Genomic DNA, 144179 nt, shown 5'->3' on the forward strand with positions numbered 1-144179 from the left:
AAAAAACAATGTAAGTTCTAACTATGTAAGCTCTAATGGAACTTTAGATAAGTAATATACTTCATCATCTTTACTTTCCTAGCATCCACTAAGAGGGATGAATAAAGATGCGCCAACACTCTTATAGCCAAGTCTCACTCACTATAAATATTTCTTCCTCCACGGGTTTCAGTATTTCACACTTTCTACCACTACTGGCTTAGGTTCACATCCCCTTTCCCTCCTGGTTGTGTATTTTGTAGCTCAAAGAGCTTTTTACACATGTCAAAGTAAAGTTCCATCTTGTGGGACCCTCCTATTTGAGTATCTTTTTGATGAAAGCAGCCACATTTTTCAAATTCTGACAGGTTGCTGTAGATTGTCTGCAATGGCTGCAAATTTTGCATGTCATAGCTAACACCTTGTTAAGACAATCTGTGCTTCAGAGAAATTCAAAGAACTACAATGCAGACTGATTCAGACACTGTGCGGGGGTGGTAATAAATAGCTGACACATTCTCTGAAGATATTCTTCCACATTATTGGGTGTATATTTTTCAGCAAATTGAATGTTCTCAGTGCATATTCTCTTTCACTGTGAAAAGAAACTTTTCCTTTAGAAACAGAAAATTAAATGGATAGAGTTCCTGCTGAATCACATCTTGTCCAACACTGTGCTTCTTTGAGGTGGTAATTAGATAAAACCTTATCATCTTCTGTCCCAAATGTTTACATTTTTCTTTGTTAGGACAGCCATGGATGTGTCTTCTTATGTTCATGTGGTAATGACTCTATTGAAAAGTGTGTCAGGAATAGCAAGAACAGAAACAGAAAAATGGTCAGATTAAAGCTTTGACCTGGGACAGTGGTCAGCTGGGCTTTCTATTCCTGGCTTTGCAACAGGCTTTTCATGTGATCTTGAACAAGTCACTTAATCACATGTTGTTTTAGTAATAGAGATGTAGCCATGTTAGTCTGGTCTTGCTGAAACAAAAGAAAAGACTATGCAGCATTTTAAAGACTAACAACATTATTAGGTGATGAGCTTTCGTGGGCCAGACCCACTTCCTCAGATCAAATTGTGGAAGAAAATTGGCATGACCATATATACCAAAGTGATACAGTCCAAAAAAAGTGAACACATATAAAATAGACAAATCAGATTTTAGAACAGAGAGGGGGTGGGGGGGAGGTTAATGTCTATGAGTTAATGATATTAGAGATGATAATTGGGGACGCTATCTTTATAATGGGTGAGATAATTAGCATCTTTGTTAAGGCCCATTCGTAAAGTGTCAAATTTAAGCATGAATGACAGTTCAGAGGTTTCTCTTGTCTTTAAAGTGCTGCATAGTCATGTATGTTGTTTTAGGTTCTCCTGTCTTTAACATAAAATTAGCTCCCTGTTTATCGCACTATTTGTCTTGTTTATAGAGATTATAAATTCTTTGGGAGTAAGAATTGGCTCATGCTACTTCCATGCACAGTGCCTAAGACAATGGGGTTCCCACTACATTTAAGCTACATCTAAACTGCGTATTGTTGCGCAAGAAGATATGCAAATGAGTCATGGTGATGAATATCACTGCACCTCATTTGCATACCTAATGAGCTGCCATTTTTATGGTATGGGCTTTTGCGCAAGAAGGAGCTGTCTACACAACAACAACAACAACAAAACCCTTCTTGTGTAGGAGCTGTTCTCCCTGAAAATAAGCCTGTTGGAAATAAATCTGGACACTCTGGATGTGGTGAAAACAGGCAAGAGATTTATTACACACAGCACTGGTTGAGTGTCACCAGGGGTTAAGCTGGCTGACACTAACTAAGCAAAACATTACAATACATTATATAGGGGGGCTGATGGACAAAGGGGAAGCAATTCAAGAGGTTCTAGCAGCAAGATGAAATGAGCACGTAAGTCAACAAACTACGAAGGTTACACAGCATCTCCGCCCATAGCCAATTAAACACCTTATCTCTTAATACAGGTAGTTATTCCTAACAAGCTAAATAAGCCAACATAAACAAAACAGACAATTCAATGGCAACTTTTGTCTATATAAGTTATGATGCGTCTATGAGAGGATGATGCCACCTCGAGCTGGCGTGATCCTTGGATCCTGGGCCCAATATCTAGGATTAAAGGAAAACAATAAGAACATATCACACTCACTAACATTAACAAGGTTGCTTTGGTACCAGATGCCCTTATCTGGTGAGGCCCCTCGTAATGTGGTTGCAGGATGACCAGGGTCTTGTAACTGCCTGTGCTGTGTGGTTCAGTTCACAGGACTGTCTCAAATTTTAGGATTGAATAGGTGTTCTTAGCTAAATACCATGGATTGCCTCAGTTTACCCTACAAGCGGCAGAACGGCTCCTTCACAAGAGGGTTTTTTTGAGCAAGACGGAGAAGTGTACTCAGCTCCTTCTTGCGCAAAAGCCCCTTCCGCAAAAATGGTGTCTCATTAAGTATGCAAATGAGGTGTGGTGATATTCATTGCCGTGCCTCATTTGCATATCTTGTTGCACAACAATGCGCAGTGTAGGCATAGCCTTACAGTTTCTAGTCTCAACTATACTACCTCTGTGATCTACTTCTATACTCTGACTACTATTAACAAACATCTAAGCAGAGAGACAACACTGATCTCAGTATGGGACTTGGAGGAAGGTGCTTTCTGACAGTGTTTCTATTTGATTCCTTTGTTTTTAATATAATAGTGAATGGGTTGGAGTCATAACATCCTTACACTTTGTTCAAAGTGGACTTTGAAGAGGGATTTGAAAGAAAAGCAGTTAGGTGCTTAGTATTCCATGACAGACAGGGAACAATAATCATTGGCTGTGTCTAGACTGGCAAGTTTTTCCACAAAAGCAGCTGCTTTTGTGGAAAAACTAGCCAGCTGTCTACACAGGCCGCTTGAATTTCCACAAGAACACTGACGATCTCATGTAAGAAATCAGTGCTTCTTGCGGAAATACTATGCTGCTCCCATTTGGGCAAAAGTCCTTTTGCACAAAAGCTTTTGCGCAAAAGGGCCAGTGTAGACAGCTCCGATTTGTTTTGTGCAAAAAAGCCCCGATTGCAAAAATGGCGATTGGGGCTTTTTTGCGCAAAAGCATGTCTAGATTGGCACAGACATTTTTCCGCAAAAAGTGCTTTTGCGGAAAAGCGTCTGTGCCAATCTAGACGCTCCTTTCCGCAAATGCTTTTAACGGAGGTAAACCAGTTTTATCTGTATGAAATGGATCCAGATGGAATAAGCAAAAAATGAAAAACACTCTGTGTGTTAAATGTTTACTATTCAAGCTCTGAACTTCTCTACAGGTGCAATGCTTATCCCAGAAACAGTTGCATTACCATCATATGACCTTCCATTAAGTAGGCTGAAAAAATATTGTATCAATTACTGTTTACTCTACAGGTTGTATGCATGTCACATAGTCCATCCAGTGGCAGGTCTGGCTTGATAAATTAAAGCCATCATTGGCAACCTACTCAAAAAAGCTTTCCTGAGCAAATCCCAAATCCTATCATTCTCTAGGATCAGGTGAAATGAGGCAACACTTCAGCCACACTTATGTCCATTTCCTAAATGGAAACACAAAATTGTCTGCTAAAACATCTATAGAATTTGAGCCTACAAATCTCTTTTCTAATTTACTCTGTTCAGGCAGCAAATACCTGAGATAAAATTTGCTTTTTGAATGGTTTCTAAAATACAACACTATTTTTTCCTATTTTTTGCAATGTCCTGAGCCTGCAAGTTTGTACTGAAGGGTCCTTGCAAGGTTGCATGTTGCATATGAATCTGGTTTCATTAAAAGGAAAACCAGCTTCTTACTGATCATTTAAAAATAGACAAGATACTGGACCTCACTAAAGCTGCTTCTATAACTGCAGTGCAGAAATGCCCCCAAATATCCAGAAAGACAACTTAATTTCCTAATTAGACACTTCTTATATTAGTTTAATTTGCTACCCAAATATTTCCCCATGTGTATGCTCAATGTGCTAAATATTCCTTTTAAAACAAGATTTAGGGAATATCTTCACAGCAGAATTTTTTTGGAATAACTGACATTATTCCAAAATAGCAAAATGTGCATCTACTCTACAAGCCTTTATTCCAAAATAATGTTGAGCTGGAGAGCTTCTTACTCTGACTCATGGTAACCCTCATTTCATGAGTGTGGGTATGTCAACACTACAATGTTAGTTCGAACTAACGGACGTTAGTTCGAACTAACATTCATAGCCGCTACACTAGCGCTCCGCTAGTTCAAATTTGAATCGAACTAGCGGAGCGCTTAGTTCGAACTAGGAAAACCTCATTTTATGAGGATTAAGCCTAGTTCGAACTTACTAGTTCGAATTAAGGGGTGTGTAGCCCCTTAATTTGAACTAGTGGGAGGCTAGCCCTCCCCAGGTTTCCCTGGTGGCCACTCTGGCCAACACCAGGGAAACTCTATGCCCCCGTCCCGGACCCGGACCCCTTAAAGGGGCACGGGCTGGCTACGGTGCCCGTGCGAGGTGCAAGCCTGCCAGCGCCCAGCCAGCAGACCCTGCACCTGGCACGGCACAGAGCCACCCACCCGATGTCCCCCAGCCCTCCCCCTCATCCCGGGACCAGGCTGGCGGCTCCCGGGAGCTTGCTCAGGACCACAAGAGGCGGGCACCTTCCTGGGCTAGTGCGGACATCGTGGACCTCGTCCACAATCTCCGCACTAGGCACAGGAAAGTGGCCGTCTAGGGCAGGAGAGTTGCCAGCCTGGCCACCCAGGAGCAGGTGTGCATGAAAATCAAGGGGGTCCACTGAGACCCCCCGACCCTGAGCCCTGAGCTTACAATGGCCATCCTGGGTCAGACCAAAGGTCCATCTAGCCCAGTAGCCTGTCTGCCGACAGCGGCCAACCCTAGGGACTCTGGAGGGGATGGACCGAAGACAGTGACCAAGCCATTTGTCTCGTGCCATCCCTCTCCAGCCTTCCACAAACTTTGGGCAGGGACAACACTCCTACCCCCTGGCTAAGACTACTCCATGGACCCAACCTCCATGACTTGATCAAACTTCCCTTTAAACTCTGTTCTAGTTGTAGCCTTCACAGCCTCCTGCAGCAAGGAGTTCCACAGGTTAACTCTTTGCTTTGTCAAGAACAACAACTTTCTCTTACTAGTTTCAAGCCTGCTACCCATTCCTTTCCTTTGGTGTCCTCTAGTCCTTCTTTATGGGAACTCAGGAAGAACTTTTCTGAATGCACCCTCTCCACCCAAGCCCTGCTTTTAGAGACCTCTATCCTGTCCCCGCTCCATCTCCTCTTTTCTAAGCTGAACAGTCCCAGTCTCTGTAGCCTCTCTTCATCTGGGACCTGTTCCCAACCCCTGATCATGTTGGTTGCCCTCCCCTCTCCCAGCCTTTCTCTTCCCCTCTCCCACCTCCTTTTCCCAGTCTCCCCCAATTTTGTTCAATAAAGACAGAGTCAATGTTGGAAGAAACGTTATCTTTATTTTGTACATCAATAAGAAGGGGCGCTAGGGAAGGGTAAGTGGAAGGAGGTGAGGGAGGAATGGGGTTCGAGCCCCCGATGGGGAGGACTGGGCTGGCTCTGCGGGCTTCTGGGGGTGGAAGCTCTCCTGCAGCCCCCCAATTGCCCCCTCTCCCAGATGGCAGCCTGCGGCAAGTGCAGCCGGGCTGATGGCCGAGTGGTGTGATGTGCCCAGTGTGGGTACTCCGGGCAATCCAAGCCAGGACTGCTTTGCAAGTGGGGCACCCCTTAGAACTGTCTGTCCGGGGTGGGGGTCGGGACCCTTTAAGCGCAGCCCTCGGCTAGCCTGAGACAGCATCTCCACGCTCTAAGTCCTCCTCTGATGTCCTGCCGGCACTGCTTCCGGCCATCCTTAAGCCCTGTTCAGGGTCCACTCAATGTGGACATGCTAGTTCGAATTAGCAAAACGCTAATTCGAACTAGTTTTTAGTTCTAGATGCGTTAGTTCGAATTATCTTAGTTCGAATTAACTAATTCGAACTAAGTTAGTTCGAATTAACGTTGTAGTGTAGACATACCCTAAGGGAAGTCAAAACTTACGTTATGCAATTGATGTAGCTGAAGTTGAGTTGCTTATTCTGACTTTAGACCTACTGTGTAGATGTACTCTAAGCAGATCCAACAAAGTACATAATTTATAATATGGAAAAATCGTATCAAGCCACAGTTTCAAATTAAAAGTAACCAAAATATTTATAAAATAACAGTTCAGTTCTTGAAACTGGTCTATATTGGGTGACTACACCCACTCAAATAATCAAGAATTATAGAATTGAAGGACTGGAAGGGACCCTGAGACAAGAGCGCTAAAACAATTTGTATAGTAAAGGTGCTGTGAGCCACTGAATCAAAGTGTAAGCCCTCTATATAATGGAAATCATTTCAATCCAGGAGGTGCAGGGGCACCTCCCAATACTCCTAATTAGGAACATAAGAACATAAGAATGGCCATACTGTGTCAGACCAAAGGCCCAACTAACCCAGTATCCTGTCTTTCAACAGTGGCCAATGCCAGATGCCCCAGAGAGAGTGAAAAGAACAGGTAAACAAGTGATCCTTCCTCTGTCATTCATTTCCAGCCTCTGACAAACAGAAGCTAGGAACACCATTCCTACCCATCCTGGCTAATAAGTAATGATGCACCAAACTTCTGTGAATTTATCTAGTTCCAGCCCCAATGCCTCGAGAGGTCATCTACTCTGGTCCTCTGAACTCAAGACAGGATTGAGTAACATCTATACCGAATATGAAAAGTGTGTGTCTTAAGATCTCCAATGATGGAGATTCTACAGCCTCCTTCGTCAATTGATTATAGTATTTAACCATCACGACAGTCAAGAAGTTTTTTTTCCCAAATGTCCAACTGCACTTGCTGAAAATTAAGTTCATTGTTTCTTCATTGCTTTAAGGAGACCAATTTCTATCCCTCCTCCTTTTAGGTTTTTAAAAACCATTATCACGTCTCCTATTCTCCACACAAAAGAAATAAGTTTTTTTTTTCAATTTTCCCTTATAGGTCATACTTTCTAGGCTTTGAATAATTTTTGCTGCTCATCTCTGGACTTTCTCCAATTTGTCTACATCCTCAAAGATTGAACCAAGAATGGGACACAATACTTCAATTGAGACCTAATCAGCATGGAATAGAAATGAAGAATTACTTCCTTTGTCTTGCTTACAAAAATCCTGCTAATACATCTGAGAATAATATTTATTTTTACTGAAAAAGCATTATATTGTAATTCTATTTAGCTTGGGTCCACTGTGACCCCAACCTCTTTTCCACAGCACTCCCTGTGAAACTAATTGATTGTCCCTTTTTAAATGGAGTACTTTGTCTTTGTTCATATTGAATTTCATGCTGTTTACTTCAGACCATTTCTCTAGTTTGTCCAGATTACTTTGAAGTTTAATCTTATCCTTCAAAGCATTTGTAAGCCCCACCAGCTTCATATAATTTGAACTTTATGGCTACATCTACACTGCAGTCCTCTTTCGAAAGAGGCTTTTTTGAAAGATACTTTCGAAAAAGCCTCTTTCAAAAAAAGAGTATCTAGACTACAACCAGTACTTTTGAAAAATCAAGCCGCTTTTTCGAAAGAGAGCACCCAGGCAGTCTGGATGCTCTCTTTTGAAAAAGCACAGTTTGCATTACATAGCGCCTTTTTTCGAAAGAGCACTTTCGAAAAAAGGTGTTCTTCTCATAAAACTAGGTTTTCCACTGTCAAAAAAACTGCCACATTCTTTCAATTTACTTCTGAAAGAACATGACAGCAGTCTAGCTGGAGGGGAAGTTTTTTTGAAAAAAGGCTACTTTTTTCGAAAATACCCTGTAGTCTAGACACACCCTATTAGTGTATTTTCTATGCCATTATCTAAATCATTGATGAAGATATTGAAAAGACTCACATCTAGAACTGTTACTTCTAGGTGAACCTCTGATAACACCTCACCAGGAACAATTTCTAACCAGTTATGCACTACCATAGTAGCTCAATCTAGATTGTATTTCCCTGGTTTGTTTATTAATGGGTCATGTCAGAAAATATCAAAATCCTTATTAAAGTCAAGGTATACCACATCTACTACTTCTTTCCTGTCAACGAGGATTGTATCCTGTCAAAGAGAGCTACTAAGTTTGTTTGCAATGTTTTGTTCTTCTAGGTGTTTGCAAATTGATTGCTTAATTATTTGCTCCATTATCTTTCCAGATACTGAAGTTATTTGTTTTACTATATAAACATATAACACAGTAAACTCTAGCTATGTGCTGCAGTGATGTTAATAGTGCTGTAAGATACACCTCCCTAAGTGGTAAAGTACAGTAGTATAACTTACACCTACTGGACATTCAAGTGGTTGTACTTATTAGAGGTATCTTTCATGATGAGGGATCAAAAAAGGGAGTGAAACAGAATAATCATCTGATATGAGGGTATGATACAAACTGGGGACAAAGTTTGTTGCTGTATAAAAAATTGCACATAAAAATGTTAAACGAATACTAAAGATACACATTTAATTATTCAGATGCCAGAATTAAGGTTGCCTCTACAATTTTAGATAGGCCCCCTTATATGTGAATATTACATTATGATCTTTAATTATATAATCACAAAATATTTTTTCCCACAGAATCTCTGCCTCATTTTGTTCCTAGTATGGATGGTGCTCACAGTATCAGAAGCTCTGCAATAGCTTGTTTCATCCTCTTTGTTCATTTGTGTAGTCCCAGGCCTTACTTACTTCTACTGCATAATATCCAAACCTTGTTCTGAAGATGGGCATTCCAACAGCACATTAAGCAATGTGACTATACATTTATCATATTGTATTTCTTGTCTCATCCTGTCTGAAGCAGGAGAAACATATGTAATGGAGTGCCTTGTTTTGATAGAGTGTCAAGTTTGTTTTTGTTTTAAATATACCTATTACTAAGTACTTTTGTTAGAGAAGACAAAATCAAGAAAATACGTTTTGCATTTGGAGTTTAATGTGGTGATGTTTGTTATTGTCTTAGTTTGTAGAAATGTTCATTCTACTGTCTTGTACCAGTCCACAAGACAGTTTTCTCTTCTCCACAGATGAGGTTTACCCTTACTGCAGAAGGTTCCTTTGCACCAGAGGAGTGTAGAGGTTGACTTCATTCTTCGAACCAAATATTTAGGTGCTTTTATATATGGGTCCTTTCTTATAGGCTTTTCTATGGCACTAACCATTATCGAAGGAACTGCTTGACAAATATTAATTAATTAATTTTCACCATTACGTATGAGGTAAGGGAGTATTATTGTCCTATTTTACAGTCAGAGGACTAAAGCAGAGATTGATTAAAGTAAAAAATATCCACTAATTTTTGCTGTTCTATTTGGGAAGCCTAGGACTTTATTTTTTCAGAGTACTTAGCAAGTACTTTATACACTCAAATCACCGATCTCATTGATTTCAACTGCAACTCTGAATTGTCAATCCCAAGTGTCTGAAGCTAGACATCTGGAAAACGAGGAACACACAATTATTGGCTACCGGTAAAGAGTGTAGTTTAAGTTATGAGTCTAGCATCACAAAGGAATTCTGGGGCAAGGACAGGGGTAGAATCAAACTTCCCAGGTGTTGTATTCAATTGTCTTAATTATGAAACAATCCTTTTTTGTCCTACAATTCTCTGCCTTGTTCATTGCACACCTTCTAATTTCTTCTAATTTCTCTCACAAATGAGACTGAGGTCCTAGAGATAACAGGCTTAAGTACTATACAACCCCGGTTCGTTTGCTGGGCACTGAACTTCCTTAGCACTGAATAAGTCAGGAATCTTATGGAAAAACATGGAAATAAAGAAAGCATCATAGTGCTTATGCACAAAGGCACAAATGAAGTTTATGTAGACAATTAAACATCAAAATAACCGATAGCAGTAAGGCTGTGTCTAGACTACATGCCTCTGTCATCAGAGGCATGTAGATTAGATACATAGGCAAAGGCAAATGAAGCCGCGATTTAAATGATCACGGCTTCATTTAAATTTACATGGCTGCTGCGCTGAGCCGCCAAACAGCTGATCAGCTGTTTGTCCGCTCAGCGCGCTAGTCTGGACGCTCCCCTGCCGACATCAAAGCCCTTTGTCGGCAGCCCTGTTATTCCTCGTGGGATGAGGTTTACCGGGGCTGCTGACAAAGGGCTTTGATGTCGGCAGGGGAGCGTCCAGACTAGCGCACTGAGCGGACAAACAGCTGATCAGCTGTTTGTTGGCTCAGCACGGCAGCCATGTAAATTTAAATGAAGCTGCGATCATTTAAATCGCGGCTTCATTTGCCTTTGCCAAAACAACAAATCTACATGGCTCCGTCGACGGAGCCATGTAGTTTAGACGTACCCTAATTGGTTTTCCTCCTCTGTATGGATCAGCACCAGAGAAGAATGAGACTCACACTTTCCCCGTGTATTTAATATTTGCTACCAGGAGACAAAGTTAGGACTCATCTCTTGGGTTCAATTCCAGGTTTGGAAAGGGAGTGTATTTTAATGGTCACAAAACCTTCTGTCCTTGTTCCTTCAAGCCGAACATTTTCTGATTGTGTTTGTTTCACTTTAGTCTCTTCCTTCACCCCGTTCAGATTTTGTCACCTCTGCATTTCATTCAGTCTGCTTCTTCTCTGTTTCCAATGCACAGGCACCAGCCACACAAGCAGTGGGAATACAGAAAAGAGAGATTATCTGGTCTCTGTTTGGAGGCACACCAGCTGGGAGAAGAAATTGCAGAGTAAGTCTTGATAGCCCATGAATTCCTGGGATAGAGTATGCCCAGAACTCATGGAAACTTCAAAGAATGTAGCTGCTAAACACTAACATGTCTCTTCTGGGTGTGTGTGTGAAAAATTATTTTTTCAGAGTCTTACCCAGATTTGGGGTATTTTTCATGGGTAAAGCAAAAGCCACGTACCTAACACCTTGCCAAATATCAAATCCTTTCCCTCAAGCATGGATGTTCTAGGGATTCAAAATGTTGACTTAAATATACATATTTTATTCCTTACCACATTCTCAGGCCTGGTTTAGGCTAGAAAGTTTAACTATGTGGGCCAGAGATATGAAAAACCCATAGCCCTAAGGAGAGCTATTAAACCCACCTGACCCCTGATGTAAACAGCAATAGCTTGACAAAATTCCTCAGGGCCATGTCTACACTATAGATAAGATCGAAGCAGCCACAGTCAATCCCCTGGGCATTCCTGTTGATGCGGGTAGTCCTGCTTCTATGAAGAGTAAGGGAAGTCAAAGGGAGGGTGTGCTCCCTTCAACTTTACGCAGTGTGGATGGTGCCAAAATTTGAGTTAAGATACTTAGACTTAAGCTACACAATTAAAGTAACGGAAGTAATTCTTAAGATACAATTAAGAAGTTGTGTATCTTAATTCAACATTGTCCCATAGTGTATTCCAGGTGATGATGACCAAACTATTGCCCTTAAGGAGGTGGATTACCAATGGCTACAGAAGAATCCTTTCATCAATGCAAGTAGTGGTGCCATACCAGTTTAAATGTAGATATATCCTCAGAAAAGGTTGGACTCTTATAAATGACACTTTCCAAAAAATAAAATAAAATAAAATAAAATAAAAATCATTATAGGGCATACACCTGCTATAGAAAATTGAAGGTTGAGTGGTGAAATTATAGCAAACAACTTAAAACAACTCAGAAATCTTTGAAGTGGCCAAAGGCCACAGGAACGGGCTGGGTCTCAGGCAGAAGGGGTGGGGCCAGGACACTTCTGTGCTTCTCCACCCATAGACCCTAATTGGTCTCGGGATGAGGGAGTGCACAAAATCTTTGCTTCTCCCCCCCAGAAAGAACCACCAGCTGTTCTGAACAGCTGCAAGTTCCCTCTAGGCACCCTGCCCGTGGCAGTGGGAGGAGACTTTGTGTGCTGCCCCCCACTCTCAGGTCAATCCAAGCCTGTGGAGGAGGAGCACACAAAGTCTCTCACTCCCTGCCCTCACCCTGCAATGGAGCACTGCACTTAGAGTCAACTGCCAGCTGAGCAGCAGCTAGCGGCTGACTTAAGTGCTGAGCCCCTTGCAGGGCTGGAGGAGACTGCGCACTCCACCCACCTCCAGGCCCTGATTAGCCTGGGAGTGGGGAGATTGTACGAAGTATCCTCCTACCCTGCCTCCATTCTGCAAGGAGAATGTGATGCTTAGAATTACCACAGTCCTTGAAGGGTGGGAGGAGACTTCGTTCACTCCTTCCCCGCCCCCAGGCCAATCAGGGTTTGGGGGTGGAGGGAGCATGCAAAGACTCCTCTCCCTTTGCCAGGAGCATTCAGCACTTCTAAACACTGCACACTTCTTGCAGCACACTCCTTGCAAGGTAGAGGCAAGGTGGGAGGAGACTTCACGCGCTTCTCTCCCATAGTTCCTGATTGTCCTGGGGGCAGGACCTCTGCCGGCCAGATTAACCTACTTGGTAGGCTCCATCCAGTCTGTGGAAGCCCTTTTGCCCACCCCTGGTCCATACAGTAAAAGCTGTGTTATCCAGCCCTTTATCAACTGGAAAGCTCTATAAACCAGCATTTCTGATCTTCATTGCAAGTCCATTTTATAGTCTGTCTGATGCACAGCTGGCAGTCTCCCTTCCTGGCTCCATGTGACTCCCTGGAAGCAGTGACCTATTCTTGCTGCTCCATCGCTGACCCTGCCTCACCATGAGCTCTGATTCTGAATCTCCCATTGGCCAGGAATCACAGCCAATGGCAGCTGTGGGAGCTGTGCCTATGGGTTGAGGCATTGCACAGAGCCTCCTAGCCATGCCTCTGCCTAAGAGCAGCATGGACATGTTGTCACTTGTGAGGAGCCTCCTGAAGTGAGTGTTGCCCAGACCTGTCACCCTAAAATCCCCAAACTCATCTTGTGCCTCCTGTGTCCCAGCCCCCTAATCCATGTCCCTTCTTGCACCTTCCCTAAATCTGCACTCTCTCCCACACTCCCATTCCCTAGACTCCAGCTTGGATTGCCCTCCTGCATACCAAATTCCTCAGCCCTAATCTCACCCCTGAGCCCACACCCCCATCCAGACCTCTCATACTGTCCTGCACTAATACCTCTGCCCCAACCCAGATCTCCGTCCTATACCCTGCACCCCTCATTTCTGGTCCTACTCCTAGCCTGCAACTCCAGCCCAAAGCCTGTGCCCATCACACATCTATCCACTTGATTCAGCCTGAGACCCCCTTCCACATTCCAAACTCAGAGGGTATGTCTACACTACAAAGTTAGTTCGAACTAATGGACGTTAGTTCGAACTAACTTTCATAGGCGCTACACTAGCACTCCGTTAGTTCGAACTTAATTCAAACTAACGGAGCGCTTAGTTCGAACTAGGTAAACCTCATTTTACGAGGATTAAGCCTAGTCCGAACTTACTAGTTCGAATTAAGGGCTGTGTAGACCCTTAATTCGAACTAGTGGGAGGCTAGCCCTTCCCAGGTTCCCCCTGGTGTCCTCTCTGGGCACAACCAGGAAAACTCTTCTCCTCTCCCCCAGCCCCGGGCCCTTAAAGGGGTAGACTCTGGCCAGACGGCACTGGAGTCAGACAGCCCTGCCAGCAGTTTCTACCCCTGAGCCAGTGGCCCCACCATGAGCCGGGTAGCCAGTGGCAGTGAGCCGTCCCCTGCCCAGTCCCCGAGCACCCAGGGGCCAGCCAGAGGCCGTAGACGGCGCGCGGCCTCCTGGTCTAGTGCGGAGGTCATGGACCTCATTGAGGTTTGGGGGCAGGCCCCCAATCTCCAAGATCTCCGCACTAGGAGGAGGAACGCGGCCGTCTACGGCCGCATAGCAGCCGCCATGTCCCGCAAGGGACACAGGCGCACCCAAGAGTAGGTGCGAATTAAGTTGAAGCAGCTGCGGCAGGGGTACGCCAGAGCCACAAGGGGCGGCGCCGCTGCAGGGGATGACACCTGCCCCTACTTCGCTGCCCTCCACCAACTCTTGGGGGGCAGGGCGGTCTGTGCCAGCCCGGGGGACAGCGAGCTGGGACCAGAGGGCCCTGACCTGGGCACACCGGAGGGGCCACCACCAGCTGTTCCACCAGGGTCGTCCAGGGAGACTGTACCGGGTAAGTAGTTTGAATTAAGTATTTCGGGGGGGAGAGGTGGGAGGGAGACCAGAGACCGCGCATGTGAGCCATGCCTTCCACGAATCACGCAGACACCTGTGCACGTGCGAGCACGTGCCATGCCACCCTTGGGCAGGTGGCTCCAGCTGCGTGACACCCAGGGGCCATTGCCCAATAGGCACATGCTTGTGCAAAGAAACGTGACATGCTCCCGACCCCAGGGCAGGACCCAGCAGGATGCTTTCCCTTCACATGTCCCCTCTACACGGAGGCAGGGGACATCTCCCCCTTGTCCCCCGCCGCCCCGGCCACACTATACATGGCACAGGGACATGGGTGCGGTCTTGGGGCAGCTCCCAGGCCCGGGGAGAGCCAGACATCCTGACCATGGCCTCTGTACAACCACAGCGGCTGTGACGGTGCAGGACATGATCACCCTCACGTTGCGGAGTGGGGGAGGGGGCTGGGCATCATCCTCTGTGTCCCCAGGGAGAACTGACCACTTCTCTTCTTTCTCTACAGCTGCACCAGCTGCTCGTGCAGGGCACACCACCCCGCCCGGGACATGCTCCCGCACCCGCGGCCTGCTCCGGACTGCCAGCACGGAGCAGGAGTACCGAGACCAGCACCTGGGGGCCCTGCGAGCCATGCACCGCACACTACAGGCCTGGATGCGGGAAGACCTGCAGGTCCGCCACGAGCTGCTGGCTGAGCTCCGAGGGCTGAGCACCAACCTGCAGCACCTGCTGCAGAGCATGGTGCCCCGTTCTGGTCCTGCGCCTGCTGCCCCCCGAACTGCTGTCCCTCCTCCCACTCCTGCTCCCCCTCCCACCTCTCCCTCCTCAACCCCCACAACCTCTTCCTCAATGTCCACACCCCCGACCTCAACCTCTGCACCCTCCACCCCATCCCCCCGGGGATGCCGAGGCCCCCTCCCTCGCCGTGCTGGGAGGCGGTTGGCCCGGCGAGACCCCCACCCCTGATCCCCACCTCCTCCTTTCCCTTGCTTCCCCCTTTCAGCTCCCTCCTCCCAGTTTTCCCCCTCCCCTCTCCCACCCTCTCTCTTCCCCTCTCCCACCTCCTTTTCCCAGTTTCCCCGAGTTTTGTTAAATAAACAGAGTTTCTAGTTTTGTCCACACGTTATCTTTATTTTGTACATCAAGAAGAGGGGCTAGGGAAGGGTAAGTGGAAGGAGGTGAGGGAGGAATGGGGCACGAGCCCCCGATGGGGAGGACTGGGCTGGCTCTGCCGTCTTCTGGGGGTGGAAGCTCTCCTGCAGCCCCCCCAATACCCCGTCTCCCCAGATGGCAGCCTGCGGCAAGTGCAGCCGGGCTGATGGCCGAATGGTGTGATGTGCCCAGTGTGGGTAGTCCGGGCACTCCAAGCCAGGACTGCTTTGCAAGCGGGGCACCCCTTAGAACTGTCTGTCTGGGGTGGGGGTCGGGTCCCTTTAAGTGCAGCCCTGGGTTAGCCTGAGGCAGCATCTCCACGCTCTAAGTCCTCCTCTGATGCCCTGCCGGCACTGCTTCCGGACATCCTTAAGCCCGCTTCAGGGTCCACTTAATGTGGACATGCTAGTTCGAATTAGCAAAACGCTAATTCGAACTAGTTTTTTAGTCTGGATCCGTTAGTTCGAATTAGCTTAGTTCGAATTAACTAATTCGAACTAAGTTAGTTCGAATTAACATTGTAGTGTAGACGTACCCAGAGTTAACCAAAATATTTGACTAACCAACACTACCCATTCCCCCAACATTCTGGATAACAAAGCTTTTACTATATTTACTTTCTCTTTGGCTTTTTATAGATGTATTTGCTCAAAAACCTCTAACAGTTTTCATAGGCAGTCTGCGCCTCACACAAGTGTCTTTCAAGTTAACAGCAGTTATTGTTTTAAAAGATAGATGCAAGATTATAACTGTATGAATTATGAGTATATGCCCTATCTCCTCTCCCCCCTCTCCTCCCCTCACCAGCCTGCAGTTAAAATGTCATGGCTATGAAATGACAGTAAATCTTATTCTTCCCGGAGATAGAATTTTCACCATTTCATTTCTGCAACAAAAAACTTCCTCAGCTAGTAACAGACTGCTGACAAGAAACCTGTGGGAATTCCAATTGCTGGGAGAAAATTCAGAGAATACTGTAGAAGTTTATAAAAGTAGATTTTAATGACACTACACAGCACTATACAGTGCCACTATAACCTCTGTTAAACAAAAACAAAAAATAAAACAAATAAAACGTAACTCTTAGCTCTATGTCCAAAAAGTAAAACCCTTTGGAGAAACCCTTCATTTTATTGTGAAGCTCAGCAAGGACACACACATTCTGCATGGAACTACACAATAGAGGGCTATGAAGAGAGCTGGGGTGGGGGACTGCATTCTAACACCATAGCAAGGAGATGGTTTATTAGCAATCACAGAATCTAGGGTCTCAGAAAGACTGATAAGGAATTGGACTCTGTTGGAGATGAGAAGGAATTCTAAGAATAGATTGCCATTGACTTCTCATTCAAAATTGTAAGTCTTAGTTTTGCTTCATGGTGGGAATCTGAGCATTTAAAAGCTAATGTGCTTGATCAAATGTACAAATGAAAGCTTTATTCTTTTACTGAGGGCAATTTGGAAGAATATAAATAATATTTTAATGGATCCTGGTGATGATGATGATGATGATGATTATAATTATGATGATGGGTATATTTGTACTAGAATGATTTGATTGGCATTGCAACCTTTCCCCATGCCACTGTGAATATCATATTAAATGTATTCAAAGAAATTAATACACTGATCATATGAATGTCAGAATATAAAAATAGTGGCTTAATACCACTTTTTTATTGGCTATGGTAATAGGCATTTCAGGAATATCTTTGCTAGTTAGAATGACAGAAAAATGTAACAATGACATACAGACTTTACCTACACTAGAAAGGGTTTTATACTATATCTGTATTTGTATAGCAATACAAGTAAACCCTTCTTATGAGGCCAAGCTTACACCAGCTAACAGGCTCTTTTGCCAGTGTAGCCTATACACATTTCCTGAATGAATCTATACTGACCAGAGGACTTTTGTGCCTGTTTAAATGCATCTGCATCAGGGTTTTTAGTTATGTGACTGTCAATGAGGGGAGAGATTTTTTCCCCACATTTCACAGCAATATAGCTATGTTGGAAAGACTGAAGTGCAGACCAGGCCAAGAATGAAGGGCATTTTCTTCTAGAAAATAATCCTAATGTATAATAAAGAACTCATTGGTTGTTTAATAAATGTTCCATGTCCTGTCATTCTCCACTCATTTTCACTAGATTTATTTTGAAGTAATTTCATTAAATGGAGGCCATTCCTAGTTAGGGGCCTGATTCAATATACTCCCACAGTGTCTTGGGGGGAAATATACTCCCACGGTGTTCTTTTAACACATGGATTATAGGTTTGAATTCTTTCTATTGACATTTAAAAAAAGAAAGTATAGTCCATTGGAATCATGGCTAGGACATGGGCAGTCTGACCTAATGATCAGAGCAGGAGTCAGTGGACAGGTCAAGTTAGCTACCTGGAGATCAGAATCTGGTATGTACCAGACCAGACATCATATCAGGTGTCAGGAGTCCTCTGTCAGAGGCCAACTTCTAGTTCTGGTTATTATTGGCAACTCAGAACATACTGGCTCCTAACTGTGTTGTGGACTAAGATTTGAGATTTGAGGTCTCTGACATCACCTTCTCGCCAAAGGGTGCCCATCGGGTGATAAGGAACTAGGCTTTTCCTGTGGAACATAAGTGCACGGATGTATATTATTTACTGCCAGCTATCAAATACATTCCTTAGAATCATGCTACTCCCAGTCAATAAAATAACTAATTAAGTCTGATACATTTACATTTAGGGCACGTCTACATAGCAGGGCAAAAGTCAAATTAAGCTATGCAACTTCAGCTATGTCAATTGCCTCGCTGAAGTCAAAGTAGCTTACTTCGGCATTTGGTGCTGTTTCATCAGCAGGAAGTTGAAGGAACAACACTCTCCTTCAACTCTTAGCTTACTCCTTATGAAATGAGGGTTACAGGAGATGGAGTAAGAATCCCTCCAGCCCGTCATTATTTCAAAATAATGAAATGCACTCTTGTTATTTTGGAATAATGTCAGTTACTCTGAAAAAATGTAGTTGTGTTGACATACCCTTAGGCTGTGTCTACACTGGGCCACTTATTCCGGAAATCAGCCGCTTTTCCAGAATAAGCTGCAAGCTGTCTACACTGGCCCTTGAATTTACGGAAAAGCAACGACGCTCTACTGTACAAAATCAGCCGCTATTCCGGAAAAGCTATGCTGCTCCCGCTCGGGCATAAGTCCTTATTCCGGAACACTGTTCCAGAAAAGGGCCAGTGTAGACAGCCCAGTAGTCTTTTCCGGAAAAAAGCCCCGATCGCGAAAATGACGATCGGGGCTCTTTTCCAGAAAAGCATGTCTACATTGGCCACAGATGCTTTTCCAGAAAAAGGGCTTTTCCGGAAAAGCAGCCTGCCAATGTAGACGTTCTTTTTCCGGAAATACTTATAACGAAAACTATTCTGTTTTAAGCATTTCCGGAAATTCATGCCAGTGTAGACACAGCCTTAGAGTCCAGGATCTCATGACCCATTTATTCCTCATGGCTCTGCATACCTATTGGTGGAGCAAGTGACTGGGTCCTGTAAAGGAAAGGGTTTCCATATATATATATACGGTTGGATTAACCTATCCAGGGTCTTAAAAAGGCCAAGGAACCAAAAGTCGCATGTGAAAATTGTTCTTCCTGTTCGGGAATGCTTGATGGAAAGCTGTACATTGTGTCCCACTGAGTATGTGTGTGAGGGATCTCTCAATGTTGATCCTACTTTGAGTCCTATTTATAATCTGCTCTTGCTTTTTCTAGGTGATCCTTGATTTTTTCCTGGACCTGGTGAATCCACTGTACTAAATCAGAAGGTTTGCAGATTCTAAGCTGGTAAAGGATATGGGCTATTTTTGCCTGGAATTGGGGATGGTGGTACCCATTGATGGTGATTTAAAAGGGGGATTGGACCTATAAAGTCATGGTCTGGATTGCTGTATGCAAGCTACTCATGAAGGAGGAATGAGACCCAATATCCAGGAAATGATTCATGCAGCATTGCTGTTACTGATTGATAACGTAATTGGTCTTTCTATTTGGCCATTGAACTGGGATGGTAAGTGAAGGAAAGACATGTGTGGGTCCCTGCAGGCACATAGCCTTGCACCAGAAATGAACCATAAACCGAGACCTGTTGATTGGAGGTGATAAGCTCTGGAAGGCTGTGGAGGTGGATTCAATAGTTAATCTGAAGTTTGTCTGTCTCTACAGTGGACAAGGAATGAAGTGTGACATCTTGGGAAAGTGATCAGTTACTATGAAAACATCTGTGGGAATCTAGTAATTCTACAATAATGTTTATAGAGCTGAGATGAGGTGTTCAAGAGTTAAAGGAGATCTCAAGTCTTGTTTTGGCACAAACATTGCAGAAGACAATGAATAACTGTATCATTGCATACTTATGGGCCCACAAAAAGGAGTGGTATACTAATCATCGAGACTTAAAGTGCCCTGTGTATCATACGAGGGGAAAGTCTTGGCATAACTACAGGACTGCAACTCCTGTTGGTCCTAGGAGAACACACTCATGGTCTCTTACATAAATGATCCCTTCTTGAGAGTTACATGGCTGGTTTTTGATAATAGGTTGTTTGTCGGGTCGAATCTTTGAGGCAGAAGCAGAGCATAGCAATGTGAATTTATCCTGATGATGAGCTTCATTTAGAAAGTTATGGGATTTGAGAATAAGAATTGTCTCCTGGCTGGGCCTTGTGAGTAGGTATTGTATCTTGGGAAAAAAAGGCATCTGTCTTGTTATTTTTAAATCCAGAGTTATATGTTATAACCAAATTAAATTATGAGGAACAATATGGGTTCCTCTTGAAGCTACCCCTGGTTTAAAGCTTTTGCTCTAAGTTATTCTGGCCTTTTAAGATCAGAGAATACCTTGACTAGATGTTGAACACCTTTCAGATTGTGCTGGTATTCTGCAAAACCTCTTTTTATCATCAGGAGTCCCTTATCAATATTTTGTAGTTTAGCTTTGTGGGATTGTGTTTCCTCAAGTAATAAACTCAAACGTGTAACATTTGTTCAGGATCAAATCATTGGTAGAGCACAACCCCATATGTCATGCTGGAGGCATCAACATCTAAAATAAAAGCTTGCATGACATCTGAATGAGCCAATATGGATGTGGTAGTGACAAGTTTCAGCTGATTGAATTCATGCTTGCCTCAGAGACCAATGGAATTGAGTATTTTTGCAGAAGAGGATGTTGAGAGACATCATTTGTTTTTAAAAATTCAAGATGAATATTCAGTACAAATTGGTGAATGCTAAGAAACATTCCAGGTCATGTACTTTGTGGGGAATTGCCAATCTTGAACATCTTGGACCTTGCATAGAATCATAGAATCATAGAATACTAGGACTGGAAGGGACCTTGAGAGGTCATTGAGTCTAGTCCTCTGCCCTCATGGCAGGACCCAGTACTGTCTAGACCATCCCTGATAGACATTTACCTAAACTAGGGTATGTCTACACTACCCCGCTAGTTCGAACTAGCGGGGTAATGTAGGCATACCGCACTTGCTAATGAAGCCCGGGATTTGAATTTCCCGGGCTTCATTAGCATAAGCGGGGAGCCGCCATTTTTAAATCCCCGCTGCTTCGAACCCCGTGCAGCGCGGCTACATGGGGCTCGAACTAGGTAGTTCGGACTAGGGTGCCTATTCCGAACTACCGGTACTCAGTAGTGTAGACATACCCCTACTCTTAAATATTTCCAGAGATGGAGATTCCACAACGTCCCTAGGCTCCCTTGCAGATGTGCATCTGGATCATTTTGGGTATAAAATAAAGCTCAAGATCCCCATGAAAGCCTAAAAAGGCATACTTCTCAAGCTAGGCATACAGGCCATGCTGGGATCATTCCAGGACCATTTGGACATAAGCAGTATGCTCTTCAGGGTAGCTGGAGACTACTACATGTTCAGTATGTCTTGGAATACATTATGTATAACATGTTGGAAGGGGCTGAGAGGCTGGTTAGCCTGATACATAGTATAAGATATTCATAGACTCCATACTATTTGTAATGATTCCTGATTGTTAACTGATTCAGTGTGTGATAGTCAATGTAGATGGAGACTGCCATCTTTCTCCTTGATGAAAAGGACACGGAGTACAAGACAAACAGGTCATTTGGGGTATGTCTAGACTACAGGGTTTTGTCGACAGAAGATTTGTCAACAGATACAGTCAACAAAGCTTCTGTTGACAAAGAGCGTCTAGACTGCAGCCAGTTCTGTCGACAAAGCAAGCCGCTTTGTCGACATAACAGTGTGGACACAAAGGACAGTGTAGATGCAATCATGCCTTCTATCGACAGAACTCTGTCAACAAAAGGTGTTATTCCTCATAGAATGAGGTTTACATACTGCTGAGTTTTGTCGACGTTATGTCGACATAACTCAAAGGCAGTGTGGATGCAGGTATAGTTTTGTCAACAAAAGTCCACTTTTGTCCATCCATCAACAGGATGACCCACAAAAGATTAGCCAGGTCAATTTTGCTATTGTAGGGGTTAATGGTGGAAGAACTCTACATTTGAAGTATAGGGGTGGTGAGGCCTGCATTCCCCCCTCCATCCCCCACCCACCACCACCTTCCTCCTTCCCTGCTACTGATGAGCCAGAAGCAAGCCTCTAGGAACATATGCCATTGTAGCAAGAATGAATTGTAGATAAGGACAGGAACATAACAATCCTAGGGTATGTCTATACTGCCACCCTAGTTCAAACTAGGGTGACTAATGTAGGCATTCAAACTTGCAAATGAAGCCCGGGATTTAAATATCCTGGTCTTCATTCGCATGTTCCCAGGCACCACTATTTTTAAATGCCCCGTAGTTCGAACTCTCTGCCCGCGGCTACATGCGCAATGAGGCGTAACAGTAGTTTGAATTAGGAGCTTTAATTCGAACTACCTAGTCTGTGCTGCGTGTAGCCGCGGGCAGGGAGTTCGAACTTCGGAGCATTTAAAAATGGCAGCACCTGGGAACATGCAAATAAAGCCCGGGATATTTAAATCCCGGGCTTCATTTGCAAGTTCAAATGCCTACATTAGCCACCCTAGTTCAAACTAGGGTGGCAGTGTAGACATACTCCTATTTACCCAAATGTACTGATCATGTAAACAAAGTCAAAGGACAAGTAGTACAGCTGAGCCACACTGTAACAAGTGATGAGTAACTCCTGGAAATTTCCAAACTGACAAACAAGGTAGAGACACTGTATTTAAATCTGCACCAGAGTACAGCAATTTGGACCTCACTGATGGGCTTTGGTATCGGCGCCTCAGAAGCCTAGATGATCTGCAAAATGCAGGACAATGTAGCACTTTAAAGACTAACAAGATGGTTTATTAGATGATGAGCTTTCGTGGGCCAGACCCACTTCCTCAGATCAAATAGTGGAAGAAAGTAGTCACAACCATATATACCAAAGGATACAATTAAAAAAATGAACAAATATGAAAAGGACAAATCACATTGCAGAACAGAAGGGAGATGCGGGGGGGGGGGGGGGGAAGGGGGAGGAAGGAAGGTAAGTGTCTGTGAATTGCTGATATTAAAGGTAGGGAGAGTGGGATGTTTGTGAGTTAATGGTATTACAGGTGATAATTGGGGAAACTGTCTTGGTAATGGGTGAGAAAGTTCAAAGTCTTGTTAAGTCCTTGTTGGCAAGTGTCGAATTTTAACATGAATGACAGTTCAGAGGATTCCCTTTCAAGTGCAGATGTAAAAGGTCTTTGTAGCAGAATGCAGGTGGCTAAGTCATTTAGAGAGTGTCCTTTCTGGTTAAAGTGGCAAGAAACTGTTTTCTCTTTGTGATCTTGTCTGATATCTGTTTTGTGGGCATTAATCCTTTGGCGAAGTGTCTGAGATGTTTGTCCAATGTACATAGCAGACGGACACTTTCGGCACATGATAGCGTAGATTATATTTCTGGATGCGCAGGAATATGTGTTCTTGATCTTATAACTCACTTGGGCTGTGTCCAGACTCCATGCCTCCGTCGACGGAGGCATGTAGATTAGCCACATCGGAAGAGGGAAATGAAGCCGCGATTAAAATAATCGCGGCTTCATTTAAATTTAAATGGCTGCCCCGATCTGCCGATCAGCTGTTTGTCGGCAGATCGGGAGAGTCTGGACGCGATGCCCCGACAAAGAAGCCTTTCTTCATCGACACAGGTAAACCTGGTTTCACGAGGCTTACCTGTGTCGATGAAGAAAGGCTTCTTTGTCGGGGCATCGCGTCCAGACTCCCCCGATCTGCCGACAAACAGCTGATCGGCAGATCGGGGCAGCCATTTAAATTTAAATGAAGCCGCGATTATTTTAATCGCGGCTTCATTTCCCTCTTCCGATGTGGCTAATCTACATGCCTCCGTCGAAGGAGGCATGGAGTCTGGACACAGCCTTGGTTAGGTCCAATAATGGTATCAGCAGAATGAATATGTGGACAAAGCTGGCAACGGGGTTTGTTGCAAGGGAAGGTACCAGGGTTGGTATTAGTGTGGTATGTCCTGTGGTGGTTGGTAAGAATCATCTTGAGGTTAGGTGGTTGTCTATAGGGGTACGTCTACACTACAGCGCTAGTTCGAACTAACTTAGTTCGAATTAGTTAATTCGAACTAAGCTAGTTCGAACTAACGCATCTAGAACTAAAAACTAGTTCGAACTAGCGTTTTGCTAGTTCGAACTAGTAAGTCCACATTGAGTGGACTCTGAACAGGGCTTAAGGCTGGCCGGAAGCAGTGCCGGCAGGGCATAAAAGGAGGACTTAGAGCATGGAGATGCTGTCTCAGGCTAGCCGAGGGCTGCGCTTAAAGGGTCCCGACCCCCACCCCGGACACACAGTTCTCAGGGGTGCCCCGCTTGCAAAGAAGTTCTGGCTTGGAGTGCCCTGAGTGCCCACACTGAGCACATCACACCACTCGGCCATCACCCCGGCTGCACTTGCCGCAGGCTGCCATCTGGGGAGAGGGAGTAATTGGGGGGCTGCAGGAGAGCTTCCACCCCCAGAAGCCCGCAGAGCCAGCCCAGTCCTCCCCATCGGGGGCTCGTACCCCATTCCTCCCTCACCTCCTTCCACTTGCCCTTCCCTAGCCCCCCTTCTTCTTGATGTACAAAATAAAGATAACGTTTCTTCCAACATTGACTCTGTCTTTATTGAAAAAAACTGGGGGAGACTGGGAAAAGGAGGTGGGAGAGGGGAAGAGAAAGGCTGGGAGAGGGGAGGGCAACTAACATGATCAGGGGTTGGGAACAGGTCCCAGATGAAGAGAGGCTACAGAGACTGGGACTGTTCAGCTTAGAAAAGAGGAGACGGAGGGGGGACAGGATAGAGGTCTCTAAAAGCAGGGGTTGGGTGGAGAGGGTGCATTCAGAAAAGTTCTTCCTGAGTTCCCATAAAGAAGGACTAGAGGACACCAAAGGAAAGGAATGGGTAGCAGGCTTGAAACTAGTAAGAGAAAGTTGTTGTTCTTGACAAAGCAAATAGTTAACCTGTGGAACTCCTTGCTGCAGGAGGCTGTGAAGGCTAGAATTAGAACAGAGTTTAAAGGGAAGTGAGATAAAGTGATGGAGGTTGGGTCCATGGAGTCCTATTAGCCAGAGGGTAGGAGTGGTGTCCCTGCCCAAAGTTTGTGGAAGGCTGGAGAGGGATGGCACGAGACAAATGGCTTGGTCATTGTCTTCGGTCCATCCCCTCCAGGGTCCCTAGGGTTGGCCGCTGTTGGCAGACAGGCTACTGGGCTAGATGGACCTTTGGTCTGACCCAGTACGGCCATTGTAAGCTCAGGGCTCAGTGTCGGGGGTCTCAGTGGACCCCCTTGATTTTCATGCACACCTGGTCCTGGGTGGCCAGGCTGGCAGCTCTCCTGCCCTAGACGGCCACTTTCCTGTGCCTAGTGCGGAGATCGTGGACGAGGTCCACGATGTCCGCACTAGCCCAGGAAGGTGCCCGCCTCTTGCGGTCCAGGGCAAACTCCCGGGAGCCGCCAGCCTGGTCCCGGCAAGAGGGGGTGGGCTGGGGGGCATCGGGTGGGTGGCTCTGTGCCGTGCCAGGTGCAGGGTCTGCTAGCTGGGTGCTGGCAGGCTTGCACCTGGCACGGGCACCGTAGCCAGCCCGTGCCCCTTTAAGGGGTCCGGGGCCGGGAGGGGGGCATAGAGTTTCCCTGGTGTTGGCCAGAGTGGCCACCAGGGAAACCTGGGGAGGGCTAGCCTCCCACTAGTTCGAACTAAAGGGCTACACAGCCCTTAGTTCGAACTAGCTAGTTCGAACTAGGCGTTAGTCCTCGTAAAATGAGGTTTACCTAGTTCGAACTAAGCGCTCCGCTAGTTCGATTCAAATTCGAACTAGCGGAGCGCTAGTGTAGCGCATAGGAAAGTTAGTTCGAACTAACGTCCGTTAGTTCGAACTAACTTTGTAGTGTAGACATACCCTAGGAGACTATGGGTCTGTCTCCCAGAGCCTCTTTGAGTATGGTATCCTGTTCCAATATAGGCTGTAGTTTATTGATAATGTGTTGGACAGGTTTAAGTTGGGGGTTGTAGGTGATGACAAGTGGTGTTCTATTGTTGGTTTTCTTGGGTCTGTCTTGAAGTAGATGGTTTCTAGGTATTCGTCTGGCTCTTTCAATTTGCTTTTTTATTTCTCTGGGTGGGTAGTTGAGATTTATAAATGCTTGGTAGAGATCCTGAAGCTTCTGGTCTCTGTCAGTGGGGTTAGAGCAGATGCGGTTGTATCGAAGGGCTTGGCTATAGACGATGGATCGTGTGGTGTGTTCTGGATGGGAGCTGGATGCATGTAGGTAACTGTATGAGTCGGTGGGTTTTCTGTAGAGAGTGGTGTCTAATTTTCCATTGTTGATTTGTACGGTGGTGTCCAGGAAGTGGATCTCTCGTGTAGAATGGTCCAGGCTGAGGTTGATGGTGGGGTGTAGGTTGTTGAAATCTCTGTGGAATATCTCCAGTGTTTCTTGGCCATGTGTCCAGATCATAAAGATGTCATCGATGTACCGTAGGTAGAGGAGGGGTGAAAGGGGACGGGAGTTGAGGAAACGTTGTTCTAGGTCAGCCATAAAGATGTTAGCATACTGTGGGGCCATGCGTGTACCCATGGCTGTGCCGCTGATCTGGAGGTATAAGTTGTTCTCAAACTGGAAATAATTGTGGGTGAGAACAAAGTTACATAGGTCTGCTATCAGGTTGGCAGTAGTGTCCTCTGGGATAGTGTTTCTAATTGCTTGTAATCCATCTTCATGTGGGATGTTGGTATATAGAGCGTCTACATCCATGGTGGCAAGGATGGTATTATTGGGGAGGTTATCGATGTTTTGTAGTTTCCTTAGGAAGTCAGTAGTGTCTCTGCTTCATCCTCAGCTGAAACGGGGTCCCCAGCTTGCAGAAGGGATGTAAAACGTCGCTTTTCCTATCATGTTGTTCTTTAGTTAAGGGGCACAGCTGATAGCTGTCAGAAAATAAATGGCTTGTGTTTGACAGATACCAGTGAAGCGTGTTTTTGTACTTTGAGAACCCAGTGTCGGACTTGAGACTTATTCTTGCCGGCAACAGCCATCACTAGACTCTCTCCTCTGGCCTAAGTGGGCCATGCAAACTGTCATAGCCAGGACTTCAGTGATTTGACATAGTGAGCAGGCATTGGGAATCAGGCCAGGTTAGATATCTGTAGATGAGACTCTGAGATATGCCAGGAGGCAGAACAAGGGTCAGGTTTCCTACTGAGAATTGGAATAGGTCATGTGTTAGGAGGCAGGTAATGTCATGTTCCCAGGAGATCAGTCAGGCAGTAGGTGTAGGTATTGCAAGGGAATCATTTATAAGCAGGGAAACGCACCTGCATGGACAACTTCAGTTCCAGTGCTCAGTTTAAATATAAGCAGGGAACAAATCAGAACACCCAAAGTTCTGCCTGTCATATCCTAGTTATATCTTTCAGAATTCACCCTCTTATTCTGAAAACTTTTGGCAAGTTGGAACTTGTTGGATTCTAGGAATCATGTGAACTCAGAATGTGAGACCCATAGACCTTAGCAACTGTTAAGTGTGGGACTATGGAGAACTTGGTTTGGTTCGTTGTTCTAACTGGGTGACTACAGGCATATTTGTCACTTTTTTTTCAGTTTTCTGACTCTCAAATGGGGATGATACTATACATCATCACTGTGAAGGAAAGAAAGATTTTGAGAGGCTCCAATATTATGGTGCCAAGTAAGTACCATAGTACAACTGCACAGATTTCAATGTGGGACACTCAGACAAATAGATTTGTATTACTAAAGGCTACAGGTCATTTTGCAGCTGTGAAATAACTGTGGATAAGCAGATACTATAAGCCTGTTTGAAGTCACATAAAAAAACCCCAAACAAACTGTGCTCATTGTGTCACTGTAGCAGCTTTGAGAAAAAGATAGGAAATCCCTCACTGAGCTGGAGAAAACCATGCAAAAATATCAACTATTGCAGCAGGTTACAACTCATTGAAAATCTACTTCTTATGTGCTTGAACAACCCTGGAAACCAGCAAGCTGAATACATAGGCAAGTACAAGACAGGCAAGGGAGATATTATCCTGACCTTTGCTCATTCTAATCTGATAGCCATTTTGGTTAACTTTTCCATTAATCTGAAATGGTCACCCGAGAAGTCAATTCATTCATCTATCATTATGTTAGGTCTTACAACACGTTTAGCAGATGCAAGTTTTGCTAAGAAATATAGACCTAAGTTGAAAATGAATGAGACTGTGAAACAGTAACACCAGCAAAAGAAGAAGGAAAAAGAGAAAGGAGAAAGAAACAGCTTTCAATCTATTTAGAGAGTTGGAAGTAAATGACTAATTTGATCAATTAATGAGTTGGCAGCATTACTAGATTCTACTTTTAAGGGGAGAACTGAAACCATAGTTCATCAGGATACAGAATTTGATCTGTTCTGGTCAGCTAAATACATCTTCCTCCAGGCATTCTTACAAAGGGAATCCTTGTGTGTACTTCATAAAAGGAGTTTTCTGATGCAAAGCATGAGAAAGTTGTACAGAAAACAAATTGCATCTGTTTAAATGCTGAAAAGGTTTATTACTATACTGATCTCTAATAAAAGATAGTCAAGGTAGAGGTGATGTTACCTGTTATTAAGCCAACAAATAAGTGTTAATCTCCTGCTTTAAATGTTTGACTCTTTTATCTCCCTTGTGGAACACTTCTATAATAAATCTATAAATGTTCTGTGGATCTCAGTGGGGTAGATATCATTTTTTTTAAAATTGCATAGATTATTTAGTGTCGCTTCTATGAACACCTACCTATGTTATGATACAAGTGCTAAGATCTTATTTTAAAATCCAGCTACTTTTTATACCTAAATATGAATTGAATTTTTCTGAAACTCTAGCCTTGGTTGTGCACCAATTGCTGAGCTATGTTAAAAAAATTAGTCCATGTTGTGGACTATTCTATTGAGCAGGAAAAAAAGACTCCAGGATCAGGCCAATACCCTATTAAGTTTTAAAGATACAGTATGCAATTGGGAGTTAGTTACAATGCAAGGACTTGCATACTGTGGGATTGGGTACCATTTCGATCTATTTGTAAACCAGGATCTTTATAGCATCTCAGCATTCTCTATTCACACATTTCAGTTTCATTATAACACACATAATTTGTCAATTTCACATGTAATTTCAACTGCAGGTACTTTTAGTTTTGGGTGACCCATCAACTTCATATTCAGCAGAGTAAACCAGTTTTCAGATTCATATTTTCATTATTTCCCTTAATTATATATTTTATTTAACTGTTATAAAATAATAAAAAATATTATCCTCTAAAGGAAATGTTTATGTTTTAATTCAGATAGACAAATATGTATGCTACTGACAGTAGACCTTTGAAATATAAAGTTTATGTAATTATCCTGGAATGACTAATAATTGATCCCAAATTAAAAGTACAAAATAAGCAAGCAAGCAAGCAAACACTAAAACAAAACAAAACACAAACACCAAAAACAAAACAAAACAAACCATCCTTTCTATCCTAACCTCTCCAAAGCCAACATTTTCATAGAGTACTACCTGGTTCACTTTACATCCTTTTGCCATTTTTTCTGAACACTCCCAAGGGATATATGAGTCTAAGGGTATGTCTACACTGCAATGCAATTTTGGGATAACAGAGGTATCCTGAAATAGCTACCCCACACCTTTTGAATGCTTCTGCTATTGCAAAATATAGTGGACGCGCTATTTCAGCATTCCTATAAACCTCGTTGCATGAGGGATAAGGGTTGTCTTGAAATAGTGTTTATTTTGAAATTTGTTGCTCTGTAGATGCGCCAAATTTTGAAATGGCCTATTTTGAAAAAATATTGAAATAAGATACGCAATTTGCATAGCACAAATTGCATATCTAAGGGTATGTCTAAACTAGCCCCCTAGTTCGAACTAGGGAGGCTAATGAGGGGGACCGGAATTGCAAATGAAGTGTGGGATTTAAATATCCCATGCTTCAGTAGCATGTTCCCAGGCGACCGCCATTTTGGAAATTGACTAGCCTGGAATAATTGCCCATGTCTACACGCGGCAGTGAAATGGGAGTTCGAAGTAAAGCCCTTAATTTGAATTAGCTGTTAAATGTCATACAAGGAGGGATAACAGCTAATTCGAACTTTGCTTCGAACTCCCGTTTCACTGCCGCATGTAGACGCGGGCAGTTATTCTGGGCTAGTCAATTTCCAAAATGGCGACCGCCCAGGAACATGCTAATGAAGCATGGGATATTTAAATCCCGCACTTCATTTGCAATTTTGGTTGCCCTCATTAGCCTCCCTAGTTCAAACTAGGGGGCTAGTGTAGACATACACTTATTTCCAGCTAAGGATGCAGTGTAGATGCACCGTAAGTGTAGATTTGGATTTTTATTCCTGGTAGTCCTTTACAAATCTTTGTAGTACTGATGCTCTTGAGAATACAGTATAATGATTGTAAATTACACACATGTTGTAGAGGTACCATCCTTGTATTTCCCACTGTGTGGATGTTTGACTGTTAGCATAATCTATCCTCCAGGCTGGCATTTCTCATATTGCTGAGTTTACAGTAATTGATCATGAGGAAAATAATCATCGCAGCGATCAAAAGCTATGTTGGATTTGTTCTTTTCTTTGATGACTGCTCTCATGCTTTCTGCCATATAACTGATGGATAAAAGATAAAATGATGAAGAAACTACACTATACATAGCTTATTGTATTAAAGATGTAGTATGGTTTGGCAATTAGGAATTTATTATAATTAATGTTTTGGACCATTTCACAATACTGCCTTGGGGAAAAATAATGGATTCAACAGCTTTCAAGAGAAGATTATATAACACAATTAGCATTTGATTAAATATAAACACAGAAATTCCTTAATCTACAGAAAGTTTGTGTGTCTCTCTTTGTGTCCATCCATCCATCTGTAAATTGGTTTGTTCAAGAAATCCTCCTAAGTGGTAAAAGCTAAGACCACCAAATTTGATATGTAGCTTCCTCTTATTATAACTTAAAGCAAAATCAGGGTTTGGTTGTACCAGGACAATGGAATGTCCATGGAATGTGATAGTTTTGCATCAAATTTTTAAAGGAGGGATGTGGAAGAAGGGATAGTTATACTCACGAATGACCATGGGGGGCAGCCTCTGGCTGGAAGGATGGCCCCACCACCCCAGCCTCCCTGGGGAGCAGCAGCTGGCCACTGCCACCCTGAACTGCCCTGGGCCACCAAGGCATGAGGCCACCACTGCCCTGGGCTAGCCTGGAGAGTAGTCACCAACTGGGCAGTACAGCTCCTAGCACACCAGGCCATTCCCAGCCCCAGGCAACTAGGAGGATTGCATAATCAGATCAAGACTTGGTTCTATGCATTATAATTTAGGAATGATTAAAATAAAATGTTGGATGACTAACTTGTGTGCATGTTTATATTTAATGAAACAGTGATTTTTCTTAATCTACTCCATGTAATAGCTGTTGAGTTCATTATTTTGCCCTAAGGAAGGTTTGTGAAATGGTCTGAAACATTGGTTGTAAACTATAGTGCAAGTTGCACAATAAATTGCTGTGTAAAAACTGTAATGAACGTTTAATGACATTGGTTTAGTTATGATTTCTCAGTGTAAGTACTTCAAAGAAAGACTGATTGTGGCTAATTCACAAGCTTTTTCTACACAGAATTGCTGTTTCCTATCCCTTTGTGAAGAGTTATTCTGCAGCCAGTTGGCCTTGGAACACCAAGGCCCACAATGATATAATTTAGGCTTGCTGCAATTCCTGAATACTTAATGCTTTAGGAATTCTTTCATTTGATTAATATTTAATTGTCAAGAAAAGAGTAGTAATGAATATGAATTTTCCTGAGAGAAGGCTTATCTTCTTTCCAAGACTGAATTATTTCCCACTGAAAATTGCTGGATTATCAAACATAAAAGACCTAATTGTCTCCTCTACCCATGCTGGTGTGATTGGAAGGAGAAGATATGGGAAATCTGCAGAGGTAATCAGAGGTACTATGGTAGGGGGCAGTGTTGCTCCACCACTTGGTTCCCCCTTTTTCCTGACTCCCTGGAAGACTCCCCATGAAGATTAGCTGTGTATTGGGATCCATGTCTGTGGAAGGTCAGACTGGAGGAAAGAAATATGGCTCTCCATTCGCTGTGGTATCATTTGAAACCTCAGAACTTCAGTGGGTCAGTTTAGTTCTGATCATATCTGTCAGCATTATATTTCCGATGAACATTAGTGAACAGGTTTTTGTCTGTTTCATTTTCAACTATTCTAATCCAATGGTTGGCAAACTGTGGACCACACACAGATCACAATGGCAACCCACTGGTGTCTTGCAGATATGGCCGCAGAAAGCTTCTCATGTCTCCAGTGTACCTCCTGCACTTTGGCAATGTTTCTGTCAATATGTTCAGAAAGTAAATTAAAATTGTAATTAGCTCTATAAAGCACTTTTCATATCTAGACCTCAAGATACTTTGTAAAGGGAGAAATTGTCATTGTTCCCATTTAACAAATGAGGAAACTGAGGCACTGAGCTGTGAAGTGATTTATTCAAGGTCAGCGGTGGAGTCAGGTACAGAACCCAGGTCTCTTAATTCCTTTTCTGGTGCCCATACTCTGTTTCATTAGCAAAGATCAAAACTCAATGCAGGTCAAGCAGAACAAGTGAAACTTTAATAAATCCTATGGTCATTTCTGTCTATGTGGATGAGTTGCTACCAGCTTACCTCCCTTACTACGTGTGTGTCCTATCAATAGTCTCTTCAAAGACATGGGCACTCTGACTCCAAATCTATTGATCATGATACACACTGGCCAGGCTGATGAGCGAGTGGAAAGGGAGGACATTTACACCAGGGATCTCAGTTCAGGGCTACCAACCCTACATTCTGAGGTGAAATTGGCAGAGGTATACATGATAAACCAAATTTTTCTCCAGGAGATTGCACACTGGAAAATATGCTCCAATGCTATTTCACTACTGTTAATTAAATTAACTATCATATAGCTAAGGCCAGCTCTGCATTTGGAAATGTATACTAGCTATGAAACCATTGGAGCATCCAGATAAGCTCTAAGCTATATGTTTCTCAGGCACTTGTGGTTACAATGTTCCTAGATGATTTTGAGTCATGGACAATATATCAGCAGAACATTAGGAAACAGGGTAAGTCTACACAGCAGGGCTAATGTCAAAATAAGTTGTGCAACTTCAGTTATGTCAATTGAGTAGCTTAAGTCGAAATAGCTTAATTCAACTTTTGGCACTGCCTACACAGCAGGAAGTTGAAGGAAGAGACCTCTTCCTTTGACTTCTCTTACTCCTCGTGAAATGAGGGTTACCAGAAGTCAGAGTAAGAAGTCCTTCAGCTCAACATTATTTTGAAATAAAGGCTTGTATTGTAAACACATTGGCTGTGTCTACACTGGCCACTTATTCCAGAAAATCAGCCTCTTTTCCGGAATAACTTGCCAGCTGTCTACACTGGCCCCTTGAATTTCCGGAAAAGCACTGACGATCTACTGTAAAATCATCAGTGCTTTTCCGGAAAAACTATGCTGCTCCCATTCGGGCAAAAGTCCTTTTCCGGAAAACTGTTCCAGAAAAGGGCCAGTGTAGACAGCACAGATTTCTTTTCCACAAAAAAGCCCTGATCGCAAAAATGACGATCGGGGCTTTTTTGCGAAAAAGCGTGTCTATATGGGCACGGACACTTTTCCAGAAAAAGTGCTTTTCCGGAAAAGCATCCTGCCAATGTAGACGCACTTTTTCCAGAAATACTGATAATGGAAAACTGTTACGTTTTAAGCATTTTCGGAAAATCATGCCAGTGTAGACGTAGCCATTATGTTATTTTGGAATAACATCAGTTATTCTGAAATAGCACTGCTGTGTAGACATACCCTCAGTCATTTCTATATGAGCTCTCTTTGGTTTGTTCAAAGGATCAAAGCACGGTACAAAATTCCCAATATTGAAATCTTTAATAATAGTTGGATGGCTGGCATTCATAGCGGGCTCATAAAAGTTCAGCTGCAATGGCCTGGGAATCTCATTTATATAACCCATTTAAGATTACCCTAATCCTTGTTTTATGGACTGCTAAAGCAGGAAATCCCAGCATAAGGGAAGAAAGAGTTTATGACAGAGCAAACTGGAAGCAGATTAGTCATGTATGTGTTAACCACTTCAAAGCAAGGTTCGTCAACAATATGAACTGTGCAAAAAAAGGAAACCAGTCAGGGACCATCTTGTTTGTTTCACATATAACCACGTTTGCAGTTCTCACATTGATTTGATCTCACATTCAAGTGTTCACCTGTACTGTTTACTCAATCCTCATGTGTTTACTTTGACATTAATGTGAGATTCCATTATGATAAAAGGTTGCTCTGATAACTGTGGGCTAGTATGAAGTATGGGCTACAGCTAAATCATAAGAAAAGGTCCATGTTAGCTAAGGTATGTATTTTATTTCCAATGATAGGCTGGATGACATTATAGAATGGCACCATTTTCAAAGTCTTCCATCCAAATGAAGGAAAGTGTGGGGCAATTTCCTTGCCTCTAATAAATTTTATCCCTTCTCTATTTACTATTAATTCAGCCCTACCAGAATTGATATCTCTGATGGCCAGAAAACTGTTTTGAAAAGAAAATACTTGGCTTTTGGAATGAATTAAAATTACATCAAATGGCAGGTATTTTAAAATTCTCCAGGGTAAAGTACACCTGATGTCCCTTTAAATGCTTTCTCCTCAGTTTTCAGTTCAAATAACATAAAGAACTTTTCTGTACTATCAATATAGCAAGTGCTTTTTTTTTCAGGACAAAGTAAACATTTCCAGCAAATGCACTTAATGTCTTTTTGTTTGCCAAGCTGTGTTGCCTCCCTCTTTAGTAATGGGTACGAGAAAGCATTTTTATGTTTCAATAAGACAACAAATGAACTGATTTCTCAGTCTCCCACCCATTCTATCTGCAAGTGCATACACTATGAGGACACAAGGACAATTAAAGGGGAATACTCATGGAACCCTTTGTTAAATAGTGGCAGCATACCCTGTTAGCCTGGAAAATAGATCTGAAAGGACATTTTTCTATAGTGAGACTTGTTTTGTAGCCCAATGTGAATATTTCACCTGACAAAACATCAGTGGTATTTTTTCCATAAAAATGCCAACAACCAAGTACTTTTCCTGACTGACTGAGGATAAAATACTACAACATTACTGTAGGGTGATGATATATAGAATAAGAAAAGATAGTGATTGCAAGACTATTATTCATTAAAATGGCTTGGAGATGCAATAGACACATGATAAAAACTTGAGAAACTTTATACTATTGTCAGTTGTGGATTCATAAATTTTGAGGCCACAAGTGATCACTGTGAGCATCTAGATGGACCTACATACCACATATGCAGGATGGATGTATAGATGATAGTTGCTGATTACATATTGTACTCTCATACATAAGATACAGTATTTTTCTAAATATATGTTTATGGTCTTATTACTAAGCCATATCTCAATATTTTGGCAGATATGGGACAACTGAGGGCCTCTCAGGACTGAGCGGGCAGGGGAGTATTCACCTTATGGAATGTGCTCTAGGAATCAGGACCAAAGGTATAGCAGCTAAGACAATTACATTAACTAGAACAGAAGGGGAAGCGGAGAGCTGAGGGGAAGTCGAATTAGAGTAATGTTATATGACAAGAATAAAACCCCTGGATCTCTAAAATCAATGTCTAAACTTCCAAGAATTTCAACTGAGTCAGGATTTTACCCTGAATCTTTGCCTTTGCCATGAAGGGACTCTATCTAAAAACTTACAGGGTTCCCTGATTTTCTGGAAACAGATCTGGAATCTGATTGAAATTGAATTGGAATTGAGATTCCAAAGTGTCTGATACAGTTCAATATCTTACAAATCTTCTTGTGCAAAGAAGTAAAAATCCAATTATGGTCTGATTTCAGAAAACTTGAATCACATCACAGTGTACGGTTTCAGTTACAAGTTAACAAAAACAAAAAATAGCAGAACTAGGTAAACAAGAATTAGTAATAGCATGATTCATTCCTAATGCAATAGATACAGTGACTAATGGATGATGAATGACTAATCTTCAGTTTTCCTTTTAATTCTTATAGGGTACATCTACACTGCGTGGCTATTTCAGGAAATGCTAAATCCAAAATAGTGATAGAAATGTAGCCGTGTTAGTCTGGTGTAGCTGAAACAAAATACAGGACTATGTAGCACTTTAAAGACTAACAAGATGGTTTATTAGATGATGAGTTTCGTGGGCCAGACCCACTTTTGATCTGAGGAAGTGGGTCTGGCCCACAAAAGCTCATCATCTAATAAACCATCTTGTTAGTCTTTAAAGTGCTACATAGTCCTGTATTTTTTTTCAAATCCAAAATTGTAATTTTGAAATAACTTTTAGTGTTCTAGTGCCACTAATTTGAACTTATTGGCTTCCAAGAAACTTCCCACAGCAGAAAAGTTTTTGGTGAGACTGCTCACTGAATACAGTAAGTGTCCTTTGACTGAGCTCTTTTCAGATTAGGAATTTAGATTTTATATTCTTGCAACCTCAGATTGACTTAGCTTTTTTGGGGAGATATTATGTAAGCATTAAGCACATTGCTGCCACTAAACAAATAACACAGACCGAATAAATGGTCTTAGGTTGAACAGAATCAGTTTTGGCCTCCACCAAAAAGCAAAAATGACAGAAAGAGCTACCATAGAAGATAGAAGTTTTGCTGTGAAAATTATATATATACGAGAAGATTTACCTAGTACAGGCAGTCCCCAAGTTACGCGGATCTGACTTATGTTATGAACGGGGCCCTTGCAGTTACGAACGGGGCCCTTGCTCTCCCTGGTCTCCAGCAGACCAGGGAGAGGAAGCAAAGCGGCGGAACACGCGGCCATCTGACAGCCCAGACGCGTCTGGGCTGTCAGCTGGCCGCATGTTCCGCCACTTTGCTCTGCTCTGCTCTGCTCCCCCCCCCCCCGGTCTGCAGACCAAGGGGAGGGGGAGCAGAGCAGAGCAAAGCCGCGGAGCCCGAGGGCAGCAGGATAGCCACGGCGCGTCTGGGCTGTCCCGCTGGCACCGTGCTCCGCGGCTTTGCTCCGGACACCTGTGGTACAGCAGCTGGGGCGCTGCTGGTTGGTCCCGTAGTGCCGCTCTGGGCGCCACTGGACCAACCCAGCAGCACCCCAGCTGCTCTGCCCCAGGTGTCCCCAAGTCAGCAACTGCTGAAAATGACCAGTGGCTGACTACAGGAAGACCCTGCCCCGGGCTTCCTGGAATCAGCCGCTGATCAGTTTCAGCAGCAGCTGACTTGGGGATGCCTGGGGTTCTTAAGTTGAATCTGTATGTAAGTCAGAACTGGCGTCCAGATTCAGCCACTGTTGAAACTGATCAGTTTCAGCAGCGGCTGAATCTGGACGCCAGTTCCAACTTACATACAGATTCAACTTAAGAACAAACCTACAGTCCCTATCTTGTACGTAACCCGGGGACTGCCTGTATTGTTAAATTAACTCAATTTTATTTTGAACATAAAATAAAAATGTACATGCTTCATTTAAATCATTGCTCTGGATGGAGTATGGGGTAAAGAGTTCAGTATGCAGGCTGTCCCTGGGAGAGAAGACAACCTCAGCTCGCTCTCTCTCTACAGCAGCTTAGATCCAGGCGAGAAGCATCTCTCCATGGCTGCTGCAGCTCCAGCAGGCACAGCTGGGAGAGGGATGCATGTCCCACAGCATGAGGAGGTCCAGGGCATGCTCGCAGCCAGCCCCTTTCACCTGCCTGGTGATTCTGTCCCTTTTCAGTATGGTTTTATGAGAAGCAATGTCATTCCAGGCACATTCCATTTTCCTGCCACAGCCAAACCCTTTCCTTGATTTATGATATGATAAGAGGAAGTCGTATACTGAATTTGGTGGTTCTAACTCTTAGGCTACATCTATATTGCACTGTTTTGTGCAATAATTATGCAAATGAGGCAAAGTGTGGACTATCGCCACAGTCATTTGTATAATTAACTAGAGGCTGCTTTTTGTGCAAGAGGCTTTTGTGCAAAAAGGAACTGTCTACACAACTCCTTTTTGCACAATAACCTGCTCTTGCGCAAGAGCCGTTCTTCCGCTTTTTTTCAGGAAGAATTGCTCTTATACAAGAGGGAGTTTTTGTGGGAAAAGGAGCTGTGTAGACCTAGTTAAGGAGCTGTGTAGGACTCTAGTTAATTATACAAATGAGGTGTGGTGATAGTCCACACTTTGCCTCATTTGCATTTTTCTTGCTCAAAACAGTGCAGTATAGATGTAGCCTTACTGTTTAGGAAGAGTTCTTAAACAAACAGACACACAGACAGACAAACATATAATATATAATAGTAAATGAAACAATGAAACAATTTGGCAAGAGTCCAAAGATGAATTTGCTATTCCTTAGTTACTACTATAGCTGTAAGAAATAAGAATTCATTTATGTGTAAATCAGAAACTGGTAAGATGAAAAATTATGACCAGCAGTTAGGGGGAGATGAATTGAAACACAAATTATTCCTAGCAGAAATGTCTGCAGAAAACAAAATTCCTATCTGTTTAATTTTTCTTGTGATGCAATTTAGTTAATTTTAGGCAGAAGCAAAAGTTTATAAATGCTATACGATCCATGAAGGAAAGAGAAATAATGTGGCATATAATTTAGCCCCCAACTTTTATTAGTCAACCTGGTATGTATTTAAAAAAATGATTTTTTTAAACAATTCACAGCTTTATTAGTTTCACTGATATTCCCTTGTTGAACAATTTTAAATAATGAACAAATTTATAAACAATTTAGATCTGTTGCTAGCCAATTTTCAAACAGAAGTGACTAAATGAATTATATATATGAAATTCAGAAAAAAAGAAAAAACCTCAAACAGCTTCCATGGTTTTGGAAACTTTTTCCAGTTTTAAGATAACAAGTTTAGTTTGGGTTTGTATGAAAGTTTATGTTCTTATTTCCCCAGAACTATTCCTCTATTGTCTGAACTACCTTTATGAAACAATAATTTTGCCTACTGTGTTTATTCCGTATACCTATGTTCTCAACTCACCATTACAACAGTGTATCTTACTAGGGAGTGAAAATTGTAAGTCTTAGTTCTAAATGTAGTTTGTATGAGGGAAAAAACCATTACTGAAAAATATTATTCCTTTTATATAGACATTATTACAAAGGAACACAATTGTATTACAGAAACATCTATTAATGTTTTTCTTGCTGGTAGCTTTCTATATGGTTTTGAAAATTTCTCACAACTGAATTGTGGATCAAAAGTGGTTTGATCAATATCCCAAATAAGGTATCTGCTTTTATTGTACTTTACTAAGAAAATTGAAGCATTAGTTAAAATTGATTACCCTGATAATGTAGCACAACACCTGAAATTTAAGGTATAAAGTATCACCATTTATCAAATGCATTTTTAACAGAAAAATAGCAAATAATCCTGCTTTTTTACCTATTTAAACTACATGAATGGGCTAAATACATCCCTACAACTGGGCAATCGAAGTCCATGTCTACACTAGGAAACTATTTCAAAATTACTAAATTCGACTTAAGAACTCCTGGTTTAACAAATTTGAATGTGAGCATGTCCTCACTACAGGGAAACATCAAAATTAGTCCAAATTAGTCTGAAATAGCACATACACATTAAAAGAGCCTGCCTCAGATTTAAAGCCCCAGAAGTACTCTGAGGAAAGCACCAGGAGGTCAGGGTATGTCTACACTGCCACCCTAGTTTGAACTAGGGTGGCTAATGTAGGCATTCGAAGTTGCAAATGAAGCCCGGGATTTAAATATCCCGGGCTTCATTTGCATCTTGCCGGGCGCCGCCATTTTTAAATCCCCCTTAGTGCAGACTCTGTGCCCACGGCTACACGCGGCACGGAGTAGGTAATTCGAATTAGGCTTTCTAATTTGAACTACCGGTATACCTCGTTCCATGAGGAGTAACGGTAGTTCGAATTAGAGAGCCTAATTCGAACTACCTACTCCGTGCCGCGTGTAGCCGCGGGCACAGAGTCTGCATTAAGGGGGATTTAAAAATGGCAGCGCCCAGAAAGATGCAAATGAAGCCCGGGATATTTAAATCCCGGGCTTCATTTGCAACTTCGAATGCCTACATTAGCCACCCTAGTTTGAACTAGGGTGGCAGTGTAGACATACCCTCAGATAATTCCTGTGGCTGGTTGGTCTGGCAAGCTGTGACACGTGTTTACAGGTGCTACTCTTTAAAGCTACAGCTCACAATCCGCTTAACCACTCCCTCTCCCTCACAGGACAGAAGAAGGATGCAGTGGGCATGCACTTCTTGAGCTCTGGTTGCCCACACAAATGTCACAGCATTGATACCAGGGAGCCAGAGCTGATGCAAAACCATGTCAGGCACATGCTGCACCTCGTGGAGAAGTACTTCCAAACTGTCTGCATATTGCTCCAGTGGGGCCTGGATGAGGATGAGAAAGACAAACCCCAGCCTGGCTTGCAGGCCCATCTCACTTAGGTCCTGGCAGTCATGCTGCTGTGCATATCCCTCAAGCCCCTGGCCACAGCTGAATGCCGCTTCTGGTGAAGAAAGATGAGGTTGGACTGGTGCGACTGCATTGTCATGCAGGGATGAGATGATCAGCAGTGGCTGCATAACTTCTGCATGCCCAAAGGCCATCTTCCTGCATCTCTGCAAGTGCCTTGCCCCTGCCCACAGGTGACAGGACACCTACACGAGACCCGTCATCCTCATGCAGAAGCACATGGCCTGTAGAAGCTCACCACCCCAGACAGCTGCCATTCAGTTGGGAACCAGTTTGGCCTGGGAAAATTCACATTTGGTGATGTGCTCATGCAGGTAGCCAAGGCCATGAATTAGGTGCTGTAGGGATGGCTGTCACACTGGGGAATGTGGACAGCACTGTGAACAGCTTTGCTGACATCTGGATGGGGAGGAGGGGCATAGACAGCACACACGTCTCCATCTTGACCCCCAACCACCATGCCTCAGAGTTCATGAAGAGGAAGGGGTACTTCTCCATGGTGCTGCAGGCCCTCACCGACATAAACATTACATGGTCAGGAAATGTGCACAATGCCCTCATTTTCTGGATCTTCTGCCTCTTCCGGAAGTTGCATGCTGGTACTTTTTTCCCCGACCGCACCATCAGAGTCAGGAAGGTGGACATGCCCATCATTATCCTGGATGACACAGCCTATCCTTTGCTCCCCTGTCTCATGAAGCCACACGGGCAGTCTGGCCCCAGCAAGGAGCAGTTCAGCATCAGGCTGAGTAGGTGCTGAATGGTGTTGGAATATGTATTTGGGTGTTAAAAGGGGAGGTTCAGGAGTCTCCTCACCCATCTGGACCTCAGCAATTGCAACATCCCCTCTAAGGGTAGCCCATGGTGTGCACCACAACCTGGGTGAGATCAAGGGGGAAACTTTTCTGCCAAAGTGAAGGGCTAAGGCTGAATGGCTGGCCAGGAAGTTTGGGTGCCATCAGGAGAGAACAGCAAGGGGCTGTGCTCATCAAAAAGGCCTTGAAGGACAGTTTCATGCAAAGCGAGTTCGGAGACACTTCCCCATGCCTCTGTAGAAGGGGCCCTTGCATTCCCTGTGTGTGGTGCTTTCATCCCCCACCCACCTCTCCTTTTTCCTGCCCCCCTTTTGTTGCTCTCTTTCCTATCTCCCCCCTCTCCTTGCAGAGTAAACAATAAATACATTGTTTTTGAAAAAAAAAAAAAAAACCAGGAATCTTTATCCGGACGACCCACAGTGGGGGAGATTTGGCTAAGAATCTGGAATAATTGAGGAGGGCTCAGAGTGGGCCTTGGATTGCCGCCCCAATTTTTGGGGCCCAGGTGCCACTCCGTGCTAGTTGCCCACTCCATGCACAATGCCATGAGCTCCATCACTGAGTTGTGGGTGGAAAACATGGCATTGTGCTGCCATGCTAGCGCTTCCTGTGTAGCCTTCCTCTTCTCCTGGGAAGTGGCCCACTCTTGGCACTCTGCCTCAAGTCCCAGGATGAGGGACTGTAGGCCGACCATCTGCTCCCTCATGAGCTCCTGCTGGGTGCTTTTCCATCAGCAGATGCTGCTCAGTCAAGTAGATAGAGTGGGAGAGGTGAGGAACCTGTAAAACTTGCAGCTGTCCCAGCTGTGAAAAAAAGTTAAAGGGGGAAGTAATCACAGGAGACATTGTGTATGAAGCCTAGCCCTAATCTCTGAGCTGTCATTGAAGGTCTCAGCTCAGACCATGGTGATGTGCTTTGAGCAAGGCCATATGTTGCCTAGAAAGCAGACACTTTCCGGTGTGGATGCACAGCTTATAAATTTGACTGGAGGGATAGGTTATTTTGAAAACAGGTCCTACTATAGACCAGGGCCTAGATTTCACATTCTATGAACTGTAAGGCTCAAGAGCATTTCTAGAAAAGTGTGTTTTGTCATTACCAATTTCCTACACTGTGTAATTTTTCGACATTTAAGAAACTGTGAAATCCACAAACAGTAAAACAATCTTGTTGTTATGTTTTCAAAGTAAAGAGAGATTCAAGGAGGGCTCCTAGGATTTTTCAGGTTGGGTTTGTTATTATAACCAACACTGTCATGAAGGAAGAAAACACTAAGTTTCATTCTGATTTGTTGTGACTCCTGTGTTTCTACTTGCTTTCAGTTTTGCAACAGTGGAGGCTATGATTCCAGCCTGGAGTCAAAATAACAAACCAACCACATATACCATTTATTAAAACAACACAATAAAAAAAACTACACAGAACTTAACTCATCTCATCCTGCCCCAGATATTACCAATTGTAGGTTGTAAGATACAACTTTTCAGGTGGTAGAATCTGCAGATCTTAGGTGTTTTACTTTGTTTTCACTATTGAAACTGGTAAAGAACTGTTGTCTGCCAGACCTCCATCTTGTTTACAGACTGCAATGAGATACATACGTTAGAACAGGGCTAACCAGAGAAGTTTATACAGGTAGAAAAGCAAAAGTAACCTATTTTACAAAAGTCACTGATACTGTAGAAAAGTATGAAGCATTTCTAGGTTTTTATTCTTTTCCTTAATTTGATCTCCAAAAGGCAAAAGGAAATGGAAACAATAAAACTCTCTATAGTTGCTTCCTATCCATTTCTATAGACATTCTTCTTTTTTGTCCATGCACATCTATTCTTTAGATTATCCTGATTCTAAGCCAAAAATACCTTTTCAAAGTTTTTGTGCGATTAATTTATTCATTATGGAAACTCTTCTCAGACTTCTGCAATTGCAGCTTCCTTCTTCATTCCATGTCTATACATAATCAATAAGGGTATGTCTATACTACCCCGCTAGTTCGAACTACCAGGGTAATGTAGGCATACTGCACTTGCAAATAAAGCCCGGGATTTGAATTTCCCGGGCTTGATTTGCATAAACTGGGTGCCGCCATTTTTAAATCTCTGCTCGTTCGGACCCCGTGCCGCGCGGCTACACGGGGCATGAACTAGGTAGTTCAGACTAGGTTTCCTAGTCCGAACTACCATTACTCCTCATTCCACGAGGAGTAACGGTAGTTCGGACTAGGAAGCCTAGTCCGAACTACCTAGTTCATGCCGCGTGTAGTCGCGCGGCACGGGGTTCGAACGAGCAGGGATTTAAAAATGGCGGCGCCCAGTTTATGCAAATGAAGCCCGGGAAATTCAAATCCCGGGCTTCATTTGCAAGTGCGGTATGCCAACATTACCCTCCTAGTTCGAACTAGGAGGGTAGTGTAGACATACCCTGACAATGGAAACCTCACTTTTAATTTTTTCCTTTACCAGAAGAATGATTAATCATTTTATCTTTCTTTATCTACACCAGGAGAAAAGTAGGGATCCATGGATGTAGTTTAATTATGGTGAACCTTTAGTGACTCATAAAACTGGGAGTTTCTGGCAACAAATTGTACAGTACAGGGTGTTTGGCTTCCCTCAGATATAGGAACCCTAATTCCTCTTTCTCAGTTCCCTCCAGAGATTTATCTTCAAATCCTTTTCCTGTCCAATTTATCTCATAATCATATCTCTTCCATACTTCATAATTGTACTAGATATCTGCCAGAAGGAAGCACCAGCAACATGCTTGGCTGTCTCTTTCCCACCTAGTTGAGTTCCTAGAAATCTAAAGGTCCTTTTATGTTTAAACCAAGGTAAACCATATTTGTTGCCAGTGTCCACTCCCAGGCTGCCAAGAATTTATAAGAGGAAAAAGTAGGTCTCATCGCATATTTCAGTTAGCTGATATTGGTTAAAAATCCTTTAATCATGATACATCACTCTAATGTTTTGGAGCTCACCCACACAACTAAGGAGTTCTCTCACCACCTGCCTAATAACTTTGGGTGCCTTAATGCTCAAAGCCTTGACACCAGTAGCCAGCCAACGAGCACAAATGTCTCACCTAGTCTTCTACCAGCCTAATTGCTCCTAACAGGGTGACCTCAACAGCCCATCCAGTCTTGAGTATTCCCTGATTTACCAGGGACTTTTCCCATTCACTACATCATCCTTAAAGCTCAGACAACAGTCCTCAGTTAGCAGCTTCACTTTGAGACACACACTCCAAAGAATTTCCACATCAGTGAGCTATATTCTGTAAAAATAAATGAAAATGTTTTAAATAGAAAAATGATAGACTCAGAGATGAAATAGTAAGGATGAGTGAACACATATATGTGACACAAAAATAAAGACACACTTCTATATTAGATTAATTCCTTTTGTAATACAAGTTATCTTTTACCTCTGAACAGTTTCCCAGCATACCTTCTGTCATAGGGGAGATACGGTGTTTCATAGAGAGTATCCTGCCTTCATGCTGGCTTTCAGATTCTTGATGTCGTTCACTTCTTACCCACTTTCTTTCTGGTTTTGTAAGTTTGGGGGTTTTGTTTTGTTTTGTTTTTTCTTTCTATGAGATCATGGTGATTCATGTTAGGGAAAATTCTTCCCACTCTTAGTTTTCCAACACTGGAGGTTTCTTTTTCAGTTTCAGATTGATTCAATATATCTCCATTAACTCTTGTGATCCATCATTGCATTTTTCTTATGTGGACAATAAGCCCAAGTCTACACTAGAATAGGCAGTTTGGTTTAAGGTACACAACTGTAGCTACACAAAATGCATAGCTGCAGTTGGCTTAACTTAAACCAAGCCAGGGCAGCATCCACACAGCGGTAGGTTGATGGGAGCACCTGCTCCCATCAGCTTTCCTTACTCCTCATGGAATGAGAAGTACCAGATACCAGTGAGGGCTGCCCTTAGCATACGATGTATGGGTCCACATTAGATCCACTAAATCCAATGCTAAAAGATCGACCTCTGGAGAGTCGATGTTCTCCCTAGTGTAAATATGCCCTGAATGAGTACTTAAATTAGCTCTGTGTAAACAACTGGTGAATTCCCTGCTGCTAGGTGTACTTGAGACTGTAGATCCAGTCACGAGCATAATATTCTGTATATATAAATAAAAAGATTAGTAATGATGGTCTGTACACATATCTCATAATGGGTATCACATTCAGAACATTATGAGCTTTCATACAATAACCACCCTGTTATATATGTATACAAAATAACTTTTATACAACCAGCTGGTTTAATTCCTTATTCTGTAATGCATAGACCTTATGATCGCCACAGGGGGATTCTGGACCCTTACTTGTCACACCGCCATTGACAATCTGACGCTTGAGTTCTGGCCGCTGGCCATGACATAAGGTTCAACTCTGTCTCTATCTTTTCTGGATAGCTCATTGGTTGCATTGTTTTCCAACCCTAGATATGCTTTAATTTCCCTAAAGTGATCACCCTAAACCAATAGATTAAGGGAAATATTTTCCCAATTTTAAAATCCATCTTTCTCCCAGCAGTCGCTTCAGATCAGCCAGCAAGGGGTTCTTTCACCTGCTCCACTCAAAACTGTGCAAGCAGATCTCTTACCACTCTGTCTTCTTGCTCCCAGTGGAGTGCTGGCACGCAGTTTCTTGGTTGTGCTAGGGTCTCACTGCTTCTAGCAATTTTTCCATACTCCTAGTGGAATCCTGGCACACTAAATCAGGGGAACTGACAGCCATGCTGAGACCCCGGACAAAGTAGGGGAGGTACAGCTCCATGCTCCTGGAAGGGGCATGGTCTTGGCCAAAAAGAGCAGGACTGGGCAGCAAGCACACTCCACTATTCCCTCTCCCACTATTCCCCAATCCCATAGTCAACAGCACCACTCAGAGCACAGTGCACCACCTCCCCTGGCACTTAAAGCTGCAGTGTGGCACTTCAGCTATAATGTAAAGTGCCCGGGATTCCAGCTGCTGCAGCTGCCACAGTACAGACAGTAACAGCAGGGAGCCTCAGGCTCTTTAGAATTGCCGGGCCCTGGGGCAACGGCCCCTTTGTACTCCCTGTCTGTTGGAGAGCATGCACACCATTTCCAACACCTTATCGCTCCTAGCAGATCCTGGGCCACTTCTCCACTTAGCTGTTCTTCAGTTTCCCTCATCTGGTAATGAGACCTTTCTCAAGTACAGAAACCTCTCCACTCTTCCAGTCAGCAAGAAAGATAATATTGCATCTTTGATCTGGCTGTTACTGCATCCTGCCCTTCCTGTCCATTCCCTCTACCCTCACTATTGCAAGGGAACAATGACTAAAGGCGCAATGACTTTTTTCTTTCAGCTAAATAATCAGTGTGTACATTTTCAGTGTCCATCTCTTAAGTTATCATTAACAGACAATTGTATCAGTGCTAGATGAAAGTAGGGTCTGAATCAGTGCTTCCATTACAGCCAGCTGGAACTGGAAAGAAACCCTGGATGAAGTTATGTAAATATAGTTCAATCAGTTTGCTTAGGCCTACTAGATATTCAACTGTTAGAATGGTGTTTTGTCCATTGTAACAAATTTAGCTGTTGTGGGGTCACAAACTGTGTTAACCATAAATGTAGAAATTGTAAGATAAAATCACAGTTATTAGGGATGCAGAAAAGTCAGACTGTTTAACTCGGTTCACAGGAGAGAGTATAAAGAATCTTGGATGGACAGAGGATCGACTTCCAGATCTGTATAGATTAAGCTGGGGGAGAGATGAGAAAGCAGTCTGCATGCCCTCCAGACATGAGCTGTAAGACTGGTTTGCCCTGTTTATCTCCACACTTTTAATGCCAAAATTAAAGAAAGGCTCCATAAGGAGTCTCTTTTGTATGTAGATTTACTACTGGAATCTCTTCTGGCTGGACTGTGCTTTGGGCCAAGAGCTAAAAATCACTAGGTTTGGCCCAGAGCCAAATCCACCACAAGCTAGTGAAAGATACAATGCGGAGCCAGCAGGGTGGTGATGAAGAGGTGTGAGGAGCAGCCAGCAGAGCAGTGGAAGTGACGGAGGACAAGTGACCAGCACAGTGGGGGACATGCCACTTTCCCGCCTACTCAGTATGGAATATTAATTCTTCAGGTTAGGTTTGCCCTGACCAAGGACAGCAACTGTGAGTGGAATGCAAAGAAGGGTTGGGCATGTGAAAGGGACATTTACATTGCTCGACATCAGAGCCTGAGAGGACAAAGACATTGCCCAACCTACTTGAGCTAGGATAATTATTCATGAACTCTGTCTGTGGTGTTTTCCCAGATTAATGCCAAGTTACTTCTCTTCCCTTTTATTAAAAGTTTCTTTTCTATGCTCAGACTCTTTGCTTCTGAGTGGGGAAGCATTGCCAGAGGTGCCCAGGGTGTTGTGTGAATTTCCCAGGTTACTGTATTGGGGCTCGAGCCAGTTCTGTGTTGGATGGATGGAGAGAAACCTCTAGATATTGAACCTGGCCCTGACTGCTGCTGGAGATATTTGGCAGAAGGTTTTGTTACATTTAAATTAAGTTACAGTAGTTACTTTGTATTTTCACCCATGCAACAGAAAAAAAATAATCTCACTTAGATCCGTTAATTAAGAGTACAGAATTTACTGGAAAGATCAATCATTATTCTGTGGAAAAAATGTAACCTGTGATAAGAACCTATAAAGCTTAAAATAAGACATTCTATATTCTAAGTTCCAGTTGCCACTCTCCAAAATATTTTAACCTTTTTTTTTCTTTCAAGGAACTAATCAAAGCTACTGATATCTTCTAAAATATTGTACTATGCTTAAAGACAGAACTCCCTACGGGTGTCTTCTACATTTAACATCACACTCAAATGACCATTTTTATCAGCACTTCTAAACTTTAATCCTAAAAATAATAGCATTATCTCAGCTGGTGGATTTCTCTTCTTTTTAATCATTCTGACCTCACAGAAATGAGAAAATATGTGATTGTCAAATTCATATGAACTGACAAGACAAAAGGAATTCTGCTTTTATGTCTATCATGCAGTGGTTAGTTAAATGATTGAAGATAATTGCTGAATCTTGTAAAAATATACATGTGAAAAATAAACATAGGTTTCCCAATTAAGGTATCCCTTAGATTCATAAATCAAAAATATAAATAGCAAGTTTTCTTTAGGCCTTGATTTTCAAAGCATTTAACACATTTTCAGCTTCAACCACATATTTAATAACACCCCTGGTTCAGCAAATTTATGCATGCTCTCTTAACATTTAGCATATGCCTAACTCCCATTGGCTTCAATTACATTTAAGTATTTGTTCAAATACTTTGGAAGATGGAGGCCGGTGAAAATTTTTATATGAGATGTCTAGGCAACTAGGGGAAGTAAACAAAAAAAAAAAACATATTAACTGTGCAAGCTATACCAGAATACGTTATATGTTTGACACATTCATTTTGTTTCAGTTAAGAAACTATTGTACATTTTTCTCCCATTAAATGAGAAAGAAGCATAAAGAAATAGCTCTTAACTCCATTAAGCTAGAATTAAAATATTAACATTTATTACATAAGAACATAAAAATGGCCACATAGGGTCAGTCAAAGGTCCATCTTCCCCAGTATCCTGTCTTCCAACAATGGCCAATGCCAGGTGCTCCAGAGGGAATGATGGAATCTTACAGAAAAGATCTCTTTAAAAATATGTATTAAAATCATATGGAGACTCACAGCTTGAATATCAGGTTTAGATTGAAGTGATGGTAAATTGCTGAGATACTCTAAATACTTTGCAAAATAGAGGCTTCTTTTACAAACACTGACAGACCACTCACCACAGAAGTGTGGCACCATCAGTCACTGCCATATTAATGCAATAATAAGAAGCCATCTTACTGATGTCTCTGGACTATATGATGTTCTCATTCACTGAATTATGGTGAAGATTAATACATCAGAGATCTCAGAAGATGGAGCTCCAAACCTCCTGAAACTTGGGACTGTAAGGGTTACACAAAAGCTATAAATAATATCAATTTAATGTGAGAAAAATTATGCCAGTTTGGAGAAATATTAACTAGAGTTGAGTTGTCTCATTACTTAGTGCTCTGCTACTTGTAATCTAATTAACAAAGGACAGACCAATTGTACACTTATTAAATCTGCTGATGATACAAAATTGAGAAAGCAATGAACCAGAGAGCAAGCAGCAAGTAAAATGAAAAAGGACTCTGGTTTGGACAGCTCCAGAGCTGAGAATATACTGTATTACTAATTAAGTGGAGTTCTGTTAGAAAATATCATGATCTCATTCACAAAGATTTTGTAATCTGCCAAAGCAGGGCTGGTGTGGGCACTAGGCCAGTGATCCCATCCTGAGCCTGAGAAGCTGCAGGATAATTACATGTCCCTCTCTGCAGTGAATACGATTTGCAGAAGAAGTGCGCCTTTCTGCCTTTCAACAAGTATGGCAGAGTGAGGGGAATTGTACTATCTTTATACCTGCAATGCTGATAAGCATGAAAATATTAACACCGGGTACAGACAATATGAATATAGAAGTAGTGAAAATGAATTAAATCTAATCATAGAAGGAATTGTTTCAAAATAAATTGTAGTGTTTTTGTAGTATTGGACTTTAAAGAAATTTTAAAACTCTCAGGATGGTAGGATAAAGTAAAATGATAGTGGGACACAAATCTGAAGGAGATAAGAAAATTATACAGTTCTTATAACAGACCACTCACAGACCATTGCATTCCATTCTGCTATACCATTCTCAGAAAGATACTGTGGTACTTGAAACTGTGAAAAGAAGTGCAATAGAGTTAATACCAGGATCTGAAAAGCATGAGCTATGCTACGAATAGCCTAAATCTATATATCCTAGAGGGAGAAAGACAGTTAAGAGGAGATTTAATAGAAGTTTATAGAATCCAAGTGCTAAGATGATATCTAGTGAAGCCACTATTTTTAGCTCCTCGGAGATGAGAAGAGAGGATATAATGAAAATAACATGGCTAAATTCACAGCAGATCAGGAAGGAGGCATTTATCTATACAGATATATGGATACATTGTATATACAACCAAGAAAAGTTGTGAATTTAAGGTAATGCACTATAGTTTCTCTCCTGTATATTTAATATAATGAAGATTACTAGACTAGCAGCATAACTTTCTAAAAAGCATGAGGAAAATTTGTGTAGTAGTTTGACCTTGACTGTTTCAGTTATTACCCAATTACCTACTTTTCAATAAAACATAAAGAAACAGTGTGCCCCTGATATGCAAAAGCAAAGTAGTATCTCAGCAAACCAGGGTTAATGTAAATTGGGCAGCTCCTATTAGGGGAAGTAGTCTCACAATGATAGGGGATTTAATATATGCTAGTAATGCATGTATATATCCTTCTTTATCCAGGATTATAACTTTTTTCCTCTTCTTTTTGTTATGAGTTAGTTGTAATGCTTTAATTATTGAGATACATTAGGCTCTTTGTTGTATATGCCCAGCTACCTTTACATTCATTTGGAGCTGCACCTTCAGTCACAATTTGGACATTCAAAAGAAATTATTGGTCTGTGGGATTTCTCAGTGTAGCTATGGTCTTATGTTAATTTTCCCTCATAGGAAATAGAGGGGATAATGATAGCAGGCAGGGTTTTGTCCACAGATAATACTTCTGGATCTCTTGAAATTTATGCAGGATGCAGAAGACAAGCAATGATTAGACCCTCACTGTGGAGGTCCTGTGTCTCTATAATATTTCCAGTATCTTCCTTCCCTCCCAGCCCCTTTGGCCTGACAGCAGTATGGCTGTGACAGAAGCCATGAACCCATGGTTCTCGTGGTTCTTACATTGGGCGCTGTTGGCTCCAATCTCCATTTTATTGGGGGTTTAAAAGGCAAACTCAGCCCAACCTTCTCTTTGTTCAGGCTCAACCCTCACCAAAGAGTGACTAGATAGCAAATGTGAAAAATCAGAACAGAGGGAGCAGGGTGGCAGGTCCCTATATAAGGAAAAATAAATAAATATTGAAAGCGTCCCTAAGAAAAGGAATATCTGGTCATGCTACCTCACCATTAACAGAGTTCATTCCCATGGAACATCCAGATGGATTTTCATGGGAGAATGGAACAGTGCCAGAGAGCTAGCAAATTTGCTCCATTGCCTTACCCAGCTAGAATTGATGAGGTATTCTTCTTCTTCACTCATGGATAATGAAAGGAAAAATCTAGTCCACTGTTTTTAATCTAGATCACCAGAGAGCTTTTATAGTGTTACCCACAATTGCAATCTTGCAAATGACATATTCATTGCAAGATTAATGAACCTTAGAACAAATCTGCATCATACAGTATTTTGCACAAAAGTAAATCATGTATGCCATGCTTATTTTATGAGTTTTATATACAGATACAGGGAAGCTATGGTTCATGGCATTTCTCCAGATTTTATGTAAGGTCGCTTTACTTCAGAACTGTGTACTCAAAATAAACTTGAAAAATTCAAATATTACACTAAGAATATGTTAGGAGTAGGGTGATTATTTTAAAGCACAGTTGTTTTCAGGAATCCAGAAGAAAATAATAGGCAGAAGTGATAAGCTAATTGATACACACAGTGATAACTTCGCAAAATTCATTTCTTCATTTGTATTTGAAAAGGAAACTGTAAAACATAAATATTAATCTGTTTTGATTCAAACTGTGATGAAGACATTACAGGATGAAATGTTCATTTCTTCATTATCTTACTTCCTGGATACAAGGATCCTATTGTAAAGTTTGTCTAGCTTCTGCCTTTTTCTCACAGGCCCAAATCCATTGTTTTAGTCTGTGGACATGGAAGCTTCCCAGGCAATGGGTTGTAGAAGTTCTGTAGAAGTTATGGGAACAGAGATGATCCCAGATGGCATGTTACACAATAGAGCACAGGGGGAGGAGAAGACTATATTTGGTTAAGGAAAGGATGGGGACAGAGCATCTTCTGCACAGATCTTACTATGTTTCTTATCAACATCATCTACCCTCTGTTATGCTACATAAGATATTAAAGGGGATCATTCAGCTCCCTTCACTGTGGAGAAAGATTTTTCTTTTACTTCTGTGGATGTTTCTTTAGGAAATCCTTGCTACTCCCACCACAGCAAGGAAGAAAACAATTGTGGTCCAGATCTCTAAGAAATCCTACTTAGACAGCTAAATTAAGCTCAGTGAAAAAAGCAGGAGTTGCTGAGCTCTGAGCACTTTTGAAATTCTAATTACTTAGGCCATGTCTACAATACAAACTTTGGTTGACACATATTACATTGGTATAAAGCCATCTCAGTTGTTATATTGGTCATGTGCATGTATGTTGGTTGTTTGCATTGGCATTTCAGATATTCTATAGGAACACATATGTTGATCCAACTATGCATCACCATCTGGTTCAATGCTGTTTGGGGAATTTTAATAATGCATTGTTTTACACACACAAGCCATGCAGTAAGGACTGGGAGAAATGAGTCAAGTTCCCATGATGTAACTTTTCCCATCCCATTAGATCATCCCATAATTTTCACATCTTTTTTTTAATGACACAAATGCATGTGGTACTTGTTGCTGTTCACCATCTCTGACAGAAACACAGAACCTGCACAGCTCTGCACTATTGTCATGAAATGATGCAAACCCAGAACAAATGAACTTCCAGTATGGAATATGGCCGGAACATGGGGAACATGGTTATTTCTTTGAAGAGAGACTGCTGAAAGTCAGAGTAAAAACTAATTCAAAGTTGTTGGTGGGATTCATGTAGTAGCTGCAGATGGCTAAGTGCTACTTTTGTGCCCATGGGAAGAGCACTGACTGGTGGAATTGGATTATAATACAGGTTTGGAATGATAACCAGTGGCAGCAGAATTTTTGAATCTGAAGGACGTATTCCTAGATCTGTATGCTAAGCTCAAACCAGCTCTCGAGGGCATGGACACCAGACTGAGGGCTGTGTTGACAGTGGAAATGTGAGTAGCAATCACATATTGGAAGTTTGCAATGCTGGATTGCTACCAGCAGTTCAGCAGTTGTAGAATGACAGTTGAAATTACTTTTGACAGATTGAAGGTATAGTAGTAATGTTTATTCATAAGATTAGACCTCAAAGAGAGGGAAAAATATCCCTGTTATATCTGCCAGTTTTGACCTGCATAATATCTGTGAGGCAAAGGGGAAAACATTGTCCCCTGGGTTGGTGAGTGGAGGTGGGGTGGTTGCTTGCTGATTTTGAACAAGGAACCTTAGTAGAGATCAGTGTTGATATATAAAGCTGAGGGATACCTTGAAAGAGCACTTTGTTATGGTAAGCCAAGGTAATGTGCTATACTGGACAGTACTCTCCCTGGCCCTGAATCTGGATGATTGTGTAGTGTTTGATGTAGAGTTATGAAACTATGCATTATGTGGCACTTATTGCATAGTTATAAATATTATACTATGTTCTTAACTAAACCAAGGACTTCTGTGGCTCTGTTATAAATAATGTGTGCATGAGCAGCCTATATTATCAAATAATAAGTTATTTTACACAATGAAAATATTGTGTACCAAAACAGTACAAATGTTAATGTGCAATTAAAAGCCAGTACAATCCAAACTTATAACTTAACAGAGAAAACTTTAAAAATAGAACAGCATAAAGGTTTTGTATCCATTTCAGTACATTTCTGCCAAGCATAAACCAACCGTGACTCTCACAAGGTCGGTGTATGCACAACTGTGGTCTTTGTTCTGCCCCCAGGTGTGGGGCAGGACTGCAGATTATGATGCTTCAAGGAATATTGAAAGGTATAAGGAGCAGCTGAAATGAAGTTCTCCACTGATGGTATGAAGAGGTGAGACCATGATTATAGGACCTGTAGGTCAACAAGAGTCCGCAGCATTAACATTTGGTACCTGAGAAGCCCCATTATGGCCCATGGCCTCTCTCATTTTCTTTCCTTGACCTTTTTTCTGTCTGCTTTTCCCTTCTCCTGGTTCCCTGGTACCCTCAAGCCTCTCTGTTCAAGATCCATTACAGCACTGGATTTCAGGATGTTGGTGAACTTGTCCTCCTTATTTCATTCCTTTCTCATCCTCATCAGGATGATAGTGTGGAACAGGTACCTCCCAAATCTGCAATGGCAGCAGATACAAATAGATCAGACAGATGTATCATGGATTTACAGCCACAGCAGAAACTGAAATATAAGTTTCAGAACTTCCTTCCCTTACTCCCATAAGAATTTTGAATAAGTCGTACTTATTGATACTTGAAACCTGGAGCACCTCTAACCAGGCATTTCCATGGTGAGTACAGTCTCCTGGAGTGGGTGGGTGGAGAAAGTCTGTTGTGCATACACCCCTTTTTTTATGAGTAAAACAATTAAAAGTAAATACATGTGTCCTGCTAGCATGGAGCTGGGCCAGGTGCCATATTCATGTTTAACATTTTAAGAGAGAATGCATACACATACTGCCTCAAGGTGCCTGTCTCTGTACTTGGCTGGTGGGACTCAGCAGACTGTTGACATCTCAAAAATATCCTGGCTTGGGGCATAGCTGGACTCCCTGCTGCATGTGTCACTCTTCCTCCTCTTTTTTATCCTCCTCTTCTCTCTTCACAATGGGGGCCTCTACCTTGGGCTTCTCAGAGGTATCCATCATAGTATGCAGGGTGGGCACTTGGTGAATATGGCATATAGCTTGTTGTAAAATCAGTTCAGCACCAGATCAATTGTTAGCTTCCCTGCCTATGTGGCATGCCTACTCCATTTCCCTCACTTGCACACAGCACTACTGCTGATTTCTATCATGTACCATCACTTCCAACCATTTTGCTTTATTTTGCTAAATGTCAAAATTCATTTGATTAGTCTGTAGCTTAGTCTGCATGACCCTATTTCCCCACAGACCTCCTCCTCTTTCTCCTGAGGAGATTCAATATCTCCTGTTTACTCCAGCCAGGAGCACATCTAGACTGCATAGCTGGTATCATTGGCCAGGCAGTTGACCAACATATCTGAGAACTGCTACATGTGCTTGCCATTCTGGGCAGTCAGGAAATGACATTTCAAAACTACACAGGAGTTTTAAAAGGTGTGCGGCCTCTGGTTTCTGTGGCTCCACTGATGGTGCAGTTCACAATTGTTTCCAGAGCTGCCACTAATAGGGATTGTAAGAGAACTACTAGAGAACTTGTAGGTTGATATAGGTCATCTACACACATACTGTATGGACCAAAGTACATTCACTGTATCTCAATGGTACTTGGAGAGGTGGCGTTATGCATTTTGATAATGCACCATTTATGTTGGCCAGAGGCAATTTTCAGTATAAAACATGCCCTGATAAGTTGATGTGGCAACCTAACATTGTAGTATAGAACAGGCTTTATTTAGATATTTCACTGAAAGCTGTTGTGTGCAGAGTTCTTTTGAAACTTGCCCATCCTTTTATGTGTGCATTATGTACTTATTCTTTATGTATATTTCTACCTAACAAAGAGAGACAAGCGTACTAAGGAAGAAAGATTAAAAAGATAAAATGTCAAATTTCCGTCTTCTGGTTTTATTCATCATATTGTGTAAGTTACCTCAGGCTTTTGGAATTTTCATGACCTCTGTAAAACACTGAGGTCACCAAACAAAGGATTGAGACTCAAGATCTTTTTTCTTCTCATAACTTCTAGAAATGATAAATTGATAATGTTGTAGGTAGAGTAGTGAAAGTCTTCTTATTTTGTTTTCCACTGACCTTTCTTGATCAAAGCCAGACCTATTCCTAAAGTGTTTCCTTTGTACAACCCATTAGTAACTAAATTGCTACTCTGTCAACATTTTAGATCATTTAAAAATGTCTGGAACATGAGCAAACACTTCAGCTGGGTTATGAACTCTGGTGAACAAGTTCCTCTCAGTTTTTGATCATTAATTTGAAAGCTGTTTGTCAGATGTGTGGTAAGCGGATGGAATGTACTCATCAGGACACCACTTAAATGCAAGCCAAGTAGAGTGGGGAATGAAAATCATGTCTCCAAGTCAGCGGGAAGATCAAACTTTTCAAATCATGTAAATTAAAGAGAAAGGAAAAAAAAGCTATTAGGTGGAATAAAATAATCAAATTACTTTGTATTAACCTTGTTTGGGGCATGAGTTCTGGAAATGTTTCTTGGATAAGCTCTAATTCTTGGCTGTATTGTTATCACTGTTATCAAGATTGGAATGGGAAAAAGGTTACAATAATAAATTCTTATAAACTAAAAGTCTAGCTGTTAGTACTATCTTCTCCCCTAAGCAGTTCAAAGGCTAAGAAAAGGAATGACAAGTTTAGAGTAGTTATTTTCTCTATCTTTACAATTATTTTTCCAAAATAGCATCTTTTCCAGAAAAGGAAAGTCACGCTCCTGACATGCCTCCATCATGCTCTCCATACAGGGTATGAAAGGAAGTGGGCCAAGTGCAGTTAGTGCCATACAGTTAACTGTGTTGTCTTTGTGCAACTATGCAACTCCTACACTCATTATTTAAACCAGCTTTTCATCTACTACATTGATCAATTACTCCTTTGTCCTATATTCTTCTGGATAAGTGCTGAACTAAACCTAATTCATTAATATTGACTCTTTCTCTCTCCAAACTTCTTTTACCAGCACTTATTAGTCTAGAGGATTAAGGTCCAGAAGCTAAACAATTTATGTTGGTCATCTCTTTCTTGGCAGCTTTTGTATTGAAATACAGTGTTTCCGATAAGGATTGGGGAAAGTAACATAAAACACCCGGATATATATTACTGCAGTTGTAAATAGGGAGGGAGATATAAGGGTTCTACTTCTCCTGAACCATTTTTATAAGAAGTATTTGAAAAGCAAATTTTACTATATGAAGACAATCTTTAAAGCATAAATTTTGGAAGAAGCTTGGACCTTACGTCCTTCACTGCAATATGTCTTTTCTTTAAAACCTTAGGCCTGGTCTACACTACAGCTGGAGATCAATTTAAGATATACAACCCCAGCTATGTTAATTAGCTAGAGTTGATTAATCTTAAATTGCATTTCTGCACCATCGGCACAGTGGGAAGCCAATGGGAGAAAATGCTCCCATCGACTCCCCTTACACCTCGCAACTGCAAGGAGTACAAATGCCACCTGAAGCTGCCATCGGCATTTAATTTACAGGTCTATACTATACATGCTAAATCAAATGTCTGAAGATTGACCTCTGAAGCATCAATCCACTTGTAAGTAAAATGTGGCCTTAGTGAGTCTGTGGCAAGTCTGTGAATAGGGTTCAGCTGTGCAGACTACTATTGCAGTATGCTATTCACTTAACCAATATCTGTTTTAAGATACATGTTTTTACATAGTAAATAAGAAAATCCTACAAGAAAAAAATCAATATTTCTGATTTGTGTTTTCAACTTATAATTTTACACAATTTGAAAGCCAAGCAAATAGCAGATGAATGTAATAAGTAGATAAATGTATCTTGTTCTCTTTCAAATTATGTATGTAAATCATTAAATACATTACATCTGTACTTAGTCATTCTTAACTAAAATGAAACTAGTATGAAATGCAACTGTCAGCAAAAGCAAGCTCAACATAGGTAATCCTTCCTCTCTTCCCCCCAATGGGCTGGAACTTTTAGAAAAGTTATATGGGTAATGAAATTAGAACTAATTTATCTAGTTAGATCCTTTTCCCCAAACACATTTGCAAATGAAGAACTGTGCTAAATGAGTTACTTAGACGAAGAAAAGAAAGGTCCCTTAAGAAATTCCCCTTGATGTATGTAATTAAGTGCCTTGTTAAAGTCAGCTCTAGTGATTCTTTTCTGTTAAAACAATATTTTCTGCTAATTTAGTCTAATTAAACAGATTTTCATGAGGTCATTTTATTTGCCAGCTCATCTTTCTTTCAAGTTTGTTAAACAAACAAACAAACAAACAAACAATGTTGAGTAGCACATATATTTTATCATGTTGCACAATCATTTAAGGGAATATTGGAAATGAGGAACTATTTTATACATCCAATACCAGGGTTGAAAAATTACTGAACTGACCTTGCCAAGTGCTGACTCATCTGGAGCAAAAATCATCTGATACATAGTCCATTGGGAAGGACATAGCATGTAACCACTATAGCAGGTGCTGGTTAAACATTCAGGAAACATTTTTCACATTTTTCACATTTTTTGGTGAAAAAATGACCCCGTCTTTTTTTTTCCCCATATAGTTCACTCCTCTGAAGTCCATAGGACTATTTGTATATTTACACATGCTTAAGATCAAATGTAATGCCATAAGTTAGAATAAGTGTTTCCATCAGCAAAGTTCACATATTTAAGACCTGTATAAATGAGAGAAGAACCAAACCCAAAGAATCTGAGTTCAGAAAAGATATGTTAACATAAATTTTAAAAAAATTGTGGTGAGAAAAAATACGACAATAATAGTTATAAAATCATGTGATTGTTTTGGCTGTGAATATGAGGATACTGAGGATTAGCTAACTATACTGTTACTAGAGGAGTAATTTAGGACCTACACATCTCATGGAAGAAGTGTGATTCCAGCAGATGAGTAGTGGGGTATTGATAAGGAAGTGCAGACGAAATTTGCATTGACACTGCTTGGTCTATATCCATTTCATGGGTAGCAGAGGACTTCTTCCTCCAGAGCTAGAACTTCATCACATCTTGAAGACTAAAGAAAAACAAAAAGCATTATATATTAACATTCTGAATACAATTAAATAATGTAAATTGACAGACAACAATAGTGGCCCAAATATACTATAATAAGGTAATAGACTAACCTCCAGGAGTCCCTAATTAAATTTTGCAACAAAAACTCAAGTGTGCCAACCTGACCCCAACTGCTATCTTTCTTACCTGGTTAGGGAAATTTAAATCCCTCTTGGTCCAAAAATTATTTTCTACACTAACCAATTTGCCCGTCATAAGACGGGATTTTCAGGTCTCTCCTCCACGTCGGTCTTCTCTCCTGAGCCTCCAGTCTCTCGCTCTGTCTCTCTCTTTCTCTCTCCTCCTCCTACTGCCTCCCTCTCTCTCTCAGCTCTTCTCTGCCTTCTGCCTCTCCCTCCGTCTCTCACTCTTCTCCCCCTCCTGCCTCTCACTCTCTCTCTGCACTCCTCTGTCTCCATTGGGGATGCAAGCTCATCCAGGCCCCCCCCCCCGGGCATGTACATCACCACCCCGCCCCCCTTCGCCTCCAGCTGTGGCACTCAGCTGACTTCTACGCCACTCAGCTGGGCCGCCACGCGGGAACAAGTGGCACAAACGGCCTCTCTCTCTCTTCTACTCCTACTGCATCACCCTCTCTCTCTCTCAGCTCTCATCCACCTCCTGCCTTTCTCTCCTCTCTCTCTTTCTCTTCTCCCCATCCTGCATCTCACTCTGTGTTTCTCTTCTCCTCCTCCTGCTGCGTCTCACTCTCTCTCTTGCTGTCCTCCGCCTCCTCCGTTCTCCTCTTGGTCTCCTCCGCGTCCTCTGTGTCTGCTCCACTTTCCTCCTTTTTAATCTGGCGCACACTCATCCAGGCCCTGCCCCCTGGCTGTTCCCTCTAGGAACAGTGATCAAATGGGAGCTGTAAGGAGGTTTAACGGTAATTCGAATTAGGAGCTTTAATTCAAAATACCTAGTCCATGCTTCGTGTAGCCGCGGGCAGGGAGTTCGAACTACGGGGCATTTAAAAATGGCGGCACCCGGGAACATGCAATTAAAGCCCGGGATATGTGAATCCTGGGCTTCATTTGCAAGTTTGAATGCCTACATTAGCCATCCTAGTTCGAACTAGGGTGGCAGTGTAGACATACCCCTGGGTAGCAAGATAGAATGGAGTACCCAAAGGAACTATCAGTAATTATGTTAAGGCTATTGTAGTACCTGATCAGTTCACACCTAGTACTGTGTTGGTGAAATTGAATTATAACATGAATAATCAATTTGGGGTATGTGCCCTGCTTCTCAACTGTTTCTCTTGAGATAGTTACTCACAGCCTTGAGCCACATCAGACAGCTGTACCACTGTGACTTTTACGTGAAGTTCTTTGCAAATGTATCATCTTGTCATATGCTTAATATAAAGCATTCTAAACAAAAGAATATTTTTCTCATAGTATTGCTTAAGGATTTTTCTTTTGATGATGTCTGTGAGTGAAACTCATTATGATTATATTTTGCTAGGTATAAGAGAGCTACAGGTTTTCCCCCTCAAGTTGCTAATTAACAATATGCCTTGGGCTCAGTGTTTCCTATTTGAAAAACATTTTGTAAATCTTTTGTTGTTGTTATTTCTTTTATAACTAAATCTTTTTTTAATTCTTACTAAAAGACATAAACCTAGTGTTGCTTTACACTCCCAGTATAGCTTTTTGAAAGGACACCAGAAGTTAAAGAGATCTGGGCTGTCAGGAAAGTACTTCTGGAGGCTAAAGAAGGGGAGGCAGCAGCTTGTGAGTAACTTCAAAGAAGAAAAAAGGCTGTTTTTATACCCTCCATACTTTACTGCACTGCTTGCTTCTTATTTAACAGTTCCTTATAGATGGCTATGCAGCTATGGGACCTGATCCAAAGACCTTAGAAGTCTATGGAATTCTTCCCCATACTTGACTGAACTCCTGATCCTGCAACTTAAAGCTGTAAAGAAAAAAAAAAAGAAAAATTGCGTATGAAATAAAATAAATGAAGAGAGTCATTTCTGCCTATTTTTTTTTTCTTTCTTAATTCTTTTTCATAATGGAATGATATTTCCCTATATATGTAGCATCTTTATAATCTAGTTTTTCAGTATATAAAAATTCAAGTTTCTATCCATATTATAGCATTGAACTATTTCTTAATACTACTTAGGTATAACATCTATCATGAAACTTATTGACTAATCAGCCAATCAGGTAGGAGTAAAAGTCATCAATGTATATTTTCTGAACTTCTGTGATATTCTTTCCTGTAGGGACCAATTGCATAGTAGTGCAGTTTTCCTGTACGTTATGAGAGACTTTCAAGTTTTTGGTCTCAGATAATTCACTTTTCTTTCTATCGAACTGTGAACCACAATGTTTTATTGTTCACATACACATAGGACCTGGTCCTGTGATCTGCATTATGAAAAAATCTCTTTTTGACTTCAATCGAGTTTTGCTCATGTACAGGTGTTATAATGGGACTCCAGTATGAAATGTATTTCAGGGGTTTTTTTTCAGGTTTTCCGAAACAAATTAATTTTTTTCCCCATCTCTTTTTTATAGTGTGATGTAATTTTTATTCTTGTAAAGAATACTATATTTTTGTGAGAATAGTGGGAGGGAATAAACTCTTATATAAGACACATACCCAAATATTGGGACTGTCCCTATAAAACTGGGGCATAGGGCATGTAATCAACTTGTAGTAAAATGTATGACTTAAAACTATCAGAGGAATTATAAATGCTCATTGATAAAATGTTTTAAAGTGTGTAGCAGAACAAAGGAAGGAACAGTTCCCACCTTGACAAGAGGCAGGGAACTACTTACCTGTTTCCTATATAAATTAAATATGGTACAAGTTGGACCTCCCTGGTCCAGTACCCTCAGGACCTGACTGGTCCTAGATGAAGGATTTTGTAGGACTAGGGGAGGTCATTTCTTGCCCCCCTGCTGCTGGACCCACTCCTGCCCTGCCACCCCACCAGGCTTTCCACCTTTCCCACCCAAGCCAGCTGAACTGTCTAAGCACAGAGACTAATGGTGTGACCTATATGTTTCTTGCTGATTGTGAGCATCTCAGACTGGGAGCCCTAGCAGGAAGGTATTGTAAGTCATCCAGGGCAAGTGGTGAAACAACTTATCAGTGGTTTAGATTTGCACCCTGATCCAAACAGATCATTACAGGCCCCAGTTCTGAATGTATGCAAATGTGGAGATGTAGTCAATTGAGTAATATCCTTTTACATCTGGAGTATGAACTGCATTTCAATCTGCCTTTGATCGTGTGGCAAAGGAAATCCTTTGCTCTATCAAGAGTAAAAATTTCCAATTAAATGCTACTGTCAGTGCTCCAGTGTAGCAATGTGCACCATTTTAATGGATGAGGAAGAGCATCAGTAATCCCTGTGTTCATTGAGGAGCTCTGGGACAAATTATAACTCCTGAGACACAACCACAGATGTGACTATTTTTTTGTATAAAGCATGGTGTTTGGGTTTTTTTTCTGTTATAGTTGTTTTCCTTTTATTTTGTTTTACACTAAGTGACTCTTTCCACTGCCTTTCCAAGTATTTTCATTACTTTTAGCTTGGTTAAACATATTGATTTGGCTTAAATATAAGTTATGAAGAATATTGTATAATTATATCCAGATAATTTCTGAACACTGGTTTAATCCCTGTGTCATTCATTTTAAGCGTGAAGTTGGGTTTAGAAATTATTTTATCATTCAATTTAAAATTCTTTCAAAATCATTTGTTGTAATATTCTTATTAGAATGCCAAAAATGTCAACATTTGTAGTAGTTGCATAGAACGAATAGTGGAATAAAAAGATTGTTGTTGAATATGTCACCTACATTTTCTCATTAAATAACTAACCACTGACACTTTCTTTCCAAACCAAGTGCATAGAAAAATTTCAATGTGTTGATATTTTCACTAAAAACGTTATTTTCCTATGTCCAAGGGAAAAGGCTGAGTGGTCAGTAGAGTACTTTTTGCCATAAAAGTTGTCTCTCACAGGAAATCATGTAGGGTAAGCAGAATCCACAAAGAATCAGCATTGTGTAATGGAATACAAAACACTTGTTACTTCTTCCCACTATTATCTCAACTGTTCCATGGAAACAGTTCTATTAACCTCATGTAATGTACATTGAAACATATAATGATAGATCTAAAAGTATTAAAATGACTATAGGGATTCTAATGTTTGTATATGATAGTTAGGAAAAAGATAAAACATACACCTCATTAAGTACTTACTTAAGGAAAAGATGTTTCTTTCCTTACAGCTGAACATTATTAATTCCAATTGAATGTTTCGGGATAGTTCAAAAATAATTTAAAAATTAATAATAAGGCAATGAGAGATGTATTCTTCCTATCTTGCCACTTGCAATTTCTGTTTCAGAAATGCCTATTTAGAAGGGGAAAAGATCTTAAATTTAACCTGTAGAACTCAGGTCAATTAAAAAACAAATAAACTTCTCTCACAATATCATACCTTTTGAAGAGTTACTAAAACTTGTCATCTCTCTCATGTCATGGATTTGAAAATAAATATGAAGCATCTTTATGTGTATTCTCTTTAACAATGTATAGAAATCCCCATTTATTACTGTAGAGCAATGGGGAAATTATCTCTACTGGACAAAAAAACAGATTTTTTTCCTATCCAAGGCCTATCCAATTTGTATTTGTTAGACATGCAATCTACTAATTTTTCTTTTCTGTAGATATTTTTATCTTTGAGTTATATATGAGACAATCATTCATAATGCAGAAACAGAAAGTTGACATTATCCTCATTCAGAAAGAACCTTGTCGTTCAATCCATGGTTAAGAATGGCTATTTAATATCTCTAACTTACCTGAAAATCTATCCATAATAATAAAAAGAATGATTCTATGTTCCTATAAGTTCATATCAGTTTTTCAGAAAATGTGACTAATTTTTGTCCCTTGCAAATGGCTGACTAAACCATTTATAGAGACAAGGCAGGTGAGGCAATATCTTTTATTGAACCAGCTTCTGTTGGTTATACAGACACACTGAATACACACTCTTTATGTCAGAGACAACAATTTAAACAGGGAATCATCCAACATTTCAATTGATGCCTGGACCCAATATTATCTGATAGAAAGTGCACATATTTGAATGTTATAAACTGCAGAAAGACACAGAACTCAATTCTAACCAGGCAAAAATTAGATTTAGTTCAGTAAAGAGTGAGGTTAACAACAATGTGAATAGCCTCCACTGGCAGGGGAGGCTTTAAATTTAATTGGGAGATTTTCAGTTAGAAAGATCTTGTGCTTTACAATCCAGCCTTGGATTCTATATCTCCCATGATGTCTTGGGTAAATGAACAAAATCTATTTCCAGGAGAGCAGAGAAATCACGCGGTGGGCTCCATCTTGGTGGGGAGCTGAGATCATTGTCAGGGTAACTAAGATTGCCACCACCATCTTTGTTGTTTGAAAAAAGTACTTGCATGGGAAGGGGGATGGCAGAGACTTTAAAGCAGTGGTTCTCAAACTTTTTGGCCTGTGATCCATCCTGCTCAGCACAGACCTTTCTGCGGCCTACCAGCTAACCACCCATGATGACAAAATAGGTGCTGGATAGGGTTGAAGTGCAGGGTCTGGCCAGGATTTTGGGTGCAGGAGTGCACTAAGGGTGAGGGATCTGTGTGGGAGGTAGGGTGCAGGAGTGGGCTGAAGGTGGCAGGGTGGTGGTCTGGCCTGGAAGTTGGGTGCAATAGCAGGCTGAGGGTGGAAAGTCTGGCCAGGATTCTGGCCAATGCGATCCACTTTCTCCCTCCACAAGTTGGATCTGCCCTGCAAGGCTTGGGGCTCCCCCTGCAGTGGCATGCAAACCTCGCAGGTGCTTTGGGGGCCTGGAGCACCAGCATGGGCTCCCTGCCTTGGGGAATGTGGAGCAATCTTGAGCCCATGGCTCACCTGCAAGACAGTTGTCTGTGGACTACATTTCGAGAACCACTGCTTTAAAGGATTGCATGAGTGTGAGAAGAGACGAAGTGATTTTATAATCTAATCAACTTCCAGGCTTACTCACCTCTCATAAAACCCCCATCTTTGGAAGGATTGTGCAGGTTGGAATGAATCCAGGTTAGATTTCTGTTTCTGGAGCACCCGAGCACTGTCCCCAGCATCAGGCTCTTTACACACTCAAGTGTGTAGAACTCTGAAACTTAGAGTTCTACACTCACACTCTCAATTGGGGCAAACTGTGGCAGTGTAAATGGAAATTGGTTAAGTTTCATTTATTACCAGAAACTACATTTATTAATTGATTTATTGAAGTGCCTGCTACTGATTTAATTTGGTTGTGCCATTCTAATTAATCTCAGTCTGTTAGATCAACGTTTTTAAATTGAAATCTCAAATCTAAGTGTATGCTTGTTTTATGTTGTTTATACTTGGTACTTGTGAGGTAGACCCTTTGCATAGATTAACTCAGCTGTGTTCCTGAAGGCTCCCAAGGTATACTAGTGAATTCGTATATGGTCCAGCCAGGGAGAAACTCCATCAAGATGAATATTCTTTAAATATAAAAGGAGGGGTGCTTAGAGGATTCCTACCTATCCAATATCATCACTGGGATACACAAGATCTCCTTTACTATTGACAGCATCAGGGGAGTGTTGAGTAACTCAGAGGCATTACAAAAGGGATGGGCAATAAGCAGCCACAAGTAAATGAAGCATCCGGCAGCCTGCCATGGGCTAACCCTGGTGAACCACTTTCAGCTCGCAGGCAGCTTATCGTGCATCACTGATTTACACTATACTATTTAATTGCTCAGTCTGATCTTTTCTTTACATTAGTCAGATATCTCAGGAATGAAAAATAAATAAAAACTACATAATGTCAGTTATAAAATCAAAAAGAGGAAAACTAAAACAACACCAACAGATCTGCAAACATGTGATTGTCTGTTTGATATCTTCCAAAACACAATTTAATTACTATTAATTATTTAATTAATATCTATACCTCTAGGGTTTAAAGACTTGAATTCAAATTGAGGCCCCATTGTTTTAGACTTTTCATGTACCCAAAGGTGAACACAGGTGATCACACAAGGTGAAAAACAGTCAGACTGCAAAGTATGAATCTGGGTTAAAAATCATGATATATTCTTTACAGCCATTTTCATTCTTTCATCAACCTTTTATTTTCTGAGTCTCCTCAGGACACTCAGGTTCTGTATGCAAACATAAAGGCCAAAAACATATTGTTGTTAATCACAAAAGCCAATATTCTCTTGTAAATTCTTGATTCTGGCATCAGAGAGCACTAAGAAAAATACCACAGAATACAGAGATGAGGTGAAAAGTCCCCAAATGGGCAATGAGGGGGTTAAGAAGTCTGATAGGGTCTGCACTGGCAATGAAAGATTTAGGGAAAGCCTGTAGACCTTCAGTGGAAGGAAGGATGTGGTTCTACCATTTTATTTACCTATGCTTCTGCAAACATGGGTGCTTGCTGCTCCTGTTGGCTGCCAAAAATATTTTCAACTTTTTGTCTTGAAAAAGACATTCCCAATCCAGATCCCAGCCCAGGGCTTGTAAGGCTCCTTAGAGGACAGTCTTCTGTGGCACCTACACTGATAGGCTACGTCTACACTGGCCCCAAATTCCGGAAAAGGGATGCAAAGCAGGTAAGTCAGAATAAGGAAATCTGCGGGGGATTTAAATAAACATGTCCGCCGCTTTTTTTCCGGCTTAGGGAAAAGCCGGAAAAAAGCGTCTAGACTGGCGCGATCCTCTGGAATAAAGCCCTTTTCCGGAGGATCTCTTATTCCTACCTGAAAGAATAGGATCTCTTATTCCTACCTTTGCATCCCTTTTCCAGAATTTGGGGCCAGTGTAGACGTAGCCATAGAGTACTTTCTCAGTGAGAAAGGCTTTTAGGCTACTATGACATCACTTCCACCCTTTTATTCATTTTGACATCACTTCCACCCTTTTATTCAGTTTAAAGGGGCCAGAGCAAGAGTGTGGCTCTCACCCTTAGTCTCACATTCAGAGAGATTAATGGTTCTAGGCCCAGGATTCCTGAAAGTCACTCAAGCCTTCACTCCAGGCCTCTGGCACAATGGAACTATGTGAGGTAGATTTCTTGTGTTCATTGTGCACTGAGCAGGATTTGAGTCCCGAGGAAAAAATAGTATCTGATCATGTAATTTAAAACCACATACACTAGAAAGCAAAATTAAGATTAATGGGTAATCTTAATACCGTGATATATTAAGAACCAAGATATAACAGACTGAGATTAATTAAAATGGCACAACCAACTTAATCAGTAGGAATCACTTCAATTAATCAGTTAATAAATACAGTTTATAGTAGTAAATCAAACTTAACCACTTCCCATTTACACTGGCAACAATTATGCCACCTGTGTGTCTGTGCATGCCTCTGAATTTGAGAGTTTTAAACACTCGTGTGGGAATGCTTAAAGATTTTGAAGCTGGGGAAATCACTCTGCTGCTCCAGAAACACAAGTTACATTTCCTTTGCAAGCTTCATAAATTTCTATTAATGTACAATTTTCATCAATAATATGTATATGCATATGTAATATATAGGATTTTATGACTGAAGTAGTTTTCATTTGTGTGAGAGGTGTATTTCTAGCACTAAAGCCAGTCCAAGTGTTTGATTAACGCATTTATTATAACTAGAGCAATACATACTTTGATCAAATTCTTTATACCTATAATGTATCTAATGCTGTTCTTTCATCAAAAAGGTTTCTGACAGAAGTGTTCATACATAAACCTTTATTACAAGTAATTTTTCTTGATGTACAGTCATCGACAATAAAAGCTATCCAAACAGTTTTGGTCTCATTCATGCTTGTTAGTGTTCCTTTGTTTTTGTGAACACTACATGTTTTCTTGTTTTTCATGGTTTCAATTACTTCATGGTACAAAGAATAGACGTTGCATGAAAATTATGCTAGAATAACAGAGAAATGTCCATGAATATTCATGGGATTCATTATTATTCTGGTTCCATGATTGTTAGGAAACGTGGGAAAGCTTGCACATACGTACAACAGTATGAAAAACACAAGGGTACTGAACAATAAAAAACAATACAATTTTGCTTATAATTCCTAAGAATTTGCCTATTCAATAAGAGTTTGGGAATATGGATTAAGAACAATGTTTACATTATTTTGGAAAATAAGCAGATAAAAAAAACCTGGAGAATATTGCAACTTTGGGGACACATATGGTAATATAATACTAATAACCAAAAAAACTGAACAATACTTCTCCTCCTATCTGCATTGTTATGCTGTAAGTGGCATTGCGAGTGTTACAGGAACCTGCTGGGAAACTGAGAAAATGTAAAGGCATAAATGACGAGACAGTCAAGTGCTGAAACAATATGTGACAAATGTGCCTGCTTTTCAGAGTTACTAAAAGGAAATAGAATAAATAAAACTTTCTCCAATCAGTATGTATTTATTAATCAGTTCCTTCACTGATTCTACTGGCCAAGAAAAAAATGTTTTCTAATAAACCAGCAGCCTATCAAAGAAACATGAGACAGAAGAAATGCAACTGGGAAAATCCTTTTCTACTGCTATAAAATGAATATATTGATATTCTCTTTCAGCGTACAAATAAAACTTTGCCTCAAGACACACAAACGATGTTCAATCTGTAAAACATGCAGTATATGAGTGCAGAAGCCATCATATATTCTTCTGATTGTTACTGAGCTAAAATTCCAAAGTATTATATTTGTATATTAATGTTATTAGGATTTGTTTTATAACACTTAGATCTGGCTGATGACAGATTGAGTTACCAGGACAATGGTAGTAGCTCCATCCTTTGTGTCTTCTCCAGCAGGAGTGTCTGCCAAATCTCTTCTATGTGTACATCTGCTCTCAGTCTCCTCCTGACTCCTTTTTTTCAATTTTTCGTCATAGGTCATGTTTTTCTAGGCCTTTTCTTATTTTTGTTGCTCTCCTCTGAACTTTCTCCAATTTGTGCACAGCTTTCCTGAAATGTGGTGCCCTGAACTGGACACAATACTCCAGTTGAGGAGTTATCACTGCAGACTAGAGTGAAAGAATTACTTTGCATATTTTGTTTACAACACTGCTGCTAATACACCTAAAGATGTTTGCTTTTTTTGTAACTCTGTTACACTGTTGATCCATATTTACCTTGAAATCTACTATAATCTCCAGAATCCTTTCCACGCTACTCTTTCTTATGCAGTCATTTCCAATGTTGTTTGGGTGTGTGTGCAGTTGTCTTCCTTCCTAAGTAGAGTACTTTACATTTGTTCTTATTCAGTTTCATGCTATTTCCTTCCTACCATTTATCTTGTTTATCCAGATGGTTTAGAATTTAATTCTAACCTCCAAAGCACCACGCCTCTCAGATTGGTATCCTCTGTATACTTTGTAGGTGTACTCTTTGCCATTAACTAAATTGTTGATGAAAACATTGAGCAGACTTGGATTGAGGACTGATCCCTCTAGGTAGAGGTGAGTGGTGAGAGAGGTTCTGGGAGGGGGCACCAGCCATTTGTCCCTTGCAGCCCAACCCCCTTTCACCTCAAGCCTTGACTCTCCCAGCCCTTGTCCCATCCTTCCTCCACCTCCACGTTATGGAGGGGAAGGTGCAGCAAGGGGTGGTTCTAGCTTGCTCCTGGGGAGGTGTGGGACAACCCCCGCACTCACCAGAAGGTGCACACCATTGCCAAAAAGCAGCATGAGCTGGTGCCGCTTTGTTGCATTTTCCCTGCTGTGGCACTGACATTGAGTGTGGGAGGGGTCAGAGACCCCTGCCGCCAGAGCCAGTCTCTGTTCCACTACTCCCCTTACCAGCTGCTGGCCAGCCCCTCCTGCCTGGTGGAGTACATATGACTCTCCTTCATTTCTCCATTTGAGAATGGATTTCCAACCTGTTATACACTCACATTAGTTTCTACATCTAGGCTCAATTTCCTCGATTGGTTTATGAGAAGGTCATGTGAGACAGTATCAAAAGACTTAGTAAAGCAAGATATGCCACATCTATCATGTCACTCCTATCCACAAGGTTTGCTGCCCTCTCAAAGAAAGCTATTAGGATGGTTTAATAGGATTAGTTCTTAACAAATCCAAGCTGACTGTTACTTATCACCTTATTATCGCATAGGTGTTTTCAAATTGATTTTTTGATTATTTGATCCATTATTTTTCCAGGTACTGAAGTTAAGGTGAATGGTTTGTAATCCCAAGATTGTCATTCTTCCCCTTCTTATAGATCTGCATGATAATTACCCTCTTCCAGTCCTCTGAAATCTCTCTTGTCTTTCATGAGTATTAGAGGATAATTGCTAATGCAGGTTAAGTGAACCTCTGGTCTGGCAGCTGGACATGATTTGTCAGCTGGTGGGCTGCTACATGTTTTGTTTACTGGAGTGTCCATAGGCATGACACTTGCAGCTCTCAGTGATTATGGTGCACCATTCCCAGCCAATGGGAGCTGTAGAAAGCAGAGGCCCCACCTGCAACACTTCCTGTAGATCCAATTGGATGGGAATAGTGAACAGCAGCCATTGAGAGCTGTGCAGCTCTATGCCTGAAAATGCTCAGGTAAATAAAATGTCTGGTGGCCTGATAGCAGCTAACCCTGATGAATCTCTTTTGACCAATGGGCCGGAGGTTCCCCAACCTTGTGCCAATGCCTTAGGTATCTCCTCAGTCAACTTCCTGAGTAATTTAAGATTTATTTTATCAGGCCCTGACGACATGAAGACAATTAATTTGTCTAAACATTTTTAATGTTTTCTTTCTCTATTTTTAGTCTCATTTTCACTGTCATTCACTATGTTAGGCATCTAATTGTTACTAACCTTTGTGCCGAAAACTGAAACAAAAAAGTCATTTAGCACTTCTTCCATTTCCACATTTTTTATATCACCTCCTCCTCCCCCTTGTCTACTGGACCTAACCTGTCCTTGGTTGTCTTCTTGCTTCCAAAATATTTGTAGAATGTTTTCTTATTTCCCTTTATGTCTCTAGCTCTTTTAATCTTATTTTGTTCCTTGACCTTTCTAATTATGTGCCTATGTGCCAAAGTTTGTATTTCTTATATTCATCCTTTGTAATTTAACCTAGATTACAATATTTGTAGGACTATTTTGAATTTATGATCACTGAAAAGCTCCTCGTTAAGACTGTGTGGTTTCTTCCAAGTATTCAATAGAATCGTTTTCCCTTAGCAATTTCTCTCTAAAAAACTGACAAGTCTCTTAAACTACTGTTGTTGGTTTTTTAAATAAATCTTAGGTTTGCTTCCCCTGTGACCTTACCTATGAACTTCCTGTGTTTTCTGAAATCTGCCTTCTTGAAATCCATTATATTTATTGTGCTGTTTTCCTCACTACTATTATTTAGAATCATGAACCTGAGCATTTCATGATCACTTTCATTCAAGCTGCCTTCCACTTTCAATTTCTTAATCAGTTCCTCCTATTTGTCTAAATAAAATCTAGAGCAGCTTTAATCCTAGTGGCTTTCTCCACCTTCTGAAATGAAAAAAACCATGTTCCAAATAATCTTCATCTATGTTTGGTATGGTGAAGTTGTGAGATGGCTTCAGAGAAGCCAAGCCTGCCCTTCTCTACCCTCCTCCTCTGAAAACATCAGGGATTGTATTTCCCCTACCAATCTGATCAACATCCCTCCCACTCAGAGGAGAAAGGATTTCATCTCCTTCAAAGCACTTTATCAAATTTGCCTGCAGCAAAATGTAATTAAAAAATCTATTTTGAAACAGCTAAGCACTCATCTTATTCTTTTTTCTTCACATGTTACATGGAAAAAACATGTTATACATCTCTCTTATTACTTATCTAGTCCTCTCATATAATTTAAACAAAATTGGTTTTCCTCAAATAGGTGATGGTGATTTATTATTTTATCTTGTAAATTTTTTTAAAGCAACTGATTAATATTGGATAAAGATTATAAGAGCCTCTTATCTATACAGAATGTCAGCATACACATTGTATTCATGAATTGTTCATAAAATCTGCAGCTATAGCTTTTCAGAAAGCTCTAAAGTGAGTTTAAATAAAGCTAAGAGCATTTAGAGAGAATGTAACTTGCTGTAACTTATACCATTTTCTATTCAATTTGTATGCTATAATTATTTTTCTCTGTCTAGACTCCCTTAGGTATTTTCTTTGAATTTGGCCTACTTAGTCTTATTGAGTGTACTTTTTTTTCTAAATAAGTCTAAGAAGGTATAACTTACCCACTAAGTAGCCAGAAAAGAGAAGCTAAAGAAAAAGGCAATTAAGGCCAGCTCTACACAATGTGAGAACGTTGACCTAAGGTACACAACTCCAGTTACAAGAATAGTGTAGCTGATGTTAAAGTACATTAACTTGAATTTCTGTGGCATACCCACTGTGGGAAGTCAACAGGAGAAATTCTCCCATTGGCTTCACTTACTCCTTGCAACCCTCTGGTATACCGGGGTCAACAGTGATCGATTTAGTGGGTCCTTTCTAGACCCACTAAACAAACCCTGGAAGATCACTCTCTGGATCACTCTCTAAGTGTAGACCTGGCCTAAAACTACATTACACATTATCCCTGAATTTGGGCCCAACATCTTAGAAGCAGTTAGCAATTTTGTTGTGTGATGTCTGATCCTTTGAAATGGATTTTCTTATTTTGAAATATGAAGACATGTGTCCTTGTTATATTTCTTTAGATGATAAATAGGTTTCTATGTATTTTTTTATGATACTGTTGGCAATTTAAGTTAATACTAACCTTATAGGAATATAGATCACAAATCAAGCTAGATAAGAGTATGAGTTACCCCTTTAAACACATGCCCATGATACATGAAAAAAGAAATGTGTTGTGATGGAAGACTTAAGTTTGCTGGAACTATTAAGCAGACAGTAATAAAACATTATTTTCTAAAAATTATAGATAATTTTCTAACACAAAATGTATTGCCTCCATTATGAAAGATAAAGATAAATTAATAACTGGACTGAAGTTGATGGTTGCTTAGGAACCAATGATCGTGACCTGATTACATCCAATATGAGCAGACAAAGGACAGACCCGACAAAAGTAGGGCTGATTTCCTAAAACTGAATAATATTATGAGCAAAATTATTGGGTGGAGAAAATAGACAAAATACTAGAATAAGTAGTTATTTAAAAAGAATGTGGAGAACTTTGGTTATAAACTATAAGCTCAATCTGATTCAATGTAAAGGGAAAGCAACTAGAAATAAACAAAACCAATAAATAACAAATGGGAAAAGTGGAAAGTAGATCATAATCAGTATACATTGGAAATGGTAAATGTTCCCTGTGGCTTCTTTTCCCTCTAATGCACATACAAAGTACCAATTATTATTTGATCACAAAATATCCCACCTGATCTTCAAATCTTCACTATCAACCTGTCCCTTCCATAGACTTCATATAGTATTTGATAAAAGTTTGATAATATTGGGGCAAGATGATATAAAGGGGATTTTAAAAGCATTTAGCAATAGCCTAACACTGTTACCACTGAAGAATACAACTTCCATTCTCTTGAAAATCCCAACTTTTATGGTGGTTTTGTGGAAAATCTCACTGGTTCTTTGCCGGTTGCCTCATCTGGTGAAGAATCAGTCTCTATGCGTTCACATGCAATATATTGCTAAAAATGCAGTGTTTGCTAATGATGAATGAAAAAGCAATACCAGTACTGTCTCTCCTTTCAGTGTGCATCGAAAAGCTAAATAAGAAAAATTACAAAGCGAAGATGCAGTTTTGCAAAACAGAACACAGCGTGACTAAAAGCTAACAGATAGCATAAATAAACTGCATGCACTTCAAAAATCTGAGGACGATAAGGACCTATTGATCGATATGATTTAATAAAAAAAGTTGCAGACAAAAGCTGGTTATGCATTTGATATAAATAGAGCCTTAAAATAGAATTTAACTAGCTAAGGCAATAATGTACAATTTTTTTTGTGTTCATATCATTGTGAGAAATAATGCAAAATCACCTAAATGATAGTAAAAACTAGTCTTTTTACTATTCTGTATCCATTTTTCTGTTTCACTTTCCTTGTTTCCATTTTCTACTATTCAAGTGTTTCTTTTCATTTCTCATCATTTTTCTTTTTCTGCTAATGATATTATGTCCTGGCATGGCAAGACCTGCATAGTCATGTATAAACTACAGGCTCATTAAAGGTTTGTTAGCAAACAATGATGAACAGTCTAAATGGATCATAGAGTGTAATTCTGTCTGAAGAAAAGACACTTAGCTCTGAATCAGAAAGTGATGCTGAAAAGTGCAATCACAATGACAAATCTAATATGGTTTGAGAGCTCTTTGTAAAGGCCAAGGCCAAGAATATCTAATTCAAAGTTTATCTTACAATCCTTTCCATCCTCATTTAATGCTCATTAAAGATCCTGAATGATAAATTTAAATTGATTCTCCACTAAAATTCTATGATGCTTTACAAAGTTAATGTAATGATACCATATTGTTCAGATTTTGGATACCATTAACACTGTAGCATAATTAAAATGGGAGTTACACAGTTTTCTAGTACAATTTTTTTCTACTGCAGTAAAACTCCACTAAAACTATATTTCAAGAAAGTAGAATGTAAATCAGCAATGTAGCTAGACTCTTGGTTATGGGAATCATTCACAATAATGTCAAAATAAATGGCCAATTCACAGCAGATTTGGGGTGAAACTAAATATATTGTTATGTTGAAAGCCATGTTAAATTGAATCTTGCACATTAAAGTTATTAATGTATAACCCACTATGGATGAAACTGTCGATAGAAAAAAAATTGGACTCAGGTCAGAGGTTTGTGTGTGTGGATGGAAATCTGGTTAAGAAAAACACACAAGTAGGAGCCATTAATTCTTCAATGAAGGCTATGTCTACACTTAAAACATTACTATAGCCTCTTACTACAGAGCTGGAAGGGGTTCACCCTTTTCTGTAGGAAATTCACCTCCTCAATTTTTCTGTAGATCTAATGCTATCAACACTGTGCAGCTCACATCCTGGAGAAACACAGTTATGCCACTGTAACTTTTCAGTGTAGACCATGCTGAAAACATACCCAAAGATATCATGCTGTAGCTGGATTCAGAGAGCTATTAAAGATTATTTTGTGGACTGAAACATTCTTCTTGGGCTGGGCTTTAATTTTGCAAAGCAGCTGCAGAAAAGGAGGCTCAGCTTTTCAGATGTTCAGGCTCATCTTTCTAAGCAATGTGCTCCTCATGTGGAAACTTGAAGTAGGGGCTTCCCCCAGTTATAAGGGCAGGAATTAAAGGAAAAGAAGGGCCACCAAGTTTATTAAGCAGTGAAACTTGTGTGAGGCCCTAGAGAGAATCAAGGGTGCCAGGAAGCTACGTCTGGAATCAACGAAGATGGGGTCTATGAAAATGAGATTGTGTGCAATATTTTTACCGCAATAGTAAAAGGAACCAGAATTTGTATATTATTGTAAGAAAGCGACTAAGAAAACACTAATACCAGACTCTACATCTCTGATTTGTAAAATTCTGCTACCATTCAACAGTGAAACAGTAGTATACCTAGACAGATACCTTTGTGCATTTGTTTGTGGAAACAAGAAATTCATTTCTCTTCCTTTCAGCATTTTAGGCCAGTTGATTAATTATTGTTTTCTATTTGTATGACGGTACACCCACATTGTGCTAAGTGCTATCAGATTCATATGGGAAGAAGCATCTACCATGAATAACTCCCAAACTAAATAGACAAACAACAGATGAAGGGTGAGGAGGAATAAAACATGTAATTTTTTTAAAATGCAAATACTACATCAAATGACAGCTTTATTATCTGAACAATAATACTTTACTTGCATAATTTTTACAGAACTTGTGATCCTTGCTACCACCATAAAAATAGTGATAAAACTTGTTTGACAGCAAACATCTCCTCTCTAGTGATGCTGAACACATTATGCCCTGTGGGCCGTGGGAAATGGGAATCCAGAACACCACATCATTCAAGCCATAAGCATTCAGAGAGATGAGTCAGGCCCCCAGAAATCATGAGAGTAGTTTAAAAATAATGCGATTTAGCATAAATAAAACAATTTGGGGTTCTTTGTCTTTCCTTTATTGGAGATTGAGCATTACAGTGAATTCAGGTTACATTTTCAAATTGGCCTCTGCAAAATGAGAGTGGGCAGCTTATTTTTTTTCTGTGCATGCAATGTAATTACATGACTGCTTCTCTGAGAGAAAAACAAAACACAATTATTGTAACAGTTGGCATCACTATATCACATGTTGAGGCAGTGGCTAATGTTACAGCAAAAGACCTTGTGATTTGGTGACCACAAGAGTGTGATGCATGGATGATTGATGCATGGTTTAACAATGAGAACCAGAAATAAGAATTAAAAAACGGGTGCAATTATTGATTCTGGCCAAAATTTTCAAACCTCAGAATGTGATTTTTGAAAGGCTCTAGTGGTAGTTGGTCACCTCTTTGCCATTTGTGCCTTCGAACTTTTTCCCTTAGGTCCATAAAATGGGTTCCTAAATCCATATTTTGGTGCCCATGTGGAAGTGGCCTGATTTTTAAATGTGCTAGGAATTTACACCTCTCATTGACTTTAATGGGTGAAGAGATAGCACAATACTTTTGAATATCAAGCTACTTCAATATTCACATAGAATTGTCAGCATATTGATTCAGTGGAATTTGTGCTCTTAAGTTCTTTTGGTGCTTTTGAAAACCTCATACAAAGCACTTAAACATGGATGAAAGAGCCTATGTTTTGCTATACAGGATTAACATATTTGGTCTCTAACACCAGTCTGCTATTTGGCTTACCCCATGGGTATTTTAGATCCCACACCTATAAAGTGAAAACAATGCAATGCTCTTGGGAGGTACTCAGGAACTGTAGGGTGGGCGTAAACAAAAGAGGTTAGATTTTTGTGTCTTGCGATTTTTGGTTTAAAGCTACTTACTAAGTACATCAGTTTACCTATCTGTGGAATGGAGGCAATATATTGTCTAGAAAGGTATACATATATGTCATTGGTGGATGCTATTGTTGCTCAGGTCTTTTATTCAATTAATTTTGATTTTCTTCCTTTAAATCATTGTTCTGGGATGAGGATGCTGGTGGGGATGAGGGTTCAGTATGCAAGTTGCCCTTGGAAGAGAGGACTACCCAAGCCCTGTCTCTCCACAGCAGCTTGGGGGCCAAGTGAGAAGCACCTCTCCATGGTCTCTGCAGCTCCAATAGGAACAGCCAGAGGAGGGGTGCATGTCTCCTGGCTGGGGCAGGTCCATGTTCATATGCCCTCTGCAGTCCCCAGTCAGATTGAGGAATATAGCAAACTGTGCACTTTCCTCATTCTCTGATGAAGGGGAATAGCCAGTAAAGTTCCAGTATGAATGGGGGCAGAGGGAGATGAGGCAGGGCAGAGGGAAGGGAGTTCAGCTCCACTGTCCTTCCTAAATGGTACCTAGAGGATGAGAGGCTTGGGGCTGGGCCAGTCCCGGAAGGAAAGGTGTGCCCCCCAGCTACCCTCTTTCATCTGTCTGGTGATTCCATCTCTTTTCATTATGGTTTTCTGATAAGCAATCCCAATCTAGGCACATCCCATTTTCCTGGCACAACCAAACCCTTGTCTTGCTTTAAGTTATGATACGAGGAAGCTGTATACCAAATTCGATGGTCCTAGCTCTTACTATTTAGGAGGAGTTCTTGAACAAACAGACACACAGACAAACAGACAGACAAACACTCTCAAATATATACTAAATTGGGTGATGGGATTTTTTTAAAAATAAGAAGCACTGGATAGGTAAAAAAAATAGCAGCAGCAACAATTAGTAAATACTGAATTGTAATATTAGAAGAATTGAAAAATGCAGAGCTAAAATTCCAGAATGCAGAACAAGCTAACTCAGCCATTGGAGTAGAAGAGATGAAGAAAAGAGGGATAAAAAGACATTAAAGGGCTGCCTTGTTCAATAGCTGCATAATCTGCAATTGAAATTTCTGACAAAATTATAACATGCTGAGGTCCTGGTCCTTCTCTCACTAAAGTCCATGGCAAAACTCCAACTGACTTCAGTGGGGACACAAGCAGGACCTAAATGATGAAAGAAAGAACATGGCAATATTTCAGAGCTCAATTAGTTTTTTGGATGCAGACAGTGCCAGCAACTGAGCTGCTTCAATGTAGATTACAAAATAAAGAACCTTTCCTTTTAGCCAGAACAGCTACTGGTATTTCTGTATAAGGAATAATGAAAACGATTTGTATTCCTTTAATAAGGGAAGTTGAGAGAATGAGAGTTTTGTTGTATTGAGTAAAAGAATAACCGAGTCTGAGAAAAAGAACAGCTAGGTTCAAAACACAGTACAAAATAAAAATGGTATGAGAAGCTTATGCTAACAGTCCAAGGGTATGTCTACTCTACAGGATAAGGTTGAAATAAGATACACAACTTCAGCTACGTTAATTGCGTAGCTCAAATCAAAGTACCTTAACTCAACTTTTGATGCTTATTGCCCTTCTCTGCTTAAAGGCTTTCAGTTTCTATCTCTGCAAAATAGGAATATTAGTACTTACCTATCTTTGTAAAGTATTTTTAGATATTTCAATGAAAGGAAAAGTGAAGAGTATCATTATGATTATCATTATTATTACTAACATTAGAATTATTGAGAATATCCATTGAAGGTAAAATCCTTTAAAAAAGACTTTTGTAGGAACAATCAATTCAGAAAGCTGTCCCTTTAAACAATCCCTCTGAACTTCTAGTGAGTTCAGTGAGTGGAATCTCTTTGTGTCCTTGTCTCAGAACTCATTCATTTCTATCAAAAAATAGTCTCTCTTTATTTTTCTGAGCTAGCTCACAGACTGGTAAGATATATTATGATCCTGGTACACAGTGAATGGGATTCTTCCCTGGTCAAAACAAAAGCAAAGTATGTGACGACAATCAGGCATTACTGAGGTTAGATAAATCACAGCTTTGAGTTACTGATGAAATTCCAAAGGAGTATTTTAGAAATAGTCTTTATTGATTGCATTGTGCACTTGGGAAATAAACAATAACATGTTTCATTTTATTGATTTAACAAGATTTGTTTTGTTTATTTGTTTATTTTAATTTAAAATTTGCAATCAATTGATTGATCTGTCTGTCTCCCTTCTTATTACAACATCCTGATTACAAGTTGTGCTGAAATGCAATGTCAGGCTGGAAAGTCAGCCAAGTTGGCATTTTCTAAATAATGGATTTCATTGATATCTGCCAGTCACTTCAGTTAATCAATATTAATGTTGCTTTGAAAAATGTCACTGACTTTGCTTAAAACTCAGTGTACCACAGAATGTTCCAAACTTTAAGTAACTGCAAAACTTTTATTTAAATTGATAAGCTTTATTTATTTAAAGGTTGCACATTACTAAGTTCTAAATGAAACGAAGTGATGAACTCTCCTTGTGGTTTGACATGCAATAATGCTGCATTTGAATTTGGTGCAATGAATCATGGATGAAATTTTCCAAGTCAATAGAACTTGTGCTCCTTACCCACTTTAAGAACATCTGAAAATGCCACCCCATTTTTTTACCTATTTTTCTGTTAATGATTAATTGCTGAATACTATTCGTGTGAAGTAATGTATTATTTAAATTAAATACTTGCCTAATACTCCTAAATAGTGCTTAACACAGTGGTCATCATTAAACTGCTAGTTTCTATCAGTAGTTATCATATGTTATTATCGCATCATTTTCTATCTAAATATAGAGGTAAGTATTAAACAACATAATGAAGGTTACTGCTTTTCCTTTGCTATCTGTTCTATTCCTTTAGATATGGTTTGAGGAAGATAATCAAAATAATCAAATGTGTATGAAACAAATAATAAACAATGAATGCTAGACATGACTGCTCAGTTATCATACATGCACATTTTTCGGTTCATTTGTGTCCATTATTTTTTTATTTTTGTAGGCAGAGAAAAATAGCAGAACTTAGTTATCTCTGCATCTATTATGGAGGAATTATTAGCCCATTGAAGATCATGTGAGTTTTGCATTGAATCTTATCAATCTATTATTATTATTTCTTTTTTATTAACTATTTATATTTATCACATATAACATGCTAGATTATTTCCAAACAGGAAAAAAGTTATGGCGTATGCACCAATTTCCTCACAAATGAAAAACAGTCTAAGAGACAGAGGTAACTGAAGGATTACAACCTATAATTATAGTGGAAAAATAGTTAATTTGTTCCATCTTCTTAGTAAAAATATATGATGATGCTCATTAGTATTTATTTTATTATTGAAATGGATCAAAATCCATAAAAGAGAAAACTAACTGCAATCTTTGGTAACTGACTTCACACTCTTATGTATGTGTACACAGACTTTCTGTTTATTTCCAGGATACAAGAATCAAATCATCACCTTACAAAAGGTGATTTTATAAACCAAACAAAAAGATATACTTGATAAAGCATACTTGGTTGCTTGGTGTTACAGAGCACATAATAAAAAAACAGATCAGAAACACAGAGAACCATAGGAAGGCATGGATTCACACAGAGAAGTTTAACCAAACAACCAAAACAAAGAAAAATACCCTGATTGTGACTAAATACAGATTTTCCCCTATTTACTCATGCTTCCTTCCTGGTTAAGTTCATTTCCATGCCCCTGAATTCTTTGGAGGCATGGTGGTCATGTCTGGGTTTAAATAATTTTGTCTCCTAACTCCTGGCTTAACTCTCAGGGTACGTCTAGACTACAGGGCTCCATCGACGGAGACATGTAGATTTGTTTGTTCGGCAAAGGGAAATGAAGCCGCGATTTAAATAATTGCGGCTGCATTTAAATTTAAATGGCTGCCGCGCTCTGACGATCAGCTGTTTGTCGGCAGATAGGGGCAGTCTGGACGCTCCCCTGTCGACATGAAAGTCCTTTATCGATCTCCCCGGTAAACCCCGTCCTACGAGGCATAACGGGGAGGTCGATAAAGGGCTTTTAGGTCGGCACGGGAGCATCCAGACTAGCACGCTGAGCCTCAGCGCGGCAGCAATTTACATTTAAATGAAGCCGCGATTATTTAAATCACTTCTTCATTTTCCCTCTGCCGATCAGCCTAATCTACATGGCTCCAGCGACGGAGCCATGTAGTTTAGACACATCCTCAGAAACAAAAAAAGCACTGCATCCCATTGGTTCTTCTGGCTTTCTGACAACACCCCCACTAATTACCTGAGATTAACCATTTGTCACCGGGTGCTGGTCAGCACTCCTCCTATCCATCACAGGGGCAAAAATGTTTTTGCTGAAATATTTCATCTAGTTCTAATCAATAAACACAGAGGAACTTCACCAAAATTTTATTTTTAGGTGCTGTACACAGAAAGAACAAAAGTATGGATCGTACCATACTTACAGTATGATGGGGGCTAATTTGGCTACAACAATTCAGGAAAGAGATCTTGGAGTTATCGTGGACAGTTCTCTGAAAACTTCCACGCAGTGTGCAGCGGCGGTCAAAAAGGCAAATAGGATGCTAGGAAAGGGATAGAAAATAAGACCCAGAATATCTTACTGCCCCTGTATAAAACTATGGTACGCCCACATCTTGAATACTATGTACAGATGTGGTCTCCTCACCTTAAAAAAGATATTTTGGCCTTGGAAAGGGTTCAGAAAAGGGCAACTAAAATGATTAGGGGTTTGGAACGGGTCCCATATGAGGAGAGGTTAAAGTGACTGGGACTTTTCAGTTTAGAAAAGAGAAGACTGAGGGGGGATATGATAGAGGTCTATAAAATCATGAGTGGTGTGGAGAGGGCCGATAAAGAAAAGTTATTTATTAGTTCCCTAAATAGAAGAACTAGAGGACACCAAATGAAATTAATGGGTAGCAGGTTTAAAACGAATAAAAGAAAGTTCTTCTTCAGACAGCGTGTAGTCAACCTGTGGAACTCCTTGCCAGAGGAGGCTGTGAAGGCTAGGACTATAACAGAGTTTAAAGAGAAGCTAGATAATTTCATGGAGGTTAGGTCCATAAACGGCTATTAGCCAGGGGATAAAATGGTGTCCTTGGCCTCTGTTTGTCAGAGGCTGGAGAGAGATGGCAGGAGACAAATTGCTTGATCATTATCTTCGGTCCACCCTCTCTGGGGCACCTGTTTCTGGCCACTGTCGGCAGACAGGATACTGGGCTAGAAGGACCTTTGGTCTGACCCAGTACGACCGTTCTTATGTTCTTATGTTCTTATGTGCCCAAAAGAACTTCTAATGTAAGTATAAGTTCAGGGCAACAGATTAATATATAGAGATGAAAGACATGGAAAGGGACAATGAGTATAAGGAAATTTCTTATCCATTGAGCTTCAACTCAAAAAAACATAATAGGCATTAATGTTGGTGATCTTTTGTTTTTTACTCTATATATTATATAACTGTTCTAAAACTAAGCTCTTTGGTAGAGGAAAGCTTAAAATAATTTAATATTAAGCCCTTCTGTTTTGTTGCATCTAGAATTGTTTCTACCAAGTCCCACAAACACAAATCTGTCATTTACCAATTCTATCAATTTTGGTTGCAAAATGGCTGATACAACAACACAGGAAATCACATTTCATAGAACAGAAAAGTGGTACAATGTCATGGAACCTTTTGAAAAAGCAGCATATCAAAAAGAGAAGAACTCCAGAAATGGGTTGATATTTGGTCTTTATTCTTAAAGTTGCTGATTGATAGATAAGTAGAGCATGCCTTCCTCTGCCCCTGTGGTAGCTGTACAGGTAGATTTGTTGATCAGATAGATTAGAGTTCAAGATACACTTTTAGGCCTGTGTCCTTGTTCTGATAAATCTGTTTCCAGTCTGTGCATGGTATTTCTTCGGTATGGCATGTTATGTTCTAGCTAGCATTATTCTCTTCTTTTTTCTTTTGTTTTCAGGGGTTTTTTTCTTCTGATCTTTACCGCAATATAAAGCAGTGAACATATACAAAATTTTGGAAGGTAGCTTCTTATTCTATTTACCTTTATATAGTTTTTATTTCACTGAAACTGTTAGGCTACGTCTAGACTGGCCCCTTCTCCGGAATAGTCATGCAAAGCATGTAAGTCAGAATAGGGAAATCTGCGGGGGATTTAAATATCCCCCGCGGGAGTTAAATAAACATGTCTGCCGCTTTTTTTCCGGCTTGGGGAAGTAGGAATAAGAGATCCTCTGGAAAAGGGCTTTATTACGGAGGATCGTGCCAGTCTAGATGCTTTTTTCCAGCTTTCCCCAAGCCGGAAAAAAAGCAGCGGATATGTTTATTTAAATCCCGCGGGGGATATTTAAATCCCCCGCGGATTTCCCTATTCTGACTTACCTGCTTTGCATGACTATTCCAGAGAAGGGGCCAGTCTAGACGTAGCCTTACTGTTCTTTGTTTTTCTCAGTGTAATAAGTGCTTAGATGGGGGCAGTGGAGACTTCCCGTTGTTATGAAGTGCAAGTGGTGTTCTCGTCCATCCTCCCTGTTGAAGGAAAAGGTCCAGGTAGGGATTGTCAAATTGAGGAAGTAAATGCGTGGTTGCGCAGGTGGTGTTGGAGAGAGGGGTTTGGTTTCTTCAACCGTGGGACTATGTTCTGGTCATGGGGATTGTTAGGAAAATATGGGATCCATCTCAGAGAGGGTATGTCTACAGTACCCTGCTAGTTCGAACTAGCGGGGTAATGTAGGCGTACCGCACTTGCAAATGAAGCCCGGGATTTGAATTTCCCGGGCTTCATTTGCATAAGCAGGGCGCCGCCATTTTTAAAACCCCGCTCGTTCGAACCCCGTGCAGTGCGGTTACACGGGGCACGAACTAGGTAGTTCGAACTAGGCTTCCTAGTTCGAACTACTGTTACTCCTCGTGGAATGAGGAGTAACGGTAGTTCGAACTAGGCTTCCTAGTTCGAACTACCTAGTTCGTGCCCCGTGTAGCCGCGCTGCACGGGGTTCGAACGAGCGGGGTTTTAAAAATGGCGGCGCCCCGCTTATGCAAATGAAGCTCAGGAAATTCAAATCCCGGGCTTCATTTGCAAGTGCGGTATGCCTACATTACCCCGCTAGTTCGAACTAGCGGGGTAGTGTAGACATACCCCAAGAGAGGAAAGATCATCTTCATGGGCAGGCTTGAAAACCTAGTGAGGAGAGCTTTAAACTAGGTTCATTGGGGGATGGTGACCAAAGCCCTGAGGTAAGTGAGGAAGTCAGATACCGGGAAGAAACACAAGGAGGAATGAGCAACAAAGAGAACCCCTGATTCGAATGGAGAAGGTAGGGAGATCAATTGGTTATCTAAGGTGTTTGTACACCAATGCAAGAAGCCTGGGAAACAAACAGGAAGAATTAGAAGACCTGGCCACTCAAAGAACTATGATTTGTTTGGAATAACAGAGACTTGGTGGGATGGCTTGCCTGAGTGGAGCACTGTCATGGAAGGGTATAAACTATTTAGGAAGAACAGGCCGGGGAGAAAAGGAGTAGGAGATTCATTGTATGTAAGAGAGCAGTATGATTGCTCATTGCTCCAGTAGTTAGAGGGAGAAAAGACTACTGAGAGTCTATGGGTTAAGTTTAGAGGTGGAAGCAACAGGGGTGATGTTGTGGTTGGTGTCTGCTATAGACCACCAGATCAGGTGGATGAGGTAGACAAGGTTTTCTTCAGACAACTGAGAGAAGCTTCCAGATCACAGGCCTTGGTTCTCATGGGGGACTTCAATTACCCTGACATCTGTTGGGAGACCAATACAAAAGTACACAGACAATCCAGGAAATTTTTGGAGAACATTGGGGATAACTTCTTGGTACAAGTGCTGAAGGAACCAACCAGGGACTATGTGCAGCTTGACCTGCTGCTCACAAACAGGGAGGAACTAGTAGGGGAAGTAGAGGTGGGTGACAATGTGGGAAGCAGTGATCATGAGATGGCAAATTTCAAGATCCTGACCAACGGAAGAAAGGAGAGAAGTAAAATACACACCCTGTTCTTCAGAAAAGCAGACTTTGCCACAGAGAACTGATGGACAGGATTCCCTGGAATGCTTACATGAAGGGGAAAGGAGTCCAGGAGATCTGGCAGTATTTTAAAGAAGTCTTATTAAAGGCACGGGAATAAACCATCCTGATGTGCAGTAAGAAAAGCAAACATGGTAGGTGACCAGCTTGTCTTACCGGGGACATTCTTGGTGAGCTTAAACACAAAAAGAAAGCTTACAAGAAGTGGAAACTTGGACAGATGTCTAGGGAGGAGTATAAATACATTGCTCGAGAATGCAAAGGAGTTATCAGGAAGGCGAGAGTGCAAGTGGAATTGCAGCTAGCAAGGGTTGTGAAGGGTAACAAAAAAGGTTTCTACAAGCATGTTAGCAATAAGAGGGTGATCAGAGAGGGTGTGGGGCCCTTACTGGATGAGAAAGCTAAGCTAGTGACAGATGATGTGGGAAAAGCTGAAGTATTCAATGTTGTCTTTGCTTCTGTCTTCACGGACAAGGTCACCTCCAGACAAATACTCTAGGCAACACAATATGGGGAGGAGGTGGACAGCCCTTGGTGAGGAAAGAACAAGTTAGGAACTATTTAGAAAAGCTAAACATATACAAATCCATGGGCACAAATCCATTTAATGCATCCAAGGGTACTGAGGGAGTTAGCAAATGCCATTGCGGAGCCCTTAGCCATTATCTTTGAAAACTCGTGGAGATTGGGAGAGATTCTGGATGATTGGAAAAAGGCAAATGTAGTGCCCATCTTTAAAAAGGGGAAGAAGGACAATACAGGAAACTACAGACCAGTCAGCCTCACCTCAGTCCCCGGATCCTCAAGGAATCCATTTTGAAAAACTTGCAAGAGGGGATAGTGATCAGGAATAGTCAACATGGATTCACACATGGCAAGTCATGTCTGACCAATCTAATTAGCTTCTATGATAAGGTAAATTAGCTTCTCTGTGGATATGGAAAAGTCAGTGGATGTGATATACCTTAACTTTAGCAAAGCTTTTGATACTGTCTCCTACAATATTCTTGCCAGCAAATTAAGGGAATATGGATAGTGATCAATGGCTTGATACCCAACAGATAGTGATCAATGGCTTGATGTCAGGTTGGCTGTTGGTTTCTAGTGGAGTGCCCCAAGGATCTGTTCTGGGACTAGTTTTGTTCAACATCTTTATTAATGACCTGGATGAGGGGATGGATTGCACCCTTAGCAAGTTTGCAGATGATACTAAGCTAGGGAGAGAGGTAGATACGCTGGAGGGTAGGGATAGGGTTCAGAGTGACCTGGATAGATTAGAGGACTGGGCCAAAAGAAATCTGATGAGGTTCAACAAGGACAAGTGTGGAGTCCTGCACTTGGGACAGAAGAATCCCAATCATTGTTACAGGCTGGGGACTGAATGGCTAAGTAGCAGTTCTGCAGAAAAGGACCTAGGAATTACAGTGGATGAGAAACTGGATATGAGTCACCAGTGTGCCCTTGTAGCCAAGAGGGCTAATGGCATATTATGGTGCATTAGGAGGATCATTGCCAGCGGATCCAGAGAAGTGATTATTCCCCTTTATTCAGCTGTGGTGAGGCCACATCTGGAGTATTGTGTCCAGTTCTGGGCCCCCGACTATAGAAAGGATGTGGATGCATTGGAGAGGGTCCAGCGGAGGGTAACAAAAATGATAAGCGTGATGGAGTGCATGACTTATAAGGCGATACTGAGGGATTTGGGTTTGTTTAGTCTGCAGAAGAGAAGAGTGAGGGGGGATTAGATAGCAGCCTTCAACTTCCTGAAGGGAGGTTACAAAGAAGATGGAGAAAGGTTGTTCCCAGTAGTGATAGATGGCAGAACAAGGAGTAATGGTCTCAAATTACAGTGGGAGAGGTCTAGGTTGGATATTAGGAAAAACTATTTCACTATGAGGGTGGTGAAGCACTGGAATGGGTTACCTAGGGAGGTCGTGGAATCTCCATCTCTAGAGGTTTTTAAGTCTTGTCTTGACAAAGCCCTGGCTGGGTTGATTTAGTTGGGATTGGTCCTGCCTTTGGCAGGGGGCTGGACTTGATGACCTCCTGAGATCTGTTCCAGATATATGAATCTATGATTCTATGATATGTAGGAAAATCTCAGCTGGCAGCAACTGAGAAGAATTGTAACATATTCCCTTCACTTTCTCCCCTCCCTTTGTCTGTGTCATTTGGAGGATGCTGCTTCACTCTTACCTGTCACCCTCCCAGTCCCCCTCATCCTTCTATTTCCAATAGAAATCCTCAATGGGGGCAATTCTCCTGTGTAATTTCAGATGCAGTGGAGTTTTCTATCTGTGTGTGGATATTTTTTTCCATCCACATGCAGAATAAATGTGGTGGTGTGGGAAGAAAGGGTTAGATCCTGCATCAGGATCTAGGTTCAGAGCCTTTTACAACAAGATGGAGCAAATGAATTACTGATACTATCAGAATTACTGATACTAGGCATTGGGGTTAGTGCAGGCCGAGGTGGCTGGCTTTTGTCTGGTGGAATAAAGTCGGAGGAAAGTGATACATTTTGCTGCCTAAATAAGGTGGGTTCTGTTTTACTCTCATCCTTCACCCTTAATCTAATTGTTGGAACGCTGTTGATGGTTTTAGGCCAACCTGTTTTGGCAACTGAAAGGGATTTTTTTCCCCATATAGCAAAATTGATGAATTCCTATGTGCATTTTTTGTCACTTTTCAGCTGACACCAAGGAGATCTGATAGGGGTTCACTTTAGAGTTGTCACAGCTTTGGAGGGTTGTGGTTGAGTTGGTGGGTTCAGAAAAATCTGATTGAAATAGGTAGCTTAGGGATTATTTATTAGCACTCACAATGCACAAGGACATGATTTCTCTCTCTATCTTGCACACATTATGGTATCCATCATCACCTTTTCTACATCCAGCAGAAAGGACAGGTCAGGACTGTGGATTACAGTCAAGATCATTTGGAAGATCTGATGGTATAAAACTGAGATAAGACTTTGTCCTGCTGTAAATGCAGGACTAGATGACCTCTTCAGATTCCTTCGAAGCCTATGATTTTACAAAATGGGGTATTGGTGGCACATCAATTGTGCCTTCAGGAAGGCCAATTCCTGGCCCCACTCCTTGAGCCACTCCTCAAACACCATATCCCTGACCCATCCCTTCCCTGCAGCCAGAGGAACCCTAGCCAAACCAGGCCACATGCAGAATAAATGTTGTGTGCACCGAGGCATGTTCCATTCTGCAACATCAGCAGAAACAAAAAACCTTGTTGTAGGTGCTTCTCTAATCAGCTGGGCAGAATTCGAATCTCTCCTGAGTGGCCACACAAGCTGCAGCTTTCAGGGAACACTGATACTTACTCCAGTTAGATAAAAACTGTTAAATAAGATTGTAACTAGGAATATTGGAACCATTTATACAGTAAGGGGTGCTGAGGGCCATTGAACAAAACTATAAACCCTGAATATAATGGAAACCACCTCAAGCCAGGGGGTGTTGCAGCACCCCCCACACCCTTAGTTCCAGTAGCTATGATTGTGGCCTCTGTATTTAATCACATTGCAATATTTGAGTCTCATTGTTTCTAGAGCCACATAAACCATGGTTTTAGTCAGAGGAACTGGTGAAGGGGAGCAGGGGGTGCCAACCAGCCACATGACTCCCTAAGCAGCCAGGGGTAGAGCAAGGACTATCTCTCTCCAGCCACGGTCTTGCATCTACCTGCCTTTGTCCCAGATTCTCCCCTCCTTTCCCCTGCCCTATTTCATCACCAGCCCTCCTAGGGGTACTAGTAGAGCCAGGGGCCAGTGCCAGCAGCAGGTGTCTATACCCTGCCCCCGCATTCACCAGCAGTGGCAGGGAAAGTGGAGCAATGTGGCCCCCAAGATGAGTGGGGGGCGGTTTCCACTCCCCACAAATGACACTGCCAGGGGAACAGGCTGGGGCCATGTCACTTCACTTGATCTGCTGCTGCCTCTGAGTGCGTAGGGGAGGCCAGACCTCTGCTGAAGGCTCCAGACCCCTTCTACTACTCCCCACCACCAGCTGCAAGCTGGCCACTAGCTCTTCCCACCATGCCATCTGAGGCACATGTGCCTCTACCCCGGACCCTTCCATTCATCACCCATGGCTTTAGTTTGGATAAGTATCCATTCCAGTTCTACAAAGTGCTGAATAGCCAAATGGATTGTGGAATGGACTGTTGAATCAGAACATTAACTGAACAATTAACAAACAACCTCTGTCTTCCACAACCAAACAACTAAATAAAGAATGGCATTTCAAATATGATAAAAGACAGTCAACTTCATTTTGAGCAATTTTTCCACTCAGGGTATGTCTACACTAGCCACCCTAGTTCGAACTAGCGTGGCTAATGTAGTCATTCGATCTTGCAAATGAAGCCCGGGATTTAAATATCCTGGGCTTCATTTGCATGTTCCCGGGCACCGCCATTTTTAAATGCCCTGTAGTTCGAACTATCTGCCCGCGGCTACACTCGGCACTGGCTAGGTCGTTCGAATTAAAGCTCCTAATTCGAACTACTGTTACTCTTCATTGCAAGTCTAATGCTTGACTTGGAAAGACAGTTTCATGTGCCCACAGAGTCCCTAATATCTGCTTAAGTTACTAGAGTTGAAAATGGGTTTATTACTATTCCAAATTTCTATAATATACCTTTATAACATTTTGTATAGCTCTGCCATTGTCCCTGCCATGGCCACAGTAAGTGCATGGGTATGGTCTTCATTATACAAAATAAATATAGTTTCACCATCAGGTTTTTAGAGGTAAACCCAAGTTGGATCATTGGCTTTGAATCTTTCCTCCAGACTTGGGGATGTTCAGATATGGGTCTGTTTCTCATTTAAAAAATTGTGATTCAGGCCGATCTTGGTGCTGGTGGAAAAAAACACTAAAATACCAAATCCATATATATTCAGACTTTTGGGAAAGTTCATATTTGTATCTCTTTTTCAGATTTGCAAACTGCATGATTTTGATTTCACACATTGTAATTTGGGACAATCTCTCTTTTTTTCTTAACGACATGTTAAGTAATCATAAATTAAATAGAAATGCAGACACATTTCTATAGGCCTTTCGTGACTACATTTTCTTAACTGTGTTAAAATCAAATCCAAACATTTCCCTGTATTTTGAAATGTCTGATTTGTAATGACTGACCATGCAAATGCTGAATTATAATATTTGGTTATATACTTGACCTGAAACTAAGTAATTAAAAGTATACCTTGTAAGGTAGAGCAAACAGAAGGATGGAGTAAGAAAAGGGGGGGAGGGACAAAACTTTCATGGATTCCCCATTTTTTAGTCTTTTTTTTTCTTTCATGAGATGTACTTGAGCATGCTAATATAACACCAACCATTTTCTAAGAAATTTAGCTAGCTTTTATTAAACTTATATTTCCTTCAATTGTATTTTCCATATATAAAACATACATTTTATGAGTCATTCATGAAAAATGTCCAATCTCATGAATGTTGAATGTAGTCTTTTCTGTTCTGCAAGTATCCTCTCACGCTCAGCAAACAAAGATGACTATATCAATGAATAGGGCCGTCAACTCCCAAATGCTTTTTACTCAGGACAATAAAGCCTGTTTATGTCTTTGGCTTTGAAAGCTATAGAGTCTGCAGCATTATGTATGTGTGGCTGGAGCAGAATGCTAATGTATTAGATATTTTAGACCACATTACATCACAAAACACAGCACAAGTTCCTGATAAGCCAGCATTGCACTTCTGCCTAGCTGCAGTGCCATGCATCAAATGGAGTTTAAACAACAGAGACATAATTATGTTGTTTTGTAATCACAATATAAAAATGCTGCCAGTGAATATATACAGGCCTTGATTTTGTTTATTTGTAGCACATAAATTTAGGTTAATTTAGTCACAAGAAAAGAATAATATGAAAAAAGGTAAAATCTAATAGAAACAGCTAATCTGTTTTTCAACCAGAAAGTTCAAATATTTTAAAAGAGGTAGAAAATGCTGTTGCTTTGTTTTTGTTTTGTGTAAAATCTTAACAGCTTCCCTAGTTATAATAATTTGCTAGTGCTTCCTCAGTGATATGAATTTTGCACTCCCTACTGTCGTCACATTATTTTAAGCATGACTTGTCAGATCTGTTTAAGCTTTTGTCATGCATGACAGCTCTCAATCACACTGCTGAGGAGAGAACCTTGGTGAGTAGGTGACATTGTAGGTGAATGTACCATTTTACCCTGAAATATTCATTACCATATAAGGTTGCCTCATTCCCCAGCATTCAGAACTAGCTTTTCTTTTCTTTTATACTTTTTAATTTAATATTGCATTTTTCTTTCATCAGGGCATTGAGTGCTTAGCCATGCTGAAAATCACATTATAAACAATGACAGGAGTAATGACTAAGATTCATAGACATGTCACATCTCCACAGTACATATTTCCAGCATAATGATCTCACTAATATTCACAGTATACAGTAGATTACATAAATATATATTGGTCAAGGCATATATATATATGCATTTCAATTAGATATTTTATACAATATGATAAACATTCACTATAAAGAGAAAAATGCAATAAACATTTTTCTGATCATCACACTTACATAGACATTTTGACAGGCTACAAAGATATGACTGATATATTTATTGTGAAATTTTAAAAAATAAATTATAATAATATTTGAAAACAATAGTTACATTGTGATCAGCAGTTATTTTAGGTAGTTGCTGGAAATGTATGATGTTTTACCATGGCAACAATTGACTAGCTGAATAGATGTATTGCCTTGTGAGAAGAATAATGTCTCTGGATACCTTATAATGCGATAATTATTGCTTAATGTTATATATGTTCTGGCAATGTGGAAACTATTTATTTCACTCTCTAAGTTTTGTTAATAAAGAACGTTTTTTAAAAGAATCTTAAAGGAATTCTACCTGTGATAACTTTCACCAGTGCTCGGACCACTAGATGGAGCATTTATCATTGGGGAAAAATAGAAAGCCAATATTCACAAATGTAATTATATTAAAGCTTATCCAACTCCAAAGTGTAATAAAAAAGATGCACTTTGCAATGTATCCTATCTTCTGATTGCAAGGTCATCTCAGTTTTGTGTGATTCACGAGAATGAAAAGTATTTCACAGTCTTGTAGTGGATGGTTTTAGCTCTTTAAAAGATGGCTGAATTAGGAAAAAAAACCACTATGAAATTTTCCAGTGAGATTTCAGTGGCATCCTTAATATTATATGATTGCACACATATTTTACTGTAGATTTCTTTTTGTGGGCTATAGAAATCTAAGTTGTCTAGCTGCATTAATGCTGCAAAAGTGTAATTTCTGTGAAAAAGGCAAGATAATGAAGCCTGTGTGGGCTGATGTGGGTGAGAAACGAGGGGAAAATGAATGATGTGTTTCAATGAAAGGGAAACAGCGATGGATATTGTACTGCCGTAGGATGGCGGTGAAAATCAGGCAGGAATTCCAAAGAGTCCTTTCAGTTCACTGAGCACTGAGAAAGTAAAGCCGAGCAGCTGTGAGTTCTGAGGTAGTAGGTCAGTGCAGAGCCGCTCAGTCCATGGGCTTAGAGGAAACCAATGATGCACATAGCTTGTAAGGTTCAAATAGAACACTAAATAAGAGTCCTCCCTCCTTTCCCTTCAGCATTAGATACATTTGCTTTAGGCAGCTAAATAAGAATGGATTTCCTGAAAGCTGGCTTTTGGCCAGGTTAATTTATGCGTCCACAAACTTATGCTTCACCAATTTACTAAAACCCATCATTTAAGCCTGTTCAAATGTGCAGCTGTTTAAATGAGGTTAGAAGCAATTTTGCCACGCAATGCTGATGTCAGTTAGAAGCTCAGTATTAGCAGAATAGGAAGGCATCAACGGAGTGTGTCAGCTACAGTGATCTGTGTTCCCCAAAGTCTAATGGATCAGTGAGACAGATATGCCTAGCTCATCGGCCTGTAAAGTTAAATTCAGATCTATTGCCTATTACACACATGCATGTATATGAGGTGAAGCATTTAAAGTAGAATAAGAATTTGCTTCCTTCTGGCAAACCTCCAGGGAGATACTGAATGGAAACTTTCAGGAAAGGCAGGATATACAAGAGCCAAGTCTGAAAATGATTACAAATGGCAGTTTATGTGCAAAAAGTACTCAAGGTGTTACTGCAAAGGCACCCATTTGCCACAATGTCATCCCATAAAAGGAAACCACAATACCATCTAAAAGACGTGGGTAAAATTAAACAAATCTGAAGATACCTAATACAAATGTCCCCAGTCAATTATCATGCAAATTCAAATACATAGAAGTCTGTGATCAGAACATATTATTTGGATTACAGATACAGATGACTATTTCTAGTAGGGATTGTGATGGGTAAGGACTGATGCTATTTTTCTGCCTACACCTTGACCTAGCCCTTTCCCCACCCAAAAGTACTACAAGGGTCCTACATTTTTCTCAGGCTTTTGAGGAGTGAGTAAGGTAAGAGCTAAGTTGCTTATATTCATGGTCAGTCTTACTGTATTAGTTATGTATTTTTTAACTCTAGGGGTATGTCTAGACTACATGGTTCCATCGACAGAGCCATGTAGATGAGTTTACTAGACATAGGAAAATGAAGTGTTGATAAACATAGGAAAATGAAGTGTTGAGGCATACTGGAGTGGTCGACAAAGGCTTACCTTGTTGACTGTGATGCATCCAGACTGCCCGGCTGTGCCGCCAAACAGCTGATCGGCACAGTCTGGGGGACATTTTGATGTAAATGAAGCGGCAATTATTTAAATCGCCACTTCATTTTCCTATGTCTAGTAAACTCATCTACATGGCTCTGTTGACGGAGCCATGTAGTCTAGACATACCTTAAGATGGGGACTGTCTGTCCCTGGGCTCTGTGCTATAAATTCAGATCAATAATGGAAATTTAGTTTTATCATATTAGTATAAAGGAAGATTTTTAATACCACTTATAACTTCTTATCACTGTCTCTGAACAAAAAAAAGGTTCTTTAATACTGCAAAACATATGATCTGAAATAAAAGCAAGCAAGCAAGCACCAAGATGGAAGGTCATGGGAGCTCTTTCTTAACCAGCCTTTTTTGCTAATATAGTGCCAGTGCCTGCCTTTTAGAAAACATAACACCTATCCATTTATCCCATTCTCACAATACCTTAATCTTGCTTTTGTGACATCTAATCTGCCTGACCTACCATCCTGCAGATCGCTTGTGGGAGGCAGAGTGAATTAAAGGCAGAATCACAGATTGTCACTGTTGTTCTTTTGGCTTTTCTCAGTGCCCTGTGCAATTTAGAACAGCTTCAGTTCCACTAATCACTTAGGCCACGTCTACACTACAGATCAGATTGAAGCAGCTGCAGTCAATTTTCCAAGGTCCAAATAAACAGGTCTAGTGAAGACGTGCTAATTCAAACTGAGAGGGCAGTCTCACCAATGCCAATAGTCCTGCTTCTAAGGGGAGTAAGGGAAGTCAAAGGGAGAATGTACTCCCTTCGACTTCCCACAGTGTGCAGAGCATCAAAATATAAGTTAAGATACTTCGATTTAAGCTATGCAATTAACATAACTGAAGTTGCATCTCTTAATTAGAACTTATCTCCTAGAGTAGACTGGAGTTGGGGATATTTCTATATACTTTCTTGGAAATTGGATTGGGATGCTTACTTAAATTTCAAATATGTTTATGTTCAGTCCCTTCCTGTGTAGTTTAAAATGAAAAGTAACATAAAATAGATTAATAGAGATAATTTGGTCTTGATGTAAGTTGTTAGAATACAGTGTAACCATCTCTGGATTTTTTGTAATGTGGGTTATTGACTTGCTCAGTCATGATTGCTTCTTTGGAGCTATTACACTCTCATGTAAATACGTACTTTAGGGATATTTCAAAAAAGCAGATTATTGACCTACCAGACCATGACTGCTCCTGAGGATTTACAGATGCACAATAACAATGCTAACCAAAGCATTTACATCAGAAGCAACATACTGTTAGCTACTTTGAAAATGTGAACATATTAGTCATTGAGGCAAAAATGCACAAAAGGGTTCAGCCACAACTTCTAATCCTGGGGCACCTGGGAAAATCACTGTGATCCACAAAGCCAGACCTAGTTGTCTCACAGTCTACATAATGAATGGAATGGAGAAATATAGGCATCAAAGGGCATGTTTACACTAGGAAATTATTTTGAAATAACTCAAATAAATTAATAATTCCCAAAATAACAAAATCAAAATAGCGTGTCCACACTATGGGAAAACCTCAAAATTTGTCGAAAGGAGGCTCTGTTACTGTGGACACGCTACCTTGACTTAGAGCCACAGGAATCACTGGGGAGTAATTACTTCAAATTACTCTGGGTATGTCTACACTACCCCCCTAATTCGAACTAGGAGGGTTATGTAGGCATACCGCACTTGCAAATGAAGCCCGGGATTTGAATTTTCCGGGCTTCATTTGCATAAGCGGGGAGCCGCCATTTTTAAAACCCCGCTGGTTCGAACCCCGTCCAGCGCGGCTACACGGGGCTCGAACTAGGTAGTTCGGACTAGGCTTCCTATTCCGAACTACCGGTACACCTCGAGGTACCGGTATACCTTGTAACAAATGGCGGCGCCCCGCTTATGCAAATGAAGCCCGGGAAATTCAAATCCCGGGCTTCATTTGCAAGTGCGGTATGCCTACATTACCCTCCTAGTTCAAACTAGGAGGGTAGTGTAGACATACCCTCTTTGAGTAGTTATTTCGAAATAGCAGCACTGGAGTGTCCACACTAATGTTATTTTAAAATAACTATTTCAAAATAAGTGATATTCCATGAGGAAAGTAGGAGTCCAGATTTTGAAAACAACAGCCTGTTACTTGGAAATCATGGGCTTGGCAGTGTGGACACTCCATTAGACTGCTATTCACAAAAGCCACCATGCAGGCCAATAGGAGATGCTGACCAGAGATGTCGTTAAGCCCACTCCTCCCACAGAGGTAGACACACAAATCTGGAATGTGGGGAGTCATCTATTTCTGCTTGTGATTCCCAAAGAGGAGCTCTTTTGGAGTTAGGCACCTCATGCCATTTTAGCAACAATCAGTGGGATTGAAGAAGGAGGCCAAAGCTCCCACATAACTTTTATGACAGTGACTAAGGCAGTCACCTGGGATGTTTTCAAAGCAGCAAATTATTGACCTGCAACACTATGACTGCTCCAGAGATTTGTAGATACACAATAACAATTCTGAACAAAATATCTACATCAGAAGTAACTTGCTGTAAGACACTTTGAAAATGTGAATTTTAAACTCTGGTTCAAATCCTCCACCTACCTCAAGGGAAGAGAGAATCTGCCACTTCTCAGATCAATTCGCTAAGCCACCAGTTCACCAACTGTGGTCTGGGATCCAAAAATGGGTCCTGAACCTATTTTAATGGGGTCAGACATGCCAGTCCAAGGGCTAGTTCGGGAAGCTGCCCTGGGACCTGTGTTTTGTGGGGCCCAAAAGGGGATTACCAGTGCACCTGGCACTGAAAGTAAGGGGCAAGCCCTCACACACACTTGCCTGTGGTTGCAGGAGAAGCAGGAAGTGAAATGAACCAGCCACAACCTGCTCTGCTTTGCCATCTCCCAGTAGAGTTATTCTACTGCACGATGGAAGCAGGAAACTGAACGACCCAACCCCAGCCCACTCTGCTCCCCCAAGCCAAACTCCCAGCTGCACCACGCTGGGGAGTTCTGCTCTGCCATCTGGACTGATCTATCTGTGACAATGGAAAAAAAGAATGATCCAAAGTTTAAAACGCTTCTTTTAGGACTCAGGAGATCTAGGGGTATGTCTACACTACCACCCTAGTTCGAACTAGGATAGCTAATGTAGGCATTTGAGTTACAAATGAAGCCCGGGATTTAAATATCCTGGGCTTCATTTGCATCTTGCCGGGTGCTGCCATTTTTAAATCCTCCTTAGTGCGGACTCCGTGCCCGCAGCTACACACGGCATGGAGTAGGTAGTTCAAATTAGGCTGTCTAATTCAAACTACCGGTACACCTCGTTCAACGAGGAGTAATGGTAGTTCGAATTAGAGAGCCTAATTCAAACTACCTACTCCATGCCGTGGGCACGGAGTCCGCATTAAGGGGGATTTTAAAATGGCGGCGCCCGGCAAGATGCAAATGAAGCCTGGGATATTTAAATCCCGGGCTTCATTTGCAACTTCGAATACCTACATTAGCCACCCTAGTTCGAACTACGGTGGCAGTGTAGACATACCCTAGGTTTCTTTTCCCATTTCTACCATAGAAGACTTTTTGAGTAAGTCACTTAGTCTCTCTCTGCTTCCATTTCTCATCTTCATTGACAATATACATATATGTATAGATTCATAGCACATAATGAATTGGTTTAGAATTAACCATCAGTGATTTTCTCAATAGCAATTGCATTGTAGCTAGGCTTGGTCCAATAGCATAAAAAGATATACACTAACAGAGTGGAAAACAGAATGTAATTCAGCCTATTGACACCCATTTTTACTCATGAACATTGCAATGACTCCTTTTATTCATTTGACTGTTCAAGGAAAGCTTTTTTTGTTCCATGGTAACAATTTATTTAATTAAGAAATTAAATGTACTTACTCGTCAAACAATGTTCCTTTTGAGAGGAATACAGTCATGTAGTGAATTATGTCATCTAACCCTATAGCAGAATAAATGCCATGGGACTTTAAATATCAAATTGGAAATAATGGACTGATTATTCAATCATCCACATTAAAAATATGTTTGTAAAAGCTATTCATTCAACAATTAGAACTAACAAAAAACTAAACATCCAAATCTGTGGAGTGACAATTCATGAATAAAAAGCTTGGCTAATTTTTTTTTGTAATAATTTGTTCACAATGAATTAGTCTAATTCTGACACTACAATAAGGGCTCGTCTCCCATAAGCAGGTGATTGACATTGTGGAGATTGATCTCCCTGGGTTATATCTCACCTATCTAGTAAGAATACACTAAATCTACTTCTGAGAGTGTCACCTTCAACTTTAGTACACCAGGTCACAAGAAGTAAGGGAAGTAGACAGGAGAGTTTCTCCCATTGACCTCCCACCATGAGGCCTCCGCAGAAACTCAACCTAAGGTACATGAACTTTAGTTATGCTAGTCACATAGCTGAAGTTGTATTTCCTTGGTCGACTTTCCCCCTTAGTGTAGACCTTGGCTAAGTGGCATATAACATCTGGGGCCTGCAACTTAGTTAGCTCTTTCAGGCCAAGAGGATCACTGAATACATTGCAGAGGACTAATAACTTGTTGAAATACCATATGAAATGAAGCAGATAGCTCAAACCTGCTGAAACATTAATTACTGCTGTATAAGTTGAATTTGAGTGTTTCCTTATACAGCAAAATGTGTGTGCCTTATTAGAATATGCAGAGAAATACAAGGTAAACAGCCTACAATGACCTTTCACTGAAATCTGTAAGCCAGTTTGCTTTCCCTTCTCCAGCTATTGCCATAGCAATAGTCATTTGGAAAGCAAGAGACAATATGAAATTGCTTATATTTTGAGATAAGTGGCACTACTAACTATTTAATTTTCTTGTAGCTAATCAGAAAGTCTGTTGAGATTGGCATTGAAAAAAAGGGCAACAAAATGATTAAGGTTATGGAACAGCTGTCATGAAGAGAGATTAATAAGACTGGGACCTTTCAGTTTGCAAAGGAGATGACAGAAGCAGGATATGATATAGGTCTATAAAATCATGACTGGAAAAAGTGAATAAAGGAGAGTTATTTGCTCCTTTCCGTAAGGACAAGAGGGTCAATAAATAACATTAATAGATAGTAGGTTTATAACAAACAAAAGAAAGTACTACTTCACACAATGCACAGTCAACCTGTAGAACTCCTTGCCAGAGGATGTTGTGAAGGCCAAGACTATAGATGGGTTCAAAATACAACTAGACAAATTCACGGAGGATAGGTCCATCAATGGTTATTAGCTAGGATAGGCAGAAATTGTGTCCCTAGCCTTTGCTTGTCAGAATGTGAGAATGGGCAACAGGAGATAGATAACTTAATGATTACCCATTATGTGTATTTCCTGTTGGGTACTTGGCATCAACAACCATAGGATACTGGGCAATCTGTCTGACCCTTTATGGCCATTCCATTCCTATGTTCTTATGTTCTTAATGTATCAAACATAATCAGAGTGGAAATCAGTTTCATTCAGGTTCATTTTCAGAAATGAGCAAAGATAAAAGGGTCCAGGAGGGATCTTTTATTTTCTTTTTCAAGTCTTTTCAACCACCTTTCCGTTTAGACAAATTAAAAAAAATCCTTAACATAACTCTGATGGATAGGAGGAGTGCTGCCTTTTTCTAAACATCCCAGCATTCAATAACTAAGGGGTTAAACACAGGTAACTAGGGGTACGTCTACACTACAGCGCTAGTTCGAACTAACTTAGTTCGAATTAGTTAATTCGAACTAAGCTAATTCGAACTAACGTGTCTAGAACTAAAAACTAGTTCGAATTAGCGTTTTGCTAATTCGAACTAGCAAGTCCACATTGAGTGGACTCTGAACAGGGCTTAAGGATGGCCGGAAGCAGTGATGGCAGGGCATCAGAGGAGGACTTAGAGCGTGGAGATGCTGTCTCAGGCTAGCCGAAGGCTGTGCTTAAAGGGTCCCGACCCCCACCCCGGACACACAGTTCTAAGGGGTGCCCCGCTTGCAAAGAAGTTCTGGCTTGGAGTGCCCGGAGTACCCACACTGGGCATATCACACCACTCGGCCATCAGCCCGGCTGCACTTGCCGCAGGCTGCCATCTGGGGAGAGGGGGTAATTGGGGGGCTGCAGGAGAGCTTCCACCCCCAGAAGCCCGCAGAGCCAGCCCAGTCCTCCCCATCGGGGGCTCGTACCCCATTCCTCACTCAACTCCTTCAACTTAACCTTCCCTAGCCCCCCTTCTTATTGATGTGCAAAATAAAGATAACATTTCTTCCAACATTGACTCTGTCTTTATTGAACAAAACTGGGGGAGACTGGGAAAAGGAGGTGGGAGAGGAAAAGAGAAAGGCTGGGAGAAGGGAGGGCAACTAACATGATCAGGGGTTGGGAACAGGTCCCAGATGAAGAAAGGCTACAGAGACTGGGACTGTTCAGCTTAGAAAAGAGGAGACGGAGGGGGGACAGGATAGAGGTCTCTAAAAGCAGGGGTTGGGTGGAGAGGGTGCATTCAGAAAAGTTCTTCCTGAGTTCCCATAAAGAAGGACTAGAGGACACCAAAGGAAAGGAATGGGTAGCAGGCTTGAAACTAGTAAGAGAAAGTTGTTGTTCTTCACAAAGCAAAGAGTTAACCTGTGGAACTCCTTGCTGCAGGAGGCTGTGAAGGCTACAACTAGAACACAGTTTAAAGGGAAGTGAGATCAAGTCATGGAGGTTGGGTCCATGGAGTGGTCTTAGCCAGGGGGTAGGAGTGGTGTCCCTGCCCAAAGTTTGTGGAAGGCTGGAGAGGGATGGCACAAGACAAATGGCTTGGTCACTGTCTTCGGTCCATCCCCTCCAGGGTCCCTAGGGTTGGCCGCTGTCGGCAGACAGGCTACTGGGCTAGATGGACCTTTGGTCTGACCCAGGACGGCCATTGTAAGCTCAGGGCTCAGGGTCGGGGGTCTCAGTGGACCCCCTTGATTTTCATGCACACCTGCTCCTGGGTGGCCAGGCTGGCAGCTCTCCTGCCCTAGACAGCCACTTTCCTGTGCCTAGTGCGGAGATCGTGGATGAGGACCATGATGTCCGCACTAGCCCAGGAAGGTGCCCGCCTCTTGCGGTCCAGGGCAAGCTCCCGGGAGCCGCCAGCCTGGTCCCGGCAAGAGGGGGTGGGCTGGGGGGCATCGGGTGGGTGGCTCTGTGCCATGCCAGGTGCAGGGTCTGCTAGCTGGGTGCTGGCAGGCTTGCACCTGGCACGGGCACCGTAGCCAGCCCGTGCCCCTTTAAGGGGTCCGGGGCCGGGAGGGGGGCATAGAGTTTCCCTGGTGTTGGCCAGAGTGGCCACCAGGGAAACCTGGGGAGGGCTAGCCTCCCACTAGTTCGAACTAAAGGGCTACACAGCCCTTAGTTCGAACTAGCTAGTTCGAACTAGGCGTTAGTCCTCGTAAAATGAGGTTTACCTAGTTCGAACTAAGCGCTCCGCTAGTTCGATTCAAATTCGAACTAGCGGAGCGCTAGTGTAGCACCTATTAAAGTTAGTTCGAACTAACGTCCGTTAGTTCGAACTATCTTTGTAGTGTAGACATACCCTAGGTAAAGTCAGCAGGAAGCCAGGAGAACCAATGGTAAGAAAATGTAGAGATGTGAATTGAAAGGGGATTTTCTTGCTGTTTTTCTTTGTGGGAGTTTTAAAACAGGAGATGGGGGGAAAAGATTAATTGAACCACAATTGACTCACTTGATCAGTGTTGTTTTGTTGTTTGGTTAAACTCTCTGTGATGGGTCCATGTGTTCCCCTCCCCCCCCACACACACACTGTAACTAAAGTTGAATTCCAGGGAAGCAGTTATCTGTGCTTTAATCCAGTGTTTCACAAAGCGGTTTGCAAAATCACTTTGCGAAACCTGTTAACTGGCCATGCCGATTTTTTTACTTACCTGCACTACGTGCCTCCTATTGGCTCCAATTCACCATTTGCAATGAAGGGGGGCTGCAGGAAACAGCAGCCCAGCCCGTTCCCATGCCACTTTCCATGGCTTCTCTTCGATGCAAACAGTGAACTGGAGCCAATAGGAGCTGCGAAGCTCCATGGCCATGGAGCCAGTAAATAAACAAACCATAAGAGCCAGTTAACTGGTTTCTCAAAGTGATTTCATGAACCACTTTGATAAACACTGCTTTAATCTGTTGTTTTCTCAGTTGCTTCATAATACCTGCCAACCAAATATGCTTTACCAAGTATATCATGTTTTGTAAATAAAATCACCTGATTCTTGAGTCCTGGAAGGTAATAGGAGGTTTGTGTATGCGTGCCTAAAACTTTTTCTTTTTCAAGCCCTCTTGTGGTAAAGGAGTTTGGGGAACCCCTCTGGGAGAAGTTATCAAGTGATTTCTTCCTGAGTTCAAGAAGAAAGAATTTTGTATTTCACTTGGGTGGTGGTAGCTTCCTTTCAAGGTCTGTGATCTTGGTGTGTTTTTAAGCAGAAGCCTACAGAGGCAAGGAATTTTAAGGTCTCTTGCTGTCCTACTGTCAGCCGAAATGGTCAGGGCAGTGTGTGTGTGTGTGTGTGTGTTACACCCAAGTCTTCAACTGCTGAGACGCAAAGTCTCGTTGCAGTGGGCAGCCTAGAAGGCTGGAGGGCACCCCGAAAAATAGTTTAACATCTGTGACTTTACTGCTAGGACCGGGGTCCCATCGCAGAGGGCAGCCAACAGGCTCTCAGACGCCCCGGTGTGTGTGTGCGCTATACACCCGAGACTTCAACTGCTGAGACCGGGCTCCCTTGCAGCGGGCAACCTGGAGGAGGTTGACGTGCACCCCAATAAGTTTACAGGGAGAGCTTATGATACCTCAGATTTTAGCTGCTAGGATACAGAAATCCCTTCGCAGCGGGCAGCCTGGGGAAGCTGAGAGGTGCCCCAACGAATCTGTCCCCTGGAAGCGACACGATCCAAAACGCCCAAGCGACACGATCCAAAACTCCCTATATCTGTCCCTATTGACCAGCTGAAGTTCTTTTGTTTGTGTTCGGTTTGGGTACAGAAGCCCGGGTTCAAGTTAGAAGCTTGACACTCACTGGCTTATTTTTAGGAGAAAGAAAGAGAAAATAAAATAAAGAAACTTGGTTCAGTATATATATATTTATAAGTGAATGAGAGCACCCCACTTATTCCCAAAGTTTATAGTTAAATTACCTTACCAAAGGCAGTTTACAATAGAAACGAAGCAGTTTGCCTTAAGAAACTATAATAAAGTAACTAAACTTATAACAGAGTGACAATTAAAGTGTACACATAAAGAAACACATTGCAGGTACAATTCTCACCCCTGCGTTCCAGACTTGGCGTGGCCAGCGTCGTTCTCTCAATCCCTCAGGAAGAAGTAGGGCGAGGTTGGGCGTCCCACGGACCTCGGGAGACAATCAATACCTGCCAGCAGGTGTAGGTGATTGGAGCTCAAATGGGGTGGGCAACTAAACCCCTCTTCATACCCCTTGGGTCACATGGGCTTCTTCCTGGTCTCAAGTGGCCAATTAGGAAAAATGGCTTTGAACGCCAAGTTTCCCATGAAGGGTGCAAAGCATAATTCACACCTGGGAAGATGCAGACAATGGGCACCTCTGGTATGTGATGGGCAAAGATTCCTCTCCTGAGACAGTGCAGGTGTGTCAATTACTGATACTAGCCATCAGGGCAACGGGAGGCCTCCCAGTCATCAGCTAGCCCATTTACTGTCTGGTTTCTGTTTATGGTAGAGTCAGGGACAGGCACCACACCTGCGTTCCCAGGGCATCAAAGGCTGACTGCCTTTCTCTTGCTCTTGGGGGAGGGGGAAAAACAAGATGGGGTTCGTGTCTGGCTACACCTAAATCTTCTGCACTCTAAGGGTATGTCTACACTACAAAGTTAATTCGAACTAACAGACGGTAGTTCGAATTAACTTTGATAGGCGCTACACAGGCAAAACGCTAGTTCGAACTTAATTCGAACTAGCGGAGCGCTTAATTAGAACTAGGTAAAACTCATTCTATGAGGACTAACGCCTAGTTTGAATTAAGTAGTTCGAATTAAGGGCTGTGTAGCCACTTAATTAGAACTAGTGGGAGGCTAGCCCTTCCAGCTTTCCCTGGTGGCTACTCTGGGCACCACCAGGGAAACTCTTCTGCCCCGCTCCCGGTCCCGAAGCTGCTAAAAAGGGGCACGGCCCGGCTACGGTGCCCGTGCCAAGTGCAAGCCTGCCAGCTCCCAGCCAGCAGACCCTGCACCTGGCACAGCACAAGCCAGCCACCCGTTGCCACCCAGCCCTCCACCTCTTCCCGGGACCAGGCTGGCAGCTCCCAGGAACCTGCCCACGTCCCCAAGAGGCGGGCACCCGCCTGGTGTAGTGCGGATATCGTGGACCTCATCCACGACCTCTGCACTAGGCACAGGAAAGTGGCCGTCTAGGGCAGGTTAGCTGCCAGCCTGGCCACCCCGGAGCAGGTATGCATGAAAATCAGGGTGGTCCAGTGAGACCCCCAACCCTAAGCCCTGAGCTTAGAATGGCCATACTGGGTCAGACTAAAGGTCCATCTAGCACAGTAGCCTGTCTGCCGACAGCGGCCAACACTAGGTACCCTGGAGGGGATGGACCGAAGACAATGACCAAGCCATTTGTCTCTTGCCATCCATCTCCAGCCTTCCACAAACAGAGGCCAGGGACACCATTTCTACCTCTTGGCTAATAGCACTCCATGGACCAAACCTCTATGAATTGATCTCACTTCTTTTTAAACTCTGTTCTAGTTCTAGCCTTCACAGCTTCCTGCAGCAAGGAGTTCCACAGGTTGACTATTTGCTTTGTGAAGAACAACTTTCTGTTATTAGTTTGAAGCCTGCTACCCATTCCTTTTATTTGGTGTCCTCTAGTCCTTCCATTATGGGAACTAATGAAGAACTTTTCTTTATGCACCCTCTCCACACCACTCGTGCTTTTATAGACCTCTATCATATCCCCCCTCAGTCTCCTCTTTTCTAAGGTGAAAAGTCCCAATCTCTTTAGCCTCTCTTCATATGGGACCTGTTCCAAACCCCTGATCATTTTAGTTGCCCTCCCCTCTCCCACCCTCTCTTCCCCTCTCCCACCTTCTTTTCCCAGTCTCCCCGAGTTTTGTTCAATAAAGAAAGTTTCTATTTTTGAACACACGTGTCCTTTATTTTGTATATCAGGAAGGGGGATAGGGAGGGGTAAGTGGAAGGAGGTGAGGGAGGAATGGGGTACGAGCCCCCGATGGGGAGAACTGGGGTGGCGCTGCGGGCTCCTTGGGGTGGAAGCTCTCCTATAGCCCTCCGATTGCCCCCCCCCCCCCCCCCCGGATGGCAGCCTGCGGCAAGTGCTGCCGGGCTGATGGCCGAGTGCTGTGATGTGTCGAGTATGGGCATTCAGGGCACTCCAAGACAGGACTGCTTTAATTTGTGGTATAGAGGTAAAGTTATCTTTTTCTCTTATATTAATATCTAGATATTCTCATATCCTGATTGTGCTATGTGCTATATTGTACACATGTTAATAAAAAGACAGTGTTTGCCCGAATAGCTTAAAACCTATATATCATGCTTTATAAGTAAAATAACTCAGTAGATAATATCACAACTGAAACAGATCCAGCTGCTTTCAAGCTGACTCACAGGAGTTCAAGATGTTTCCTGAGTGATACAGTCATAAAGTAAACCATGTGTTTTCCCAGTTGCTGTAATGAAAAAGAAGAAGTCCACATACAGAGAAATTTAAGGGCTTCTTTTGTCGACAGGGGAGGACACTGAAGGTACATCTACACAGCAGTGTTATTTTGGAATAATGGATGTTATTACAAAATAACATAGTCTGTGTCTACACACAAGCAGTTATTTTGACATATTGTCAAAAGAATGTTGAGCTAGAGGACTGCTTGCTCCAACTCCTGTAACCCTCATTGTATGAGGAGCAAGGGACACCAAAGGAAGAGTGCTCTATTTTGAAATAAGTGACATGAAGATGTTCCGAAATTCGAAATAAGATATTTTGACTTTAGCTACACAATTAGTGTAGCTCAATTTGCATAGCTTATTTCGAGTATAGCCCTTCTGTGTAGACATACCCTGACATGCAGTTCATAACTGCACAAGCTATCTGGAAGGATAAGTCCAGTGCAGTTAAAAAGAAAGGCCAAAAGGCAACAGTTTTTAACATGAGGCTAATCTCCTCCCTTCCCCCCCCAAATCAATTCGGGAATCATGAACTTTTAAACATTTTCTCATATGAGAACTGAGAGTACAAAATAGTTTCCTAGTGTAGACATGGCCTTACAGGATTGCCTTCATGCCCCTGAAGTGTCCAGATAGCCCATGAATGGTCCAATCAGGTGGTGAGGATGAGAGGTTAGTGGTCCCTCCACTCTGCTGAAGTCCCACCCATGTACAAGGCTATCATGTGGGGAGAAGTCAGTACCATAACTCTCTTCCACCCCATGCAGCTTGCCAAGAGGGGATCTTTTCCTTGCAATTCCTGGAAAATCTCTACCCCACCCTCTTTATTGGGAGCACTGTTGAGGCAGCTGGGGCTGAAGTATCGTGGAGATACAGAATTCCTGTTTTGATTGGTTGTTTTTTAGCAGATCCTTTATAAGGTAAACTTAAAAAACAAGAAAGTTTTCCGTTAAAGGCATTTTCGGAAAAGCACGTCTAGATTGTCAGGATGCTTTTCCGCAAAAGCACTTTTTGCGGAAAAGCGTCTGTGGCCAATCTAGACACAGTTTTCTGCAAAAAATCCCCGGTCGCCATTTTCGCAAGAGGGCTTTTGCCTGAACGGGAGCAGCACAGTATTTCCGCAAGAACACTGACGATCTTACATGAGATCGTCAGTGTTTTTGCAGATATTCAAACAGCCAGTGTAGACAGCTGGCAAGTTTTTCCGCAAAATCATTTGATTTTGCGGAAAAACTTGCCAGTCTAGACACAGCGGTAGATCATGAGCTTTCATGGGCACAACCCACTCCTTCAGTTGATGGTCATCTGAGAATCATGATTTCAAAGCAATCAGAAAGTTTCAGATGACTCGATAAAATTTTCCTCTCAGTTGCACTAATGTAAATTTAAAATATTTCTGCCAACTTAAACAAAGTCACTCTGATTTTAATACTAATGTGGGAACAGAATTGGCATCCAGGCACAAATTCTGTGACTAAGCAGTGTAAAATAATGTTAATCCATAATTGTTTGAACTCTAAACAGATGTTCTGTTTGACCACTTTTACCTTGAATAGTCACTGTTCAGGAACATTGTCATACTATTTATTCTCTTGCTTATAAATTTCAACTGTTCAGGCAGGTGGCAGAAAAATGTCATGTAACTGAGAAAAAAACAGACATTCCAGACCGTACTAGGTAATTGTTAATATTAATAGTTTGAAAACATCTCCCAGGCTGCATTTAATTGTCATTCAGAAGTATGAGGCAATGGTATGTTTGCAGAAATCAGTATCAGCTAGGAAACACTTCACAATTAGAAATAAGGCCTAAATTAACCAGTTAATAAATAATTGAACCAACTTGAGTTATTATTTTCTGGGAAGGAAAGATTTGTCCATGTTTTGCAGTTAAGTTTGTTTTACATTCAGAACATTATCTGTTCCATTTGTCTTTCTTCAGTTTACATCATAAACTAGTATTATGATGATTATTGCTAAGAACTGAAAAGTGGGGCTAGCTTCTGCTACTATGCAATTGCTGGTATTTATGGAACAATAAGAGACAATAAATCTCTCTGTCAAGACATAACTTATGAGAAAATTAAGAGCTAGAAAGAATCTTGTATTGTCTGTAAATTAAAAACAAATAAATAAATAAACTAGCAGTTCTGGATCTGATCCAAAGTCTACCGAAGTAGATGGAAAAATTCCTGTTGACTTCATTAGACTTGGATCAGGATGCAGAGGTAAGTTTAAAGTTCAATGAAATGCAAACTACAAAAAGACACAAGATTACTGGCTGCCATGATCACTTATCAGCACAACTTTCTGGCAAAACTCTCTGGCCATTGGCAAAACAGGAAAATTACTCAAGCCTAGAACTGCAGTAATTTCTGTTCACAGCATGACTGTATTTTGGAGACTTAACAGAAAGACCAACAATGAAGTGCCATGGACTGTAAGGGCATGTCTACGCTATGGAACAAGGTTGAATTCAGATATACAACTTCAGCTATGTTAATTGTGTAGCTGCAGTTGAAGAACCTTAACTTGACTTTTGACTCTGTCCACACTACAGGAAGTCAAAGTGAGAACACTTTCCCTTTGACTTTCCTTACTCCTCCTGGAAGTAGGATTACTGGCATTGACTGGAGTGCCCCTCTCAGTTCAAATTAGCTATCTTAACTAGACCCGTTAATTGGAACCCTGGAAAATCAACAGCGGCCGCTTCAGTTGTTCTTTATTGTATAGACGTACCCAGATCTGAGAAGAATTAAGGAATGAAACTGCTTTGATATTTTGAAAATTTCCTTTTACAAATATAAATCTTTGATAAATAGGTCAGTTTACCATAGATGTGGGATCTGCAGTGACACCTTGAGCCTTTCATAGCTGAGATGACCACATATATTTTCTAATGCATACATCTTTAGGTAGTATAAAGTACTGGGTTTCTATAGATCAGTGGTTCTCAAAGTGCAGTCCATGGACCACTTCCAGGTGGTCTACAGTGGGAGGTCACCCCCATTCATATGCAGTGGGGAGCCCACACTGCTGCTGCATTCTCATGATTGGCACATAGCCAGGGGTCTGCAACACTAGCTCCAGCCAGCAGGCAGGGAGGTAAACTCACCCCTCCCTGCCCACATGGGCCATGGAGCTACACCTGTAGGAGTGCTACCACCTTGGTAAGAGTGGCACATCCCTCGGTTGGGCCAGCGGGACAGGCAGCAGGTTGGGCTGTGTGGGGCTCAGCCAGGCAGGGTGGACTCACATGGTGTGTGAGCAGACAGCATTCCCCCTTCTTTGAGAACAGGTTGGGCTGTGCCGTGCCTGACAGCAGTGAAAGGAGGCAACGGTGGGGCTGAGGAACCTGCACACGCAGGAGGCAGGTGGGGGCTTGGGGCCTTTTGGGGCTTTGCACACTTGAGGACTTGGTTTGGGGGGAGGGGCTGAGCATTGACTAGGCCCCCAAGGGCAACATGGACTGGACCCCTGTGGGGCCCCATCCCCTACAGGGCTGGACACGCCAGGGTCACCTACTCACCCCCCACCTTGGTGCACCATGCCCAGCTTCCCTGACCCTCCATTTCCCTGAACACAGCCCTATTCCAGGGGCACCCTGTCCCCATCTCTCTGAACCCCCTCAAGTACTCTGTCCCCCAGCTTTAGCCCCATGGACTCCCTGCCCCCATCTCCCTACCCCTGGCCAGACACCCTGCCCCCAGCCTGCTTCTGTACTCCCACCAAGACCTTGCACTTCACCCCCTTTCGCACTCCACCTCCCAGATCCTGCAACCCATCCGTATCCCACTCACTGGCAGTCCCGCCACACACACTGAACCTCTCATTTTGTCCCCACCCAAAAGCCTAAGGAGCCACATAAAATCCCCTAACTCCGGAACCCCAGAAAAGTAAATCTTGCCTATGGGAAGCCCTGAACCTCAGTCCTCCCTGCCTCTTCCCTTCCCCAATACTTCCTGGAGCACTAGAGAAGTAAGCTGTCTCAGTTGGGGACCATATCACTGAGGGTTGGGGATTTTTTGAGGACTTTTTTTGGTTTCTCACTTGTGTGGTCTCCAACTAATTTTTCTGTGCGTCATTGGCTGCTGACACAAAAAAGGTTCCCTATACCTTCCATAAATAAAGAAAATATTGAAACCTTTTGTATGACATAAATTAATATTTTATTTTATTTAAGATGAACTTTGATAAACTAATATGCAAAATTTAAAGCACTTAATCTGTTTAATAAATTAAATTAAACCAGTCTTTTTAGCTGAAGCACTAGCAAAATGGCTCAGGCATAGTTATGTAATTAACGGTGTCCATTAGCAACTGGTGGTCCATGGAAAAGTTTACATTGAGGCAAGTTGTCCATGGGCCAAAAAGTTTGAGAATCACTACTATATATAATTCAAATCTGGAATTCCTATAAGAATTTTCCAGTGAAATTTGAAAGCCAATAAACAATACTTTTAGATACCTTTATTTGTTAAAATTTTGCACATGAAATATAGATCCATGTAATATCTATCAAGATACAGGATTAGTATCCTGTATCTCTTTAGTATTAGTATCTCTTTTAAAAATCAGTTCTTAATCCTCTTTTAAATAGTGATAGGTCTGAATAGAATATGAATCCAAGCTTCCCTAATGTTTGGGTGTAACAGGGCAAGCACTCATCCCATGGATGCCTACTGCTGGCCACTTGGTGAATTAGCTTTTGGTGCTAGAGCAATCCCTTTGGCTGGTGTCTCGCCAGCTGTTACTGGTTAGTCTCCTACCTCTGTGTCTTAGGACCCACATCCATCCCAGACCATGGCATCCTCCCACTTGGGTATTGCCCCCAACACTCTGGGGTCCTCTCCCTCAGGGAACTCCCAACCACCTATGCCCACCTTTCCTCAGTGACTCACTGCCAGTCTTCATCTAGTTCCTTATATCAAGGGCAAACTGTAGTCTGAAATGGCCACTCATCCTTGACAAGGGGATTTGGACCTGCTGACCGCCTTTGCCTATTTTGAGTGCCTCCCCACAGCCTTAGTACTCTGAAGCCTTGCTTCAGGCCCTACAGCTTTCGAGCTTGCCTGGCCAGAGCTTCCTCAGCTCTGCCTGCCTTTCCCCAGCCTTGCTCTAAATCAGGAAGTCTCAAGCTTCCCTGGCAGTTGGCCCCTCCTGCTCCTCAGATAAAGCAAAAGTGTGTCTGTCCTTCTTCCCTTCTAGGAGCCTTTATTTATACTGTCCTCAGCTGGGCCCTAATTGGTTCATACCAGCCACAGCTGCTGGCTCCCGAGCGCCACCACTCTATCCCTCTCCAGAGCTGGGTTTTAACCCCTTAAAGGGCCAGTGTGGGACAGATGCCCTGTCACACTGGGGTTAGTCTGATTTTATATTTTGGCTCAGGCTTGTAACATGTCTTATAGGTAAAAGAAAATGAATGCAAAGCTTCCTCACATGGATGGGAAAAAAATCTGCAAATGCATGGAAAAGATTGGAAGGAACATTCCTTGTGTCCTGCCCTTTGTAATATGAAAGAAAATGAAGACTTCTATCATTTCCCCCCTTTATTTCATATTAAACATACCCATTTATTCAGCCTTTGCTCTTATGGTTTGCATTCCATTCTTCTGCTTATCTTTGTTGCCATCTCCGGATTATTTTCAGTTTCTCTACATTCTTTCTGTATATTAGTGTATGTCTACACAGCAAAGCTATTTTGAAATAACAGCTGTTATTTTGAGATAGCTTTCCTAGTGTCTACACAGCCAAACTGCTATTTCAAAATTAATTTGAAATAGCGGAGTGCTAATTTTGAATTTGGTAAACCTCATTCCATGAGGAATAATGCCAAATTCGAAATAGCTAAATCAAAATAAGCGCTGTGTAGATGCTTATTTTGAAATAGGGGGCCTCCAGCCCTTTCCATGTTGCCCTGGTGGCCACTCTGGGCACAACAAGGAAAACTCTTCTGCTCCCCACCAGCCCTGGAGCCCTTAAAGGGGTAGACTCTGGCCACAGTGCCTGTGCCAGCTGCAAACCAGCAACCCAGTGGCACCCAGCCCTCCACTGCTCCCCAGGACCAGGCTGGCAGCTCCCAGAAGCCGGCCAGGGGCCGTAAAAGGTGGGCACCTTCCTGGTCTAGTGCAGAGATTGTGGACCTCATTGAGGTTTGGGGGGAGGCCTCCAATGTCCACGATCTCTGTTCTAGATGCAGGAACGCGGCTGTCTACAGCCAGATGGCTGACACCCTGGCCACCCAAGGCCACATGTGCACCTAGGAGCAGGTGCACATAAAAATAAAAGAGCTGCGGCAAACCTATGCCAGGACCTCAGGGGACAGCTCCCAGCTAGGGGCTGACCCAGACCCCTGCCCCTATTTTGATGCCCTGGATTGCATCCTGGGGGGGTCAAATGGTCTGTGCCCCCCAGGTGGTCATCATCCCTGGGGTAGAGGGCCCTACCCCTGACACTGCGGAGTAGGAGGAAGAGGATGGCCAGGAGCCACAGAAGCCTGGAGAGAGCATTTCACGCACCCAGAACCCCCAAGCTGTCTCAGCAAGCCTCTTGCCAGTGTCATCTGAGGCCGGGGAGGCCTTGACATGTGAGTTCCATCAATGTCCTCTTATGCAGGGCAGGGGAGGCAGGGAGAGAGAGATCAGGGATTGTGCGTGTGGGCCTTGCTGACCACGGAGCATGCAGCAACCTGTGCATGTGTCATGCCACCCTGGGCATGTGGCCCCAGCTGGCTGCCACACAGGGGCCCTGGCCTGTTACCCACACACTTTTATGTATGAAGGGCACATGATGTGCTTCTGACCCCAGGGAGGGATACTGCATGATGCGCTCCCTCCACGAGCCCCCTCTATGCAGACGCAGGGCACATCACTCCTCCCACCGCCACCCGTAGACTAGATACAGCACAGGGACATAGATGCAGTCCCGGGCCAGCTCACACTCCCAGGGATAGCAAGACATGCCGAACATGGCCTGTGTGCAAGCACATCGGTTCCGATGGTGCAGAGACCTGCTGTCCTCACCGTGCAGAGGGGGGCTGGGTAAAGACCCACTGTGTCCCCAGGGAGAACTGACCACTTATCTTGTTTCTCCACAACTGCAGCAGCTGCAAGTGCAGGGCGCACCACCCTGCCTAGGACAGCCTCCCACACCCAGGCCAGTAGGCTGACCCAGAACCAGGAGGAATACCAGTGGCAGCACCTGGGGATCCTGTGAGGAAAGCACTGTACCCTCGACCACTGGGTGCAAAAAGATCTGCAGCTGTGGTAGGAGGGCTGCCGGGAGCTGCTTTCCCAGGGATGTGCCATCTCAGATCTCCTGCAAACCCTGATGCAGAGATTGCTGCCTTCTGACGCTCCAGCCCCAGCTGATGCCCCAGCTACCGCGCCTCCTCCCACTCCTGCTCCCCCTCCTGTTCCTTCCTCTCCCTCTTCTCTACATGTCCCACCCTCCCTACCCACTCCCCCCCACTGAGGCCCCTGCACCCACAGTGCTGGGAGACAGGTGGATCAGTAAGACCCCCAACCCTGAGTTCTCCTCCCCCTTCCTCCCCTTGCCTCCCCTTTCCAGCTCCCTCCTCCCAGGTTTACCCCTCTCCTCTCCCACTCTCTCGCTTCCCCTCTCCTACCCTCATTCCCTCACACCCCAGTTTTGTTCAATAAACGGAGTTTATTTTTGTCAACATATGTGTCTTTATTTAATGGGAAAGGGGGTTAGGGAGGGGTTGGTGAAAGGATGTGAGGGTGAAATGAGGCACAAACCCCCAGTGGGGCACATGAGGGAGACTTTAGTCCTCCTCGGGGTGGAATCTCTCCCGCAGGGCCTCCCGGATATGGACAGACCCCTGATGGGCCTCCCAGCTGACAGCCGTGTGGGGCTGCACGTACAGGACAGCCAAGTGGTGGGCCTCTGCCATCCAGCCTGGCAGGAAAGCCTCCCCCTTCCTCTCGTACAAATTATGCAGCACACAACATGCTGCCACCACGTGTGGAATATTCCGCTCAGATAGGTCAGGCGGGTGAGAAGGCATTTAAAATGGGCCTTCAACCGACCGAATGCCCCCTCCACCACGATGCGGGCCATGTCGAGCTTGGCATTAAAGGCCTTTCAGGAGGGGTTGAGGTGTCCTGTGTAGGGCTTCATCAGCCAGGTTTGGAGGGGATAGGCTGCATCCACCACCAGGCACACAGGCATGTCCACAGAGAAGAAAGTCCCAGTGTGCAATCTCTGGCACATGGAGGAGTTGTGGTAAACCTGCGCATTGTGTGCTTTGCCAGACCAGCCCACACTGATATCCACGAACTGGCCCCAATGGTCAGATGCAGCCTGCAGGATGATCAAGAAGTGTCCCTTCCGGTTGATGTAGAGGGAGGCCTGGTGGTCCAGGGCATAGATGGGGATGTGCATCCCATCGATTGCCCCCCCCCGCTGCTGGAGACTCCCAGGGCACCAAACCCCTTGATCACTGGGTCCACCTCAGAGAGGCAGATGACTCTGCAGAGCAACACTCTGTTGATGACCTTGACCACCTGCAGAGGGACAAACAAAACCACCGAGAGTCACTGGGATGCCAGGATGGCTGAGAGTGCTCCTTCCCTGCCACTGCCATGTGCCCCCAATCCCAGGAGCAACCCCTCTGCAATCCTGGCCACTGCGGGCAGCCCATAGTGTGGGTAGGACACACAAAACCCTCCTGTGGAGGGGATTTGCACCACCTCCCCTTTTCCCTGAGGCAGACCATCACTTCCTTGCCCCCCCCGCCCCAGGAACAGTGGCCGGAGAATGACATACCTGCATGAGCACTGCTCTGACAGTGGATCTCCCCGTGCTAAACTGGTTCACCATGGATCGGTAGCTATCTGGCGTGGAGAGCTTCTATAGGGTGAGGGCCAAGCACTTGTGGAGGGGAACAGCAGGCCTCATGTGCATGTCCCATTGCTACAGAGAAGAGGAGAGCCACTCACAGAGCTCTAGGGAGGTGTTCTTCTTCATCCTGAAGTTCTGGGTCCATTGTTGGTCGCCCCAGCACTCCAGGATGATGTGGTCCCACCAGTCACTTCTGCTGTCCAGAAGCCAGATGTGGCAGGGCACGCTGGCATCCAGGAGCTACAGCTGCTCCTCCCCGTCCCCTAGGAAGGTCTGGAGGATGTTATGGGGGTTGGGCTGCAGCAGATGCTGTGAGACAGCCTGTAGAAAGCATAACCAGGCTTGCAGCAACATGTCCAAAATGAGCACCAGAGTGGCCGGGGCAACTCCGGATCCATGGTGCTGAGTGCTGTGGTTTCCCGAGTCAGGGCAACCAAAGCAGACAGAGACAAAAATGTTTTGTTGTCCCTCAGCAAGGTAGGCAAGCAAGCAGGGAAAGCTGGGAACCGGCTGTCGAGGGGGGTCCCTTTAAGCACAAGCCTCAGATAGCCTCAGGCAGCATCCACACAAAGTAACTCCTGACCTGATGCCCTGCTGGAACTGGTTTCAGCTGCCCTTAAATGTGATTCAGAATTCAATTAGTGTGGACACGCTATTTCAAAATAGCAAAACTCTATTTCAAAATGCATTTTGTATGTAGACGCGTTATTTTGAAATAACTTATTCCAAATTAATTATTTCGAAATAAGATATTTCGAAATAATGCTGTAATGTAGACATACCCATGGTGACCAGAATTGGATGTAATATTCCTTATTGACCAGCACCAAGTAAAGCAGCTCTATCTTCTACAATGGCTTGTATTCTATCACATTACTGAATCATGCTGAGATTGTGATCCATCACAACGTTCAGATCCTGGTCAGCAGTGCTGCTGCATACCAGTTACCTTCTTTCTACATTTAGCTTTTCTTCCCTTGCATTTGTCTTTGCTGAATTTCATTTTGTTTCCTGTAGCACCATTCTCCAAGTTATCAAAGTCCCTCTGAATTTTAGCTCAATCCTTGTTTGTCCCTCAGTGGTTTTGTGTGTCCCTCTGCAGTGTTGGCAGCTCTCCCTAGCTGGGAATGGAACCAGGGTTTTGATTCTGGGTCCATTTCTACCTTTGTGGATGTTCTTCTGGCTATAATGACAGTGAAGAAGTTCTTAAAAGAAAAAAGAGATAATTATATATCCATTGAAAGATACACAATAGTGAAGTCCCAGCCTCATATACTGGCACACCAACAAATCATTCTTTTATTATAATTTATAATAACGAGCCTACATCTTTTGGAAGTTAAAAATGAAAACATCACTCACTGTTGCGGCTGCTGCTGATGACCGTTCCATTCCTTCCCCCTCACTTGTGCTTTAAAATAAGTATATATTTACTGTGGCAACATAGGTCATATGTCAATACTATTCTTGTAAGATCACTTTAATTAAGGTTTTTTATATTCTATTCCTTAATGGTCTGCAGGCCAAAGAACATTCTCAGTTACTGTTAACTGTTTTTCAGTAGGAGAGGGGCATTTGCTCATTACATTTCATAAGAGCTGGGATGAGAAGAATAATGGCAGCAAATTGCAAATATCATTTCCAGACTTAAACAAGCATAGGACTCCCCATCCATTTTGGCAAGCAGTTCAATGTTTCCTTTTTGACTGTCAAGAAACATGTGAATTTTCTCTAGACTATTTACCAACTTTGTCTTCTTCTCTTACCTTCTTCTTAAACATTCCCTTCTAACATCTATCTTTCTCTCATTTTCACCACAGAGGGCATAAAAGCGTTCTCTGTATCTCATATACTACAAAATAGCTATCCTCTCTGTGTCACATCTATACTGGAAAGAGACTTTTTTCTTCCCCATTCACTTCCCTTACTTTTACATTTGTGCCACTGCTTATTCACAAAATGTATCTTTTGGACTGTGTTATTTATCACAACTCTTTAACCAGAAATATTTTTAGAAAGGACAATCAGGGAAGGAGATTTTGTGAAATGAATTGTCTTTTTTTCACTGGAATGCAATTTTTTTCATCCAGTTGTAGGACTAGTAAAAATGAGAAATTTTATTGTTTTCACCATCTCAATAATGTAGGTATTTTAGAAGAGTTTGTACAAAGGAATTTATGCAAAACAATGTACCTACTCCATAAACCCACAATGCACGGAATTCTCATGGAATTCAGAGAGAATTCCAGTTGACAAGAGCTGATAGAATTAGACATTCAAATTGTGTTTCTTTGTTTTATAGATCTGCAGGAATTCAAAACAAACATCACTTATGCTTGCTCTTCTTTCTTGCAATCGGCTCTTGTCTCTTGGCAACCCACATGTATTTGTGGCTGCTGCTGTTGTTGTTGCCTTTCCCCCTAGATAGTCCATACCCCTAAATGACATTCTAGCACAGATGTCCACAACTGTCCACTGCCCTGTCCTTTAGGGAGACCTATGCAGCAGATGGTGCAAATGATCTAGCCCATGTTTTCTGGAGTGATGTAAAAAAAGGCCTGCCAGATTGTTGACTTCTTTGGCGTAATGCCACACATAATACCACTGACTAGTTAGTGAGTGTGAAACTACATAAAAATAATTGCAACTAAACTTTTTTGTATTATTCACACACTTTTTTTCCTCACTGAAGTATTTTGGCAGCCATCCATGTCACAGATTCCTCTACAACATCTCTAGATTCCTAATCAGCTCTCTTTCTCCTGCTCAACTAATATAATATTTTTTCTCTTATGTTCACTACCTTTCCTTATTTTCAAATCCTCTATACTTTTCATAGCTGAGGATTTATATTATTTCAGAGGAGAGCATGAAGTCAGAGGAGAGGAAGAGGGACAGTGGAAACTTGATGTTGGTCAATAATTTAATAGGGTTTTTAAACTGGAATAATTGGTCACCTGTTAACTTTTCCCCTTGTTTCTTAAATGTAGCTATTATAAATAGGAATGGGAATTTAAGAACCCATTGATTTTTGAATCTCTCATGTTAGAGGGAGAAATACCTAATTATTTTTTTTGCACTTTTCTGAACCTTTTTCAATGCCAATATATCTTTTTTGAGATGAGGTGACCACATCTGTACACAGTATTCAAGATGTGGGAGAACCATGGATATATATAGAGACAACAAGATAGTCTCTGTCTTATTCTCTATCCCTTTTTAAATGATTCCTAATATTCTGTTTGCTTCTTTTGCTGCTGCTGCACATTGAGAGGATGTTTTCAGAGAACTATCCATAATGACCCCCAAGATCTCTCTAGAGTGGTTATAGCTAAATTAGTTCCCATCATTTTGCATGTATAGTTGAGATTATTTTTTTCAATGTGCATTACTTTGAATTTTTCAACATTAAAATTCATTTGCCATTTTGTTGCCCAGTCACCTAGTGTTGTGAGATCCTTTTGAAGATCGTCACAGTCTGTTTTCTTCTTAACCATCTTGAGCAGTATTGTCATCTGCAAATTTTGACACCTTACTGTTTACCCCTTACTTCAGATTATTTATAAATATGTTGACCAGTATTGGTCCCAGTACAGACCCTTGGGGGACACCACAAGTTATTTTTCTCCATTCTGAAAACTGACCATTTATTCCTACCCTTTATTTCCTGTCTTTTAACCATGTATCAGTCCATGGGAGGACCTTCTCCCTTAGCCCATGACAACTAACACCATGACAAGTCATAGTGGAGAGAGAAGAGATATGCTACTAAGACACATTTAGACATGAAATCAGAAACAAGTGACCAGTACTAACAAGAGAACCAGCATGGCTGTTTTGTTGCAGCTTGTTATATCACTTCAGAATATACTACATGCTAGTGTGGATCTTCATATACACTCTAAGTAGGCAAGTCAAGAAGTCAGGAACTGTTGGATATCATCTGTGTACACAGGGATGGATGGTTCAATGATTAGAATGCTAACCAGAGACTTGAGGTTCAATTCAATGTTTCACCACAGATTTCCTGTGTGATCATGAGCAAATCTGATTGAGACATGGGCTTTTTTATTGTGAAATGAAAATAACACACATAGGTGCTCTGAGGCTAAATAACAATGAAGTACTCAAATACTACAGAAATGGAGACCATCTGAGTACCTTGAATAGATCCATTCATAAGTTAATATTGATGAGGTCAGGGTATCTAAAGATGGAATATTTCAGTGGGAGGGATAGGTACTGCTTAATCCTAGCAAGGGCACACCAATGTTGAGAAACATCCATGTAACCTCTCCTTGCATTTGTGCCATCCCACAGGGGCCAGCAAGGCAACATTACAGTTCCTGGACTTACCTGAGTATAAGGACTACTTCAGTCTGGTGCCTGTCTGAAGATGGAAAAGAAATGGGACCTAGATAGCAGCTGGTCTGAAAGGGGGCTCCTAAGGCAACTGTAAAAGTATAGTGCAACAGAATGAGGGTATATTGATGAAAGAAGAGTGGCATTGAAAAACTTAGAAAAGGCATTCTCTGCTTATGGGTGTGTCACCCACTCCCCGGAGGCCACCCCGAGTTCGGGTGCACCAGCGTCCTGAACAGAGGACTCACGACTGACCACCTAACCGCGGTCTATGGCCTGTAGCTTGGTGTGCTTCGGACCCACTTGGACCCGAGGGGCCGGGAAGGGGGCTCGGGCCCTCCCACTCTCTGAGCCCTGGCCCAGGGCCCTAAGACGGGGACGCTTGTCCCTTGTCAGTGAAGGGGGTCGAGTTCCCCAAACCCTCCACTCGCGGGGTTCGCAGCCCCGTCCTGGGTCCCTTCTTCCCGGCTTAGCCTCAGTCTGTTCCCCAGCGAGGGGACAGACTCACCCGGAGTCCCTTCCTCTGGCGAGGATCCGGCCGCAAAGGTTCCCTCACACTCAGCTCCTCTGGAGTGGAGGTGGACTTCTCTCACACCCAGGAGCTTCCCCCCTTTTGGCTGTGGCCGCTGCCCTTTTGAATCTCCTGACCTTCCGTCTCCCGGGCCGGCATTGTCCTGGGGTTTAGGGCCCCGCCCTTCCTGGCATCCCGCCCGTCACCTCCACTGACATCATCTGCAGACGTCGGGCGGACCTGCAGATTGTCGGCCGCATCGGCCCTTGGCGTGGATCCCAGACTCCCCGCGGTCCGCCCCCCTTCATCTGCCACCCCTCTTGGGCGCTTGTTCCCTGCCCCGGCATCCGGTTCAGTGCGGGGTGGTGTGGACGAGCCGCCTACCCCGTCACAGGGTGGCATGAAAGAAAGCACAGTCACTTTGATACAAACTAATTGTTGTATCAAAGCAGATATTTCTAGAATGAAGAGGACAGAATGATATGAGACTATCTTTGAACAGATCCGTCAACATCAGTTGTTGATCACATTTCGTATTAATATCCCCCAAACAGATTTATAGTCGGTTGACCAATATTCATCAAATAAATTATTTTCATTTTTAAATAGTGAATAATTTTTTCACATTAGTATTTTTTTGTTCTCTGTTTCTCCATTAAGCATTGTGAATATACTACATTCTTCCATCTGTTGATTTAAAAAGACACAAGATACATGCAGATTCTTGTATCTGAATATATGTACCAGAACCATGAATTTCATCTCCCATTGATCCATCTGCAATCCATCACTTCACCTCTCAGTGTCTCCTTCTCCCAACTTCATCATTGATCTTACATTGCACCTATATATAGAAGCCCAAGTGCCTCCTCTTAAGACACTCTTAATAAATTTACATTTTGCTTAATTCTCTTTCTAATCCCTTTATCTATCTGTTAAGATGTGACATCTCCAATTTATAGTGTATCTTCTTACCACTGAATACTTCTATGTCTCCCTTCAAGGTATAAATCGTTCTTCTAAATCATATTTCTGCTCTTACTCTCATTAACACAGATCTTTGAAATCATTTAACTTCCAGGTGATCTGATATTTCTTGATGTTCTTTGTGCAATGATTTTTCCCTTTATATGGATTTCTTCCTTTGGTGATCATAAATATTTTACATTAAAACTTCTGTTTGGTGCCATACACAATCATTTTCATTGTATAAAGTATGGCTTCCCTGTGTCATTATGATTACTAGCAACTGTAACTCTTCAAGCAGTGAAATCTCACACAAACTCACTGCCTCCTGCATATTCATGATTTGTTAATTTTCAGTTTTCCTCCAATAGAGGGAAGTGAGGAGAAAATCTGGGATCTAATCCAATATGTCTTCATTTCTATGAGAAATCCCACTGGATTAATTAAACCAAGGATGGAATCCTGGATCTCCTGAAATCTATGACAAAAGTCCCATTGATTTCACTGGGGCCAGGTGTTCATTCAGACATATAGTGGATAAACATTTTGTCTGTTTTAGGGGGGTTGTATTTCCACCCATTACCATAGTATACGTGTACATTCCATATGAATTAGACTAGAAAGAACAAAGGCCTTCTCCACTGGAATTCATGAGACTCTGGCTTTTTTCCATTATCAAGATATAGAAAGCTCTGCTTATTTGGAAAGGGGTTGGGAAGTTGGTTTTATTTTGTTGCATATTGGGTTGCCATGTGAGGTAGCAGCTGATATTATATTTCCAAACGTTTTACTATTGTATCTGAAATATGTGGACATTGTCTGAACAATCTCAAACATTTTATTCTGTCCGATGCTCAACAGACTGCATAAATCTCAGTAAAGATCTGAGGATCTGACCCATTACTAGGACAATGCAATTCATCCTATACTATGTCAAAGCCATATGCACATCCTTCAAAAGTGCTGTGTAACTACACATCCCATTACTACCTCAAATATACCAGTGTATATTAATCAATCCAAGTGACCCTGAAATAATAAATGGAACCAAAATTGTCTCTCTCGAACTGGGAAACATGAAAATATATTGTACCAAATACCGCCAATCTATATCTATATCAAACAGATTTTTATCTTTTAGAGGGATATATTAACAAATTTGAAAACTGATCATGATTGTGACTGGTTGTAGATATAAAACATTAATGGACTTACACTGAAATTGACAAATGCACATACAAGAAATAGTATGTTTTATAAAGTGGATATGATCATATAATACAGCAAAGAAAATAAAACCTTTGACTCAAAATGAATCTGATTGGGACAGGAAGAAAGTCCACAAAGAACAGACATTGAATGAAGAGAATTAAGAACCCAAATATCTACCTCTAATAATAAGCTCCTGCAAATTAATCAAAAGTATTTTCATTAGATGTACCAAATCATTTACAAAACTAAAGTGCCAGACAATTAAAAGAAATAACTTGCACATGCATGAAAAAGATAATCTCTGCTTAGCAACTGAACAGTTAAGCGCACCAAGTAAATTCAGAATTACAAATGAAAGTAAATCACAGAGCCCCAGAGTTGACATTTCTGATTTTAGTACAATGGGAAGTGTGGGGAGAAAGGTAGAAAATAACAAATAACAAAAACAAAAACAAAGAGGAAAAGTATCTAAAACTCTTAATTTTTTCAAAGTAGGAATAAGAGATCCTCCGGAAAAGGGTTTTTTTCCGGAGGATCTGGCCAGTGTAGACGCTCTTTTCCGGCTTTTTTAAAAGCCGGAAAAAAGCGGCGGACATTTTTATTTAAATGCCGCGGGGGATATTTAAATCCCCCGCGGATTTCCCTATTACGATCTCAAAAATTACATGCCCCTTCCGGAAAAGGGGCCAGTGTAGACGTAGCCAAAGTGGAAATAATGGATGTTTTTGTGCAAGGCTGAAGACATATTAGAATAATAGAATACTATAACTATAAGAGACATCAATAGGTCATCAAGTCCAGTCTCCTGCCCTCATGACAGGACAAAGCACCATCTATATCATGCCTATCTAACCTGCTCTTAATTATGTCCAGTGATGGAGATTCCACAACCTCCACAGGCAATTTAATCCAGTGTTTAATCACCCTGAGGCTACATCTACAAGACAAGTTTTTTGCTCAAAAATGGCTGTTTTTGCGCAAAAAACTACAGAGCGTCCACACCTCAAGTGCATTCTTGCACAAGTAAATCGGCAGAAGAGAGGGCTTTTGCCGGTAGAGTTATTCCTCTCCCCATGAGGAATAACTCCTTTTTGCGCAAGAGCTCTTCTGCAAAAAGGCAAGTGTGGACACTCAACGGGGGGTTTCTTGCACAGAAAACCCCTATCAGGAAAAGCACACGTGCTCTGATGGCCATTCTGTGAATGGCCATCAGAGCTTTCTTGTGCAAGAGTGTCCATGCAGTTTGGACACTCTCTTGCACAAGAGCACATCACTTTTGTGATGAACTTTGAAGTGTGAATGCATTTTTTCGCAAAAACTTTTGCTCAAAAAGCTTCTTCCGCAAAAACCTTTCAGTGTAAGTTAAGCCTGACAGTTAGGAAGTTTTTCCTAATATCCAACGTAAACCTCCTTTGCTGCAATTTAAGTCCATTTTTTCTTGTTCTATCATGAAATAGTTGAAAAGAGCTAACATGTCCCCTCTAAGTCTTCTCTTTTCTAAACTAAACAAACCCAGTTCTTTCAGTGTTCCCTCATAGATCATGTTTTCTAGACCTTTAATAATTGTTGTTGTTCTTCTCTGAATCTTCTCCAGTTTCTCCACATCTTTATTGAAATGTGGTGCCCAGAACTGGACACAATACTTCAATAGAGGCCTAATCAGCGCAGAGTAGAGTGGAAGAATGACTTCTCGTGTCTTGCTCACAACACTCCTGTTAATGCATCCCAGAATCATGTTTGTTTTTTTGCAACAGCATCTACTGTTGATTCATATTTAGCTTGTGGTCCACTATGACCCCTAGATACCTTTCTGAGTATTCCTTCCTAAATAATTGCTTCCCAGTCTGCATATGTGAAACTGATTGTTCCTTCCTAAGTGCAGTGCTTTGTATTTGTCCTTATTAAACTTCATCTTATTTACCTGAGACCACTTCTCCAGTTTGTCTAAATCATTATGAATTATGACCCTATCCTCCAAAGCAGTTGCAACCCCTCCCAGCTTCATATCATCTGCAAACTTTATAAGTGTACTATTTATATCAATACCTAAATAATTGATGAAGATATTGAAAAGAACTGGTGGAAGAAGGCCCCAGTGGGGCATGCAGGGAGAGTTCAGTCCTCCTCCTCCACCTGGAAGCTCTCCCGCAGGGCTTCCCGGATCTGGACGGCCCCCAGCTGGGCTTCCTGTATGGCGATGGTGCGGGGCTGAGTGTAGTGGCCAGCCATGTGCTCAGCCTCAGCCATCCAGGCTGGCAGGAAAGCCTCCCCCTTCCTCTCACACAAATTGTGCAGCACATAACATGCTGCCACCACGGGAGGGATATTGTACTCAGCGAGGTTGAGGCAGGTGAGGAGGCACCTAAATCGTGCTTTTAATTGTCCGAAGGCCCCCTCCACCATGATGCGGGCCCTGGTGAGCCTAGCATTGAAGGCCTGGTGGGAGGGGTTGAGGTGCCCCGTGTACGGCTTCATGAGCCAGGGCTGTAGGGGGTAGGCCGCATCCCTCACCAGGCACACGGACATGTCCACATCCCCGACCCTGATGTGGCGGTCAGGGAAGAAGGTCCCAGCCTGCAGCCTCTGGCACATGGAGGAGTTCTGGTGCACCCGTGCGTCGTGTGCCTTGCCGGACCAGCCCACATTAATGTCCATGAACTGGCCCCGGTGGTCACACACAGCCTGCAGGAACATGGAGAAGTACCCCTTTCTGTTGACATACTGGGAGGCCTGGTGCTCCGGGGCACGGATGGGGATGTGTGTCCCATCAATGGCCCCCCGCAGTTGGGGAAGCTGAGGGTGCTGAACCCCTGGATGATGGCGTCCGGGTCGGCGAGGCGGAGCAGCACCCGGTTAAAGGCCTTGACCACCTGCAGAGGGACACAGCAAATTGCGAATCACTGGGGCCTCTGGGTGCCTGGGAGTGTTCGTTCCCTGGCACTGCCCCGCACCCCACTCCCAGAAGCAACCCCTCCGGGCGCCGTGTAGTATGGCCGGGAGAGACCGAACCCTCTGGTGCAGGGCACTTTCACCTCCTCCCCCCGCATTTTCCCTGGGGTGGCCCATACCCTCCTTGCAGCCCCTCTCACCGCAGGCCCAGTGGCCGGTGGGTGCCTTACCTGCATGAGCACTGCTCTGACGGTGGATCACCCCATGTCGAACTGGTTCCCAACGGATCGGTAGCTGTCCGGTGTGGAGAGCTTCCAGAGGGTGATGGCCACACGCTTCTGGAGGGGATGGCGGGCCTCATGCGAGTGTCCCATTGCCACAGAGCAGGGGCAAGCCACTCTCAGAGCTACAGGAAGGTGTCCCTCTTCATCCTGAAGTTCTGGGTCCACTGTCTGTCTCCCCAGTGCTCCAGGACGATGCGGTTCCACCAGTCGCTGCTGGTGTCCAGACGCCAGATGTGGCGGGGCACGCTGGCATCCGGGTGCTGCCTCGGCTCCTCCACAGCCCCCAGGGAGGCCAGGCAGAGAGGTAGGGGGCTGACGTGCACCAGGTGGTGCCAGGCAGCCTCCAGCCATTGCTGGCAGGCTTGCAGCAGCAAGTCCAAAAACTGCACCAGAAAGCCCAGGGAAGCTCTGGCTCCATGTTGCCAACTGCAGCGGCGGCCCCAAAGGGAACCACCGAAATGGACAGGCTCAGAGAAAAACGCTTTGCTGTCCCTCAGCGAGGTAGGCAAGCAAGCGGAAAAGCTGAGAACCGGCTGTCCAGGGGGGGTCCCTTTAAGCACGAGCAACTACTGACCTGATGCCCTGCCAGAACCGGTTTCAGCTGCCCTTAAGTGTGCCCCAGCATCCAATCGGTGTGGACGCGCTAGTTCGAATTAGTAAAACGCTAATTCTTAAAAACTAGTTTTTAAGTCTAGATGCGCTAATTTGAATTAGCTTAGTTCAAATTAACTAATTCGAACTAACTTAGTTCGAATTAGCGCTGTAGTGTAGACATACCCTGGGTCCTACCCTGTTTGCTGTTGATAAAGTTTTATGCTGTCACATCAATCAGTATTTATATTAGGCACTCATGAGAACCTCTCATGAGAATCAGATACAACTGGTTGGGATCTATTGTTTATCTTTGAAGATGTTAGGGTGAAAGCTGAGTGCTTTCACCCATGAAGAAATTAATAAGTAACTTCCCTAATATCTCAGACCAAACAGATTGCCTTTCTTCTGCAGACACAATATATTTAACTGCTAATTCCATTAAGAAAGTATATTTGTGGATTTCCTGTATTACCCTCTTCCTCTTCCCCTCCCCATATGTATTAATGCAGACTGAACATTTTTAAACCTTTATATATGATCTTGCAATTATATTCTTAATATAGCTGGGGTAAAATTCTGGGCCAGTGAAGTTAACTGGTTTGCCATGAGTTCAATGGACCCAGGCATGGACAGCCCGGGATGCCATACCACCAGGGCAAAAAAACCTTTTCTAGTGCTTTGCCATCCCGGAGTGGCTGAGAAAAACATAGACTGACCAATGAGTGGAGCACAGTGATGTGATGCTGCTTAAGGAGGGTGCTTGATGCAATAACCTGTCTGACCCTAAAATGAGCGTTAGGAGCCAGGATTCAAGAATTTTCCACAGTACTATGAGGATGATTTTCAAAAGCACTAAGCAAGTGACTAACTCTACTCTAATTTAAATCAATAGTAAAATTCCCATTGACTGCAATGAGAACAAAGTGCATTTGAAATACTGCCATTCATATATCAAGACATGTAATATACTGAATATTAGAGCTTTTAGTAGAAGAACTCATGACTGACATCAGCAATATCAATTCCAGTTTTATATTTTCCCCTTTTGATTAGGATAAAAGTCATCGCATTTGGTACAAGCATGCTTGTTCACCAGATAGGGTAGAAGACTGTACAAATCTTCATGTAAAGTGTTAACATTTGATGATACACTGCCTCCAGGATCTGTAGTATGTAAGGCAATTCAAGAATCATTTAGCATCAAAGCAATAAAAATATATTTATTCTTATAAAAATGTCATTATGGCACAGACTGGGCTTGCTATATATCCATTTACTTCAGCAAAATCTGGTTTCAGTGCTACTAGTTTTCAGAATTTAATATATTCACAGTATCTTAAATGATATTAGATAAGTTATAAATTATTTTATCCACAACATTCGGATAAAAACACTTCTTCATTCTCACTGCAAGATGGAGAAAAGAATCAGACTTTAACATTTTGCTATGGTGACCTGGCTACACACCAGTGGTTGGCTAGTAGGTATGGTTTTGGAGAAGACGAAAGAAACAGAGTTCTAACATGTCGTGCTCCCTGTAGTCAGCAGTAGGACTAGAGACATTGCTTGTTAAGGTTTAAGTCAAGTGTCACTAAAAATGGCTCTTTGATTTTAAGATAAGGTAATTTTGCTGTGAGTTTTGGTTTTGATTAATTAGCATTTGCTGGGGGGAAATAGTTGTTGAAAATTCTTGACCGGCATTAGTAAATATGCTTAAATGTGAGTGTAAAGCTCTCTTACTTGTGTGAAACCGATTTCTCTGTCTTTCCTGAAAGGAAGGCACATTTACCGCTCTGTGTAAATGACTATGTTAGCAACATTGAAAAGCAAACCCTTAATCCAGGCTAGTAAGGAATAACTGATTCTTAATGATTTTGCTTTAGAAGACACATTATCAGTATTATTTATGTCCTTTCATTGCAGTCCACTGTAGATGCATAGAAGAACATAAGGGCCAGGAAAAAGGGAATTAAGAGCCTTCAAACTGCATAGGTATTTCTATACTACAGCATCATTTCAAAATATCTAATTTCAAAAAAGTTAATTCAAAATAAGATATTTCGAAATAGAACGTTCACACTGAGTGCATGCTGAATCGCATTTAAAGACAGATGGAACTATGTCAGGCAGGGCATCAGGTCAGGAGTTACTTTGTGTGGCTGCTGCCTGAGGCTATCTGAGGCCTGTGCTTAAAGGGACCCCCCACCCCCGGACAGCCGGTTCTCAGGTTTCCTTGCTTGCTTGCCTACCTTGATGAGGAACAGCAAAGCATTTTTGTCTCTGCATGCTCTGGTTGCCCTCACTCAGGACACCACAGCACTCTGCAGCATGGAGCCAGAGCTGCCCCTGGGCACTCTGGTGCTTCTTTTTGATGCGTTGCTGCGAGCCTGGCTGCACTTTCTGCTGGCTGCCATCTGAGAGGTCCATCGGGGACTATCAGTATCCAGGAGGCCCTACAGGAGAGTTTTCATCCTGAAGAGCACTAACATTTTCCCTGGTCTGCCCCACTGGGGGCTTGTGCCTCATTCCTCCCTCACATCCTTCCACTTATCCCTCCCTAACCCCCCTTCCTGATGTCAAATAAAATACATGTATTTTCATGAACACAAACTCTCTTTATTTAACAACACTGCAGGGGGAGATGAAACTCTGGTGAGATTGGGGAAAGGAGGCGGGAGAGGGGAAGAGAGAGGGGAGGGTGAAACCTGGGAGGAGGGAGCTGGAAGGGGGAAGCAAGGGAAAGAAGGGGGAGGGGAAGCTCAGGGCTCAGGGTTGGGGGTCTCGATGGGCCAACTGTCTCCTAGCACTGTGGATGCGGAGGCCTCAGAGTCCCCAGGGGAATGGGATGAGTATGGAGGGTATGGAAGCTGTGGGGGAAGAATCGAGATCGGGAGAAGGAGTGGGAGGAGGAGCAGTACCTGAGGAGGCAGCAGGTGCTGGAGCAGCAGGAGGCAGCATGCTCTGCAACAGGGTTTGCAGGTGCTGGCAGATGGCATGGCCCTGGGCAAACTGCTCCCACCAGAGCTGCAGGTCTTCTTGCACCCACTGCTGGAGGGTGCGGTGCAGGGCTCGCAGTGCCCCCAGGTGCTGCTGTTGGTACCCCTCCACTGCATGGGTGGTCCCGCGGAGCCTTCGGGTATGAGAGAGTGTCCCGGGTGGTGGGGTGTGCCCTGCATGCACAACTGGTGTGGCTGTGGAGAAACAAGAGAAGTGGTCAGTTATCCCTGGGGACACAGTGGGTGAAGTCCGGCCCCCAAGTGCAAGGTGAGGTTGACCATTCCCTGCACCATCAGAGCCAATGTGCTTTCACAGAGGCCATGTTCAGAATATCCTGCTATCCCCAGGAGTGGGAGCTGCCCCGTGACCGCACCCATGCCCCTGTGCTGTATATAGTGTGGGTGGAGTGGGAGAGGGGAGATGTCCCTTGCTTCTGCGTAGAGTAGATTTGTGAAGGAAAAGCGTCCTGCTGTGTCCCACCCTGGAGTCAGGAGAATGTCATGCCTCTTCACACACACATGTGGCTAAAAGGGTAAGGCCCCTGTGAGGCAGCCAGCTGGGGCCAAATGCCCACGGGTGGCATAGCGTATGCTCACACATGCACAGGTTGCTGCATGATCCATGGACAGCAAGGCCCACACGCGCAGTCTCTGTTTTCCATCCCTGTCTCCCCCCCTCCGCCCCCGAATAAGGGGACAGTGATGGCACTCACCTGTTGTTGCCTTCCTGGCCTTGGATGACACCGGCAACGGGTCCGCTGTGGCTCAGGGGTCCTAGCTGCTCAGCACACTCCAGCTGGTCTGCTGAGGCTCCTGGGTCTCTTCCTCCTCCTCCTCCTTGATGCCCTGGTCAGGGCCCTCTGTCCAGGGTTGACAGCCACCTGGGGGATATGGACTGTCCCGCCCCCCAGGATGCAGTCCAGGGCATTGAAATGGGGCAGCTTGGTGTGTGTGCCCTGGTTGGGAGCTGCCCCCTGTGGCCCTGGTATATGCCTGCCGAAGCTCTTTTATTTTCATCCGCACCTGCTCCTGCATGTGGATGTGGCCTATGCTAGCCATGCTGGCAGCTATCCTGCCATAGACGGCCGCATTCCTCCATCTAGTGCAGAGATCATGGACGTCGAAGGATCCCCCCCAAACCTGAAGGAGGTCCATGATCTCCACACTGAACCAGGAAGGCACCCACCTTTTCTGGCCCTTGGCAGGCTCCTGGGAGTTGGCAGACTGCTCCTGGGGTGCGATGGAGGGCTGGCTGCCAGTGGCTTGCTGGCTCATATTGGGGTCACTGGGTCAGGGACTGGCAGGCTTGGAGCTGACATAGGCACTGTGGCCAGACTCTATGCCTTTAAGCACTCAGGGAGGGAGGGAGGAAGAGGAGTTTTCTTGGTTAAGGCCAGAGTGGTCAGCAGGGCACCCTGGGAAGGGCTGGAGGCCCTCTATTATGAAATAAGCATCTAAACAGCACTTTTTTTGAAATAGCAATTTCAAAATTGGCATTATTTCTCATTGAATAAGGTTTGCCAATTTCAAAATAAGCCCTCTGCTATTTTGAATTAATTTTGAAATAGCGGTTGGCTTGTGTAGACGCTAGTAAAATTATTTCAAAATAACAGCTGTTATTTCGAAATAACTTTGCTGTGTAGACATACCCTATGGGAGGAGGAACTAACATATCACAGTTGCTATTGGAAGTATTTTATGAGAATGTATTGTGATGTAGGAAGCCAAAAGTCAACTAATTTATATCATCTTCTACCACCTAAATCCACCAGAAGAAATACATTTATCAGTTAATATTTCAAAGCCCAATATTAATTTTCCCTTAGTGAATTCTATCATTGGATTCACTCTGGGTGAAGTAGAGATATGGCAATGTCATCAGGGAATGTTATGCCGCCATGAAGGGTTGTGTGTCCACTTTCCAACATTTATGGCATGGACCACAGTTTCTTCAGGGTCTTGGTCTCCTTCACACTCCGTGAAACTGCAGAACTACTGAAGAAGAAAGAATATCTCTGAAACATCATGGGTTTTAAGTCAAAGATTTCATATCTATTTCCTCCTCTTCTGTGTTTTCCCACGACAGAGAAAAAGGCCTATATTTTGATAAACTGCCATTATATCTTTTAACTTCTATAACAGTTCCCTTTAGAAACCTATCTTTCCTCCTTACATACAGAAATCAACCTGCACATGGACTTTATAGGAATGGTGTCACTGTCTCATCATCCATTTCTCTAAGCTTTTGAGGTCCATCAGCAACTGAAGTGAAATTAAGCAAAATAAATTCTGCAGTATGTTGTTTATGAATCTATATACTGAATTCACATTGAAAACCATTATAATGTCTCACCCAGAATTTTTGGCAAGCAAAATGCATGAGTAACGAAAGTGCAGGCATATTTTATGTTACATTTAAATTATATAGAAATCCAAAAGCCTTCTAAAAGTCTGAACGGGTTCTAATTGTGAGCAGATTACATAACGACAAACTAATTCATTGCAGCAGAAGAAAGAAAAACAAAATCAAATGCCTTTAACTAGTATAAAATATATTAGCTTTTTTTCTTCCTCAAAATAGCTTTTAAAATATGCACATCTTAACCAAGATAAGTAAATCTCCGAGTGTGCCAGAAAGTGGTCTGTATTATTCTCAGTATAATTGTAGAACACCCACAAGCCTGACTACAAGAAGTGAGTAAGGGAGACAAACATTTAAACTGACCCCACTCACTTCACAAAAGGACAGCATTTATCTGTGGGTATCCTAAAACATGGGAGGCTTAGGAAAGTCCTAGAATCTTTTGTTTCATCTAGAATCCACGATTCACTGAAGTCTCTTGCTGAAATTGATTACCAATAGTTTTCAGGAAGGAGAGTTGGGAGAATGAGGAGATAGAAGATCTCTTCCATCCTGAGGCAATGAGGAAACCCACCATTTATTAATGTCAGTGGGTATCTTTGCATTGATTGTTGTTTGCTTTGGATAAAGATAAAAAAGCAGGAAATTGTCTATCTTCCTACAGAGCTTCCATATACGACTTATGTCATCCCAGACCTGTGTGCCCTGTGTAGGAACTACAGTAGAATGTCTTCCAAACAGAGGCAGATTTGTTTCCCATCATCTCTCCCTTTTCAGGCAGTCTCAATTTTCCGCTATCCCTGTCACTGCACTGTTCACAAATTCTTCATTGGGTCTTGTTGTCCTGCCATAGAACCTAAGGTCTTGTGGGATTTACATGTAATACACATGGCTCATAGACATGTTCTGAGGTACTAGGCTATGCAATGGTATAGATAAATGTTGCTTGACCTTTTCATAAATCAAAGGAGAAAAAATAATCTAAATTGAAATAAACTTAAATTAATTCAGGATGGTGAAATCTTTTTGGTGTGATCTTTTTTCAAATGCAGGTGCTTTATAACCTGCATTTTATTCCAACTGATGTGTAACAAAACCTATATCAGATTCTGAACTGCCAGTATGAGCATCCAAATGCAAGATTTTGATATTTCTCAAAGTAGCCACTATTTAAATTAAAAACCATTGACAGATAAATAGGTAGCATAGCATATATATGTAGTTAATATGTCTTTATAAATTAGAAGTTTTTACAGGTTGGTAGCTTATAGTGTAGTATAAAAGTCTGTATATAAAACTACTGAATTCTCACTTTTAGGATTCTAAACAAAATGTATAAGTATACTGTTGTCCCATCTTAAAAAGCACCCAGATTTACTATTTTATTAGCTCATTTTTTCAAAAGAATAGATAATGTGTAGAAGATCAAACACAATAAGAAATACAGTACATAAAATAAATTATTTAATGCAAACCATAAGATTTAAATTAGTTTTCTTTAACCCAATAAATATGCCAAGACTACAAAATTGCATTACTATCTTCAGCTTGTATTGCTTGAGCTTTACTCTTGTGGTTTTTAATGACATCAGAAACAGTAGATAAAAATAGATTGCTCTGTTTCTTTTATTTCCACATAAAACAAAAATTCTTATATGTCTTGTGTGTCCATTAAAATTGATTTTTCATAATAAACCTATGGCATGTGCCCAGCAGTATGGCAGGTAGCAATCAGAAATTCCTGATATGTAGTTAGCAAATGTGGTTTAGGTGTTTCAAATTGGTGAGAGGCTAGCTAGGTTCCATGGTGACTGATCCCATACATTCCAGGATGGAAGTTTGTCACTTTGCATAACACATCTGAGCACAAATTTCCTGAGCACAGTCATTGGTGGAATACAAATAAGGTTTTTCAAGTGGAGTTTACTGTTGACTACTTTATTCTATTTTCTTCATTTGATATATTATTTTGTATTTTCTCACAGATATTGTAAGGTGGGAACAAGATTTGTTCTCTACATAAAAAAGAGTACAACATCATGCAAAAATAATAATCTGGACAAATGTTGAAAAAAATATTTACATGCACAAAATTTAGCTGCAGCTTGCATGAATGATTGATCACATTCTGTAACATTATGAGACCACATGTAATAGAGTAATTTGTCCTCCTATAGGTCTAGTTACAAATAATGAAGACAAACAATTTGGCTTATTCTTATATGCATAAATGTTGGTGCAATTTGTATAATACATAAATACTTAGAGTTAATATTTTGGATAACTGAAATGGCCTTCCTCCCAACTTTATCACTATTGTGGAGATGAGAAGAAGTACAAATGTGAACAGTCCATGGACTAATTTCTTCTTTTAGGGTACATGTACACAGCAGGGCTAAAATCGAATTAAGCTACACAACTTCAGCTACATCAATTGCATAGCTTAAGTAGAAATAGCTTAATTCAGCTTTTGGAGCTATCTACACAGTAAGAAATCAAGGAAGAACACAAATAACGCTGCTGTGTACAAGTACCTTTAGTTGCCCTGGAGAATGCAGTGTCAATTAGCCAGATAAAATGGTGATTTTATTATATTTATGTGGCTTTGGATAGAATTCTATTTGTGATTTTTTATGTAAATATTATCCTTCCTTAAAGTCTAGATAAATGTCCCCACTGCAGAGATGGCAGTGTGTTCATCCGGTTCTATCTTTATACATTACTTTAGGGTGCACACTGAGGTGAGGCCAAGAGCAGTCCAGCCCATGCTACCTGCCCTGTATGCGAGCTATGCAGCTTTATAGGAGGCCCTCTAATTCTTGCCACTCCCATATTGGTCCACAGGAAATAACAGGACTGGCCTTACCATGAGGTAAACTGAGGCAGCCTCCTCAAGTGCCAGAGTGTGGGGCTGTGTCTAGACTACATGGCTCCATCAATGGAGCCATGTAAAATAGTTTACTCGGCATAGCCAAAGAAGCGGGGATTTAAATAATCCCCGCTTCATTAAAATAAAAAGCCTTTGTTGACCACTCCAGTAAACCTCGTTTCACGAGGCATACTGGGGGCATCATTTGAGCACCCTGCCTCAGGTGCCAAAATGTTGTGGGCTGGCCCTGGGGAATAACCACTCCCATGTAAACCTTTATGAAAAATAGCCTATTATTTGGACTATAATAAAGTAATTTGATTCATTTGCAGTTATTCACTAGAATCACTTCTTATCATATGGTTCTTATTGCACACTTTTAAAATTTCTTTTATAGTGTGATGAACAGTATTTTTGTATGTCTTTTTTTTCTAAACGAAAGGTAATGAATATACCCATTTTGTCCTTGGGAATAAATCACCTAACTCATGTAACTGTCATGTCTGAATCTATTTGAACGGTCATGTACTTGAGAGAAGATAATTCCTTTCTGATCCCTGTGGTGATCCCTTCCTTAAATATGTAATTTCATAAAATTATCCAGCCCTCTTTGAAATTCAGCCACAATGTTTGACATGAGATCCCTGCCTCCCTTTGGCAGGAAAGTCCACAAAATCATTTTATGTCACATGAAGAACAATGTAATCTATAGACTACATCTACATTTGACGTGGAATATGTGATACCAAGACATATGTCTGCTGGCTCTTTTTGGACTTGTCTGCTAAAAATAACGATGTAGTCAGGGTACCATGGATGGCAGCTTGGGCTATAAGTACTGCTTGTACTTTGACTGGAACTGCTGCCCATAGTATTCTGGCTGTGTTGCTATTTTAGTGCATTAGCTTGAGCACGGCTAGTATGAGTATTTCTACACAAGTTGACAACCAGACTTCTCAGCTCACATGCAGATATAACTATTGCTATAGATTGGTTTAAACCCCTTAAACCGTAGATGCACTTCATTCAGGCTAAATATAAGGAATAATAGTGGTTTCACTAGCAACAGCACAGCCCCCTACCAAGCTGGGGATAGCTGGGGATAGGGTACAGCGGGATGAGCATAGAAGCTTCCCACAGGCTCCTGCTGACAAGTCACAGTGGGGTAGTCACATAAATATAAGAAATACACGGTGCACTCCTATGTTGGTAAGGGTTATTGGCTATCAGAAATGGACCTGGAAAAATTATTTAAACAAGGGTTGTTAGTGTGGCTGCTGCAGTATATGGATGAGTCTACACATAAAACCGCTATTTCGAAAGGTACTCCATGCTTGACCCTTGCTGGGCATGGATCACACAGCAACATGTGCACATGGGAACAGGCTGCAACAGAGGACCCTTGGGTTACTGGCCACAGGGTGTCTATAGAGGCCTGCCATGCTCCTGACCCCAGGATGGGACACCTCCCTCCACAAGCCACCTCTAGAAGGAGGAAAGGGACATAAACACACACACACTCAGCAGTCCCGCAAACAGCACAGGGGCATGTCCAGTCTTGGGGCAGCCCCCACTCCTGGAGAAATCTGGGCCCACTGGTCAGAGGTACATGACCTGGCTCCAAGCACATTGCCTGCGACAGAACTGAGAACTGTTGCTCTTGGGTCACAGATGGGGGCTGGGCTTCAGGTACCCTGGATATGTCTACACTACCCTCCTAGTTCGCACTAGGAGGGTAATGTAGGCATACCGCACTTGCAAATGAAGCCTGGGATTTGAATTTCCCGGGCTTCATTTGCATAAGTGGGGAGCCGCCATTTTTAAAACCCCGCTGGTTCGAACTCCACGAGGTGTACCGGTAGTTCGGAATAGGAAGCCTAGTCCGAACTACCTAGTTCGAGCCCCGTGTAGCCGCGCTGCACGGGGTTCGAACCAGCGGGGTTTTAAAAATGGTGGCTCCCCGCTTATGCAAATGAAGCACGGGAAATTCAAATCCTGGGCTTCATTTGCAAGTGTGGTATGCCTACATTACCCTCCTAGTGCGAACTAGGAGGGTAGTGTAGACATACCCCCAGTCCCCAGGGTTGACTGACAGGGTTGACTGTTCTCCACAGTCAGACCAGCTGCAAATGGAGGGCAGTCAACACCTCCCAGGACATCCTCCCACACCTGGGACTTCCACAGATGCACCCATCCCATGGATGAGTACCAGAGGCAGCACCTGGAGGCACTGCAAGCCATGCACCACACCATGCAGGGCTGAGTCCAGGAGGACCTGCAGCTCTGGCAGGAAAGTAGGCGGGAGCTGCTTGCACAGGGCCTCTCCCTATGCAATGATGTGCACTCGCTTGTGCAGAGAATGCTGTCTCCTCCCACTCCTCCCTCTGCTCCAGCTCCTGCTTTCACTTCTCCTCCCTCTCCCCCTCCCCCTTCTTCCTCTACACCCTCCACATACGCTCGTGGACACCGAGGCCCCAGCATCTGTGGCAGTGGGATCCACATAGCCTGGCACCACTCCCAGCTCAAGCCCTGAGCCTCTCCTCCCCCTTCCTCTCCTTTCCAGCTTCTTCCTCCTTCCTCCAAGGTTTTCAACACCTCCTTCATCCACCCTCTCTCTTCCCCTCTCCCAGGTTCTTTCCCTAGCTTGTCCCCAGTTTCTTTTACCCCACAGTTCTATAAAATAAAGAGTTAATTTTTTTGCCAAGAAAAGTGTCTTTATTATTTCATTCAGAAAGGGGGGAAGGGAGGGATAAGTGGAGGGACAACAGTGATGAGAGAAGCAGAAGCCACTAGTGGGGTGGACCAGGGGAGAGTGTCACTGGTCCCCTGGGGAGAAGCTCTCCCTCAGGGCCTCCCAGATGCACACAGCCTTCTGATGGGCCTGCTGGATGGCAGCTATGCACAGCTGCTCATAGGCCCTGCCCAAGCAATCAGCCTTGCCCCCACCCTCACACACACCCTGGCAGCAAGGCCTTCCCCTTCCTTTCACACATGTTGTGCAGAACACAGCATGCAGCCACTACATGTGGGATGTTGTGCTCCCTGACGTCCAGGTGGGTAAGGAGGCATCTAAAATGCATCTTCAAGCAGCTGAAAGGCACCCTCAACCACCATGCAGGCCCTGCTCAGCCTGGCATTAAATGCCTATCGTGAGAGGTTGAGGTGGCAGGGCTTCATGAACCATGGCTGCAGAGGATAGGCTGAATCTCCCACCAGGCAGATGAGCATGTCTACTTCCCCAACCCTGATGTTGCGATTGGGGAAGAAAGTTCCAGTGTGCAGCATCTGGAACATGCTCGAATTCCTGAAGACACATGAATTGTGTGCCTACCCCAACCACCTGACATATATGTCCATGAACTGGCCACACTGGTCAGTCGTGTTCTACAGGACCACCAAAAAGTATCCCTTGCAGTTAATGTACATTGATGCCCAGTGGTCTGGGGCATGGATAGGGATGTGTGTCCCATTGATAGCCCCCCTGCAGTTGGGGAAACCCAGGGCACCAAATTCCTCGATGACAGCATCCACATCTGCCAGAAGGATGACTCTGTACAGCAGGATACTGTTGATGGCCCCAAGCACCTTCAGGAAGAGAAAACAAACCAAGAATCAAAGAGGTGCCAGAGTGCCTGCAAGTTCCCCCCTGTTTTCCCCTCGTAGTCACCCCCCCCCACACACACACTCACCAGGAGCAACCCCTTACAATCATGCCCATCCCTGGAAGTGCTTTGTGAGGGCAAACAAACCCTCCTGTGGAGGAAGCTTACACCATCCCCACCCCCCTTTTCCTAGGGAAATCCATTCCATCCTTCCACCATCCTGGGACAATAGCCAGAGAATGCCATATCTGTATGACCAGGACCCCAACAGTTGATCTCTCCATGCCAAACTGGTTCCCCACTGATTAGTACCTATCCAACGTGGAGAGCTTCCAGAGAGAAATGGTGACACACTTCTGGAGGGGAATGGCAGGCCTCATGTGTATGTCCCGTCACCTCAGGGCAGGGGTGAGACATTCACAAAGCTTAAGGAAGATAGACTCATAGACTCATAGACTTTAAGGTCAGAAGGGACCATTATGATCATCTAGTCCGACCCCCTGCACGGTGCAGGCCACAGACTCTCACCCACCCCTCCTAGAATAATCCTTTCACCTATATCTCAGATATTGAAGCCTTCAAATACTTTGAAGACCCCAAGATGCAGAGAATCCTCCAGCTGTGATCTGTACCCCATGCTACAGAGGAAGGCGAAAAACCTCCAGGGCCTCTGCCAATCTACCCAGGAGGAAAATTCCTTCTCGACCCCAAATATGGTGATCAGCTAAACCCTGAGCATGTGGGCAAGACTCACCAGCCAGACACCCAGAAAGTTCTCTATAGTAACTCCTATCATCCCTCCATTGACCTATTTCCCACTGATAATGAAGATGCCCTTCTTTATTCTGAAGTTCTGGAGCCATTGTTGGTCTGCCCAGCACTCCAAAATAATGTGGTCCCACCAGTTTGCACTGATGTCCAGATGCCAAATGCGGCGGGGCACGGCATCCAGGCCAAAGCGGGTGTCCTCCAGCTGCTGGAGGCACTCCGCCACATACCCGAGGAGGGTCTGCCACAAGGGCTGGGAACTGGGTTCAGGCAGAGCCTGGGAGTCATCCTGCAGAAAGTTGCAAGAGCTGAAGAGTGGCTGGAGGCAGCTCCTGCTCCATAACGGAGAGTGCTGTAGTGACCTGAATCAGGGCGACCAGAGCAAGAAGAGAAAATGCTGTGCTGTCCCTCAAAGAGGTAGACAAGCAAGAAGGGAAACCTGAGAAATGGCTTTCCAGTGGGGTCCCTTTAAGCACAAGCATCAGCCACATGAGGTAACTATTGACCTGATGCCCAGCCTGACCTGGTTCTTAAATGCGATTCAGCGTTTTGTGTGTAGACGCACTATTTCAAAATAAGCTGTTCCGGATTAACTCTTCTGAAAAAGCTTATTCTGAAATAAAGCTGTTGCCTATGACTGAAAACTGGAAACCTGGGCAGATACTGATGTGTAAGTAGGGAAAACCAGAATAACAATATTGCTGTTGTGATGAATGAATAAAAACATTGCCTGTTGTTCATTTTTGTCCTTTTGAGCCATCTTTTTATTAGATAAAAATGTGCATATAAAAAGTTTGGTTGGTCATAATTTTTTTCCTATGCTATCCATAAATATAATTTTCAGCAGTTGCAATCCAGGTCTGCATAGTCATTTCTTTTTCTTGTTTATTCTAACCCCCAATCCAGTTTTTCTGTAGTATTCCAGTTGCTCTCTTGTGGCCCTATAGATAGTTACACTGCAGAGAAGAGCTTCTTCTTTTCAATACCTTTGACCTTCCCATTCAGTATATTCACTAAAACCATAGTTGTCATTTGTAATTTAAAGACCTAAAGTTGATGTTTACATAGCCTTTTGTAACTCAATATTTTTCAACTATTGCTGCAGCACCACTGCTTGTAACAATAGTAGGAGAATCAGCATAAAAAGAGCTCCAGGCAGTCACTGGCATTTTACCAAACAGCCTCTAAATCTTCTCACAATAGCTCTTGATAATGTCTTGTCTCCATACTTCTGCTATTGCTACCACCAGTGTACTTGCACTACTGGGAAATTTTAGAGGAAGACATGTGTGTAGGGGGGGAAGGAGGATGAGAAACAGGCACGTTTAGCAAGGATTAATTTCTACTCCTATAATATGGAGAACTTTTAATGCTTCAGGAAATGATTTTGCAAATGAATTACAGATGATTCTGTATTGTTTGCCTGCTAAAGTGTAAATTGCACAGAAGCTGCATTTGAGGAAATTTCCAAAAACAAAATTAAATTTTGCGATAAAAGATGCATGATAATAGTATCTGTATATTGTCTTTCTCCTTTTTATTTATGATTATTAATGTTCTCTAACTCACGCAAATTGGCCAGATCTTTTAACTTAATTTGATTATTTTTTGCTTTAGACAGTCCTCTTCCTTAATAGTACTTTTTAAGCACTTTTTTGAACCTACTGTAGAGAGGTTAAATCACTGTGTCATTAATATTTAAGGCAGACTAAATGGAAAGAGATACTTATAAAGTCCAGACATCTTTGTCACTGATATAATGGTAAAAAGAGACAATTTCCCCCACAAGAACAGGAAGATAGTTCTGTCTGTTCCATGTTGGATCATTTGTCTCTGTTACATTGATGAATTCATTCTGGTGACAATACTTTGTCTGAATAATGAAAAGCTGGATGAGATAGCCTGGTCAAGATGGAATACTTAAATTTTTTCCCAATTACAATGAAGCTTATTTTTAAGATTCACAGTTCTGGTGATCCATCTTCTCTCTCTCTTTCTCTCTCATTTTGTGCTGGTGCTACTGTTCATATGCTATTTTTTTCACCATGCTATTAAAGATCCAATTTGCATCCATTTATTTTTTCAATCATTGTTCAACCAGTTTACTGAGCAGAGAACTGATCATCTTGCACTATATGCCCCATGACTTCTTGTTAGCAAAATATTTCAGTATATACATTGGCACAAATTCTGCTCTCAGTTACACCGTGTTGCACAGGTGTTACTGAGAGCTGAATTTGTCCACTTATATTTATTCTTGTTCTACTTGCAGTTCACAGTAGCCAGTACATGTTTTGACATAAGCCTGAGTAGGATAATGACTATATATAGATTTGAAGGGTGGAATACAACTTCAGATAATTAATCTCACTTGTATAGCAGAGGCCACAGAATTTCACAAGTTTACCAGATTGTATTGGCTTAAATATATGTTAGCTACGCACAAGTTGTCTTCCAGAAAGGAATCCAATCAAGGGATGGAGGAGCTATCACTTCCCTTGCTAATTTCCCCAAATGGTTAATTACCTTTATAAATTTATCTTGCCTTAGCTACTGACCATTGGTTCTTGTTATGCCTTCTGTAACTAAAGAGTCCTTTAGTATCTGGTATAGGTACCTTTCTGTGAAGTACTTAGAATCATAGGGATGGAAGAGACCTCAGGATGTCATCAAGTCCAGCCCCCAGCCCAAAGCAGGACCAATTCCAACTAAATCAACCCAGCCAGGACTTTGTCAAACCATGACTTAAAAACCTCTAGGGATGGAGATTCCACCACCTCCCTAGGTAACTCATTCCAGTACTTCATCACCCTCTTAGTGAAATAGTTTTTCCTAATATCCAAACTAGACGTCCCCCACTGTAACTTGAGACTGTTGCTCCTTCTTCTGCCATCCGTCACTACTGAGAAAAGTGTCTCTCTATCCTCTTTGGAACCTCCCTTCAAAAAGTTGAAGACTGCTATTGTACACACCATAATAAAATAATTTCAATCTTGTTTTTAAAATAAACAGGTTGAGAAGCTTAATATGGAGACTGCAAAACCATACATTGGAAAAAGGGGCCTGATTCCTCCACTGACTTGCGCATTTTACACTCTTTACTCCCCCCAAAAGTGATGAGTGACACTATTGTGTCTCCTTTCTGATTTGGTAGATTTACATTTTGTGATTCCCTCAGTCAAGTGCTTTTCTGATGTAAATTGCTATGTTTCCATTGAACTAAATGGATCTATGATGATTATTCACAGCTGAAGATTTGTTCTATTGGTTCAAGCCTGTGTCAGACAATAGTTACTGAACTAGACAGAACCCTGCTCGGAGTCAGCATAGCACTTTCTGTCTTCCTGTTAATTAAATATATTGTCATCTTTATTAAGATGTAATTCTTAATTGATTATCATTCAGACTAATTTGATAATGTACATAAAGGGGACAAATGTTAATGAGGAGTTACATCTGAAGAAGGAACTCATTGGAAGGGAGGATAAAAAAAGGAGGAACAAATTATGTTTAACAGATATCTATGGTTTTTAGCAGCGATAAGGCAACACCTTGGAAGGCAACCAAGGCGAACAAATGGAAATTATCCCCAAATTGAGAAGGCAAAAAACAATGAAAAGAAGAACTTGGCTAAATGGAAGAGTCATTTAAAAGCAAAAACTAAAAGTGCTTTTGGGGACCAAAAAAACTTCCAATAAATAAACTTGAATAAAAAAATGACCACTACAGCCACCATTATACACAATGCACAAAGACTTAACCATTACCAATTGCAGGTTAAATATACCTGTACAGGACTACTGCTAGCTTGCTGATTGGTTATAAGATCTGTTCCTCAAAATGGAATGCAAATTCCAATCTTTCATTTCAAGAGGAGATAAAGTTGGATATGGACACACTGTTACTTTCATCACTTTCTCTGTTTGATCCAAAATTGTTCAATTCCCATAAGACTAGGCATCTCAGCTGCCCACTCTCAAGACCTCCTCAATGCACTGCATTGGCTTCTGCGGCCAGCCCTATCCCTTAGCCACCCCCTAAATGGCTCAGCACTGTCTCCTGCAGTCCCCAGTTCAATCCCCTGGTCTCCCTTCCCCTGACACCAGGAGTTAGAGAGTGATAAGAGTACGGGCTGATGGACTCTGGAAAAGCACATAGTGACTATTCAGCCAGCATAGGTTCAGGATGAAACTATTAAATAATACATTATTTTAAGTATACTTTTCTACTATATACCAAGTATTGGTTTTATTATAAAGTATGGAAAACTACATACCCACACCGATATCACTATTATTTATCTGAGATTGTAAGTACACTAGAAAGTCTTTGAAAATGTTTAAGTTTTCTCACCAAAGTGGCATTAATCTTTTTCTCCTACTTAAATATAGAATCTATATTTAATTTCAAATAACAATCCTAATCATTTAGTTGTTGAAGAATTTCACTCCTATATTTATTATAATCCATTATGACAATGGAGCCGTCTTTATCTGCAGGCTTAATCGTAATAATCTAATCATTGTCAAGATTCTGTATGACATTTTTCTATCTTTACTAATATTATTATATATTTTATGATTCAATCTAATTTTAGCTCTATCTTACTAACAAGTTTAGTACTGGTTTTCATAAAATGATAGGAAAGTGAAAGAATAAATCTATTTGAAACTCAAATATTTTAGTTGCAAAATTCCCAATAGTCTCATTTTCAAAAAATCACTATTATATCACTCCAAAAGATTTAACAATACTTTGACAAAAATATCTTTCAAACATAATCTTCTCTGAAATTGACAAACATCTACAGAAAAAATAGTTAAGGATGTTATAAACCAGCAAACTCCTCTTATTTTCAAATTAAAATGTTACTATCACTTTATTGGACTGCATCAACTTTTCTTATGTAACTCAGTGGAAGAGCAAAATTTGTGGTAACATGCCAGTGCTAATGTTACTTTTATGTTCAAATGAAAAAGTAAAAAAAATAGTGTGCCCTTAGAAACCAGACAAGCCAGGTGAAAGTTAAAATTCCCACCAAGAATTATAAGAAAGGCTTAGTTTATAATTGAGAATATTATAAAACAAAGTCAGTGGATATGTTCTTGAACCCCATTCTTATCATTGGAACAACAATTTTACAACAGTGACAGCAGTAAAGTTCATGTGAGTTAGGCCCCAATTCAGGAAAGCATTTAAGAAGGTGCTTAATTATTCCTTGTTCAAAAAGTGTTTTGCTGACCAGGAATGGATTTATGAACATGCATAAACATGTGTTTTTTTCTGAATGATGACCCATATGAATGGACAAACAAGCGCCTAGAGTGTCACCAATAAACAGCTAGAGTTAAGAAGCATGTGTATTACCCATCCAGTTAACAATAGTGAATGCATATGTGAAGTATGTACAAAAAATATAAATCAGCCAAACAGCACTGATAAACCACATACTGGCTACGTCAGTATGATTTTCCGCAAATGCTTTTAATGGAAAAGTTTTTCCATTAAAAGCATTTGCGGAAAAGAGCGTCTAGATTGGCACGGACGCTTTTCCGCAAAAGCACTTTTTACGGAAAAGCATCCGTGCCAATCTAGACGCGGTTTTGCGCAAGAAAGCCCCAATCGCCATTTTCGCAATCGGGGCATTTTTGCTCAAAACAGTTTTTAGCTGTCTACACTGGCCCTCTTGTGTGAAAACATTTCCGGAAAAGGGCTTTTGCCTGAACGGGAACGTCAAAGCATTTGCGCAAGAAGCACTGATTTTGGACAGGAGAATGTCAGTACTTTTGCGCAAAATCAAGCGGCCAGTGTAGACAGCTGGTAAGTATTTGCGCAAAAGTGGCCGCTTTTGCGGAAAAACTTGCCAGTCTAGACGAAGCCACTGTGTATGGCAGATGTAGAAACCATATCAGTCTTACTGAATGAAAGATTACTCACCTGTTTTTATGAATTATGGTCTAAAACCTGCAGAGCGATGAAATAAACACACCAAAATCAAAATCAGCTTTTGTGAGCCATGATTAAATTCAGAAGCATTTTGCCTTTTGGTTGCAAAACAAAGAAAACAAAAACAAAACAAAAAAAAAACAACCAAACAACCAAACAACCCTCCCCCCCCCCATATCTATCTGTCAATTTATATTAACAAAGAATGCAGCAGGGTTACTATAGAAAT

Source organism: Pelodiscus sinensis, chromosome 3 (genome assembly GCF_049634645.1).
Source record: "Pelodiscus sinensis isolate JC-2024 chromosome 3, ASM4963464v1, whole genome shotgun sequence".
Classification (NCBI taxonomy): domain Eukaryota; kingdom Metazoa; phylum Chordata; order Testudines; family Trionychidae; genus Pelodiscus; species Pelodiscus sinensis.